Source organism: Ochotona curzoniae, unplaced genomic scaffold (genome assembly GCF_017591425.1).
Source record: "Ochotona curzoniae isolate NIBS_2020 unplaced genomic scaffold, NIBS_Ocur_1.0 contig_430, whole genome shotgun sequence".
Classification (NCBI taxonomy): Eukaryota; Metazoa; Chordata; class Mammalia; order Lagomorpha; family Ochotonidae; genus Ochotona; species Ochotona curzoniae.
In genome coordinates, this window is record NW_024466219.1 from 11742527 (window position 1) to 11864422 (window position 121896).

Sequence of the window (121896 nt, forward strand, 5' to 3'; positions counted from 1 at the left end):
CCTCTTCTGTGGTGCACAACTGTCCCCTGCATTGTTCGCCCCAGCCCTTTCTCCAGACCATGGAATGTCTGAGGTCACACAATGCAGTCCTTTGAATTATAACTGCTTTTTTTACAGCTGGAGTAACCACCAGTGGAAATCATTCTTCTAAACTCAGTGCCACTTTCAACTTTTGTGGCTGGCAAAATTTAAAATTAAGGCAGGATCTTTTAAAAGCTTTTTAAAATTAATATTTATTTTTATTAGAAGGGCAGATTAAAGGAGAGAAGGATCTTCCATCCGCTGGTTCATTCCCCAAGTGGACACAACAACTAGAGCTGAGCTAATCCAGGTTTCCCACACAGGTGCAGGGTCCCAAGGCTTTGGGCTGCTCTTCACTGCTTTCCCAGGTCACCAGCAGGGAGCTGGATGGGAAGTGGAGCCGATTAGGATACAAACCAGCACCCATATGGGATCCTGGCACGTGAAAGGTGAGGACTTTAGCCACTAGGCTACAACACAGGCCAAGCATCAGTTTTTCTTTTGTAATACTAGTATCCATCTGGGGGAGCAGTGGGAGCTGAGTATTCAATGTGTAGGCTAAGCATTAGTTCAAAGCTTTTCCATAATCAGCACATTTCAGAAGGATGGCTCTTTGTAGAGTCCTGCTATAATAAAGTCCACTATACACAATATTTGGAGGTTTTAATGCTTTCATCACCTGTCCTGACTCCACAAACTAACACTATCCACTTAAAAATTCAGTCAGAACTGTCTGATGAAAAACAGCTCACTGAGGACAAGAAATCACTTCAAGATAGAAAATGTATTACAGCTGATCCATGCCAGAGAGCCTGCTGAGACATCCACTGGGGGGGAGGGGCGCGGGAAATGTCAAAGACAAATGTTTTATTGATGTGAGCAATAGGAGTAAAGCAGCAAATGGAAAACCGAACCATTACACGAACTACAAATACAGACTCAGTGTTTTATAAATATTACTTGAGTTCTAAGTGGAATGGACAATTCTGGAAGCAATCTTGCCACGCCAATGCAAACTTTCTGAAAAGCAGTGCAAATGGGCCTTGACTTTTGTATTTTCAGCTGTTGGTCACATCTGTGTCAGCAAGACACTTAGGGTTTGTGGACACATTCTTTTACATTTTCTTCATTAATTAAAAAAAATCAAATCTCTAACTTGACTATTCAAAAAATCACTGATTTCACAATGTAGTCGATTTTAAAGTCTAACTCCAAAATTGCTAATTCCTACACAGTTCATTTGAAATCCTGGAGGTGCCACCCACTATGAGTACAAAATGAGTGAACTGGCAGCTGAGGGACTGGCGGGGTGGGGTGGCCATTGATGGGGTAGGAGCTATATATAATCAGTGCAGTTTCCTTTTCACCAAAAACACAGAATGGTTTTTACCTCACCTGCCATTGTTAACTGAATGGAAAGACAAGGAGAAAGAGAACTGGGAGGGGAATAAGGGCAAGGACAGGAAGGTAGCTGGGGAGGCCGGAAGGAGAGGATGTGTGGAGGGTTGGGAGTCGCAGAGGGCTTCTGCTCTGCCATCCAGGATGGAGAACAAACCACTGCCCAGGGCTGCACCCGATTAGTCTCTCCTGACCCTCTCTCAGCTTGTGGTCCTGTCCTCTTTATCAGTCATCTATCATCACACAGCGCACTAACCCAAAACTAGCTCACATAGCATAGCGTCTGTGGTTCGAGAACCTGGGCCTGCTTCTGCTGAATCAGCGTGCTCCACGTCTCAGGGGAATGGGCTTGGGCGCTGGCTACTGATGAGAGTTGCTTCCCATATGTTCCTGTGTGCATGGCTTTCAACAGTCTCAGTTCGTGACCAAGGAGACCTCCTCACTCCTCACAGACTGGGTGCGTGTCCTGCAGCATATGAGCTGAGAGTGAAGCAGAGAGCTGCCATGCCCAGAGACTGGTTGACCGAAACTGTCACTTATGCTTTCTTCCTGTTCGTTGGAGCTGACTTCCTTAGTCCAACCCACACTCAAGGGATGAGGAATTAAGCTCCATTTATGAAGAGAATATCAAAGAAATTCTGGGTCTGGATCCCTGTTGTCAGGTGTCGGGTGGTAGCCCATGGCATCAACAGTTTTTTTCAGCCCCTCAATCTTTTTTTTTTTTTTTTTAAGATTTATAAATTTTTTTGGGAAGGCATATCAGATTTACAGAGGAGAGAGAGAAAGATCTTCCATCCACTGGCTAACTCTCCAAGAGGCTGCAATGGCCGGAGCTAAGCTGATCCAAAGCCAAGAGCCAGGAACGTCTTTCAGGTCTCCTATGCGGGTGCAGGATCCCAAAGCTTTAGGCCATCCTCTATTGCTTTCCCAGGCCACAAGCAGGGAGCTAGCTAGATGGAAAGTGGAGCAGTTGGGATACAAATCAGCACTCATATGGGATGCTGGTGCTTGCAGGGTGAGGATTTGGTCAACTGAGCCACAGCACTGCCCAGTCCCTCAGTCTTGTATCCAGTCTCTAGCCCATGCACAAGGTGGGCATTTGGTACAGCTGTTGTCCACGTCCCCTATCAGAACACCTGGGCTTGAGTCCCAGTTCTGGCTCCAGCTTCTGGCTTCCTGCTAATGTGTATCTGGGGAGGCAGTTGGTGGTGGCTACAGTGATTGGCGCCCCTGCTAGTCACCTGGGAGACCTGGAGTGAGTTCCTGCCTCCCAAATTCTTCCTGGTCCAGCTGCTGCACAGGTGGCATTTGGCATTTGGCATGGGAACTTTTTCCATCTATCTCTCAAATAAACAAATAAAAATGAATCTTACAAAAATTTTCAAAGATAATGAGCCTGGTAAAAAAAAGAAGTTCTGCCTGAAATGTCACATCTTTTAAACAAAATTATAACTGTTAAAAAGTGATTCAGGAAAATCAATTGTATTGAAAATAATAACCACAAATGAAGATGTGACAACAGCAGAAGTTCTTGCAGTTAGGATTTGAAGTGGACAGGGGCCAGCGGGCAGTACAGTGGGAAAAGCCGCTGCCTGTGATGCTGGTATGCTATGTGGGTACTGGTTTAAGTACCAGCTGCTTGGCTTCCATTTCAAATGCCTGCTCATTGGCCTGTGAAGAGCAGCAGAAGATGGCCCAACTGCTTGGGCCCATGCCGCCCAGATAGGAGGACCAAAAGAAGCTTTGGCTCCTGACTTCCACCTGGCTCAGCCCAGTGTGGCCATCTGGGGAGTGAACCAGCAAATACAAGATTTTTTTCTCTCTTTTCCTTGTACTGTCCACATTTTTCTCTTTCAGTAGTTCCTTTAAATAAATAAAGGAAATCGAAGTGGACAAAGATTGCATTAAATCAAATCTTTGTTGTGAATTTATACAGAAAAGAATTAACTTCAATAAAAATATTTTTAGGTTGCAAAAGAAACTGGACAAAAATGAAACTAGCCTAAATGCCAAAGGGAGAAAATATAATTAAAAAAATTAGCCTAAATGGCACTCATTCTGCCTTTTTAAAATCCTTCATCCACTAGTCTACTTCTTCCTTTTGTTAAAAAAGATTTATTTATTTTTATTGGAAAGTTAGATATACAGAGAGGAGGAAAGACAGATAGGAACATTTTCCATCTGCTGGTTCACTCCCCCAGTGGCTGGAATGGCCGGAGCCCAGCCAATCTGAAACCAGGAGCCAGAAGCTTCTTCCGGGGCTCCCACGCGGGTCTAGGGTCCCTAGGGTCCCAAAGTTTTGGGTTGTCCTTGATTGCTTTCTTAGGCTACAAGCAGGAAGGTGGCTGGGAAGTGGAGCCCATATGGGATCCTGAAACATGCAAGGCGAGGACTTTAGCCACTAGGTTACCGTGTTAGGCCCATGGCACTCATTCTGAAAAACACTAACCTGAGAAGTAAGATTGTGTGTATAATTCTGGTTAAAATGTTTCTGTGATCTGACAACACAAAGTAAAAATGCTAGTGAGATTAAAGCAGTAAAGTGAAGGAATCTCTGGAGGCCAAAGCTTTGTGACAAACATCCATTCACTCTGTCAGTGTGGTAACGTACTCACTTACAGAACCCTTCAGCTGCAGCAGCGGTTGGAGGAAGGGCTTTCCAAGGGCTGACATCTAAAGAAAGTAGAAAAGAAATGCTGATAGACTTGGCTACAGAAAAACTGACACAACCCCAGGCAAAGAGAAGCAATAAACTTGGAAAAACAATTGCATCTGCTCAACGAACAGTTGCTATTTTTCATATATATGTATAATTATATTTGTTTAACATAAAATAACATTTAATTCAAATATGAAAATTCTAATAGAAAAATAAAAACATGCTCCCATATAGAAAATAACAAATAAAACAAATGGATGTGGATTGCTTCTACCATTAAAACACATTTTTTTAAAATTTAAAATATAACACATGGAGTTCCTGCCTAGTGCGGGGCCATGCAGCTTGCAGCGCTGCGACATCTCAGAGCCATGTCCCCTCCTGCAGGCCCACTTCTGGTCACCTCCAGCTGCCCGGGGCTCACGGGCCAACGATGTCAGGGCCACGTTGGCTACAGAAACCTCAAGTTTCATGTGTGAAGTTGCCAGAGAAACAGAATCGTTCTGTTCCCATGTTCCTGTTTTTCAAGAATTCTCAGAATTTTAGATGCCGCACAGTTGACCAAAATATGAGGCTGCAGTGAAGTGGCCTCGCAGCTCCTTCCTGCCGAGGGCTGAGGAGAATCTGAGGGAAGATGGCAGTTTCCGGAGGGCATAGATCGTCCCCAGCTCAGCACCTTCTCAGGTGAAGATGTGCGTGGGGGCCTCCGCGCCCGCTCCACAAGGAGACCTGACAGTTCAGGAGCGGACCAGTCCCTAAGTCACCCACAGACTCCCCCACTTCAAGGACTGGCCCAAAGTGCTGACAGAGAAGGTGGCTGTGACGCTTTCGGTGGGAGCAAACAAACAGGAAGCAACATGTCGACTCAGCAAAGTGGTTCAGTCTCCAGGGCACTGGTGTGGACTGGGAGGCCTTCTGTGTCCTGCAGGGCCGAGGTGCTGGCCTGAGCCGGGAGCTTACTCCAGTGGGCAGGCCACCACAGCAGCCTGGGCACGGCCAGCTAGGGAGGCCTGGGTATTGTTAAGCAACTCAAGGAGCATGGTGAACTGCTGCCTATGCTGAGGAGAAAATTGATAAATGAACATGTAATTATAGTGGAGCAGTCCATGAGTTAATCCTCAGCAATGGGAACTCGGAATACGAAAATGCTTCTCCGGTTATGCTTTGTGTGTTTTTCGGGTGTGCTGAATAAATGTATGTTTTATTCCACCCCAAAATATAATATGAAATTTATATGAAAAAATTAATATAATACACTCAACAGTAATTAGAAGATTTTTTTTTTACACATTTTCCCTTTTCCTGATGGAGCAAAAAAAAAAAAAATTAAAAAAAGAAAAAAAGCTGGCTAAGATGTGGAAACAGGCTGTATCCACTACCACCTCCTGTCCAATACCCCACCCCCCCAGCTCTATCTCTCATTCCTATATTACCCAAGACAGTTAGCCAGACTAGCTGCATGACTTGGGGAAGGTAGTAACTGTAGAGTTGAAAGAAATCAAAATGGAGTAAACAAGGCTCATTGCTAACTGCAATTCTTTTCGCTTTTGTAACTTCTGCCTTGGCTTGCTTGACTAACAAACTGTGTGAGCTTGCAGGCCTAATGGTCAACGCGACCTTTAGTGCCAATGGCTCCGATTTCCATAAATTAAGGCCCCAGCCTTATTAATGCATTGGTAATTCAAGATCAGGGTCTGCTTGTCACAGGTGGTGCCAAGGTTGGAGTTCAGACCTGAGGAGAGCAGGTAGGGGCTGGCAAGCCGAGATCAGCTGTTGTAAATTGTGCCCCCCTTGAAGCTGTGTCAAACTGTCCCTATAAAAACTTTGTCATCGTACTGCTTGGGCGGCACTCCGGTAAGGGGTTTTGGTCCCGGCTGGCTGTTTGATCAGTCAGTCGGTTGCTTTGCCTCTCATTTATGATAAAACTTTGTTGTGACCGTCACTGGTGAATGTAACACTCTGTTTTAATGGTCAAGTGGATGCAACAATAACGTAAGGCAATAAGTGGCTTGAATCACTGTCTTTCGTTGTGAAAGACCATCTCAGGAGTTTCTGCCAAGGTATGTAATCTAAGCCTCCACCTGTGGTGCCAGCATCCCACATGGGTGTTGGTTTGACTCCAGCCGCTCCACTTCTGATCCAGCTCACTGCTAATGTGTCAGAGGAAGCGGGAAAAGATGACCCAAGTCCTTGGGTCCCTGCACCCAAGTGAGAGATCTCAAAGAGGCCCCAGGCCCAGGTGCAGCCATTGCAGACGCTGTGGCCATTTTGGAAAGTGAAGCTGTCAATCTGTCTTTCAAATAAAAAGAAATAAATCTTAAAAAAAAAAAAAAAGCCTGTCTCAGTACATTTTTAACCTACTAAGCTCTTCTGTTGCTTTTCTTTTTTGTACAATTCCAGCTTTCACTTTGAATAACCTAAAAGCAAATTATATTTCACATGGCAAAATAATAACATTCAGAGTTCTCTAAATTCCACAAAGAATATATCATTTTGGACACCACAAGCTTTTGCCTTTTCAAATTCTCAACATCAGGCTATAATTTTCCTTTTCCAGCTTTATCTAGAACCTTTAAATTAACAACAAAGGAACTAAACAGGAAGTTACATTTCTCTGATCTAGAAAATGAGGAGGGACATGGGGAAACAGATGAGAAAACTGAATCAGAAGGAGGAAGCCGGTGCCTGTTTGCATTAATCAGCCATTTATTTAAAATCTTCTGGCATCCTAAGGAAACCAAATACTCGAAAGAAGGACTGCATGTTTTCCCAGCTGTCCATCAGTCAAAATGAAAGGAATAAAATGACTATTACCTAGGACCCATTGAATTTTCAACAGCTGTTTCCAAAAAAAAAGTACACCGAAGTTTAAGTAACTCTCCTAACTAAAGCCTTAAAAGAAGATTCAACTTATATTTTCAGACACAAGGAAAGAAGGAAACGACAGTCTCAGTCATGACTTGGCCAAACATCAACAAATCGGAAGCTATGACAATAACTGTTTCCATGGCAAACAGGATAAACAAAAATAATAAAAATTTGCTTGGCTTTTCTGAATGCTGTTAGCAGTTACTTTTATTTCAGAAGCTAATCAGGGCTAAGCCACTATGTTCAGTTAGAGTAACGGGCTCTAGACTTTGGGATTTCATAAAGCAACCAAGTTTCCCCAAATGAATGAATTAAAGAAGTGAGAACAAGGTTATTAGCATTTTCATTTTACCAAGTAAGGATTTACAGAAGCTCAGCCATTGTATATATTCACTATAATTTCTTAAAAGATATCTTAATAGGAAAAAAAATCATAGGAAGCAAATAATCTCCAAATAATCTCATAATAAAAAACAGTCGCTTAGAGGAGAAAAACTAGTTTTATGGAAACAAATGAATACATTTCTTAAGATAAATTATAATAAAATCTAATAAACTGGTGTTTGGGAACCACTGCGGGTCACTCAGCATAGGATTAAGGAAATATATTTTCCAGTTTTAATTTGTATGTGAACTACTGAACTTAAATTTATCTCTTTCTGGTCTTAGAATATGTGTATATGCGTATTTCTTCTAACCTGCTTATTCACTAATTCTATGCATTCAACAAATACTTCATGTGGTTTATTATATACTAGACATAACTAGCGATTAGAAAGCAGAACAAAGGATGGTCTCTTTAGGGAACTGAGGAAGAATTAAAATTTAAAACATGCCATAAGGGCCAGTGCGGTAGCCTAGCAGCTCAAGTCCTTGCCTTGCACGTGCAGGGATACCACATGGGCATCATTTCGTGTCACAGCTGTTCCTCTTGGCTTCCAGCTCCCTGTTTGTGGCCTGGGAAAGCAGTTGAGGATGGCCCAAAGCCTTGGAACCCTGCAATTGTGTGGGAGACCCAGAAGAGGTTCCTGGCTTTGGATCAGCTTAGCTCTGGCTGTTGTGGCCACTTAGGGAGTGAACCAACAGATGGAAGATCTTCCTCTCCATCTCTCTGTAAATCTGACTTTCCAAGAAAAATAAATAAATCTTTAAAAGAAACCCAAAACTGAAACCACAAAAAAATTCCATAAAGGAGCCCAAGGGTAGGAGAGAGGAAGTGTTATGGATGACATGTCCCTGAAGGTGGATACTGAACGAGAAGAGTTTCATATTTCATGTTGGGCATTATAGAGAATATAAGGTTAGTCAAACTAATGAGTCTTGAAAAGTGTTAGACATCTTTATGAGTCTGAAGGTAGTTTAATATGATACGCTGGGTATAAGAAGGGTACTGGGGAAATACAAATATAAACACGGATTATTTCATAGAGGAGCTTCAAAGGCAGAGCAACTATTTAGATTCCAGTTGATGAGCAAACAGGTGGGTGAGCCTGGGCAGATTACTAAGCTGGAAATCGGGAGCTCTGAGTTGCAGAGTTAGTTCTGCTCTTTTTTCTCTAAACCTTAAAAAACTCCCCAATCTTTTCAAGCCTTCGGATTCCATGCATACAATGAGGTCAATATTTATGAGGCTACTTGCAAAAGTTCATGGAAAATGGAATTCAAAGGCAAGTTTATTTTGGTGCAGAAACATTTGAAAACCACAAGGATATTCTTTCATAGCAACATTTCCATGAACTCATTGTTGAAGACCCCGAGAATGTTACATGCTATTTCACGCTTGAATAAGAGGCAGTGGGCAGGTGTTTATCTAAGTGGAGTGTGGGAGCACAACAGCCAGCTGCAACTCTTCGCTGCAGCCTCCTGCTCATGCAGTCTTTGGGAGGTATCACTTGTCACTCCTGAGGGAGACATGGCTTGAGGAACCCAGACCCTGGCATTGGCCTTGGGCCAGACCCCAACCCCGCAGTCGCAGGCATCTGGTGACTGAACTGCAATGAGAACAAGCTCATGTACGTGCTTTCTCTGTGTCTGTCAATCTCTCTCAAATAAAGAAATGAAAATTTAAAAAAATAAGATGCAGTACATGAAAAATTCACTACAGCGTCAGGTGTGTAGTCTGAAGTCATTCAAATTTTAGGACTCTGCTTATTTGTTGAATTTTCAAAGTTCAGGTTTAGAAAGATGAAGGTGTCTACCTGTAAATTCAAAAGAAAAGAACTGAATGGAAGTAAATGCGAGAAAGATGAGAAATTCATGGGCCTGGCGCGGTGGCGCAAGTGGTTAAGGTCCTCGCCTTGCACGCCCGGGATCCCATATGGGCGCCTGTTCTATCCCAGCAGCCCCGCTTCCCTTCCAGCTCCCTGCCTGTGGCCTGGGAAAGCAGTCGAGGACAGCCCAAAGCTTTGGGACCCTGCACCCGCGTGGGAAACCCGGAAGAGGCTCCTGGCTTCGGATCGGCATAGTATCGGCCCGTTGCGCTCACTTGGGGAGTGAATCATCGGACGGAAGATCTTCCTCTCTGTCTCTCCTCTCTGTATATCCGCCTTTCCAATAAAAAAATAATAAAAAAATAAATCTTAAAAAAAAAAAAAGAAATTCATGGGAATGGGGGAAAAATCAGATTGGTTTGAAGGAGTATGATAGTAGGGGCTCAAAAATGATGTTTTTTTCCTCAAGATTTATTTATTTTTATTTGAAAGGTAGAATTACAGAGAAAAGATGAGACAGAGATCTTCCATCCACTGGCTCACTACCCAAATGGCCACAATGGCCAGAGCTGGGCTAGTTTGAAGTCAAGAGCCAAAAGTTTCTTCTGGGTCTCCCATGTGAGCGCAGGGACCTAAGGACTTGGTCATCCTCCATTGCTTTTCTTTTTTTTTTTTTTTTTTAATAGGCCAAAGGAAGCAATTTTTTTTTAAAGATTTATTTTTTATTATTTTTTTCATTGGAAAGGCGGATATACAGAGAGGAGAGATAGAGAGGAAGATCTTCCGTCCGATGATTCACTCCCCAAGTGAGCGCAACGGGCCGATACTACGCCGATCCGAAGCCAGGAGCCTCTTCCGGGTTTCCCACGCGGGTGCAGGTTCCCAAAGCTTTGGGCCGTCCTCTACTGCTTTCCCGGGCCACAGGCAGGGAGCTGGAAGGGAAGCGGGGCTGCCGGGATTAGAACCGGCGCCCATATGGGATCCTGGGCGTGCAAGGCGAGGACCTTTAACCACTTGCGCCACCGCGCCGGGCCCCCTCCATTGCTTTTCAAGGCCACTAGCAGCAAGTTGGATAGGAAGTGGGGTAGTTGGGAATTCTGGCACTGCAGGCAGAGGCTTAGGTTGATGCACCACAGCACTCGCCCCAAGAACGGCTCATTTTAAGCAGAGTAGACTAGAAGCCAAATGAGGGAAATCTGGTTATCTTTTGGATCACGTGGAATTTGTGATCCTAGAACTGTGAGTGAAGACAACCAGCAGGCATTAAGGAGATGAGAAACAGATTAGGAAATTGCCTGCCATCAGGAGGAGTGGGTGGGGAAGGAGGGGCACAAAGACTCCATCTCTAGCAGCTCCTCTACCTGGTAGGTGAGCAAATCAAAGATTTCAGAAGGGCACCAGAGGAGGGATTTGCCAATTGAGCGCCAAGTACCTGCCCGAGGCCACAGAGCCTGTGAAAGAAGATTGTTTTCAGAACAAAGGGGCAATCATGCCAAGTCACCTCATGCCAAGGAAGCCAAAGGGCTGACAGTACCAGGAGTGAAGCTGTGGGGAGGCGTGTCCTGTGGTGGCTTATGTGACACAGGCTACACTGAGAGGAAAATGAAAACAAACAAAATGCTATATTATATTTTGAATAAGTAAAGATGCACATAAATCAAAAGTTGCTAAATAGCTAAAGAAAAAAATGGGTCTCTTAATTACTCCTTAGGTTGTGTTTAAGATTTGTTTATTCAAAAGTTAAAGTTGGGGAAAGAGAGTGATCTTTCATCTACTGGTTCACTCCCCACACGGCTGGGCCAGCGAAAGCCAGGAGCCTGAACTCCATCTGTGCAGAGATCCAAACATTTGAGCCATCTTCCACTGCTTTCCCAGGCACATTAGCAGGGAGCTGGATTAGAAACAGAGCAGCCAGGACTCAATACCCATATGGGATGCCAGTGAAGCAGATGGTGGCTTAACCCACTACTACAGCACTGGTCCCATCCTCTGGTTTCTTATATGTCCTTCTGGGATTTTTCATGATACTCCATGAATCTATATGCTCCTGCTTTAGAGATGAAATCCTGAGTGATAGGTATCTGGCTGATGTGACCTTTAGTTGTTTTTCTGGCCAAGTCTATCGATGTCATCTTCTAGCCAAGACTTTTGGCACTTGAGGTAGCTTAGAAGTTGTCTGGCTTCCCACTTCCGCTCCATGCCCCGCCCTGCCCCCTGCCAGTTCTTCAGCAGTGGAAATCTAAGAGCAGAAAAAGCATATTTGTTCTCTACCATCACATGGCAGAAAAGAAGAATCTGGAACTCAGGGGCTTGTTTCCTGCCCCATGTTCTTTCTGGTACCTCCCAACCTTTACCTCCCTTCAGTGGTATTTAAAAATGGCAGACATTTTGCTCATTATAGGAGCCTAAGACAAGCTAGTTTAAACAGGGAATAAATAAAAGGAATTTGTCTTAGGGATATGGGAAAAATCTCAGTGCCATTCCTGGGAACCCAGGGGCTGGGTTTCTCTGTTGGGCAATGACACTGACGCAGTGTTTCAGTCATTCCAGCCACACACTTGGCATTGTACCACATAGGTCTCATCAGAAGTGCTGTGAGGCTTGATGAGGTAATCCTTATAAAAACCTCTGAGTTACTGGGATTAGAGTCACCACTGTGCCCGGAGATGACAGAGGGTCAGACACACAACAGACTTTTCTGCCACACACTGGCTAGTGAACTGCTGGGACACTTCAGCTAACTTGACCTCTTACTGTTCAGTCAGTCAGCTAAGGCACTTGCCCTCCTTACTCCCTCAGCCTGGTGGACTCAAAGTTTTCTTTCTCTAGTTCCTTGACATTCCAAGCAACATTAGTCCTTTGCCCTTGGGTGGCCCAATGTACCTAGTGAGAATATTAACAGGGCTGGGGTGATTTGGGCAGGTCATAGACACAGAACAGGGCCTGGCCCCTACAAGTCCTTCATATTTGCTGCTGTTGGGCAACCAATTGAAAGGCTATGCATACATACTTTGTATTTAAATAAGCAAGATGAGGTCTTAAGGTGGAGCTCATTGGTTTAGAATTTCTTTACATTTGAGGGGATACAGTGAAGAGGCCTACAGAGGAATTATCAGGGTTTCCACCTATCGAGATACAATGCAACAAGGAAGGGGAGCTGGGCTGTGCAGACCATAGGATCTCCAAGTTTTCTCCCTAACAATTTGCATCTTCAGTTGTCCTGTTCAAAATCACATTCTCAATAGTTGAGTTTTCAGTCCATATGGTTGATGAATGAATGAATAAATGAATGGGCTTCTGAGTCTACCCAAAGATGGAGAAATCAAGGATGGGCCTAAGGAAGGAAATCTGGCTTCATTTTGGATTTTTGAGGAGAAACAGGAAAGACATCTAAAAATGTATTTGGAATACTCTGGTTTCTCTTAAGATGGTGTAAATCTTTGCCTTTTACTACAATGTATTTGGAACTGTTGTCCAATGAACGGAGTTCCTGTGCCTGTGCATGAGAAGTGGCTGCCTGGTTGGGACCCCCAGGTGGACAGGGTTACAGGCCTTGTTTTTGTCTCCCACAAAGTTCGACGCCTTAAGGAGGTTGGGGAGAACATTCCTTCTTGGCAGTGATATCCCACAGAGGCCCCGGGTTGGAAAAGGATCATTCTGAAGCTGTCACCAAGAGCACTCCCATAGTGACCGTCTCCCTGAAAAGGATCCCCCCCCCTTTGTTCCCAGGTGTTTCCCGAGGACCCCGAGGCATTTCCCAGCCTCATCTAGACTAAAAGCTGCACATTGATGGTTGTGTTCCCCATCCCCCTTTCTTGAACCTGCTCCTTCCCAGTTAGAGGCACAGGAACACCATCCCCTCCAAGGCACCGCCACCCAACAGAAGACAAATTGGGCAACAGTCCTTGCCTCTGTCCCCTTCTCTTCCTCATCTTGTTTATTTAGGTTGAAATCTTTTTCACTGACAATCAACAAGCACTTAGCTAGCACACATCGTGCCAGGGCACAGGCATATAAAGGTGATTAGGCAAGGGAACCTGGACGGGGCTCACAGATTCTTAGTAGCTCTTCCACCTCTCTAGGTCACAGGTTTCTCTGAATCTGCTTTGTGTGCTCAACAATCCAGCTGAGGTTGTCCTCGACCACACCATGCGCAGCAGAGCTCTGCACACATGTTCTCTGTACTCTCTCTTACAGCACTTACCACATTGCTGGCATGTTAAGATGCAGACATGTCAGCCTCCACACTCCACTGAGGGAGCAGGCCCAGGGGAAGGTGCTGGAAGACAGGAGCCAAATTTGTGATCGAACCAGAAGCCAGACCTGGGTGAGTCAGTCATGAGACCTTGGTCTTGTCACTTAATCCCCAGAATCCTCGGCCCTGCAGCTAGAACCAGCAAATAAGAACGAATCCTACTTTGTAGAGTGTAAATGCAAATTATCATGTGAATATGCTTTGTGGACTCTTCCTTAAGCTAATTTTACTATTCCTGTGTGATCTAGCAAGTAGCACCGCCCAAGAGGAAAACACTATTAATTACAGAAAAATCACGCCAACCACATCGTAGCATGTTACTGTCACATACGTTCTTTCTCTATCCCACATGGTTAGCAAGGTGTTTATCTGCCCTACCAGGTTCAGACAGGGGTTAAACCGAATCGGAGGGGCCTGTCTGCTGGTGGAAATGCCCTCGGGATCAGAGAACAGAAGCAGACTAGCACTTGCCAGCCTAAGTGTGATAGTGCCACATTTCAAGCTTGGTTCTGCCTTTCCTGGCAGACAGGGGGCTTGGGGCCATTTAACTTTTCTCTGAGCTTCTGTTTTCCCATCTATGAATACAGAGCTTTCTGACTAAAATTAAAAAGATATAAAAATGTACTAAAACTTAGAAAATGTACTAAAACGAGCTGTTAGGAATTAGCGCATGAAATCAGCTCAGTGTTAAAATAACGGTCAGTTATCCTTGGACCCCCACAACACTGAGCAAACAGCGACCTGCCATTGACTGAGCAGTAGTGACTACCATTGGAAGGGGACGGGAGGGGAGAGTGCCCTGGGAGCATCAGCGACCCCACCAGTGTAATAGCCCTGACTGGGAAGTCTTCAGCACTGTCAGGGAGGGCTTCCTGGAAGAGGTGCCTTCCTGTGAGGCAGTTTACACCAGGTGGACAGCAGGGAACAAGCCACGCGAGTTCGAGTTCAGTGGGGATTATGAAGAGCCGACTGACAAAGCCACAAAACCTTGTGGACGCTGGGTGTGAGTTTACTTTGCAAAATATTTTTCCCCCTTGAGGCAATGGGTCCATCTTTCCAGGATTAAAGTTTAAGTGGAAGGCATGCAGTTTAAAAAGGATCTCGGGTGTCAAGAAACGAGCATCGTCTTGGAGCGCCACCGATCCCGTCCCAGATAAACCCGTGTGTGACTCAAATCACCTCACCTCTCCATAATCTCGTGGGTCGACCAGAGATGACCCCCACCACGCCTCAGGGTCACTGCGAGGACTCCACAGGACTGCGTGCAGGTCCAGGTCGCAGCGGAGTGTGAGCCACACCATAGGCACTGACAACAGCCACCGCGTCGTTACAACAGGAAACCCTCGGCCAGGGTTCCCCCTCGTCCCTCCCTCCCTTCCCTTTCCTCTTCCAACGCGAGGACGCGGGCGCTGTCCACCCGAGCGTCGCTCCCGCCGCTAGCTTGAAACGCAGCCACTCACAACCCCGGGCGCGAGCCAGAACGAGGCCGCGCATGCCCAGTGCGCCCCGGCGGGCTCGAGGCGGCGACGGCGGGCGGGGCCGGGACGCGCCAGGGCGCATGCGCAGTGGTCGCTTCTGCTCTTTCCATCCAATTCCGCAGCCGAAAACCGCAGCGCGGTGGCGGCGGCGGCGGCGGGCGGCTGAGGGGGAGCGGCTGGGCGGCCGACGCGGGGAGGGGAGAAATATTACAAGGACGTAACAGATAAGGCAGGAACTGAGGGCTGGGGATTTGCGGCGTCTCGCGGGCCTCCGCCTTGGCCGTCAGCAGGGAGGAAGAGCCGGGAGGCGGCGCAGCGGCGGCGACGGAGGGCAGCGCTGAGGAGGCGACGGGCCGCGGGCGGCCTGGGAGCCGCAGTGATTTTTTTTCTTTTTCCTTTTTTTCTGACGTTTTCCTCGGCCTCGTCTCCCGCGGGCCGCGGCCGGGTTGCGCCGGGAGGGCCTCCCTCGGTCCCCGCGCGGCCTGAGGGCTCGCTCCGTTCCGAGGACAGGGAAGAGGGAGGCCAGGGCTTGCGGGCACGGCCGATGGCGGGGACATTTCCCACAACATGATGGTTGAGGACCCCCGGCCCCCAGACACACACAGCTCCCCTCCCTGAAAATTCCGGGCCCTTCCAAGCCTGCACCCTCCCCCAAGCCCGTGTGACTCGACGGAGACAAAGGGGAGGCGGCTTCGCTCACACACGCGCGCTCGCGGGGCGTGGGGCTCGGGCGGACGGACGGACGGACGGCCGCGGCGCCGCCACATTCCTATGCCGGGGAGCGGCGGCGGCTCCCGCGAGCGGCGGCGGCGGCCGGGCGGCCTCGCCCCGGCCCCGATGGTCTGAGCACCCCGATCCCCGCCATGTGAAAGGTGGGAGCCGGGACAGCCCGAGGAGCCGCGGCCGGCAAAGATGGGGGATGCTGCAGACTCCCGGGAGCTGAGGAAGACGTTCATTGTTCCAGCCATCAAGCCCTTTGACCACTATGATTTCTCCAGGGCCAAAATCGCCTGCAATCTGGCCTGGCTGGTGGCCAAAGCCTATGGGACAGGTCAGTGTGGGCTTCCCTCTTCCTCCTCAGCATGTGCACAACCTGGTTTTCTTTTTTTTTTGTTCCCGATCCGCGGTGTTCCCCCCCCCCCCCCCCCGCCAGCCTGCCTCCCCCATGCATGTCTTCTCGAACAGGTTCAGGGAGATGCTGGGAAGCTGTGGAGAAAGGGAGGGCAGGTTGGGTCGACATTTGCTTGACTGATCAGGTGGGCTCTGGCCCGATTCCTTTTGTCGGGCAGTCCGAGGGTGTTTGGCGTTTCTTCAGTGAGAGCTGTCGTGCTTTTCCGTAGAGTGATTTTTCAGTAGTGGCATTTTTCTCGTGCTAGCCCCGTTTCCCCCTCGCTCCTAATTGTGACTATACCACGGGGAAATCTGAGTGGGCTCCTTCAGCGGGCATGGATTTTGACATTTGCAGCGATGGCCGCTGTTCCGGCTTGGCCGGCACTGGAAGCTGGCCTGTTGCTGAAATCCCTGGGCGTTCTGGAAGCCTGTGTCGGGCCGCCCTAGCAGAACAGGGGCTGACTAAGGCGGTGCTGGGCTTGGTGACCGCGGGCACTGTTTCCGTAGGATCACAAGCTTCTTGCCCCCCCCCCCCCCCCATGTATGTTATCATCAGAAAGGAAGAGAAACAACTCCCTACCTTGGGCATTTCTTTTTGGGAGAAGGGGGCTGTTGCCGCACACCTTGTATAGTGCAGTGGCGTGTCAACGCTCCGTGCGATGCCCAGGCCTACAGAAGAGCAGGACCGGGCCCCTGCACTGAGGAGCCCGTGTTCCGGAACGGGGAGAAAATGTAGAGCTGCTTCCCTGCGAGATGCCCCTGTAATTTAGCCTGGCAACTTCGGAGACTCATTTTGCAAGAGTTGTGCTCAGCACTGAATGGATATTGGATGCAGAAACTCTTTGTTGAGAAGCTTTAGCATTTGCAACTTTCCTTCACATGTTCCTTTAGATATTTATGGAAGACTGCTTACATCCAATTTGTGTGGCTAAATTATTTAGTTCAGTTTTGCTGCTTCATACACAGATGAATGTTTTCAGTGCTGGCCACAAGTGAAGTAGTAGGTGAATCTCAAATCTCAGTGCTTGGAAAATGATTTGAATTATTTTTTGGGGAAAATTTCACATAGATGTGATTTTTGTTTAATTTTGTTTGAATTCTCAGATTGAACTGACACCAGACAAAATACAGTAAGTCCTTTTGAAAAAACAAATTTTAAATGCTTCTTTGAAGCTAAGTGTCAAGGAAAACATGGGAGAAAGCACTTTGGTTTTTTTCCTTCTGATTTTCTGACACTAGTGATACAACCAGTGAGAACAATAGATGTATTTTGGTTTTAACTTGAGCCATATACTGAAACTAATCTCTATCTGGAAGGTAAATGAAGGCCATTTAAGTAATCTTAAAAAAATGGAGATGGAAATTTATATAGTAACCTATGTGAGAAGTAACATTACAAAATAGGAGGCAGAGAGAAATTATTTTCTTTCCATTAAAACTGAGAGGACACCTAGAGTACACATGTCAAAATTCTGCTGGCGTGCATGAAGACAGCCAGCCAGAAAATGGCCTACTTTCTGGATGTGTGTCAGGGAAGTTGCTAGCTTCAGGACCACTGGACAAGGCAGATTAAATGCGTTTGAAGAAGAAAGGAGGTGAAAGGGGCGTAGTGTTAGTGGAATCTGTCATTGGCCAGGCGCTCTGCTAGATGCTTTGTGTTGTTGTATGCTTGGGGTTCACAACAACTGGGATAGGTAGCGTGCTTCCCATTTTAAAAAACACACCAACCAGTGCCCAGAGGGGTTACAGCTTCCTGCTGTCAGATTGCTGGGAAGAGGCAGAGACGTGTCCATTAGAGAGCTGACCTAGGGAATAAGGTGTGAGTAGAGGGGCACATACTTGTTAGATATGTTACTTCATTCATTCCTCAGGAACTGTACAAATGAGGGGGTACACAGATTAGTTTTCACAAGAGTAAACCTCTGGCCTCTGGGTCTTCTGCCTGCCAGCTTGTTTTCAGACTCTTTTACTGTGTCTTTCTGTGGAGTACCGTCCATCTGCAAGTATGTAAAATGTGCCTGCAATGTGCATTAAAATCTTTTTGACACATAATACTTACTTAAGCCTTTTTTTTTAAAGAGAGATTTTAAAAAATTTATTTGGGGGGGGGTACAGTGTCATAGTATATAGTAGGCTCAACTTCCACCCCGGTGTTGTGTATGGGCACTGGTTCGTGTCCTGGCTGACTGCTTTCCTGTTCAGCTCCTTGCTTGTGGCCTGGGAAAGCAGTGAGGCTGGCTCAAGTTCTTAGGCCCCTTCACCCACATGGAAAACCAGAAGAGGCCCCAGGCTCCTGGCTTTGGCTCAGTTAGCTCATGCTATGGCAGCTTTTATGAGAGTGAACCAATGAATAGAAAAATTATCTCTTTTAAATAAAAATAAAATAAATCTTTTGAAAAAAATTTAAATTTAGGGCCCAGCATGGTGGCCTAGTGGCTAAAGTCCTCACCTTGCACACACTGGTATCCCATGTGGGCACTGGTTCTAATTCTAACAGGCCTGCTTCCCATCCAGCTCCTTGTTTGCGGCCTGGGAAAGCGATTGAGGATGGCCCAAAGCCTTGGGACCTGCACACATGTGGGAAACCCTGAAGGAGTTCCTGACTCCTGGCGTCGGATCAGCACAGCTCCGGTCGTTGCAGCTGCTTGGGGAGTGAATCATTGGACAGAAGATCTGTCTGTCTCCTCTCGGTATATCTGATTTTCCAATAAAAATAAATAAATGTTTATAAAAATTATTTGAAAGGTTGAGTTACACAGAGAGCGGGAGAGACAGAGCTATTTTTGTATGCTGGTTCGTTCTGCAGATGGCTGCAGTAGCTGGTTGGGCCCGGCCCAAGCCAGGAGCTTCTTCCTGGTCTCCTACATGGATGTCAGGGAGCCACTCACTCACACACTTGGGCCATCACCTGCCCTACCAGACCATTATCAGGGAGCTGGATTGGAAGTGGAGCAGCGGGGACTTGAACTGCTCATAGCATGGCTCTAAAGCCTTTTGTCCTTTTTTTTTCTTGCTTTCTCAATAGGCTGCTCTAAACTCTGTTGCAGGTGGTTTAGATGAATATTGTTGGTACTTAACTTTCGCCTTGGTATTAGTTGGAATGGATAAGGAGATCATTTCAAGGGGGGGTGAAAAGCAAGTTTATAAGACTCTAAAAGATTGACTTCATAAGAAATTAATACACTGAAGAATATTGTTTGTGTATTTTGTTTACTGCTTGTCAACAGTCTTTCAAAACAAATGTAAAAGTTAATAGCAAAAAGTAAGATTTTAATTTTTTTATGTGAATAGTCTCCAATAGCCACTAACACTGTTGTCTAAAAGCTTAGTAGAGCATATCAATTTTTAAAAAAGACCAATTTCAAGTTTGATTTACTAAAAATCTTCTTTCTTAACAATGATACAGAGTTTTCAGACACACTTTTCTGATAGGAACTTTCTAACTTTTGGCATTGAAATAGTTAGTAATAGGGCCATATGTTGGAAAAGTCTTAGCAAATCACATCTAGAAGTAAATTGTGGGCATATAATGAAGTAATTGAACCATTAAAAAGTAAAGTACTGGCATTATAAACGCTTGCAAAACAGTTATAGAGGATTTTTTTTAAAGATTTATTTTATTTTTATTGGAAAATCAGATTTACAGAGAGAAGCAGAGACAGAGAGGAAGATCTCTTATCCATTGGGTCACTCCCCAAGTGGTCATAATGGCCAGAGCTGAGCCGATCCAAAGCCAAGAGCCAGGAGCCTCTTCCGGTCTCTCACATGGGTGCAGGTCCCCAAGGTTTTAGGCCGTCCTCCACTGCATTCCCAGGCCATGAGCAGGGAGCTGGATGGGAAGTGGAGCAACTGGGACACAAAGCAGTGCTCACATGGGATCCTGGAGTGTATAAAGTGAGGACTTTGCCCACTAGGCTATAGCGCCCAGCTCAGTTACAGAGTATTAACGTGAAGTCTTGCTTGAGTAGCTCCTTTTAAGGCTTCTCTTTACGCTAAAAATATTAAAAATAGCTTAGATGTTAGCAAGTTACTTTGTGAAAGAATGCAGACAGTGTGTTTAAAAACAAAACATGTGTTTACTTGTTAGAGTGAGAGAGAATGCACACACAAACGTGTTCTTCCACTTCTGTAGTTTCCTCCCCAGATGTCCCTTATAGCCAGGACTGGGCCACACTGAACCTGAGTCAGGAACTGTGCTCCCCCTGAGTCAGGAACGTGGACGGTTGGGACCCAGGTACCTGGACCATGAAGTGTTGCGTCTCAGGTGCATTAGCCATAGCTGAGTTGGAAGTTGAGGAGTCAGGTCTCCTAACTTCACTCAGGAGAAATGGGTTCCAAGTAGTGGCTTAACCTGCTGTGTCACTGGGCTAGCCCCAGTAGATACAATTTTAATCAGATGAAGAATAAGCTTATGCAGATGAATTTGAAAAAAATAGAGATACTCTAATTAAGGGATTGTGAAAGAGGAGAAAGTTAAACCAAAGTAGCCTCTACTTCTGTGTTTAAAGAGCTTAGCTCAATTTAATCCGTGATATTACTGAATTTACTTCCCTTAAAGTCCTTCAGGGAAATGGTATGTGTGTACAGAACCTCTGTGAAACTCTACTAAATTCCTGAATTTGAAGTTCTTGATGTAGAATCGAGGCCTTTCAGTCTAATAACCATTCCTCCTTATATGCCATTTAGTTTAGTGATAAAATTATTTGCTACTAGAAACATATCTTGATCTACTTCTTGGCATATCCCAACAGATCTTGTCAAAAATCCTACGTGAGGTCTGACGAGACATGTATGAAAATGGAGAGAGCAATGGGTAGAGTTATGGTTAAGAGAGACTTGGCAGGGCCTGGCACGGTGGCGCAAGTGGTTAAGGTCCTCGCCTTGCACGCCCGGGATCTCATATGGGCACTGGTTCTAATCCCGGCAGCCCCGCTTCCCTTCCAGCTCCCTGCCTGTGGCCTGGGAGAGCAGTTGAGGATGGCCCAAAGCCTTGGGACCCTGCACCCATGTGGGATACCCGGAAGAAGTTCCTGGCTCCTGGCTTTGGACCGGCATAGCATCGGCCGTTGCGCTCACTTAGGGGATGAATCATCGGACGGAAGATCTTCCTCTCTGTCTCTCCTCTCTGTATATCCGCCTTTCCAATGAAAAAATAATAAAAAAATAAATCTTTAAAAAAAAGAAGAGAGAGACTTGGCAGAGATCCCAGTTTGGAACTCTGTGGCAGGAGTCTGGGCAAGAGATGAGGAGTGCCAGAACAAGGATGAAGTCGTGATAGAACTATTGCTCTTCACTGGGCATTCTGTGTTTAGGTGTTTCACACGTATTGTTTTGTTTTAGTCCTCATGAGGGTTGAGACAGTCCTAAAGGGGAAGAAGCCCATAGTCACTCCAGTTTTACTGATGAGGAAAGTGAGGCCTGGAGCCTCACTTAGAACCCCCGGCTAAAGGAGCTGGGATCTGAACCTGGCGAGTCTGACTTCAGCCTGTGCTCTCCCACTGTTCTGTAGGGTAGAAATTACAGAAGTTGCTAAGATTTCCAAATGGCTGAATTTGGGATGTTGTAAGGGAAAGAGTGTAACGGGATGCAGATCACGTGAGGTTCCCCAGAGGATGGTCTTGAGGCTAGTGACTAGGGGATTGGTTGATGCCTTGGTAGATGAGAGACCACAGTGAACTGGAGTGGGAAGGCAGCTTTGTTCTTGGAAATCCTGATCCACTTAGTTTAACATCTTGTCTGAGAAAACCAATGATATAGGTAGCTGTAAATCTAAGTCTGCAATATGATTAAGAAGTAGAGGCTAGAATAGATAATTTGATGATCTGTTTTAACAGCATAACTGAAACTGAAAGTAGATGAACTGTAGAGGAAGAGAAGAAATTCCAGAAGGGATCTAGAGCCATGGCTACTTGGCATGGGGGTTGGCCAGCAAAGGACATTGCGGTGAGCAGGAGCAGTCAGAGGAAGCTGGAGAATTGGGAGAGAGCAGTCCTGCTAACACCCAGGCCAGCCGTGTGATAAGCAGTCCATTGCTGTGGCCTAAACAATGCCTTCAGGAGTTACACTCTAGTAGGAGGCCTGACAAGTGTGAACTGTGGCAGAGTTCAGGAACCAAAAGCAGTGTTGCCGCAGCAGTGACATTCCGAGGGGGAGCTGGGAAGGTGGGCAGTGGTGCTTGAGGGCGGAGGGTCCTTTTCAGCTTAAAAAGTTTTGAGGGAGAGCTCAGCATTGGAGGTGGTATTTAAGGTGGACCCTAGACCCAGGTATCCCACTCCTGGGAATATAACTGAAGGAAATGAAAGCAGTATTTGAGAGAGGAACCTGTACTGCCGTGTTTATAGAAACTCAAGTCACACTAGATAAGATATAGAACCATGTGATTATCCATCAGCTGATGACTGAATAAACAAAATGTGCTATATATATGTGATGGGATATTAATTGGTATAAAAAATCCTAACATTTTCAATAAAATGGATGTAGTTGGAGAACATTATGCTGGCGAAATAAGTCAAACCTAAAAAGACAAATATTACATGTTTTCTCTTACTTGTGATAGCTAAAATAGAGTACAGAAATTATGTGACTATCATATCATTTAGCATAGTTATAAATAATTTTCACTGAATCATACCATATAAATGACAGCATACCCTTATTTCACATGCCAAGACAAAAAAATTGGAGGTGGCATACTGAGCTAATTCTCTGTCTGCAGTGCTGCAATCCCATGTGGTGCCTGTTCATGTCCTGCTTGCTTCACTTCTGATTCAGCTACTTGCTACTGGTCTGGGAAAGCAGTGAGGATGACCCAAGCTCTTAGGTCCCTGCACCCGCATGCAAACCCTGGATCCCAACTTCAGACCAGCCCAGCTCTGGCTATTGGTGCCATTTGGGAAGTGAACCCGCAGATGGAAAATCTCTTTTTCTGTAATTCTGACTTCCAAATAAAATAAATCTTTATTAAAACAACAACATTAACAAATAAATAAGGTAGACCCTAAAGAGAGTCAGGCATATGGGCAGCAGGCATTGCAGAGGAGGGACATGTTCCATGGACAGCCAGGGAGTTGGGAAACCCAGGTGGTGTTAATGAAACAACACAGGCTGGATTGACTGGAAGGGTTTATACAGTGAAGTAGTGGGAGATCAGCTTGAAAGACAAATTGGGACATAATTATGTGAAAGGTCGTGTTAAGGAATTTGGTGTTTATTTAGTTGATCAATCAATTAGGCACCCAATATTTAACACTATTGCTAATTTACTCGATGTGTACTTTGCTAATTACTATTTTGAGCATTTTATATTCATTGTTTCTTCAAGTTATGAGAACAACTGTATTAAGTAGTGTTCTCTTTTTTCTTCTTCTGAGAGTAAAGCACGGTTTCCCCGACCACAGAACTACTGGCCAGATAATTTGTTGCTGGAGGCTGCCCAGTGCATTTTATTAGGCTCCTTGTCACCGGGCGCTAGATGCCGGGGGTATCCTCTACCCTATTCCTACCGCAGCTGTGACAGCAACAGAAGATGTCGCTGGGGAGCTAAAAGGTCCCAGCTTGAGAATCAGCACAGTTGACATGCTAAAATATGCCCTGATTTAGAAGGTTTTGTATGTCAAAGTGTGTATTAATTATAAGACATCTTATTTCCTGGATATATAAATCAAAAATAAGAATTTAGGAAGTTTGACAGTCTATCTTTTTTGGTAAATGACAAAACAGGGTTAGCTTGTTAGTGATGGAACCAAAATTGAAATCTAATCCTTTGTGATACCAAAGTTTGTATTTTTGCATCTTGTATTATACTTTGTACAGTTTAAAAAGGCATAATAAACTTTCATATGTCAGCCTTAAAATTTTTTGGAAAAATTTAAACTGATTTTTTTTTTCAACAAGCTTATTCAGATTTGATTGGTTGATGCAGAAATAGGAAGTATATGCGACACTCGTGTGTCCTTCCAGGGCCTTTCTCTGCCTCAGTGGATCTAGCTTTCTGCATGTACTGGACCATGAACCTGTATTGGTAACTTAGAAATCATGGTATCTGAGGAGTGACAAGCCCTTTAGCTGAGGTGATAACTGTTTCATTTGTCATGTTGAGAAGTTTCCCTCCCTAAGTCTCACGATATTTTTTCCTTTTCTTTTTGAGCGTTGACTGTTGGCCATAAGGTTAAGCCTACGAAGCAATTCTGCTGCTGCTTATTCCCTCCCTTTTTGGAACATATTCATGAAGCATTCTTTTTTTCTTTTTTTAAGATATTTTTTTTAAAGATTTATTTTATTTTTATTGGAAAGGTGGATATACAGAGAGGAGGAGAGACAGAGAGGAAGATCTTCTGTCCGATGATTCACTCCCCAAGTAACCGCAACAGCCGATGCTGTGCCGATCTGGAGCCAGGAGCCAGGAACCTCCTCCAGGTCTCCCACACGGGTACAGGGTCCCAAAGCTTTGGGCTGTCCTCAACTGCTTTCCCATGCCACAGGCAGGAGCTGGATGTGATGTGGAGCTGCCGGGATTAGAACTGGCGCCCATATGGGATCCTGGCGTGTTTAAGGCGAGGATTTTAGCCGCTAGGCCACGCCGCTGGGCCCCCCGAAGCATTCTGTCTCAGTTTTTCTGTTTGCAGTATAGTCCTGGTAGCAAAGCATTGAAATCTGTCTTACACTTAGAACTTCTCTCGGGTAGTCTGTTTCCCCATTGTGGATTGCGATTTTATCTGTTATTATTTCAAATATTTCTTTTTATTAACCTATTTCTCACTACAAACTTAAAAACAAAGTCTGGCAGTGTCGCAGTAGAGGGACATGGGCTTCCTCTGGAGCAGTCTGAGTTGCACTCTGGAGTCTGAGGGCCAGGAATGTTTAGAAGAACTTGTTTTTATTCTCTTGTTATAAAGACATGACAACTAACTGAAATAAGTGTTCATCTCTCTGCTCCACTTCTCATGTACTTAAGGACCTTGAATGTATGTGTGTTTTTTTAAATTAAGATTTATTGACTTATTGGAAAAACAGATTTACAGAGAAGGAGAGACAGAAAGATCTTCAATCCTTTAGGTTACTCCTCAAGTGGTAGCAGTAGCCTAAATTGAGCTGATCCAAAGCCAGGAGCCAGGAGCCTCCTCTGAATCTCCTACACTGGTGCAGAATCCCAAAGGTTTGGGCCATCTTCTATTGCTTTCCCAGGCCACACGCAGGAAGCTTCGATGAGAAATGCAGCAACTGGGACACGAACCAGCACCTCTATTGGATACCTGAACTTGGAGGTGGAGGATTAGCTAGTTGAGTCAACATGCCAACCCCTGTGTGATTTTTTTTTTAAGATTTTTTTTAATTCATTTTTATTGCAAAGTCAAATACACATAGAGGAGGAGAGAGAGGAAGATCTTCCATCCGATGATTCACTCCCCAAGTGACCATAACGGCTAGTACTGCGCCAATCCAAAGCTGGGAGCCAGGCGTTCCTCTGGGTCTCCCACACATGGGTGCAGGGTCCCAAGGCATTGGGCTGTCTTTGACTGCTTTTCCAGAGCACAAGCAGGGAGCTGAATGGGAAGCAGGGCTGCTAGGATTAGAACCAGCACTCATATGGGATCCCGGTTCATTCAAGGCGAGCACTTTAGCTGTTAGACTACCCTGCCAGGTCCCCCGTGTGTAATCTTATAAAGTTACTGTCAAGCTCCCATGTCTACCCATTTCCAGACCTCCCCCACAAATCATTTTCTATCTCTGAAATTGAAATATTAGAGGTATTAAGTACTTTATACTCTTGGAGGAAAGAACATTTAAAATATTTAAGACATTTGTCTTCAGTGAAGACAGCTTTGGAGTAGATGGTTTGTTTCTGTTCTAGGCAGGGAAACCTCATCAGAATCTTACATAGTTGATTAGGGTACAAAGGGAACAGGAAAGTGGGTAAGAGCATTGTTTTCATACTAATATCATAGTTTTCCCCCCTGTATCTGGGGTCAGGGGAGAAATAGATTAGCCCTACCCAGCCTCCCACCATCCCAAGGCCCCATGTGGGGCATGCTCCAAGGATCCTGCTCAGGCAGTTTTGATAGTTCTACAGTTCTGAATTGCTGCCAGTCTCACCATTCCAAGCACAATGAAGTCTATTCAGAATCTACTGTTTGCCATAGTCTCTTCATGGTTGGGGTTCTGAGATCAGCAGTTCAGTTGGAGGGATCTCCAAAGAAACTTCATCTGAGGTGTTCCCAGACCTGATTCTTGTGTGTGCTTGCCAGTACAGGGTCCAGTACAGCTTTCGCACGTGCTGGTCGTTGCAGTTGCTGGATCTGTTCTGTTTCCAGCCCTGTCTTCCATGTGAACCGATGGGTGTTGCAGTCCAGCCAGATCCTGCCCACTTCATACTTGGCCCCCACGCAAACCAGTGGGAACTGCAGCCTAGTTTGGAGTGACTCCCCATAATTCCCACCAGACCTGCCCCCTACCCTGGTGTTCCCATGCTTGCCACTATGTACCGCAGACTTGTTAAGAGAATACATGTTAAAATGGTAAATTTTATGCTGTGTTTGTTTTACCACAATTTAAAGAAGGATCTAAAATAGGAAATGGGTTGGGTTGGACTAATTGTCATGAATTGGGAAATCAGTTGGGGAGTTACTATGGTCTAAGCAAGACGTGATGGCAGCTTTAGTTTCGATGATGGCAGTGCATATAGAGGAAAAGTTGAGACTGCTGGATCCTTTGAATATATGGAACAAAAGATGAGATCTTAGGAAATGTTCAGATTGTGAGTAAGTGTATGAGAGTATGGGAGAAAACAGCGTTGAAGTTGAGGACAGTCTAAAATGGTGTGTGCATTGGTCCTTGAAAATCCCTGTCTGAAGCTTTGATCTAAGAGGCACCAGATGTAGCTGGCAATAAGAATGTACCACCAGTCTTGAGGGAGAGTCAGTGTCAAGAGCCAGCCAGCAAAGGAGCCAGGCCTAGAATAACTGCAGAGGAGTAAAGAAAATCACAGTGTTGAGCCTCGTAAGCCTGGGGAAAAGAACATTGAGGATGGGAAGTAGAAAGCCAATGACGCCTTTCTTCACATGTCTTGGAAATCATTGCCACTCCCTCTATATTCTCTTCATTGGCAGCAAGGTACAATAGCCAGTGCAAACCCAAAGGGAGGAAAATTAAGCTTCGCTATTAAAGAGAAAGCATCAAATAATAATTGGTGGGCATATTTTATAGTTCATTTGTTCCAATCAGGATAGTGGTGATAGTTGGCAACCAATTAATATGTCTCTTTAAGGTTTTTTTTTTTTAATGTTAATGTAAATACGTTTTCCATCTTATTTCATCTTGCTTGTAATGTGATTATTTTGTTAAAGAAACCAGAGTATTTTTTTTAGAAAGATACGTTTATTTCCACTCAAAAGGTGGATTCAAAGAGAGAAGGAAAAATAGAGATCTTCCATCTGCTGGTTCACTATCCAAATGGTCTTTATAGCCAGAGCTGAGCTGATCAAAAGCCAGGAGCCAGGATCTTCTTCCGAGTCTCCCACGTGGGTAGAAGGGCTCAAGTACTTGAGCCATTCTCTGCTACGGTCCCAGGCTATAAACAGGAAGTTGGATTGCAAGTGGAGCACCCAGTACTAGAACTGGTTCCCATATGGGATACTAGGGCTGCAAGGTGAAGGATTAACGTGTTAAACCACTGTAATAGCCACCTCCTCCCCCCAGAATATTTGTTTTGTGACATTTTGCATAGGTTACTCTCCTTTTTAAAGACTTAGTTGTTTGCTGGCCCAGCATTGTGGATCAGTGACTAAATCCTAGCCTTGCACGTGCCTGGATCTGATGTGGGCAACAGTTTAGATCCCGGCTGCTCCACTTCCCATCCAACTCCCTGCTTGCAGCCTAGGAAAGCATCCCTTGGGATGCTACACCCATGTGGGAGACCTAGAAGAAGCTCCTGGCTCCTGACTTCGGATTGGCTCAGCTTTGACCATTGTGGCCACTTGGGGAGTGAACCAATAGATGTAAAATCTTCCTCTCTTTCTCTCCTTCTCTTTGTAAATCTGGATTTCTAATAAAAATAAATAAATCTTTTAAAAAGAATTGTTTGTTTGAAAGTCACTGTTAGAGAAAGAGACATAGCCTCCATTTGATGGTTTACTACCCAAATGACTGCAGCGACCAATAGCTGAGCCTGGCTGAATCCAGGATCCTGGAGCGTCTTCTGGATCTCCCATGTAGGTATTGGAGTCCAAGCACTTGGACATCTTCCACTGTTTTCCAAGGTGCAATTGCAGGAAGCTGGATAGGAAATAGAACAGCAGAGACTTGGACTGATATCCCCACATTGCTGGTGGAAGCTTAATCTGAACACCAGCTCCGATTAAATTGAGTGAGAAGTAGATAGGAAGAGATGGCATGGGGCTTGGGGCGGTGTCCTAGCAGCTAAAGTCCTCGCCTTAAACATGCCAGGATCCCATATGGGTGCCGGTTCTAATCCCGGTGGCTCCACATCCCATCCAGCTCCCTGCCTCTGACCTGGGAAAGCTGTTGAGGACGGCCCAAAGCCTTGGGACCCTGTACCTGCATGGGACACCTGGAGAAAATTCCTGGTTTCTGGCTTTGGATCAGCACAGCACCAGCCGTTGTGGTCACTTGGGGAGTGAATCATCAGACAGAAGATCTTCCTCTCTGTCTCTCCTCTGTATATCTGACTTCCCAATAAAAATCAATAAATTAAAAAATATCTCTAAAAAATTAAAAAGAGAGATGGCATGAGTTAGTGTGCTTAGAGTAGCAAACAGGCAGGGGGAGGAAGGGCTTCTCTGAAACTGGTGGTAAATGGTGTCCTTGTGGCTCTCTCTGATGGCCCTGTTGATGGTGCAGTCACCAGAGGTGAGGTTCCAGCGAGGAGGCCCACAGTGACACACAGATGACCTCTGTCAGAGACACACAGGCTGCAGCTTGGCAGGAAGCCTGAGGATTTGCCACGGCTTTCATATTCCTTGGGTAGAGGACATGTTGACAAAGAATGGACATCATCAATCAATGGCTGAATTAAGGGCTCATGATATTAGATGTGTATAAATGTTTAGTGTTCATTTACTCATGTAGATTTACTCTATTATAAAAAGTGTTGGGTGCCTTGTGAATATTAGATCCTTTTGTTCTATCTCATTTTATGCTGCTGTTTACCTTTGTTTGCCACATTCTATCTAGTCTGTGTCTAACAAGCTTATCTCTTTATCTGCTCAAGGTGTTTTAAGGGATTAGTGGTATAGCCCAGTAAATTATGAGGCATCCGTATTGGGGTGCTAGTTTGAGTTCAAGGCAGCAGAAGCTGGCCCAAATATCTGCCACCACGTCGTGAGAGACCTGGCTGGAGTTCCTGATTCCTACTTCAGGCTGCCAGATCTCATCTTTGAGGGCATTTGAGGAGTGAACCAGCAGGTAGAACAGCACTGTGTTCCTCCCTCTGTCACACTTTCTTTCACATAAATAAATGCATCCTTTAAAGGAGTCTTAAAACATTTCACCTGTAAAAAGATTTAAAAATCTTTTAAAAAAAGAGTAAAGAGAAAGAGCATTTTATTTTTAAAAAAGATTTATTTATTTTTATTGGAAAGTCAGATATACAGAGAGGAGGAGAGACAGAATCTTCCATCCATTGGTTCACTCCCCAAGTGATGGCAATGGCCAGTGCTATGCCGATGTGGAGCCAGGAGCTTCTTCCAAGTCTCCCACGCAGGTGCAGGGTTCCAAGGCTTTGGACCGTCCTTGACTGCTTTCCCAGGCCACAAGCAGGGAGCTGGATGGGAAGTGGAGCTGCCAGGATTAGAACCAACACCCATATGGGATCCCGATGTGTTCAAGGTGAGGACCTTAGCCACTAGGCCACCATGCTGGGTCCAAGAGAAAGAGCATTTTAAATCAGCTGACTACAATAGGCAAGGCCTTTGCAGTGGATGAGGACATGCTCTCCAGGAGCCACTCGTGGCTGATGGAGACAAGATCATGTCTTAGGTCAGAGGAGGGTTTAGTCCCTCAAGAAGCAAGATGTCTTTGAAGCACCCTCAGAGTGTTGGTGGTGTTTCGTGTGATGTGACAAATTTTCTTCTGAGAAATAAGCAAATCTGGCTACAGTGGAGAATCATTTGGAGTGGGAACAGAGTGAGTGTGGAGTTTTTTCGAGGTAAACATACTAGCAGAGATGAGAAGTTGCCTTGTTGCAGGACCCGGGAGATGGAAGTTGGAATTGGGAGGGGCCTGCTGTTGACTGGGCTCTCAGCTGATTTGTTTTCCAGAGGAGAAGGGAGGAGGCATCGTTCATGGTTTGTGGCTGTACAGCAGGACAGTGATGTAGTTTAGTCATGTAGGGAAACTGGGATCAAGTTGGGGGAAAGATTGGTTTTGGGCATTTTAAGGTTTTGCAACTTTTTGCAACACAACTTCAAACATGCAAGAATTGTACAAAAAATTCCCAAATACCCTTTACCCAGATTTAGCAACTGTTAACGATTTGTCCCATGTTTTTTTATTCTCAATCCTTCCCTTTCTTTCCAAACACTTGTATGTATGTGTCTCTATGAGCATGCATATAAATAATATTTCCTGAATATTCGGGGACGCTGTAGGGATATTGTGCTCCCTAACCCACGGATGCTTCAGTTTGTGTCTCCTGAGATGAAGGCTACTTCTGACATAATCTTACAAATCATCAATTTCACCTTGATATATGTCTAATTTGCAGCTCATAGCAGTTTTACCAGTTGTTTTAATGTCATTGTTATTTTCCTTCCCGTTCTGGGATGCCCGGACTGCATGGCATGTAGTTGTTAAGCCTCTGTAGTCTGCTTTAGCCTGCAGTCCATCTACAGTCGGTTCTTGTCTTGCCTGACATTCACACTTTGGGTGATTAATCACACTTTGGGCATCAAGCCCTTTTCTAGGCACAGTCTGAGCTCTTGGCAAACCTCCTCCACCCCCGTGTGCTTTGTCAAAGCAGCCAGTGCTCTGCAGGGGCCACCTGGGTCACCCTCTTCTGTGTTTCCCCCACAGTTCTCTGAATGGGTAGAACCCTCATTCAGCACTTGTCTCACTTCTGTGGTTTGAATGACTGAGCTGAGATTCTGGTGAGGGTGCTGGTAGTATCCCAGGAGAAATAGCTATGCAGTATGAAGAACTAGCCAACACGGTCATACATGTGGTTGGCATGTGGCTACAACACATTTGTAGATGCAGATGGCATGTGTCTATGTTTCTTTCTGTATGATTTGTACATGCCTTATATTCATACCAGCACATCCTAGATCATCCTTGTAGTCTGCATTTTCCATACTCATGTTTGTAACTCCTGGTCATTGAGAAACCTGGCTTCCATTTTGAGTTTGAGGTGGTAGCTTATGAGGATCTGGAGTTCCCAGTACTAGTTTAAGTCTCATAAAGTCATGGGAGGAGTAGAGGCTGTAATTCAAGTTCAGGAATACTGGAGAGCACTTGACAGCACTTGACACATTGTTGTTTAATGAAGAGAAAGGGAGGGGCAGGGAGAGCCACTTCTAATTGGTACCTGCCATGCACTTTGACACAGGACAGGAAAGAGTCCTGCTCCTCTTGATAATGGGAGGGGACAGAAATAAAGAAAATATTGTGAAATGATAATTGTTATCAAAAAAATTGAAGTAGGCTGATTGATTGGGTTGTTAGGAAAGGTGTGTCTGAGGAGATGAATTGAACTGATATCTGAAAGCTAAGAGCCAGTCTACTGTGTGGCAAGGGGAACAGCATTAGTAACAAAGACAACAACCGGTGCAGGGGCTATAGGGTATGAACTTGGCATGTTCTACCATCAGAAAGATTTGGGCATTTGGTGCCCATTGGAGGATGAAAAGTATGGAACGTTGAGGTCACACTAGTAAAAAGTGGAAAAGTTAGTTACTGTACTTAGGACCCTATCATATTAAGTGGTAGAATTGGGATGCTGCCAAATCTTTTTTTTTTTTTTAAGCTCAAAGCCCATACTTTCCCAACAGAATTTCCTCAAGTTTGAAATGAATGTAGGTTAACTGGGAAAGGGTTTGACTTTGACAATGTATTACAAACGTAAAATAGCCCAGGAGAAAACTGCTTTTTTTCAAAGCGGGTACAAGGAATAAGTTAGGATTACTAGTGTACAATCAGGAAGCTGTTTGAAAGGAATATTGAAATCTGGGAATTTCTTCAGGGAAAGGCTAATGACTAGAATTTTCCTTTTTTCTTTTATTTTTTAGAAAGATTTATTTATTTATTTTGACATGCAGAACAATAGAGAGAGCAGTCACTCCTTAAATGGCCACAATAGCTGGGGTTAGGCCAGGAGCCTGGCACTCCACCAAGAACTCCCATATGTTTGGGGGTCCCATGTAGTGGGTTGGCTTCCACTGTCTTCTTAAGTCCTTTAGCAGGGAGCTGGATTGGAAGCAGAGCAGCCAAGGCCAGAACTGGGACCCCAGCAGAGATGCTGGCATCATGAACCACCATGCCACAATACTGGAATACTGGTTCCATGGCTAGAATTTTTAGCAACAACAGTTTTGGGTTTTTGTTTTTGTTTTGAAATATTTATTGAGTGCTTGCATGTACCAGGCACCAGGTACCTGGGGGGATTTGTGGTGAGTAGCACAGATCAGGTTCTTGCCCTTTGATCATGTGTAAATATACTCATCTCAGTATATCCTTGCCATTTATTCATTTTGGTATTTCTTTTCTTTTTTTTTTTTTTTAAGATTTATCTATTTTTCTTGGAAAGACAAACATACAGAGACGTGCTGGTTCACTCCTCAAGTGGCCACAATGGCCAGAGCTGAGCTGATTCCAGTCAGGTCTCCAGGTCTCCCACATGGGTGCAGGGTCCCAAGGCATTGGGCTGTCGTCTACTATTTTCCCAGGCTACTATCAGGGAGCTACATGGGAAGTGAAGTTATTGGGACACAAACCAGTGCCCAAGTGGGATCCTGGCGCTTGAAAGGCAAGGATTTAGTCACTGAGCCATCATCGCATCAGGCCCTCATTTTGATAGATTTATCTACATGTCTCACAAATTAGGGTATTGACTAGAAGGAGTTTTTGTGTGTTTGTTTTAAATGTTGTTGATCATATTTGTCTTCTGGTTAATTTTGACTTCAGTCTGTGGTTTATTTTCTGTTGTAAGATTTTAAAATTTTCATGTTTTCTATTGGTAATGATTAGAAACTTTTTTAAATTTGGAAAATAAGACAACATATCCATGTTTTAGTGTGATAATATTTCTCAAATGCTTTTCCCTCTTACCCCTTTTTGTCACTTTGTGGAATATAGATGCAGCCAGTGGCTAGTCTGAAATTGTCTTGAGCAATATCATCTGTTTTCCCTCTGCCTGTACCTCAGTATTTCAGGTGAATGTTAATTTTAAAACTTAGACCTAGTCAGAATTTATGACATGGTTAATTGGTTTCTGCTTAAGTAGTGGTACACAAGAAAAACTTGTCTCATTCTTGTAGTTCTCACAGTAGTATTTTACTCAACAGTTCCACAAGCATTGATTTCTCTCTCTTACCTTTTTTGTTTAAGAGGTAAGGAGAGAATGAAGTTTCTTGCTTTTAATTTTGCCTGCTTATTTCTTAAAATACTGTTTCAATTCATTTTTTAAAAATTAAGATATAAAATGTGATTCAGTTGAATGCAAATTGAATAATAATGCTTTAATAAAATAATAATTGTCCATTAGTAAAATGTAAGATATTTTTAAGTGTTGCTTAAAAACAAAATATTTATTTATTTATTTGAAAGACAGTGGGATATTGCCATTGTAAACAGGAGCTTAACCCACTGTTCCCTAGCATTGGCCCCCTAAAAAGTTCCTCTCTCTTTTTTTTTTTAAAGAGTTTCTCTTAATAGGTATATGTTAAGGGTATACATATGGTGTGTGTGTGTTTGTGTGTTTACTTATTTAGAAGGCAGAGAGGGAGATCTTCCATTGTTGGTTTGCTCCTCAAATGGCCAGAAGGGCCAGACTAAAGCCAGAAACTAGGAATTCCATTCTGTCTCCCATGTTGGTGGCAGGGACCAAGCACTTGAACCATCTGCTGCTTCTCTAGGTGCATTGGCAATAGGCTGGATGGGAAGCAGAGCAACTGGGACTCCAACCTGTGCTGGTACTGTGGGACACTGGCATCTCAAGGAGAATTTAACTATCAGCTCCACATTACCGGCTTTCAGTTTTTGTTCTTGAAACCTGTTTCTAAAGGATGTGGGTTTATAATATTCAATATAAAGTCTTACATTACTGGTAGGGTTGATAAATCTGTTTTTGTCATATTCTTGAAATATGCTTTGGTTTGCTATGAATCTTTTCCATTGGAATCTTTTTAAAGCTCTGGCTTTTCAGTGCAGGCTTATGGTTAATGCCTTAATAAAACAGAAATAGCAGGCTCCGTCTCTGACCTTCCTTCTTTCCTTGGTATTGGCAACACCTTGTTAGTTTTGAGTCTGTATAACTATCTAGTTTGGAGCTAGATTCTATTATCTGTTATGTGTCTTTAGACAAGGTAGCCTTTCTTGAGTTCTTTGTTTTTCAAGTGGGGATAAGAGGTTGTTAAGATTAAACCACACAGTTGTATTTAGAACAGCATCTGACAGATAGATTCTTAGTAAGTATTAGTAAATAGTGTTATTGTTTATTTGTGTAGCATCTGATTTACCAGTGTCTCCGAGTGGTGTAGAGTGATAAGTAAATTCTAGGTGGGTATATATAGATAGGATAGATAGGTAAGATTTCTTTTCCCAAGTCTGATGTTGAGATACCACAACACATGGTTTAGTTATTTTCAAATTGGCATAAGAAGTCAAAATGCATTGTGTATACATTTTGTAATAGTTATCTTTTTTTAAAAGATTTATTTTATTTTTATTGGAAACTCAGATATACAGAAAGAAGGAAAGACTAGAGGAAGATCTTCTGTCTGTTGATTCCTCCGCAAGTAGTTACAACAGCTGGACCTGAGCCAGTCCGAAGCCAGGAACCAAGAGCCACCTCCTGGTCTCCATATGGGTGCGGGATCCCAAGGCTTTGGGCTGTCTTTGACTACTTTCCCATGCCATAAGTAGGAAGCTGGGTGGGAAGTGGGGTGGCCAGGATTAGAACCAACACCCATATGGGGTCCTGGCGCATTCAAGGTGAGGACTTTAGCAGCTAGGCCCTTATAATAGTTATCTTAAAATGGAATAATTTACTCTTTGCAGTTCTAAAAACTGAGTTTCTGTGATAATAAAAATTGAATGAATTCCAGCACTACATTGCAGTTCACAGTGCTGAGACAATTAAGTTGAAGATGGGCTCACTACTGGGTAATGCAATTGTGAAGGAAGGAAAATTCTTTCAGTCAGTAAACAAGAATGATATTTTTAGATGTTACCAAATTCCCTGCCAGACGCATCCCTTTTTGACCACTTTCCAGAGCACTGTATCTCTTGCTGCTTCGTGGGCCTTTTTGCTCTCGTCTCAACCTCAGCATGTTAGCTGGGTTAATGATCTTGCTGCCAGAATTGGTGCTGTGTCTGGTTTTCCTTTTTCTATGAATGAAAACGTCATTTCTCTGGTAACCCAGGTTTGGTGTCTTTAATTGGCCTCTTGGCTCTTCTCTTTGCTTTATTCCTGGGTATTTTTGTTTGTCTTGAACAGTATCTTCTGCCCATCACTTGTTTCCAACTACTGCCTTCCAACTTCATTTCCTTCTCCATAAAAGTCATCTATGTATGATTTTTACAGTCGTTCATACTTGATAACAGATTTTTAACTGTGGCTGTTTGCTAACCATGGCTGTCACTTGCCTCAGCAGGCAGAGGGGGACAGAGTAAGTTGGGCCATCTCTTTTCTGTAACTTATCCTCTGGAAACCTTCGGGCAGTAATTTCATCCTGTCAGGTGCCAAGGCCTGTAGTCTCTTGAGGCAGCTGTTGTGGTGCATTTCTTGGTTTGATGGCTGCTTGTGAGGGAATCCCTGAGATTAGTTTGTAGGAATCGTACAGCTTGTTCTGTAGATTTGACTGTGCGTGTGGGAATGCTCTGGCCAGAGCCTCTGGGTTCCATAGCTTTGCTCTTTGGGATATGCTCTTAACAGCATCTCCTGAAAAGGAAATGTGCACCTTGCTGTGATTGTACAGTATATGCCAAGGAACTAACTCACCTTCTCATTTCAAGATGATTGCAATTTTAAGAGAAAATCTTAAGTTATATGATGTAAATACTAATTATTAAATTATGTTTTTTTTAAATAAAAACCTTGTAAGAGATTTTTTTTCCCTTAATCTTTATAGAAAATGTCCCAGAGGAACTTCAAGAACCCTTTTACACAGATCAGTATGACCAGGAACACATCAAACCACCTGTTGTTAATTTGCTTCTATCGGCTGAACTTTACTGTCGTGCTGGGAGTCTCATTCTCAAGAGTGATGCTGCAAAGCCCCTGTTGGGCCATGATGCTGTCATGCAAGCTTTAGCACAGAAGGGCCTTTATGTCACTGACCAGGAAAAGTTGGTAACAGAACGAGATCTCCACAAGAAACCCATACAGATGGTGAGTCTATCTACCCAAGATTTCTTTAAGCTTGAAGTGTAAACTTGAGTGTGATTTGTGCCATAAAAGAGGGGAAATGTTTTAAAATTATTATTTCTGCTATAAGTTTAAAAATCACCTTTTAATAAATAAATTATCCTCGTTTCCAAATAGAAAAAGCTCTCAACAAACTATTTTAGAATGTTTGTGGCCATCTAGCAGTTACATAGCTTTTAGCTACTTTAGTGTAATGTTTATTTAAAAACTTATTTCTTCTTTGTAGAGACTAAACAGAACAGAAAGTACATTATTTGCAGTACTTATTTACACAATTCAATAACTTCTTGGTAAATTTCTGTGAATTATTTTTGTTTGCTTAATATTCATTAATTCACTCTTAGAACACGTGCAGAAGGACCCTCAGCTGGCTTGGCACACACACAGAATTCCCTCAGAGTCAGTGTCCAGAGACAGGAACCGAGTGTCTCAGTCACTGTTTGCTTTGTCAGTACATTTTACTGCTATGGTTAAGTTTCACACAGACATGCTTGATTAACTTATGGCTTGGACTAATTGTCTTGCTTTGGGGAAAGTGAAGATTTACATTCAAACAGTTTATTATGAAATTTAAGAAGTATAACAAATTAGCTTAAACTATCGAAGTCTCATGAGCAGGACCCTCAGAGCGTGCCCCATATCAGGGACCCTCGCATGGTGTCGGGGGGTGTCCTCCATCCCAGGGTGCAGAGGGATTTGGGAGGCTGGGTGTGGCCTCTCTGCTTGTCTCTTCCTCTCCCCCCAGAGACAGGGAAGAAAAAAGAGAATGTGGAAATGGGGATCTTGCCCACCTTCCTGTAACCCTTGACCCTTATCACCCTATTCAACTATCATAAAAAATAATTAATAATTCAAAAATTAGCTTAACAAATCTAGTCTTTTTTTTTTTAAGATTTATTTATTATTTTTTTTTTATTGGAAAGGCGGATATACAGAGAGGAGAGACAAAGACAAAGATTTCCGTCCCATGTTTCACTCCCCAAGTAGCCATAAGGGCTGGTGTTGCGCTGATCCAAAGCCAAGAACCAGGAACTTTTTCCCGGACTCCCATGCCAGTTTAGCGTCCCAAAGTCTTGGGCCGTCCTTGACTGCTTTCCCAGGCCACAGGCAGGGAGCTGATGGGATGGGGGGCTGATGGGATTAGAACCAGTGCCCATATGGGATCCCGGGCGTGTTCAAGGTAAGGACCTTAACCACTATGCTATTGTGCCGGGCCCAACAATAGATTTGAAAAGTAAGATTTACAGAGAGAAAGTTCTGTCTGCTGGTTCACTCCTCAAGTGACCACAATGGCCAGAGCTGAGCCAATACTAAGCCTTTGCTTTCTACATGTTTTTCTTCTTTTAAAATAAATCTATTTTGATAATTCTAAGAAATGGAGAATAAGATATCAAGAATAGTTCATGGAATTTAATTACAAATTTTTGGTGGAAACATTAATGATAACTAAGAATGACTGTTTTCCCATTTGAGGTTTTCCACTTTGCTGATGACTAAATTACCTCGTAAATGCCCTCTGAACTTGTATACCTGCTTTGTGCGCGTCTCCTGTGTGAGCAGCTTGTTAGCACTGGAGGGGAGCAGAATTCTGCTTAGTGTCCTGTCACTGTCACCTTCAGCTCCAGAAGCGCTCTGCTGCTTGGCTGCTCTGGCCGCTGACGTCCACCTCACTGCGACCAGCACTTGAATGGCTGTGTGAATCCCTGAGTGCTCAGTGGCTACTCTTTCAGCATACCTATGTAGGCAGTAGATAGCCTAATTGTGCTTAAGTAGGTTATCTATTTTAGATCCTCCTTAATAATATAGCAAATTGAACATACTTGCCACACTTTTTAGTGCAGTTTATATGTATGCAGATAGAGTAAAGATGTGGAATTAATTTTAAAATGAGGAATTTTGTAGATTGCTAATTGTGATTCAGATTTCTTTCACCATGCTGATCCTGATAGTTTTCAATGTATTCAAATACATTTAAGGAATGCATTTTTTAAAAGATACAATTATTTTTATTGGAAAGTCAGATTTATAGAGAGAAAGGAGACAGAAGTATTTTCCATCCACTGGTTCACTCCTCAAGTGGCCACAACAGCCAGAACTGAGCTGATCCATAGCCAGAGTTTCCTCCGGGTCTCCCACGTAGGTACAGAGTGCCAAGGCTTTGGGCCAGTTCTCTGCTGCTTTTGCAAGCTACGAGCAGGGAGCTGGAAGGGAAGTGGAGCAGCTGGGATATGACCCAGCACCTGTATGAGATCCTGACACATGTAAGGCAAGGACTGTAGCCACTAGGCTATCATGTGGGTCCCCTAAGGAATGTGATTTAAATGCAAACTGTTCCTGTACTCTTGTGGGGTGTTAGAGCTTGGGAACTTCTTAAAATTTTCATTTCATTTTAACTCTTTGCAGTGTCCCATTTATTAACTTATACTTTCATTGTATAGTTTATATTTTGATCACAACCTAAAGTTTTCCAATTGTTGTGACATTTTATTGATGAAATTAAAATATTACTGTTTTTCTAAAATCTATGTGAGAAAATTTCCCAAATTGCTTATAAAAATTTGTTCCATAAGAAATGACTCCTTTGGGCCCAGCGCCATGGCCTAGCGGCTGAAGTCCTCAGCTTGAATGCGCCAGGATCCCATATGGGCACCAGTTCTAATCCCAGCAGCTCCACTTCCCATCCAGCTCCCTGCTTTTGGCCTGGGAAAGCAGTCGAAGATGGCCCAAGGCCTTGGAACCCTGCACCCATGTGGGAGACCTGGAGGAAATTCCTGGCTCCTGGCTTCGAATCAGCATAGCACCGGCCTTTGCACTTACTTGGGGAGTGAATCATCAGATGGAAGATCTTCCTTTCTGTCTCTCCTCTCTGCATATCTGACTTTGTAGTAAAAATAAATAAAGCATTAGTTGTTTTGCTGTTTTTTAAAGTAATGTAACAGTTACATAAGTGTTGTCTTTGTTTGTTTTAACATTTTATTTATTTTTATTGGAAAGCCTGATTTACAGAGAAAAGGAAAGACAGAGAAATATCTTCTGTATGTTGGTTCATTCTCCAGATGGCTACAGCACCCGGAGCTGAGCTGAGTTGAAGCCTGGAGCTTTTTTCCAGCTCTCCCACATGGGAGCAGGGTTCCAAGGCTTTGAGCCATTCTCCTTTACTTTCTCAGATCATAAGTAGGGAGTTGGATGGAAAGTTGAGCAGCTGGGGCACTCTTATGGGATGCTCATGTGGGATGCCGGCGCTTGGCGGTAGAGGATCAGTCGGTTAAGCTATTGCATAGACCCCTATCTTTGCTTTTTGGAAGGATCACAAAAAAGTAATGTTTTTAATTGTTCTGAGTATGTTGACCGTTTTGTCCACCAATTTTCACCTCTCTCTTATTTTGGTGATATGGACAAGTTTTATTCCTGTGTGCTGCCTGACAGTTTTTGAGGAAAATGATGTGTAGTGGTGCCAAAAGTATTATCCTGATGTTTTAAGAAATAAGTTTTTTAAATATTTATTTATTTATTTATTACAGAGAGAGAGATTGATTGATTGATTAATTGATCATGCACTTGTTGGTTGTCTCCCCATACTGCAGCAATTACTAATGCTGGGATGAAGCCAGTAGCTTCTTCTGGGTCTCTCACGTGGGTTGCATTGCTTTCCCAGGGCACAAGCCGGGAGCTGAATCAGAAGTGGTGCAGCAGTGCTCAAACTGGCGCTTCAATAAGCAGCTTTATAAAGCACACCATTCACTGGCCCAGAGAAATCATGTTAATACCAATCAGTTATTTTTGATCAGTCTCAGAATGTAAAATTTCCTAAGGAATTCTGTTATCTGTGAGTGTATTGAATCAGAAGGGTTTTTTTTTTTTTTTTTAATCAGTAGTTTTAAGAATATTATACACCAAACTTAGTTAACTTTGGTTTCTTCTAAAGAATTAAGATTAAAATGGGATTGGAGAGATAAATGAAACTTTATTTTGATTGATTTAGTTCTGCATTTTAAACTTTTTAAGTAAAATTTCACTATTTTAAGACATTCTTTTTGGTTTTTTAAGGTTTATTTTATTTTTAATGGAAAGTCAGGTATACAGAGAGAAAGAGAGACAGAGAGGAAGATATTCCATCCGATGATTCACTCCCCAAGTGAGCACAACAGCTGGATCTGTGCTGATATGAAGCCAGGAGCTCTTCTGGGTCTCCCACATGGGTGCAGGGTCCCAAGGCCTTGGGCCATCCTCGACTGCTTTCCCGGGCCACAAGCAGGGAGATGGATGGGAAGTGGGGCTGCAGGGATTAGAACCAGCACTCATATGGGGTCCCAGCATGTGCAAGGCAAGGGCTTCAGCCTCTAGGCTATCACGCTGGACTCAAGGCTTTTATTCTTAATGGTTTATTTCTTGATTTAAATGCAACAGTTACATATCAAAAGGGAGAGCTACAGAGATCCTTCATCTGCTGGGTCACTCCAGCTCTGCCACAACAGCGATGGTTGGGCCAGGCCCAGACAGAAACCAGGGGCCAGAGCCACAGCCAGGTCTGTCATTTGGGAGAGAAAGACCCAAACACTTGGACCACTTTCTGCTGCTTTTCCCAGGCCATGTAGCAGGGAGTTGAATCAGAACTGGAGCATCTGGGAAACCAGCTGTCAGTTATATATGATGCTGATGATACAGGCGGCAGCTTTACGTGCTGGGCCATAATGGCAGCCTCTATTAAAAACTTCTAAGTGGGTATTCTGCCTCTTGGGTTAGCCATTGATCAGAGCGCCTGTATGTAAGTCCCAGCTCTTTTCAGGGTTGCAGCTTCCTTCTGGGACGACCTTGGGAGGAAGCAGTCCAACTGATTGGGTCCCTGCAGCCCTGTGGGAGAGCAGTTTCTGGTTCCCAGGTTAGCCTTTGGGAAGTCGTGAGCAAGTAGATGGGAGTTTCTTTCTGCTTGCCTGTCAAATAAAATTTTAGTAACTTTAGTAATTCAAATGGAGGGCCCTGCACAGTAATTCAGTGACTAAATAATCACCTTGCTTTTCATGCGTTGGGGGATCCCATATGTTTGCTGGTTCATATCCCGGCTGCCTCATTTCCCTTCCAGCTCCCTGCTTGTGGCCTGGGAAAGCGGTCAAGGACAACTCAAAGCCTTGGGACCCTGTTTCGGTGTGGAAGACCCAGAGGAAGCGCTCAACTTCAGATTGGCTCAGCTCCAGCCATTGCAGCTAATTGGAGAGTAAATTAGCAGATGGAAGATCTTTTTTCTCTTTCTCTCCTTCTCTCTGTAAATATGAATAAATAAAAATAATGTAAATAATTATGTAAAATATGTAAATAAATCTTTGAAAAATAAATTTTGATGGAAATGATCATTTTCTGAATGATCATTTCTGGCATAGTCGACCTTAGAGTCTCCATTCGCCCAGATATTTGCTGTCATGGTTTGGCAGGAGCCGTTGTCCAATCTATTCCGTTCTCCTTCCTCTGCTATGGTACCAGGTGCCTCTGCAGGCTCCAGTGTGCAAGCATATCCTTTTTGTGCACCATGGCCTGCCATCCATTGCTTCGTCTTTTCCAGTGGGGAGAACCAGTCCTCACAGCTGTACCTAAGGACTTGGGCTATCCCTGGGACTCACATACCCAGCACCCACCGCCCCCCCCTTTTTAAAATTTATTTATTAGAAAAGCAGATTTATAGAGAGAAGGAGAAAAAGATCTGTCAGAAACCAGGAGCTTCTTGCAGGTCTCCCACGTGAGTACAGAGTCCCAGTACTTTGGGCCGTCCTTGACTGCTTTCGCAGGCCACGGGCAAGGAGCTGGAAGGGAAGTGGAGCAGCTGGGACAAGAACTGGTACCTATATGAGTTCACGTGCCTCAAGGTGAGAATTTAGCCACTAGGCTCTTATGCCAGGCCCAGTATATGCTTCTTTTTATATTGCTTTTTTTTCTTTTAAGATTTATTTGTTTTTGTTGGAAAGTCAGATTTATAGAGAGAGAAGAGACAGAAAGATCATTAATCATTTATCGTTTAGCTGGTTCACTTCCCACATGGCCAGCATGGCCAGAGCTGAGCTGGTCAGGAGCCATGAGCTTCTTTCGGGTTTCCCACATGGGTACAAGGTCCCCAGGCTTTGAGCCGTCCTCTTCTGCTTTCCCAGGCCACAAGCAGGGAGCTGGATGGGAAGCAGGGACACAAACTGGAACCCATATGGGATCCTGGGCACATGCAAGGCGAGGACTTCAGCCACTAGGCTATCATGCCGGGCCCTTACATTGCTTTAAAAGGAACTTTCTGAGGGAGTGGTATGGGGATTTTGCAGGTTAATTCTTTACCTGTTAGTGACGGTGTCCCATATGGTCGCCTGTTCATGTCCTGAGTCCAGATGGGAGACCCAGAAGAAGCTCCTAGCCTTGGATTGGCTTAGCTTGTAGCCGTTGCGACCATTTGGGGAGTGAATCAGCAGATGAAGAATTCTCTCTTTTTTTTTCTCTGTAAATCTGCTTTTCAAATAAAAATAAATACTTTTGAGACTCAGATGGTTTAATTTATGTTAAAATGGCTTTACAGACAGGTTTTGAGAAACAGAGCTATAGCTTTTTAAGTATACAAATGTTAAAATGCCCACTTCCTGTGTCTACATGCCCGAGTTCAAGTCCGAGCTCCTTGCCCAGTACCAGCTTACTGCTGTGTACAACCAGTGCTCCCTGCCACCCACTTGGGAGCCCTGGACCGAGTTCTCTGCTGCTGACTTCAGCCTTCGCAGCCCTGGCTAGCAGACGTAAAGCACGAATGTCGGCAGGATCCATTTGCCCTCCATCTCTGTGGGTATGCTTCTACATAGTCAGCCCTGCAATGTGTATTGAGTGCAGATAGCCTAGAGGTGATGTGAAGTATATGGAAGGATGTGCGCAGGTGATACACGGACACGATGCCATTGATGGAGGACACATAGTCACAGACTTGGGTGTCCATGGACTTGATCCTCCCTTTATTCCAAGAGACAGTTCCGCAGTTCTGGGTCCCTGAAACGTCTGTTGTACTAATACTGTCAATTCATGGAAATGTTGGATGCCTTATTCCAGTGTTCCTAACACTCAGGTATGCTTTTCCCATCTTTACCTAGGACTTGGCAGTAGGTGGGTGATGGCGAGGTGGAAGGAAGTAGGAATAGTGTGCTCTCTGGAAATATGGGTCATTTGTTTGTGGTTTTGATTATTTTACCCAGGATTTTTTCAGGTATTTAGTTCCTTCTGATCCTATCTCAAAGGCTATGTTTATTTCACATACTATGAAAATAGCTGTAACAGGTAAATAGGATGATTGTTGGCGTAGGATAAGGCCTGGTTCTGACAAAGTCTGGGGCTTGGGAATTTCTTAATAGTAGTCATTTTCAGTCGTCATTTTGCTGGGTACACAAAAGGTGCTGAGAACTGAGAAGCTGATATGAGGAACATTGTGTTGTCGCTTCTAACATCCTGGTTCTTTTTGGCAGCTATTCTTGGGGATTCTCATGGTGCCACCATCTGTTGGAACTCAATATAATTTACACATGTAGAGGTGTTTTTTTTTTTAAGCTTCCCCTTGTTTTAAGAAGATCCAACGTCAGAGGAAAGGGATTATATAAATATAGTGCTAAATAGTAAGAGATGAGATGTTAAATTCTGGTTTTATGAGTAGAACTTGGCTTGGAAGAATTATTTTAAATTCTCATAGCTAATGGTGAATAGGGCTTTCTTCAAGTACAAAGTCAAAGCTCAACCTTTGGTTTCTTATTCCCTTATCTAATTAGAATCTCATGTTTCTAGAACATATTATATATATTTCGGTTACAAACTCATAGTATCTTCTAATGTCTTACACCCATATTTGTCATGTTAGAGATTATTTGCAATCACTTATTTATCATCCTAACTTTACTTTTTCATGGAAATGACTTGGTGAGTGGTACTTATTTTACTAGATGATCTCAGAAGAACCTTTTATATTTATAATAAAACTGAATTCAGTATTCGGTCCCTAATTCAGTTTATATAAGGAGCTTCTGCATTATATTTTATATTACTATAATTGAGAAGGGTTTCTGTCTGTGTCTCTAATGTGATTATAGAAATCTAGCCAAATTGTAATGCATATATTTTAGGATTATAGAGACACAAATGTGGATCCTATTTTGAGTTTTGAAGAATATGAAGAAATTTATCACATAGGAAAGTATGGGCTAGATTGTAATGCGTTATCTATGTTTTCAAGAAGTTAATGGAAAATGTGGTTTTGGGAAGAACTGTACCAGTCCCTATTTTAAATTTTTTTTCTTTTCTTTTTTTTTTTTTAAGATTTATTTTTTATTTTTTTTGGAAAGGCAGATATACAGAGAGGAGAGACAGAGAGGAAGATCTTCCGAGCGCAACGGCCGATGCTATGCCGATCCAAAGCCAGGAGCCTCTTGCGGGGCCGCCGGGATTAGAACCGGCACCCATATGGGATCCCGGGCATGCAAGGCGAGGACCTTAACCACTGCGCCACTGCGCCGGGCTCTTAATTTATTTTTATTACAAAGTCAGATATACAGAGAGGAGGAGAGATAGGGAGGAAGATCTTCCATCCAATAAATCACTCCCCAAGTGAGTGCAATAGCTGGTGCTGCGCCGTTCCGGACCCAGGAGCCAGGAACTTCCTCCAGGTCTCCCACGCGGGTGCAGGGTCCCAAGGCTTTAGGCTGTCCTCGACTGTTTTCCCAGGCCACAGCAGGGAGCTAGATAAGAAGTGGAGCTGCTGGGATTAGAACTGGCGTTCAAGGTGAAGATTTTAGCCGCTAGGCCATGCTTCTGGGCCCTATTTTTAATTTTTTTAAGAAGTATTTTTGTTGGAAAGACAAATTTATAGAGAGGCAAAAGATCTTCCATCCACTAATTCATCTCCAATGGCAGCAATAGCCAAAACTGAGCTGATCTGAAGCCAGGAACCAGGAGCTTTTTCTGGATCTCCCGCATGTGCAGAGTCTCAACCAGTGCCCAGAATGGTGGGATACTGGCACTTGATGGGGAGGATTATCCAATGGAACCACAGTGCTGGGACCCGTGACTGACTACTAAAAGCTAGGGAGAAACAGTTCCTTGGGTTTACTTAAGAGTTAAGGGATCAGGTCTGGGATCACCTCAGATGAAGTTTCTTTGGAGATCCCTCCAACTGAACTGCTGATCTCAGAACCCCAACCATGAAGAGACTATGTCAGCCAGTGGATTCAGAATAGATTTCCTTGCAAGTGGAACACCGAGACTGGCAGCAATTCAGAACTGTTAAACTATCAAAACTACTTGACCAGGATCCTTGGAGTGCGCCTCACATGGGGCCTTGGAATGGGAGGGAAACTGGGTGGGGTTTTTCCCTTTATTTCGCCCCTGATCCCAGATACGGGGGGGCGGGGGGGGGGGGGAGTGATGATACTGGTGTGAAAACAATGCTCTTACCCACTTTCCTGTAGCCCTTGACCTTTTGTGCCCTAAGTAACTAAGTAAGATTATTAAGAAAAAATAAATAAAGTAAAATTTAAAAAAAATTCCATTCTGGGCTCAGTGCAGTAACCTACTGGTTAAAGTCCTCACCTTGCATATTCTAGGATCCCATATGGGCACTGGTTCTGATCCCTCCTGCTCCACTTCCTTCCCATCCAGCTCCCTGCTTGTGGCCTGAGGAAGCAGTCGAGGACAGCCCAAAGCTTTGGGACCCTGCACCCATGTGGGAGATGTAGAAGAAGCTCCTGGCTCCTGGCTTTGAATTGGCTCAGCTCTGGCCATTGTGGCCACTTGGGGAGTGAACCAGTGGACATAAGATCTTTGTCTCCTTCTACACAAATCTGACTTTCCAATTAAAAAATTAAATAAATCTTTTAAGAATTCCCTTCCTACCCTGTATTCTTCCCGATGCATTTGAAGCATGTTCAAAAATAATCTTGGTTCAAAAAAAGGAAAAACCTTTTCAGTTTAACCTTAAGCTGACATTTCTAAGGTTTTTACTTTTGATGAGAGATATAAGCAATATTTATTCCAAGTTCTTTTTTTCCTTTTATTACCTGTTGAAAAAGATAATTATATCAAAGTGAAAGTGGGTCTCTGTGTGCAGAGAACTGAAGTAAGATTGGTATACGTTTTGTGGAATATTCAGTGCTTTAGTTAGTGTTGTATACTTACCATGAGGAGTGATGAATATGCACCTATTTAGTAGACTCTTAATCAGTGTCTGCTATGCACTCTGTGCTATACATTGGTGGTCAGGTATATCACCTCTGCTCTAAAGATGCTTTTGGAAGATGTAAGGTGAGAGGCCAGGTAAGATTAAAAGAGATGCAACGTGGACATGTGATGGGCCTGAAGGTGCACATCTGTGGATGCTTCATAAGGGAGGAGCAAAATCAGGTGTTCTTCATAAATGCCAATTGTGTGATCTAGGTGATAGTATTCCTATTTTACAGACAAGGAAACTGATCTACAGCTCAATCCAAAGGGTGAGCTAATTGGCCAAAGACAAACAAGCAATAAATGATGATGCTAGGATTTAAGTTATTGCCTTCTGACTCCAAAGCCCATGTTTATTTCATTCATTCATATATATATATATATAAATACACACACACACACACACACACATACCTCTCCTGCTCTTAGTAACACAAATTAATACTTTTCTATTTATAAACTGATTAGCAGAATGTAAAGTATGGATACATTATTATTGTTATTTTTGTTTCATTTTGTTTTTAAAGATTTGTTTATTTTTATTGGAAAGGCAGATATACAGAGGGGAGAAGAGACAGAGAGGAAGATCTTCTGTCCACTGGTTTACTCCCCAAGCGGCCACAACGGCCGGAGCTGAGCTGTTATGAAGCCAGGAGCCTCTTCTGGGTCTCCCACGTGGGTGCAGGGTCCCAAAGCCTTGGGCCGTCCTCGACCACCTCCCCAGGCCACAAGCAGGAAGTGGGGTTGCTGGGACATGAACTGGCACCCATATGGGATTCTGGCTCCTTCAAGGTGAAGACGTTAACCTTTACTCTAGAAGAGGCTCTCGGCCCTGTTATTTTTTTTAACGAAGGAAGCAAATAGGGCAGTTGTTTTTTGTTTGTTTTGTTTTATATATTTTGTTTTTTTTTATTTCTTATTTTCTTGTGTTTTTGGTTTTTTAAAGAATTATTTTAAAAATTTGTTTTTTTTTTTAATTGGAAATTCAGATTGACAGAGGAGAAGAGACAGAGAAGATGGTCTTCTACTCGTTGATTCACTCCCCAACTACTACAATGGAAGGAACTGAGCCGGTCCAAAGCCAGGAGCCTGGAACGTCTTCCAGGTCTCCCACAAAGGTGCAGGCTCCGAAGGCTTTGGGCCATCCTCGACTGCTTTCCCAGTCCACAAGCAGGGAGCTGGATGGGAAGTGGGTCCACCAGTACATGAACCAGTGCCCATATGGGATCCTGGTGCTTACAAGGAGCAAGAACTTTTAGCCACTAGACTACTGCTCTGGGCTCTCTTATCTTGTTTTGATGAGTTAAGGAAACTTTGTGGATAGATAAATTTAATGTATACTTACCCAGTTCCTATGAAAGAGGTGAAGAAAGAAGACATAGTAGATCATGAGCCTAGGCTAGACCAATTAATGACAGAGCAGAGATAAATCTCAGAGCCTTTTTTTGTCCTGTCGGCGAGTCGCCAACCTTGGTTCTGAAAGACTAGCATAGAGTATCAGCGTAAACCGTCAAAACAGGAAGAGGGTGTGCAGCACTGAAGGAGAGTGTGTCAGAGGAAAGCAGGGTAGGGATCTCAGAAATAGGGGTAGAGGGAGAAGAGGGAACTGCTTGGGTCGCCGGAGTAAGGCAGTCTTCTCACACAGGAGATACATCATTTGGTGATGGTTGACAGAAGATCGAGCTTTACAAAATAGATTTGCTTTGCAAATTTAGTGAAAAAAATGTACTTGGGGATTCATTTTCACAATATTTAGTTTAGACAAATAGGACATAATAACTAAGAATATATTATATGAAATAAATGTGATCATTATTATGTTCAGTCTATTAAAAACTTATTCTTAAGCAGAATTCATGTTATCATTGATCTGGTTTTAAAGATTATTTATTTGAAAGGCAGAGTTACAAAGTCAGAGATGGATTTTCTCCCCACAGGCTGTGAAGGCTACAGCAGCTGGTGTCTTAGCCAGGAGCTAGGACTTCCTGCAGGCAGGTTCCCAAACACTTGGGCCCTCCTCAGCTGCTTTCCCATGTGCGTTAGAGAGAGCTGGGGCAGAAATGGAGCAGACAAGATGCAAACTGGTGCCCATTTGGGACACCAGAGACCCGGGCAGAAGCTTTACTTACTACGCCATGGCACTGGCCCCATGTTCTTTATTGATAACACTTTACTGCTTTTTATATTGAACTAAGTATTATGACTAATACATAGGGGTCAATAAATAGAATGTTAGTTTCTAATCATAAGAGCTGTTTTATGCAAATTGGAATGGTGAACAGTTACTTCCTCAGAGCTGCCACCTACAATTCCAGATCTGCTCTTGGTCATTTGTGAATTGGTTTGAGGGCCGAGCTGTGACATACCAGGTGGGCTGTCTAGATTGTTTGCCTAGAATCCGAAAATCTGAGTGGAGGGAGAACCCTTTCTTAGGGAGCCAGTGCCCTGAGAAGCCCGTGACCTCCCGATGCTGAGGTCTAGACCTGCTCCGTCCAGTGCTTCCTTAGCTTGGTCCTTCAATTACTTGTTACACGCTATGACTGCTGCAGAGTCCCACAGGAAGTTCCAGTTAGTGCTTGAAATAACAAAATTAATCCAACTGAGTAGAAATTTGCTTATTATTAAGAGAACTATATCTAAATGTTAAAGACAAAGCCGCTCACTGACATTTTTCCCCCCTCCAAGATGAAGACAGAGTTAGCTAAAGATAAATAATTCTTTTAACTTAAAAATTGTTTGTAAGATTAAAAAAAAAATTTGTTTGAAAGGGAGGGCAGGAAAGAAGAAGAAGAAAGAGAAGGAGAGAGCAGTGTCTCTCTGCTGGTTCACTTCCTAGATAGCCACAAGAGCCAGAAATGAGCTGATCTGAAGCCAAAAGCTTCCTCCTGGGTCTCTCATGGGAGAGCAGGATCCCAAGGACTTGAGACATTCTCCACTGCTTTCCCAGAATGCTCTCCCAAGCCAGAAGCAGGATGGTTGAGAAGTGGAGCAACCAGAACATGAGTGGCATCCATAGGGGATGCTAGTGCCTCAGGCAGAAGCTTAGCCTTCTGTGCCCTGGAGCTGGCCTCCTTTAAAACTATTTCAGGACTGATTTATCTTTATTTGAAAGGCAGACTTTCAGAGAAGCAGAGAACTTCCATCCACTCGTTTATTGTCCAAATGGCCAGAACAACCAGACTGAGCCAGGAGCCTGCAGCTTATTCTAGGTCTCCCACATAGATGCAGGTACCCAAAGACTTGGGCCATCTTCCACTTCTTTCCCAGGCTTTTAGCAAGGAACTGGATTGGGAGTGGAGTGACCAGACTAGTGCCTGTATGGGATACCAGCATCATAGACAAAAACTTTTTTTTTCCTTTTTTTTTTTTTAATTGTATTTTTGACAGTCTTTATATAGTTACCTAGGGTAAAAAGGTTCAAGGCTACAGGAAAGTGGGTAATATTATTTCCATATTGTTTCCTTCATGTATCTGAAGTAAAGGGGGATATTGAGGAAGAAGCCCTATCCAATTTCCCACCCACCCCAGGTCCTGGATGTGGGCCATGCTCCGAGATTCCTGCTCAAGTGGTCCCGATAGTTCACCAGTTAAGAATCGCTACCAGTCTTGCCAATCCAAGCACGATGAGGTCATTGAAGAATCCACTGATTGACATAGTCCATCATAGAGTCTCCATTTGCCCCGTACTTCACTGCCAGCATAGAGCTGAGGTGGTTGATTGACTTGTTCTGTCTTCCATCTTTTCTTGATTAGGGCTCTGAGTCCGGCATTTTGATTGGGGAGATCCCCAAAGAAACTTTGTGAGATGTTCCCAGACCAGATTCTTGTATGTACTAGCAAGTACAGGGCCCAGTACAGTCCATCGCCCCAGTCAGCTGGTGGTTGCAATTGCTGGGTTGGTTCTGTTTTCATCCCTGTCTTCCACTGGAACCAGTGGATGTTGCAGTCCAGCCTGGCTCTGCCCAGCACATACTCAGCCCTCACGTAAACCAGTGGGAGCTGCAACCCAGTCAGAGCAACCCACAATAATCCCCACCAGGCCTGCCCCCTACTCTGGTTTGCCAGTATGTGTAGCAGACCAATCCAGTCTGTCCCACATCCCATTTGGTTCTCACACATGTCGATGGGTATTGAAGCTTAGTTCCATCTAACCAGCTCAACTATCCAGCACTCACGGATGTTGTTGAATGCCTCTCTGTCTAGCCACCCCAACCCCTGTCCTAGTTTTTGTGCCCTCCCGTGGGAGTGGTAACCCAAGAGGGAGGAGCCCACTATTTCCCTCCCAGGTCTCTCTCACTCCCATATTCACTCTCCAGGTGGTTCTGTGGTTTGACTTGACAGAATTAGCCCCCAGTGCCAACTTCTGCCAGCTGATGCTGCAGCTAAGCCCCAAGAACCCTCACCCACTCCAATTCTGTTTGCACTAGTAGGCATAATCAGCCCAGCCTGACCCCTCCCTGATCTAGTCCACATGAGGCGCACAGGTGTTGTATCCCTGCTTAGTCTGATCTGCCCCCATTCCAGCTCATGCTCCCCAGTGGGAGTAGCTGTCCAGCAAGGGAACCACTCCTATTTTTCCCCTGCCTGCTCTGCCCCCTCCTTTCCTGGTTCTCATGCGTGCTGGATGAGCGCTGCAGTCATATCTGGTACAGACAACCTCACCTTGGCATTCGTATTGTGCCCTGGTTTTTGTCGTGACCGAACCTGGCCTGACCCACACTCCGTTCTGGTACTTGGATTTGCCGGTGGATGACGTGAACTGATTCAGCATGGTCTGCCCCTGACCCATGCCAAATGTATGTCAGTGGGTAACTTTCCATAGCCTATTCTGGGCTGTTTCCTATCATGATTTTTTTAAGATTTTTTTTTTTTTTTTTAATGAGAAAGGCATATACAGAGAAAAGGAGAGACAGAAAGATCTTCCCTCTGCTGGTTCATCCCCCAAGTGGCCACAATGGCTGTAGTGCATCCGAAGCCAGGAGCCCAGATCTTCCTCCGGGTCTCCAGTGTGGGTTCAGGGTCCTAATGCTTTGGTGCATCCTCAACTGCTTTCCCAGGGCAAAAGCAGGGAGCTGGATGGAAAGTGGAGCTGCCGGGATTAGAACCGGCACCCATATGGGATCCCAGCATTTTCAAGGCGAGAACTTTAGCTGGTAGGCCACGCCGCTGGGCCCATGATTTTTGTTTTTGCAAAAATTTGTTAAGCTATGTTTTATGGTTTGTCTTAATGATGTATCCTGTGAGTTTGAGGAACATTCTGCTTTTGGATGAAGTAGCAAATATATGTCCATTTTATTCTAATGTTCAATGGTGTTAAATTCAGCCCCCATACGTGTTTCTGTTGCTGTGTTTCCTCTGGGTCTCCTGCATGGGTGCAGGATCCCAAGGCCTTGGACCATCCCCCACTGCCTTCTCAGGCCACCAAGGAGCTAAATAGGGAGTAGAGCAATGGGGACACAAACCAGCTCGTGCTTGCAAGGTGAAGATACAGACACTGAGCCATCGTGCTGGGCCCTGAACTATTAAATCTAAATGGTTACTTGAGCAAATACTTCTGAGACTGTTCTACTACTGGTAAAGACTAATGTGCCAGGTCTTAGGGATACTATTCATGTAGCCTTCTGAGCTTTCTGGGTAGACTTGGTGTCCTTGTTAGTTCCAGCAGCCTTTTTCTGCATTGCTGTCAACCATGGAGCATCACCAGATTTCAGGAACACATAGCCATCTTCCAGCTTCTTCCCAGAACATTGATCATTCTTTTCCTCAGCCCTGCAAACTTGTGAGCACCATGTGTAGCCAGCACTGATTCGGTCTGCATGGTTCTGGATGACCACCTGAGCAGTACAATTAACTACTTCCATTAATTGATCATTTTTGCTCATTGTCATGAGGAACATATCTGACAGATGCATTCTTGACATTGAAACCCACACTATTACCAGGGAGAGCTCCACTGCAAGCTTCATGGTGCATTCTAGCAAACTTTACTTCAGTTATGTTGATGGTTAGGGCAAAGATCCCCACCATACCACATCGGAGAACACCTGTTCTGCTTGGGCCCACAGCGACAGTTAGCACCACAAACTGGCAGGCATCCTGTAGGGCCAGACTCAAGGGCTTGTCAGTTGGTCTAGCGGTGCGGTGATGCAGTTGGCGCCTTCGGGCAGTGTAGATGGTTTCCCATCCCTTGAACCATGCTTGTGTATTAGCACTTGGATCCCTCACGTTGTCACTTTTCCATCCAGAATTTGGCATAAATGCTGCTGTCAGGATTGTAGCCAATTTTCCTAGTGGGAAATCTTCAGGATTTCCTCATATCTCTTCAGGCTATAAGTGACTCAGCGGGATCCATTTTGTTAACACCAGGTTTGTCATTTCCTATTCAATGTGGAAGCCAGAAGGATGTGATCACGGATCTGCTTGTCCTTGGGAATCTCAGCTTCCCACTCCCCGCCAGCGGCAACCAGGGCAGCAGTCGGCCTGAGCTGTGCCTCTAAGCATGTTTTTGAGAAAACTCTTTGTGTCCTGGGGCATCGATTTCCACAGGCATGTGTTGATGTGATATCATGCTTGTCTGTCAGTTTGCCCACGACCCCGGGCATACTTGGAAGAGCCCTTTCTCATGTCAGCAGCCCGCCTTTGTTCATGCCACCACATTCGTAGGTCTGATGGCCAGTGGCGTGCACATGCCCAGATCTGTGTCCAGTGATGATGATTTTTATATGAGGCTTTTCATTGCTCATCGTGGCTTTGATTTGCTATGATTTCTAGGGGCATGCCTCTTAGAAAAAACGGTCATAAGCCTCAAGTGATTATTTTTATGTTTCCATTTCTTCTTCTTTTTTTTTTTAAGGATTTATTTATTTTTATTGGAAAGTCAGATATACAGAGAGGAACATCTTCTGTCCACTGATTCACTCCCCAAGTGGCCGCAACTGCAGAAGCTGAGTTCATCCAAAGGCAGGAGCCAGGAGTTTCTTCCAGGTCTCTTATGCAGGTGCAGGGTCCCAAGGCTTTGGGCCATCCTCGACTGCTTTTGCAGGCCAGAAGCAGGGAGATGAATGGGAAATAGAGCTGCCGGGATTAGAACCGGCACCCATATGGGATCCTGGTACATTCAAGGCAAGGACTTTAGCTGCTAGGCCACCGCTCCAGGCCCCAATTATGTTTTTAATGATTGCCAAGGAATTTGTATATGTTTGTAGCTGCCCGTATCTGCTTTTAGATAATGCTATTTTTCTTCATGAATAATATACATGATAATAATTTCAGGGCTAGCACCTGAAGCACTGGCTTCCTATATGAATACTGCTTCAAGTCGCAGGTGCCCGCTTCCAATCTGCCTGATGGCCATGAAAACAGCAGAAAATGGTCCAAGGTCTTGGGCTGCTACACCCACATGGGAGACCCAGAAAAACCTTCTGGCTTCTGGCTTTGAGCCAGTTGTGACCATTTGATGAATGAACAAGCAGATGAAAAATCTTTCTCTCTAGCTACCCTCTCTATAAGTCAATAAAGTTTTATTTTTTTAGCTGCTAGGCTATTGTGCCAGGCCCTTCTCTGAAGTTTTTTAACATGGCAGTTTTCCTTGTCAGATCTTAGGATTACAAAATTGCTCTAGTTTTTCATTGAGAATCTTTAGTTCTTTGCTTTTTAAGGGATAATTTGTATGGCTTGAAATTCATGGTGATTCTTTTCTTCTAACACTTCAAATTATTCATTCTACTCTTGCTTTTATGGCTTCTGAAGAGAGGTCAGAGGTAACTCCTTTCTGCATAGGTAAAGTACTTCTCCTTTCTGAACAGCTTTCAGGATTAATTTCTTCTTATCTATGATTTCCTATAATTTGAAACTGGCATGTCTCGGGGGTAATCTTTCAACATTTTCCCCATATAATCATCTTTCTGTTTCTGTGGTTTGGCATCTGGCATTAATTTGGAAAAAATTATCAGTCATTATTGTGACAAATATTTTCTTCTATTGCTTCTGAGATTCTTGTTTTTTTGTGGCTCTCTTTGATAGTCTGGTTTCTTTTTCTTAGTTGTTATTCTAGCTTGCAGTTTGCAAGGCTTCTGTTCTCAAGGTAAGATACATCTCTGCGTACTCACGTTCAGGCTTGATAAACCTTGACAAAGAGGCTCTTCATTTCTGCAGTGTTTTTTATCTCTAGCTTTTCTTTAGATTCTTTCTGGGGATTCCATCTCTCTGATATATTGCTCATCTGTTCTTACCACACTGTGTTTTTTTGTTTTGTTTTGTTTGTGTGTTTGTTTTAACAGCAGTAGCTTTAGCATTTTGGTCTTAGTTTTTTTTTGTTTGTTTTTTATTTTTATTATTATTTTTTTTTTATTGGAAAGGCGGATATACAGAGAGGAGAGACAGAAAGGAAGATCTTCCATCCGATGATTCACTCCCCAAGTGAGCCGCAACGGCCGATGCTATGCTAATCCAAAGCCAGGAGCCTCTTCCGGGTCTCCCACGCGGGTGCAGGGTCCCAAAGCTTTGGGCCGTCCTCGACTGCTTTCCCAGGCCACAGGCAGGGAGCTGGAAGGGAAGCGGGGCTGCCGGGATAGAACCAGCGCCCATATGGGATCCCGGGCGTGCAAGGCGAGGACCTTAACTACTGCGCCACCGCGCCGGGCCCTGGTCTTAGTTTTAATACATTGTGGCACAGCAACTTAAGGTGTCACTTGTGGTTTGGGGACTCTTCTGCATGCTGTAGAATTTAGAGATCTCATTCTGTGTTTTAATCTCTTCAGAGTAAAAAAAAAAATTCTTCCCTGTTGCATGGAAATTTTCTTAAGTTGGCAGATGCTCTAGTGATATTCTTGCTTGTCTGTGGCTGGCTCAGATTTTCTCAGGCAAAGTTTGTTTATGTCCAGGGATTGGGGTCCCTCAGAGGCTGATGATGGATCTATTAGTTTTCAGCCATCCTGTGCCCACCATTTAGAATGTTTGTTTTTGTGCTTGAGAAAAATTTAAGAATAAATATGAGGGAGGGGAGGGTGGGAGACTGGGAGTAGGATATAAGCCAATTAAAAATTTATGACTAAAGCAAAATAAAGCTAACTTGCAAAATTTTAAAGTTATATTTACATATCAAACACAATGCTAGGATTGGTGCAGATTTAGAAGAAAATTAACCAGAAAATAAACCCGTCAAAGGCCTTATACACAAGTGGTAAATTCTGTAGAAATCAGACTACCAAAAACAGAATACTTGCTCTTAAGCCAAAAAGGATTTTCCGGAACTCTTTTTTTTTTTTAAGATTTATTAATTTTAATTGGAAAGGCAGATTTACAGAGAGGAGAGATAAAGATCTTCCATCCACCGTTCACTGCCCAGATGGCAGCAACAGCTGGAGCTGAGCTGATCTGAAGCCAGGATCCAGAAGCTTCTTCCAGGTCCCCCACATGGGTGCAAGGTCCCAAGGATTTGACCCATCCTGCTCTGTTCTCCCAGACATAAGCAGGGAGCTGGATGGAAAGTGGAGCAGCCGATACTGGGTTTAACACCTCTGTGGGATGAGGCACCGTCCTCAATGGCCGGAGCTGAGCCAATCCAAAGCCAGAAGCCAGAAGCCAGAAGCCAGGAACTTCTTCCAGGTCTCCCACACAGGTGTAGGATCTCAAAGCCTTGGGCCATCCTCGACTGCTTTCCCAGGCCACAAGCAGGGAACTGGATGGGAAGTGGAGCAGCCATGGTACCAACTGGTGCCCATGTGGGATCCCAGTGCGTGCAAGGCAAGGACTCCAGCCACTAGGCTATCGTGCCCGGCCCAGCAATCTTTATTCTTAACCTGTGCTGTTAGATTGTCGGATTTTTCATAGAGAAGAACTGGAAGATGAGACATAAAAAGAGTGATGATTTTAAGATGTTGAATAAGAATATTATTCAAAGAACTTGGTACTTATTTTGTTGGCCCTGAAATGTCATAAAACCTTTTGATTATAGAGTGATACATATTGGGAATTGCTGTAGAAAGGTTAGTGTCTTGTTACTATGATGGACTGTAAAAAGCAAAATCCCTGTTAGTGTACTATTCCTGGGTCTCTTTCTAGGGAGTTAATGAATCATTTGAGGCTAGGAAGTTTGTGGTTTACTTTTTCATTAGTCGGCCGTATTTGGAACTCTGTCCTGAGCTATTTCTTTTTTACTGTATTTATTTGACTACTAGAATGCAATTGCTAAATAGGTTGGATACACCAGTTTATCTGAACAACAATGCCTGTTTCTCCTGTAGGTTACTATATAGATAACATGCTAAGGTTTCCTTATATAAGAAGATTATGATTGAAAACGATTTTTGGCAGGAAGGTTCTGTTTTCATAACAACTTTGAGAATTTCTTTAAGATTCTAGCTACTGAAATAAATAAAGGGATGTTTGACTAAGAAATATCATACTTAGTGAATGGTCTGAAAACGAGGAATGGACATTTAGCGTAGAGGCCCACAACCCGCGTCTGCAGTGCCTGAGGTCCGGACTCCTGCCGCTGCTGACCCCGGGAGGCAGCAGTGACTGACGCTCACAGGCCTGTGTTTATGCTCCTTCCCAGCTCTTGCCTAACCATTGTGGGGAAGGAGATGGGTATATGGAAGCTCTGTATTTATCTGTCTCTACCGCCCAAATAACTAAAATGTTTAAATACTGAAAGTAAGCTTTCTGCCGTTTACCCCGACTATTTGGAGTCTAGGAAAGTGAAGATAAAATGTGTGAAATACAGAGTTAACTTATCATATTTATTTATTCCCCTTTCATTACAATCCATAGGTAGATATTTTCTACTTAAAGATATGTAGAAATTAAAAATTTAGTACACAAGATGATAATTTGTTTTTAAATAATATCTGAAATGCCCCACTGTCCAGAAATAATTGCCCTCTGACCTTGAATTGCTTATCCAGATATACAGGCGCTTTGATAGTGGCTAGTGGCTTACTTTGACCTATAAACGGTGTTTTACTGTTATTACATTGGGAAAGTGGGAGGAGAACATCGTGAATTAATCTGATTGTTTTGCTAAAAACTTCAAGTATAAATGACTTGCCATACAGTTCAGTCATTTAAAATATATATCTGTACAACGATTTAGTTTTTATTATATTTACAGTTTTACAACTACCATCGTAGTCAATTCTTTTTTTTTTTTAAAGATTTATTTTTATTTATTTATTTTTATTGGAAAGGCAGATATACAGAGAGGAGAGACAGAGAGGAAGATCTTCCGTCCGATGATTCACTCCCCAAGTGAGCGCAACGGCCAATGCTATGCCAATCCGAAGCCAGGAGCCTCTTCCGGGTCTCCCACGCGGGTACAGGGTCCCAAAGCTTTGGGCCGTCCTCGACTGCTTTCCCGGGCCACAGGCAGGGAGCTGGAAGGGAAGCGGGGCTGCTGGGATAGAACCGGCGCCCATATGGGATCCTGAGCGTGCAAGGCGAGGACCTTAACCACTGCGCCATCATGCCAGGCCCATCATAGTCAATTTTTAATTTTCTTGTCACCTCAGAAAGACACCTGCACTCTGTCCCACATACACTAATACACATTCGAATTCTGAGAAATTGCTGCTCTACCTTCTGTATCAAAATATTTGCCCACTCTGTAGTTTGGGTGTAAGTACAGTCATATGTTTAAGTTTCTATTTGTGACTGACATCTTATCCTACTTTTCAAAGTTTGTCCAATTTATAATATGTATAAATGCTTTTTTCTGGTTTTGGCAAGCATCCTCTGTGTATATATTTTTACATAGCCTTTCCTGATTGGATGGGCATTTGAGTTATTTCTGTCTTTTTGGCTGTTATGAATACTGTGGTTATATTTGTATGCATCTTTTTGTTGATATGCTTTTATTTCTCTTGGATGTGATCCTTAAGAGTACAATTCCTGGGTCAAATGATAATTATTTCCTGAGGTGCCAGGCTGTTTATCACAGTAGATGTACCACTTTACACTCCTACCAGCCAGCAACACAGGGGGATTCTGATTTCTGCGTGACATCACTGGCATTTGTCTTTGTATAGTTTTTTAATATAGCGTTCCCATTGGCCTGTTCAAGTGCATTTCAGTGTGGTTTTATTTGCAGTTCCCTGATCATCAACATTGAGCATCTTCCTGTGCTTTTTTGCATGGTGGTCTTTGGAGAAATGCCTATTCAGATATTACATCTGTTTTTAAATTGGATTGTCTTTTACTTATTGTGTTATAAGAGTTCTTTATATACTCAGTTTTAGGAAAAGCAGATGTTTTTTCACATCTGCATTTGTGTGGGTATGTTTCCATCATATAGATCTTTAATTAGCTCCTACCATGTTTTCTGATTCTCAGTTTTATGTTTCTGTTAAATTTATTCTGAAGTATTTTATTTCTGATGTGACTGTATATTGGATTATTATTTAATTTTTGGATTATTTGTTACAAATGTGTGTGTATAAAAGTGCAGCTCCTGTTATCTGTTGATCTTATATCCTGCAATGTTACTGAACCCTGAGTCTAATTGTCTCTAATAGAGTCTTTGGGTTTTCTCTAAATAAGGACATATCATCTGCAAGTAGACGGATTTTAACTTCTTTCTTTCCAGTCTGGTTGCCATAGCACATTTTTCATTACTTCAATTTCAGCAGTATTATTTTATCTGAAAAATAATTCCACTCAATATGTGATTTTATGAAGGATTCTAGATTCCTTGGGTTATTTTTTGGTATAAAACAGTAACATGAAATCCCAGACCCTATGGAATTATAATAAAATTCAAAATAAATTTTTTAGAAAGTTCACGGACAGGGCCTGGCATGATATTCTAGTGGCTGAAGTGTCCTCGCCTGGCATGTGCTGGCATTTCATATAGGCACCAATTTGTATCCCAGCTGCTCCACTTCCCATCCAGCTCCCTGCCTGTGGCCTGGGAAAGCACTTGAGGACAGCCCAAAGCTTTGGGACCCTGCACCCACATGGGAGACCTGGAAGAAACTCTTGGCGCCTGGCTTCGGATCAGCTCCACTTTGGCTGTTGTAGCCATTTAGGGAATGAACCAGAAGATGGAAAATCTTTATGTCTCTCCCTCTCTCTATATATATATCTGCCTTCCCAATAAAAATAAATAAATCTTTTTTTAAAAAGTTCATGGAGAGTGGGATTAAGATACATTTTTGGTGCAAAAAAAATTGAGATATGTGCATTCAAAGTGCTTTCGAAATTTTATGAAAGATGCAGGTTGCTGGAAAGTTATGTGTGGACTCCTTAAGTCCTAGTGTAACTCCTAGTGACTGTGACCAAATGCACATCGCTCTACCCACATCTTAGTTTCCTTACAGATAAATGACCTGTATCATCAGTAACACCGTGATATATTATTTTTATTTTCACATAAATTGGAAAGTAAATGAAACTTAGGGTAAACCTGAATATGTAAAATATCTTCTTTAAACTTATAACATTTAAAAGCTCTCTTTTCTGTAATAGTTTTAACTTTTATCTCTTAATACAAAAAAGAAACATTTTTGCTTAGACTCATTGGTTGTATAAAGCAAAAATAGAACCCTCGTAACACAAGTCAAGAACCTGATGTTAGCTTTGTTGCCTCCTCAGTTATCACCTAGAAAGCCCCTGCGACTACACATTCTCAATCCTTTTCCTTTATTGAAATGCTGAGGAGCACTCCTGATTTTTCCACTTTTATACCACTGCTCTTTGGAGTCATGATCTACTTTGCCACCTGGTGGCTGCAGTGTGTACTGCCTCTCTCGTGCTGCTGGTGCCTCCTGCTGCAGTGCAAGGTTAGGATTACATGGGCAGGTCTGGGCTGTGGAACCAGTCTGCTGGAATTGAATCCCTGCCTCACTACCTTATTTGCACATTAACTTACCTCCCAGGGTTGTCATATAAAATGAGTTTGAGTTATTGATGTTCTGATCTTATTTAGCAGTAATAATCAAAATTGCAAAGTCAAGTGAGAGTGGAATCTTCTATATTTTAAAAAATATGTATTAGTTACATTAGTTTAATTTTTATTATTTTGGTTTTATGACACAATTTAATAAGAACTGGGGTCTCTCTCCCTTCCCCCTCCTCAAATTTCCCCACTGATCTCCCCTCGACTTTTACAATGGGTGTTTTTCATGAACTTTCACAAATCCATCATGCTGCCACTGAAGTGTTTCTCAGAAACGTAGGCTCGTACAGTGTTGGAAAGTCCAACATCCAACTGTCAGGACATTATCAGCCAAGAGTGGAATCTTTTAACCCTTCATATTAATGCAAGTGAAGTGGTGAATAATGTCTAATGTTGGCAAAAGATGTAGAGAAACAGGAATGCTAATAATGTGCTTAATGGGAGAGAAAGTTGACATAGTCTTTCTGGAGAGCAGATTAACAGTTGCCTAACACCTTAAGATGTGGTTGCCATAGGGCCAGGTAGACCCACAGCAAGAATACTCCTTGGGGAGGCACAGTGTTATAGAATTGTTTACAAAGTGTGTAAATATGGGCCTGGCGCGATGGCGCAGTGGTTAAGGTCCTCGCCTTGCACGCTCAGGATCCCATATGGGCGCCGGTTCTATCCCAGCAGCCCCGCTTCCCTTCCAGCTCCCTGCCTGTGGCCCGGGAAAGCAGTCGAGGACGGCCCAAAGCTTTGGGACCCTGCACCCGCGTGGGAGACCCGGAAGAGGCTCCTGGCTTCGGATCGGCATAGCATTGGCTGTTGCGCTCACTTGGGGAGTGAATCATTGGACAGAAGATCTTCCTCTCTGTCTCTCCTCTCTGTATATCTGCCTTCCCAATAAAAAAATAATAAAATAAATCTTTAAAAAAAAAAAAACAAAGTGTGTAAATATGGACTTGTTTGTTAAGAATACATACCTCTAGGGGCGGAGGACTGGGAAAGGGAAACTGTCCTGCAGCAGTCGTCTGCATAACTGTGTGTGTGCACATATGCACACGTACTGTTACATTGTTTATGATTTCGATGCCATGGAGCATTTTTGTTTTTTAACTTTTAAATTGTTATGAAGATAACAAATTTCATGTATTTCGTGGATATAATTCTGGTTTATTTCACTAAACATAGTGGCCTCCAATTACATCCATTTCATTCTACAAGAATTTCATTATTTATTTACAGCAGAGTAGTATTCTATCATGTATGTACCACAGCTGCTTTAACCAGTCAGTTGATGGACATCTGGATGGACTCCATTTCTCAGCTATTGTGAGTTGAGCTACTATAAACATAGTGTACAGATAACTCTTTCATGTGCTGATTTCACTTCCTTTGGTAGATTTCCAGGAGTGGAATCGCTGGGACATGTGGCAGATCTATTTTCAGAGTTCTGAGGAATCCCCGCCATCTTCCGTACCATTTGTACTGTTTACATTCTTACCAGCAATGTATCAGAGCACTCACTTTCCTGCATCCTCACCAGCATCTTCTACTCTTTTCCTGTTTAACGGTCATCCTCACTGGTCTGTAGTGAAATCTCATTGTGATTTTTATTTGCATTTCTCTCATGTCTCGTGGTCCTGAGCATCCTTTCATGTATCTGTTGGCCATTTGTATTCCATCCTTGAAAAATGCCTGTTCATATAACATTATACATTTAAAAAAAAAAAAAGCCAAAGGTATGTCTTGTGATGGATAAATCAGATGAGAAAGAAATTAGAAAAACCAGTTAAAGAATTTTTTCCCTCATTCTGGGGTGAGAAGTATTTAAGTCTGAAACAGCAAAAGCATGAAGAAAAGGCTGATTTAAGTGACACTTTTGAAGTAGAATCTAATTTTACTGTATAGATATAAAGAATGAGGGAAGATGATTCTGAAGGCTTATAAAGTATGAATGATCATGACATCAAAAATCAGTCTACATCCTGAAGACAGATCTTCAATAAATATTTGATTAATTGTTTGAATTAGTTAGCTGATCTTAAGCAAGTATGATTTATGTTTTTTTACAACAAAGAATGATATTGTTGCTTATTGCGAGGTTAGTAGTGTTTCATAATACATAAACAGAAGTTTCTCAGTGTAAGTTCTAAACTGTTGTTGCTTTCTGTTTTCAGGGTGCACATCTGGCCATGATAGACACTCTCATGATGGCTTACACTGTAGAAATGGTCAGCGTGGAAAAGGTGATCACATGTGCTCAGCAGTATTCAGCCTTTTTCCAAGCCACAGATCTGCCCTACGACATCGAGGATGCTGTCATGTACTGGATAAACAAGGTAGGATTGTAATCATGAGTCAGATCGAAACCACTTGAACAGAACCCTTAGAACATGCTATGTATTGGGGACCCTGGGGTGACATGGGGTGGTTGTTCCCCATCCCTGGGTACTGGGGCGATCGGAAGACTGGGTGCGGCTTCTTCTCTTGCTCTCCTCCTCCCTCCAGATACAGGAAGAAGATAAAGAAGGTATGGAAATAGAGGTCTCACCCACTTTCCCCTAGTCCTCGACACTTCCCACCCTAATCAACGGTATAAGCATCATCAAAAATAAAATTAAAAATAATACTAATAATGAGTAGTACTAATAAGAATAAGAAGTAATTCTTACAACCAAAAAAAGTAAAACCCTGGGCTTGACATGGCAGCTCTGTTGCTTTTTTGTTTTGAATCATAATGAAACACAAGTGTGGAATTCACTTAAATATTTTTATTTTAAAAAATCCTGTCAGAATAATGGAAATAGATTTTTGCATATTCAGCAGTGTCTAACAATAAAGATAAATCTAGTTCACATCAGGTTATTACAAAATTCAGAGTACTCAGCCTAGGAAGCTATGCCCAGTTAGTGCCGAGTGTTAATAAATAGTCTCTGAATTCAAAAATAAAATAATTTTCTCACATTTTCAGCTAGAGGTGTACAGGATCATACTGGTTATAGATTTCTCTCTTTGGAGATTTTTGTGAAACTGATTTGGGATCAGCTTATCGATTTTTCACCCCCATTGCCAGCTTGAGTGATTAATTCCTGTTGATCCACTTTGATCACACCTACCACCCTAGAGAAAGGGAAACCTAGCCTACAAACATGTCCTGAACACATTCAAAAGATGACTTCAGGCACCTTTTCTAAGTGCTAACATGAAAATTGTCACAGGAAGCTAAGTGTAAAATCCACTGGTGTCTATTAACATTTTTCAAAGCATCAGTATCAGTGTAGGAGACTCGTGGCATTACTCTGTGTTCACCTTCGGTGATTTTTCCTCCTCAGCCACAGAGAATCCTTGTTGCATACTGGCCCTATTATTGACAGGCAATTGCCCATTTCCCATTCTTGAACAGTTCTTTCTGTTCTTCCAAGTCAGTTGCTTTAAGTCCCCTTTAATTAAAAATATTCAGATTTAAAACTTTGAAGCCTGTTAACTCCTCACACTCTCCCTTGACTTCACAGTCTTCTCCCTGATGTTAGATTCTTGCAAGCAGCACCAGTTCTTTCTCGTCTTCCCTCTCTGTTATTCATCTGGTAATAGCTATTACTTGTCTCTACTTGCACCTATAGCAGTGAATGTGGCTAGAGACATTTATACAAGGAGACAACTTTCACTTCAAATTCCTTTTTTTTTTTTTTCTAATGATAAAGAGCACGCTTTATTTGTAGTGAGCAGTGACAAAGGACACCTCACACTCAATAAGATACCCAGGATGTCTGCTAGTGAAATTGTCTGGAACATGGGTTCCTCTGGTCAGCTTCTCTACAGGATAGGGAAAACTCCAGCCATTGTCCTTAAAGGTAGTTGTGGTCTACTAGAGAAGACCCCTCAAGGGTGTCTTCTTGTTGCTTATAAAGAGCATCTCTCTAGAATTTTTTGAAGTCTCCATTAGTACTTGCATTCTGCGTTCTCTCAGGGCCACACAGACCAGCTTCTGTACAGACTGCTTTGATGCCGGCACCAGAGAAGTCACCTTTGACCGTGATCCGGTGGTTCAGGATTATATCACTGTCAGCATCACCCTGCTTTTCATCAGATGGGGGGGTTCAGTCCTTCTATTGGTGCATCTCCAATGGCAGTTTACTAGCAGCATCTGGTCCCTTTGCCTTCTTAGTTTTCTCTACTTTGATTGGTACAGGAGATTCATATTTATTTTTCTTATCCTTGTTGTTCTTGCCACCTCCAGCACCATGAACACCACTCTGAATTGGACGCAACTTGAACTGGCCACTCAGGCTGCTGATACCAGAGCTTGCTTCCAATTCTTAAGCATGAATTTCAGGTGAACACCCAGTCACTGCCAGTCCAGCAAATGGGCCTTACTTTAATTTACTATTGAATTGTTTTTCCATGAATGCTCAGACTTCATGGAGCACTTCCTCCAGTGTGATGTTTGTACCTACCACTGTCCTTTTGAGAGCAGAGGTAGAAGGTCTTTGGGTGAGAATCTATCTCTTACCTCCCAAATCTGAAGTCTTCCCGCATCAGCTCTCACTGTCACCTTTGCTTACACCATTAGCATGGAGAGTTCCCCACTGCTTGCTGTTTTAGCTCTTCTTGGTTTCATTTTCCGTAGTCATGGATCCTTTGCTTCAGTTTCCTGTTTAATGTGCACGAGAATTCCCTGGGAATTTGTTCAAATATAGAATCTGCCTCTGTAGGTCTAGATGGGAGCTGGAGAGGTTGCACGTCTAACAAATACCAAATGATGCTAATGTTGCTGGTCCGTGAATAGCCCGATAACTCTTGCATCATTGGATCCCTGGACCCTACAGAGTTGCTCTAGTGTTTCTCGCATCCTAATAATCAAAACTTTTTTGTTTAGTTATGCTCTTTCTCCAAATAATAGGATCATTTGGAAGAGTTTTCTTATTCATACCTAGAATTATCTAGAATTATTCCTGGATAATTGGTTAGTAAAGGCTTTTTTTTTTTTTTTAAATTGGAACGTCACATATAGAAAAGAGGACAGAGAGGAAGATCTTCCATCTATTGATTCACTCCCCAAACACCGCAACGGCTGGAGCTGAGCCAATCCAAATCCAGGAGCCAGGAACTTCTTTCTGGGTCTCCCACGTGGGTACAGGGTCCAAGGCTTTGGGCCATCCTCAACTGCTTTCCCAGGCCACAGGCAGGGAACTGGATGGGAAGTGGGGCTGCCGGGATTAGAACCGGTGCCCATATGGGTTCTTGGCACATTCAAGGTGAGGACTATAGTTGCTATGCTGTTGCGCCGGGCCCTAGTAAAGGCTTTTAAGTTGACAGATCTGATGGGTATTTTTCGATTCCTAGATTAAATCTAAAACACAGACTGTGCTCCTGAAGTTTTGGTGGAAAACGCAATGTGTTTGCTAAGGGCTCCACTACTTTGGTGGGATTTGAATGCAAATGTACTCCCCTGCATGGCAGCTGCTTCACCTACGCATGCAAAGTGATCTTCCCTACACATGCAGAGTCCAGGGCTCAGCCAAGAATTTAAGGGTGATTTATACAGATTTCAAATCTACCTCATTAATGACTCCTTCTTCCCAAGATGGTCCTCTACTTAGAGAGTGCCAGATTCCTTATTCGATTCCTCATACCAGCACTACTATGGTTTAAGAGCTAGCCACTGTACCGTATGTGAATCGTAAACAAGGCTTTCTTTTCTTTTCAAGGCTGAATGCTTGCTGGTGTTCATCAGCTTTTGGTTACTTGCCAGTTTCTCCAACAGTTGCCACTTAATTGTCCAAAATTTATAGTTGCTCTCCTTGGGAGGCATTGGGTGACTAGAACTGGAACTCTCAAAGTGACTTTCAGCAGCACAGCTTGGATCATATTGCTTTGCTTAAAACTTTTCAGTCATTTTGCTCAACATTTAAAATGTAAAATTGATGCAAAATATCATTGAATCTGAACTGACCCTCTTCCTTTATTCCAGGCTCCTGATCAGTATTCTTTCTGAAGTATGTCACTAAATTTCAACTGTGTAGCCTTTGTTTCCTATGGACCAGTGAACGTGATGTCTCCTGTTTCTGAACTACTTACGTTCTTCCTTTCTGTACAGACTGGTGCTCTGTCTCATACTTACAGCTTTGCTGGCATGTTTTCCTAGCAGCCCTACTTAGTGCAGGCCCACAGGGGTCAGCATTGTGACTTTGCAGGTCAAGCTATCACCTACAACATAGCCCTGTCTGCTCTGCTTTTCATTTGGGTGTCTGCTATTAATGTACCTAGAAAAGCAGTGGAAGATGACCTAAGTACTTGAACCCCTGTAGAAGACTCTTTTGGAATTCTATCCAGTTTTAGGCCTGGACTAGCCCTGACCATTGCTACCATTTGAGTAGTGAGGCATCAGATGGAAACTCTTTTTCTGTCTTTCCCCTCTTTGACACTGTGCCTTTGAAGTAAATAAATCTTTAAAAAAAAAAAAAAAAGCCCTGGCACAATAGCCTAGTGACTAAATCCTTACCCCTTGCATCCACTCAGATCCCAGATGGGCTCCAGTTCTAATCCTGCTGTTCCATTTCCCATTCAGCTCCCTGCTTGTGGCCTGGGAAAGCAGTAGAGAATGGCCTAAAACCTTGAGACCCTGCACCCACATGGGAACCCAGAAGAAGCTTCTGGCTCTTAGCTTCAGATTAGCTCAACTCTGGCCTTTGCAGTCACTTAGGGAGCGAACCAGTAGATACAAGATCTTTGTCTCTGTATCTCCTTCTGTCCATATATGTCTTTCCAATTAAAAAATAGGCTAAACCCTAGTGTCTAAACCCTCACCTTGCATATACCAGGATCCCATATGGACGCCAATTTCTATCCCAGCTACTCCACTTCCCATCCAGTTCCCTGCTTGTGGCCTGGGAAAGCAGTCGAGGACAGCCCAAAGCCTTAGGACCCTGCACCCACATGGGAGACCTGGAAGAAGCTCCTGGCTTCGGATCAGCTCAGCCCTTTGCTGTTGTGGCCACTTTGGAGTGAACCAGTGGACAGAATATGTTTGTCTCTGTCTATGCTTCTCTCTGTAAATCTGCCTTTTCAATAAAAAAAGAAAGAAGTATTACTTTGCCTCCTAAACATATTAAAGATAGTATTATCAAGTACCTTTGCTTCCTCCTAGCACTCCACTCACTTCCTGATATAGTAGATGCTCAAGAGGTGTAAAATACTTGGTATTTTTAGTGTTAAATTTCAGTTTAATATCAAATTAATGTTTCATGCTTTAAGGTCAATGAACATTTGAAAGACATAATGGAACAAGAACAGAAATTGAAGGAACATCACACGGTTGAGGCTTCTGGAGGTCAAAAGGTATGTATTTCACAGGAAAAGTTATATGTTTTTGAGATCATGTGTATTCACACATATATATTACTTTGGAAAACATCAACAGATGTACTTATTAAAAAGCACATCTTTTTGGTTAGCTTATACCCCGAAAAGCCATGCTATAAACACTAAGTAAGTGGCAGTACAGAATGCAAATTAATTGGATAATAGTGTTTGTGAAAAAATGACTAAGATTGGAAACCTTCGTGGAGGGTCACTTAGATATAGTATACATTTGATGTTTGGGATCACAGTGCTTGAATTTACTGATATCTCCTGAAAATATGATCCATACTTAATACTTAACCTTTATTTAGATGTTTTCTCCTATATGAGAATGGAATTCTCTTTTACTGTCATTCTGGATGATGCTTCCTTTTTTGTCTTCAACCAGTCTTTGTCTCTCTTACTCCTTATGTTTCCTGGCCTTTCAAGTTGGGTTCCTTCTCTTTCTCCCTGCCCTACCATCAGAGCTGAAACTTTTTATCTTGGCGATAAATCCAGTTATGCCCTTCCATGTTGCTTGTTGCTCTGATTAGAATCAGAAGGTGACATTATTCTAATTCTAATTCTAATGAATTTTCTATGGAAATCTCAGTTTTATATGAGAATGTATAAAAAGTTTATGAAAAATGTGTGTTACAAAACTTATACATAGATATCAGAGTTTTTTTCTCCAAAACTTTTAATTCAGTTTTTTCTTGGTCTTCTTGAAGACCCTGATACAATGGTTAAATTCTGTAGTATTGTATATACATTATAAGCTAATGAATATTTTAAATGCTGACATATGACCCAAAAACATTATTTCTATGGGGAAAAATGCTGTTTATATTTTAGACAACCAGATTAAATGATCTTTAAAAAAAAATGGGCTGGCATGGTGATGTAACAGATAAAGCCGTCACTTGGAATACCTGTATCCCATATGGATGTCGGTTTATATACCAGCTGCTGCACTTATAATCCAATCCAGCTCCTTCCTAAGCTGGGAAAGCAACAGAAGTTGGCCCAAGTGCTTGGGCCCATGCCACCCACATAGGAGACCCAGATGATGCTTCTGGCTTCAACCTGGTCCAGTGCTGGCCATTGCATACATTTGGAGAGTGAACCAGAGGAAGGAAGATTCTTGTTTGTTCTCTCTCTCTCACTCACTTATTCTGTAACTCTGACTTTAAAAATCAATTAAAAAAAAAAGTGGGGAAAAAGTATGGAAATCCAGGCCTTCAGTATAATACACATCTTTTGACTTTTCTATAGCACTTAGCCCATGCAATTGTACTTGTTAACATTCAAGCCATATTTGTTGAGTGAATGAGTGAGTACATTTAAAAAAAGATTATGCGATTGATTCAATTTTAGACATCTGGCCTAGCACACTTTTATTTTAGTACATACATAGCATTTACATCCTTGTTCTCAATAAACTTTATCATTTTTCATTATTAGATTCTTTGTGAAAATAAGTAGTAATTTGACATAATCTTACTACCTGTATAGGTGTGATCATTATGAGAAAAGACTATTACACAATAGATTTAAGGAAAATACTGTCACACAAAAATAACAGTGTTATTTTGGGTACTTAAATTGCTTGCTTTGGCTGGAAATGCCATTCTATTCTTGATTTTTAATTATAGTAAAGCAAAATTTGTGATTGCTTTTTTCCTTTGAGAAATACGGTATGAAAGAACTGCTGTTTCTTGTAAGTCTATAGTTGTGAGAAGTCTCACTGGTTCCATGTACTTCAGCCAGCCTGCCTCAGGAGCATACACTAATACCGAGCCCTGTTGTAGACAGCCCTTGGTGCTGGATGATGTGTCTTACCCTTTATTCTTGCCCAATTCCTGTTAACTCAGAAGCTCTAAAGAATTTGTTCTGTGAAACATAGCCATATTCTTGGTAAAAATATAAGCATGCTTATATTTCCATGGAAATGGAATTGAGAGATATTTATTTTGGTACAAAAAATTTGAAATGCATTAATAAATTTTTCATGACTATTTTGAAGGTTCCCATATATGTAGGCTTCAGAAACTTTTGTACCAAGATAAACTTACCTTTTAATTTTCCACAAACTGTTTGAAGTTCCCTCATTTGTTCATATGTCGAGGGACACTTGTATTGTGATAATTAGTGTCAGACCAAAATAAAAGATTCCAAAGGTATTTCATTTGAATATCAGATCCGCTGACGATGTACTTCTGATCAATGTGTGTGTGTGTGTTTATGTTTATTTTAAGAGGAAGGCATTTCAAATAGCGCTGTCATGGGAAAATATTTCGTCAAGACAGTTTACTAACGTTGCTGTCTCAAGTCCCTCTTTCTGCACTCTCCTCCTGCGCTGAGAGTAGTTCTGCCACTACCAGGGCCCTGGACGTCTCTGGGCCTTCTCTCGTTTGTCCTTGAAGGTTATGTGGTTCCTGAGTTCTGGAACTGGATTTTCAGTAAACATAAGGGACTCAACACCAAATTAGTAGAGGTTGTAAGTAGCTGGTTATTATAGACCTTTCTATATGTATGTTGCCAATAGATTTATTGTAATTCTTTGAGTGAAAAATGTAGGAAGCCTTCTAGAGGATGTGGGACTCTAATAGGTTTGATGCCATTTGGACAGAAAAGTCACAGGGAATAGCGTGAGCAGAGACACTGAGTTGCAAAGAAAAGCACTTAAGTCTTTGGTATGAGGCTGGGATAGTGGCTCAACAGACTAATTCACCTTGCAGCACCAGCATCTCATAGCCCTGGGTTCTAGTCCCAACTGCTCCAGTTCCCATACAGCTCCCTGCTTATGTCCTGAGAAAGCAGTAGAGAATGGTTCAAGTGCTTGGGATCCTGCACCAACGTGGGAGAACCAAAAGAATCACTGGTTCCTGGCTTCAGATCAGCTGAGCTCTAGCCATTGTGGCCATTTCAATAGTGAACCAATAAATGGAAGAAAAGATAAATAAAATAGGAAAACAATTAAGTCACTAGTAGATCCATTTCACAGGCATTTAAAAATTTTTAATTATTTTTAAATGTGTATTACATGGGTGAGGGTATTGCAGATTCATGCAGGTCTCTGGATGGTAGGGGAATGAAAAGACCCCGACCTCTCTCCTGGCGGTGTGGTGGGGGGTAGGAGGTGAAGGGAGATGTGCCAGATCACATCAGCACCAGGGGACAGAGATGGTCCCCTGATTCTTACTTGGGACCCGAAAGAGGGAGAATGTCCAGAGGGTTTTACTTAAGTAGTCTTAATTTTTCTGAGCTGGTGTTGGCTTTGTTGCATCAAGTTTAAGATACTGCTTCCCATACTTACTGGCTGTCTTTGTCTGCTTCGGTCTGTCTGGAGAATTTGGCCTTTAGTATTCTTTGTGACCAAAGCATACAGCATATCTTAGGTATTCTGAAATGAATTTTTATGTAGGGAGAGGCAAGAGAGGAGGGCAGGATGATGGTCTTTATTAGTAGTAACCTGTCCCTGTATTTGACTGAATTTTTGATTACCATAGGAGAACTATTACTAGAGGTATACTCCGGGCTCCACTGTCAGAAGCTTTATTATAACTTATTAATTAAAAATAAAAATAATTCTGATGAATGTTCCCTTTACCTTTCTTCCTGATGCTTCCTCTGAAGTCTCCTTCCAAATGGTTTTGGAAACTGGTTCCAGTAAGTTTGCCCAGTTACTTCCATTTCCTCTCTATAATTGTCATTGTGGAATGATATTGTTTATGTTGTGGTGATACAGTCATTTCATATACTTCTTTTAGTAACTGGCTGTAGGTTTGAGTTTTATAATGTAACCTAAATGATAAAAGTATCAGGCAAAAATTTGGATCAGAAGTTTCAAAAAGTAAGCATCTTTTTGCTAATCTTGTCATCAATAGGTTAAAAACTTTATGTGTGTATACTCATTAATTTTAGTAAAATGGACTAATTGCATGTATATTTCCATATTTTAAAATAACTTTTTGGATAGAATAATTTTCTGTTTATAGGGATGATATCCCAAAGAAATCAACAATTGGCAAATAATTAACTTGTTTTTAAAAAGGAATAAAGTCTGAGTAGGAAGTCCCGGTGTTGACTATGGTAGTTAAAGCACTGCAACTCATTCCAAAGTACTTGGTTTGAGACCTGGTTCCACTTAACATTTCAAGCCTCTTGTGTCCTTAGCACCCAAGTAGGAGACCAAGGTTGAGTTCCTGGTTCCTAGCCCCGACCTGACCCTGTCTCAAATGTTGTGGGCATTTAAAGAGCGAACCAGCAGATAGAAGACCTCTCTCTCCACCTCTATTTCTTCCTCCCTTCCCTCTGTCTCTCCTTTTTTCCCTCCCCTCCCTATATCCCCCACACAAAGATCTTGCAAATTTTGCAAATAAATAAAAAGAAAAAATAAAATTTAAAAGGACATGAAGCTCACAGTGGCAGATCATTGACATCAATTTGTAAGGAAAAGCAAAATCTCAACGTCTTAAGTGAAGAGGACCAGCAATTAACAGCAGAAACAGTAGCCAATGCTATATGCATCTCAGTTCGTTTTACACAATTCTAACTGAAAAGTTGTACAAGTTTTTTGCTCAGTGGAAACCAAAACACTTCTTCCTAGATCACCTGCAGATAAGCAAACCTTTTGGTGGAAATTTTAAACAGATAGAGTCAAGATCTTGAAGTTTTTCTTCAAAGAATTGTAGAGGGTGAATAAAGCACAATCAGCAATGGCTACCAAGGATATGACAGAAGTTTTGGGGGGTACTCAAGGACTTTCACCTGTTGGCTTCCTGGAAGGCCAGGAACAAGAACATTGTCACGCTTATTAGGAGATTGTTCTGGAATCCCTTTCCACTGCAACAGTACATCTGTTCATTCCTCTCATCAAACAGAGGCAATTTTGCTTCCTACAAATTCTTTAAAGGCATTCATTTTTCTTAAGTTAATAACATAAACATAATAGTATTGGTATAAATCCCAGGACCCTCTCAGTTCCTTAGAGATGAATGGATGAAAAGACTAGAATAATTTCCTGGAAAAGTTTCTTGAAGTTGATGAAGCTTATTTTGAAAATAAAGTTTATAGTTTTTATTCTTTAAATAAATAAATATATATATATGTATATATATGTATATGTATGTATTTTGAGGGAGAGTAAGCAGAGACAGGCAGTTCCCCTCTGCTGTTTACTCTCCTGGTTGTCCGTGACAGTCCTAAGCAGGAGGCCAAGGCCAGAAGGTGGCACCTCAGTGCAAGTTTCCCACGTGGTTGGCAGGGACCCATAACCTGCCCACTCCTAGGATGAGCATTAGCTGGAACCTGGAAGTGGCTGCTGGCATCCCAGCTGACCTCAGCCACTAGGTCCAACAGCAACTTTTGGAGTCCCCTTGTTACATCTTATAGGATATAATCTGAGGAAAATGACTCTGTGTACCATTAATAATTCTGATTGTCTAGTCCAAAACACTAGATGCATTGAGTAAGATATGATGTGTGTGTGCGCACACTTTGTCCAGAAGTGCTACTTAGCAGAAAGGAATAGAAAAAGCACACAATTCAGTTCCTTTTTCCATGACCCTGTGTTCTTTGCTCAGTCTAGTTTGAATACTAAGCTGAGAACTAGGCCTAGAGAGTATCTGAAGCTCGGGATGGAATCAAAACCCATCTAGAGCGTATGTAAGGGGCAGACTATTTTGATTCTAGATGATCAAAGAAAAACACATGAGGATCTGAGAAGTACTTAATCAAATGTGAGAAAGGATCGTTTACGGCTAGATGATGCTACAGGTTCATTCCTTTTTTTGTTTCCCTCCTTTCCAGATTTGATTTTTTTTTAAGTGTCTCCTAGCAGCAAATTGAGAAAAATTTCTAAGGCTTATGTAAAAATTAACATTCAACTAAAGAATCTTTATAGTACATGTACTTTTCCTTCTGAAGACTGGTGCTATTTGGATTAGGATCGTGCAGTGAAGTACAAAGACCAAGCCTGCACTGATTTTTAATAACAATAAGCTCCTCAAGTTTTCCAAAGGGAAATGTGTTCCATTGTTCCATGGATCTTGTCCTTGAGTAGCCGTAAAAGAGAAGCAGGAATGAATGCCATTCTTTGTTAATATGTGTGCTTTTCCAAGGGATATCTTTTTAAAGAAATGTAATTTTTCACCAAATATTCTTTCATTAAATTCTGATATTTCTGTTTTCTCAGAAAAGTATCATATTTCAGAACCATAGTTTAATTTTAATATGATTGATTTAGGTAGAATTAGGAGAAAATTAACTTTCCATTGTGAAAAAAATCATCTAGATATCAGAAATCTGTGTAATAATACATTTTGCTAATAAAATATTATAGTAAGCACTTCACTGAATCTTCACTGCTTTTCTTGAATAGAGCATGCTAGCTAATAACATCTAACATTTATTGCTAATGACAGCTAGTTTTTATTGCTTACTTGCTGTGTGTTCAGCAGTGTACATAGCACTCTGCACCATCATCTTTTTAAACCTCCTGTGTTTCTATAAACTAATATTATTCCCATTTTACATGCGGGGAAAATGAGAAATGAGAGTTTAAGACACTTTTCCAAATCACACATGTGGTGTCAGGAACAGGGTTCAAGCTCAGGCAACCTGACAAAAGAGGTTTTCTCTTAATCGCTGTTACAGCATATTTTCTTTTGAAAATTATCTTAAAATATTATGTTTAGCAACACTAAGCCACCTTAAGAAAACAAAGTTCTACTATTTAACTGATGGAGAGCAGAAATCCACTGTTATTTGTTAATGACACTTGATTTTTGGGGGAGGGGTATTCTAGCTGCCCCTTGGTTTTGGTAACTTTTGTCTTTCTAATTAGATACTTTTATTCTTTCAATGCGGGTAGTAGTTTAAGTCTAATATAAAGGGAATGTGTTTTATTATCACAAATGAACAGAACTGCCAATTTAGATAACAAGTGTTCAAAATGTTTAATAATGCATTTTTATATATATGCTTAAATGTCATTTGAATTAACAATATTATAGCACCATAATTCTGTGTTGTTTAGCTTTGAAATTATAATGATGTTGCTGTTTATATATCTTTGGTAGTATCATTGTTTAGAAAAGAAATATTGGTAAAAGATTCTGTTTTCTCAATTTATATAGTATTGCTGATGCCATAAGATCTACTACAACACTGGTTTTTTTTTTCCTGTTTGATTCTTAGTACTTTTTTTTTTTTAATTGTAGGCTCGTTATAGAAAAGAGCAAACGTTGCTTAAACAACTGCCTTGCATTCCATTGGTAGAAAACTTGCTGAAGGATGGCACGGATGGCTGTGCACTGGCCGCCCTGATTCATTTTTACTGCCCTGGTGTTGTGAGGTTAGAGGGTAAGTGTTAGAGAGAAATCCTTCTGAACTATAGATGGATGTTAACAAATATTTGAGACAATAGTATTTAGTAAGTCCTAATGGATATTTCAAGAGGAACATTTGTGTATAATTCTGAGGAAAATAATTGAGAAAAGGAAATCTTTGTCTAGAATGATCACTGCAGATCATTGTTTATTAAATAGATTCTATATAATTGTGTATTCATACTGTGTAACTAGCTATGAAATGTTTTCTGACCAATTAAAGTCATCACCTTGTTCTTTTTATTTTTGAAGATATTTGTTTGAAAGAAACTATGTCTTTGGCTGATAGCCTGTATAACCTACAGCTGATTCAGGAATTTTGTCAGGAATACTTGAACCAGTGTTGCCACTTCACCCTGGAAGATATGCTCTACGCTGCTTCATCCATAAAGGTAAAGTGAATTACTGTGCTTTCCCTTGGCTTTGTACAAAATTGCTTTTAAGAAAGCATAAAGTAGGAATCATAAATGGTCCAGCTACGTTAAGCTTTTTGTGTGGGGGTTTTTTGTTTTTGTTTTTGTTTTTGTTTTTTGGCTTCTTCTGTCTTTAATTACATCGTTGGCCCTCTTGTAAGGTCCTTTTACAGTGTAGAACCACACAGCATCATGTGCAAAAATGATCATGTTGCGGAATAGAGGATAAGACACTTATGCCTCTTGGTCATAGGCAAGGCTAACAAATAGGTTCGTTCTTTATAAATAATCCCTCTTTTTCTTGAGGAGTTTATTTTATCTTTAGCTATCATTACTTTAGTATAGAGAGTACACATTTTCATGTGTATACTGAATCAGCATATTATTTTTAAAAAAGATTTATTCATTTTTATTTGAAAGATAGCCTTACAGATAGAGAAAAAGATCTTCCATCCACTGGTTCACTCTCCAAGTGGCCGTAACACCCAGAGCTGAGCTGATCTAAACCAGGAAACTGGAGCTTCTTCCAGCTCTCCCTTGCAGGGTGCAAGGTCCCAAAGCTTTGGATTGTCCTCTACTCCTTTCCCAGGCCACAGACAAGGAGCTGGATGGGAAGTGGAGCAGCCAGAACAGGAACCTTTGCCCATATGAGATCCCAGTGCTTACAGGAGGAAGATTAGAAATTGAGCCATTTCCCCAGAACCAAAATTCTTTAGTTATCAGTTTATTTGGAATTTATCATCTTCATTGTTGGTTAGTGTTTAGCTGTTGGTCAGTGTTTGCTTTCAGATTGTGAAAAAGAATGAAAATTTCACATAGTATCATTTTGTTACAAATAAGTGGAATGCATTTTATTTATATTGATGTTAAATGTTAAAAGTAATAACCATGAATAAATTTTTGAAAATTGCATTCCATTTTTGAAAGTTAAGGTGTATAATTTTTAATTTTTTAAATTATATTTTTCATATTCTTTACATAATTGAGAGAGATGCCTGTCAAAGTGGGTCTCTGATTAGGGTAGGGTGGTGTGCAGGAAGGTGAGTTGGATAAATGTTTCAGTTGTGTTTTCTTTTTCTTCTGTATCTGCCAGGTTGGGGAGGCGGGGTTTAGTGAAGGAGAAAAGGTCATCTTTTCACCAAGCTACATCAGCACCTGGAGATGGGGGACAGTCATTTGATGACATGTTAGAAACCCAATGTGGGGATGAGTGCTCTGAGGGTGTTACTTCAGTGGTTTTGATAGTTCTGAGAAATTGTTGGTTTCCTTGCTCCAGGATTGAGAAAAATCTTTTCAAGATCTATTGGTTGACAAAGTCCACGTTAGTGCACCCACAGACCACAGACCCAGGAACATGCTGCAAAGCTTGGTTAGGAGAATTGTTCAACCTGTTCCACTTTCCATTCTCTGATGTGGCACTTGACATCCTCTACTGTTCTACATGAGCTGGCTACCATGTCTTCTGTGTACATTTGCATATTTGTACATATTTTGTACATTTGTACATATGCTCTCTACTGCAACGGCAACTGATTAGGCCAAGTCCAAACATGTGAACTCCAAAGTCAGACCACATATCTTGTGATACTTTTCCCCTATATCCATGATTTGAGTCTAGCAGACTAGTTGAAGATTCCCCCAAGAAACCTCATCTGGGATGACCTCAGACCTGACTCTTGTGTTGCTGACCAGTGCAGAGTCTGGTTCCATCCATCACCTGTACCCGCAAATGCACTTAGCAGTGGATACAGCTGCCTAGTCATTTCCATCCCTACCCTTGCCTCTTTTTTTTTTTTTTAAGATTTATTTTATTTTTATTGGAAAGTCAGATATACAGAGAGGAAGAGAGATAGAGAGAAAGATCTTATTTCAATCCCTACTCCTATCTCTTACACAGACCAATGGGCACTATGGCATAACCCAAGCCAGCCCACCACAGACCCAGCCTTTATCACCTAGCAGGTACTACAGCCTAGTTAGGGTGTCCCTTAAGAATTACCACCAGTCCCACCCCCAGCTGCAGTTGCATGTGTCAGCATATGCTGCAGTGTAACCCAGCCTAGCTGGCATCCCATTTGGCTCTCAAATACATGCATGGATACAATGGCTGAACTAAGCCCCTCCTACCCCCAAACTCAATGTGCATGTATGCCAGTGGATGCTGCCACTTTGTCTATCCTGGTCTGCCCCTAGCCCTGGCTCTCATGCTCACCAGCAGGAACTGCAGCCTGCCAAGAGAGTGCCCACTATTCCCCTACTGGACCCACCCCCAGCCCCAGATCTTGCACTTGTCAGGGTACTATAGTGCAGCCTAACATGATTTGTGCCCAGTCCTGGCACTTTCCAGCAGCTACATCAGCCTAGCCTGGCCCAGTTCTGCCCTAGATTCAGTGCAAATGCAGGCTGACAGGTTTTGCAGTCTTACCAGGCCTAGCCTGCCCTCAGTCCCAGCTCTAATGCTTACCAATGGAAGCAGCAGCCCAGCAGGGGAGTCCCCAAGCTTTCCTACTAGGCCTCTTCCTTAAGAATATCACACACAGGCAGAAAGAGCAATCTAAGCGGTGCTCGGGCTGCTTGCATTTCCTGAATGCAGAGTGTTCTAAGGAGATAGCCTTAAGGTAAATGTCATGGTAAACACCCGTAACCTTTAGGAAGCTACCAATAATAAATCATCTGGTCAGAAATCTAAAAAAAAAAAAGAATATCACACACAGTAAAGAAAAATTAAAAGAATATGCCTCTTCCAAACTGTGTAATGGAGACTGTCATATCCAGATGTGAGGATACAATGCTGTATGCATCTCTGCTTCCAGACAAAGATGGACTCCCAATGAAACTGTTTATTATATCTTGACAATAGGAAGCTGGACTCTCTGCCATTGTCCATGCCGCAATGATGGACATAGGACTGTTTATGAAGGACTATAGTATAGTAATAATATAGGGAAACTCAGTGAAGGGAGAGGAAATTGGGGAGGGGGTGTGGGAAATCCCAGGGCCTATGGAACTGTATCATAAAGTGATAATAATAATAATGGCTATGAAATCAAAATAAAATCAATCTAAGCAAAAAAAAAAAAAAAGACAATCACACACTGGTGTTAGCGTTAGGACACTGCTGGCTTTGAAGAATTTTGACGAAATATTTGAATACCTACTGGTGTTCTAAATGGTTGGGGTAAACCAGTGAACAAAACTCACTGTCTCGTGGCAAAGACAGATACATTTCAGGCATCTGTACTTCAGAACTGCAAGTTAAAAAGCAGCTTCTTGGGTCCGGCCTGGTGGCACAGTGGTTAAGGTCCTCGCCTTGCACACCCGGGATCCCATATGGAAGCCGGTTCTATCCCGGCAGCCCCGCTTCCCTTCCAGCTCCCTGCCTGTGGCCCGGGAAAGCAGTTGAGGACGGCCCAAAGCTTTGGGACCCTGCACCCGTGTGGCAGACCCGGAAGAGGCTCCTGGCTTTGGATCGGCATAGTTTTGGCTGTTGCGCTCACTTGGGGAGTGAATCATTGGACGGAAGATCTTCCTCTTTGTCTCTCCTCTCTGTGTATCCGCCTTTCCAATAAAAAAATAATAATAAAAATAAATCAAAAAAAAAAAAAGCAGCTTCTTGGGCCTGGTGCAATAGTGTAGCAGCTAAAGTCCTCACCTTGAATGTGCTGGGATTCCATATGGTGCCGATCAGCCCCGCTTCCCATCCAGCTCCTTGCCTGTGACCTAGGAAAGCAGTTGAGGACAGCCCAAAGCCTTGGGATCCTGCACCCATGTGGGAGACCTGGAAGAGCTCCTGGCTTCTGGCTTCAGACTGGCTCAGGTCCGGCCATTGTGGCCACTTGGGGAGTGAGCCATTGCTTGGAAGATCTTCCTCTCTTGTCTTTCCTCTCTGTATATCTGCTTTTTCCAATAAAAATAAAATACTTAAATTTTTTTTTTTAATAAAAGCTCAGCAAAAAGGAAGAAAGAAAGAAAAGAAAGAAAGAAAGAAAGAAAGCAGCTTTTTAAAACAATATTATTTTTTATTGATTACATTGCATTATGTGACACTGTGACACTGTCTCATAGGCTCTGGGATTCCCCCAACCCCTCCTCATACCCTCCCCCCATGGTGGATTCCTCCACCTTATTGCAGTATTACAGTTCAAGTTCAGTTAACATTCTTTCATTGCAAACATAGAGTCCAGCATCTTATTGTCCAGGTAAATTCAATGGTTTCTTGGGAGACCATCTCTGGTCTGAAGATAGAGCTGGCAGAATATCATTCCGATCAATTAAAAGCCCCAACACAAAATCAACAGCACTTTACAGCATTATGGAATTAATCGACATGGTATTGAGTGACCAATATGTTAAAAAAATGGAAGTTCTTAACCACATCCTGTGACTACTTCACTGACATTTCAATTTTAGTTTATACACAGAACCAGCTGTTATACACCTTAAAATGGCTATAGGGTACTATTCAGCTGTCTCGTGTCTATTTTCATTTCAGAATTTCGCAGTTTATAGTGTTGAAGCATAATTTTGCTGAACTTGGCAGATTTTGGAATAATCTAAACTGGCTTATAACTTAACAAGGCATATGTCAACAGTTGTAGTGCAGAACAGTTTTAGGAGGGGTGTGCAGTGATATCTTCAATACCTTAGTGAGGACCTTTGTGTCCTACCTAGTAAGGCATGTGTGAGTCCATGCTGACCGTTTTCTGTCTGGTTCCAAGCTTGTTGTTCTCTATCTATTCCAGTTTGTGTGTGTGCGTGCGTGCGTGGGTGTGTGTGTTTTGGGGTGGGAGGCTCTGGAGCGACCCTGATGGTCATTGTAAGATAGGGTGGGGATCCAAAGTTGGAACTAAGTGAGGACCAGAGAAAGCTCTCTCCCTAGTCCTGAAGGAAGCTTACTGTTCCGATGACCTTGGATCCTGCAAGGAAGGGTTTGGGCTTCTTCCATCCCATGTGGTAGATCCAAACGGGGGTGGATGGCCTCAGAGTTCTTGGCCTCCAAAGGCATTCCAGTTCCCCATGGTCAAAAAGCAGCTTCTTGATTCAAATATCATGTTGTTAAGGGCCCTCAACTGTAAAGTTACTTGATGTCTCTTAACATACCTGCCAAGTTTGCCACTTCTGTTTCAAGGTCTTGGAAATGAATAGTCTTACAGCAGATTCTATTCAAAAGTTCAGCTGAGAGGAGTGACTCCATACCCTTCTTAAATCATACTTGCAAAGCCAACTTTGCTAGAAACTCTTGATGGATCCCTGGCAAAAAGGCGCCAGGGCCTTGTGCTTTAAGTTCATTCTTTTTCCTTTACCGGTTCTGGAACCTGGAGGGTAGATGATAGGGCCAGTGGTAAAGGAGTGTGTGCAACGTGAGCCATTGCTCCTTTGAGACAAACTGTGTCTGCAGTCTGCTATCTGACACATCTAATGAAACAGTTTGATTCATGTTGAAGATTCACATCTTGCCCTTTTTATCAAAATGGAAGTTAGGAAATCTTATTTGCATGTATTTCTTATTAGTACTTTTCTGGTACCTGCCTGTGAAATTTAAATACTACTTTTGTAATTTCAAAGGAAAAAAGATTGTCTCACTAATACACATACATTGAGACATAAGATTACATTCAAGTTCATATACCTTGAACTTTCAGTAAGTAATATACAGTCTGCTGATACAAAGATATTTTGTTTAAGATAGATCATTGCCTACAGAAAAGACCTTGGTCACATTCTGTGTTTGTGACCAAATTATTAGACCCAAAGTTGGACTTCAGGGAATAGTTTAAAGTCTTGGAAAATTTGCTAGGTCTGTGGTAACTGGCATCTTCACTTTAGCCATCACACTGGGCCCCAAATGCTTGTTATTAAATGGCTAATTCTTCACCTTGGATTTGCTGAGATCCCATGTGGGCGCCAGTTCATGTCCCGGCTGTTCCACTTCCCATCCAGCTGCCTGCTTGTGACCTGGGAAAGCAGGTGAGGACAGCCCACAGCCTTGGGACCCCAAACCCGCGTGAGAGACCTGGAAGAGGCTCCTTGCTCCTGACTTTGGATTGGTGCAGCTACAGCCATTGCAGCCAGTTGGGGAGTGAAGATCTATCTCCTTCTTTCTGTTAAATCTACCTTTCCAATCAAAAGAAATAAATCTTAATATATATGTATATATTATATAGAAGTTATTTAGAGGCAGTTTGAATTATCTAACCAAGTTTTAAATCCATAGAAGGCATGTATAACAATTATTCTTAGTGGTGAAAAGTTGGAAACAGTATATCTTAATAAGGACAGAATTTACATGTTTTGCAATATAGTTACTTAAAGGGAAAAAGGTAGAGGTTTTTTTAATTGACATGAAAAGCTGTCCAAGGCATTGTTAGATGAAGAAATGGCAAGTAAGAAATAAGTAGCATGATATGATTTATGTGTTTATTCCCTAAATAATATAATAGCTACTCACATAGCAATCACATTGTATTAGATATTACAAATGAATGAGGATGTGTGTGTGTGTGTGTGTTATATGCAAATCTCATACCAATTTGTATCAGGGACTTAAGCATTTACAGATTTTTGAACCCATAATTGTCCTGTATACAAAACTTACCCCAAGTTGATACCAAAAGATAAAGTAAGGAGCTAGAAACTCCATCCAGCTCTCTCACATGGATGGCAGGGGCCCTAGGCTGTGGCCATCATCTGCTGTCCTCCCAGATGCGTTAGCAGTGAGCTGGATAGAACGTGAAGTAGCTTGGACTTGAACCAGCATGCTCTTGACTAGGGGTACAGGTATCACAAGCAGCAGTTTAACCGCTGCACCGCAGTGCAGCCTGGCAGTGTTTCAAAGAAAAGAAGCCAGAAATATCAAATGCTGCTGACACTCAAGTAAAATGACTCGATTTCATGACATTAGTAAGTCATTGGTGACTTGAGTAAATGTTGTTTGAGAGCAATGATATGGCTCAGGACCAAGCTGGAATGAATTGGGAAATTAGAAGGAACGAAGTGGAGAATGTTAATGTGGGCCTGCTCTTAGAAAAGCTTGTAAAGGAGCAGTGTGTCATGCAGTTAAGATGTGTCTTAGACACCCACTGAACATTATCCCGTAGAACATTCCAGATTCTTACATTAAACCATCTGTATGACAAGACTACTTCAGTGTCTAATGAACACCTCAAAGAGAATCATCTCAGACTAGCAGTGTAGCATAGGTGATAAAGTTGCTGCCTGCCACGTCAGCTAGTCCAGCCCAGCTCTGCGGACGGCCTGGAGAAGCAGCAGAGGAGGGCCCCGCACCCACGTGGCAGACCCAGAACAAACTCCTGCCTCCCAGCTTCACACAGGCCCAACACTGGCTGTTGTCACTATTTGGGGAAGTGAACCAACGGCTGGGGTCTGTGTGTGTGTGTGTGTGTGTATCGTTTAAGTAAATAAATTCTAAATAAATTTTTAAATCACAAAATATTAATAAATTTAGCATTTTTGCATTAGATGCAGAATATTCAATTTAAAAGGTATATTTAAAATAATTGCGCAAACAAATTTTGGAGAATGTTTTTTGCCATTAATATGAAGTAATTATTTATAATAAGTAATTCTTCATATTTTAAAATATAAGCTCATTGTACAAAAGTGCTTTATAAATAATTAAAACTTGGTGGTTTACTCATATTAACAACTTTCAAAGTTAGGAATTAGCTGTTGCACTCCAGAGAGTGCAATTATTTATAGTGCTCTGATTATTGTTGAGTTTAGCATTATTAAGAATGTAGATAGATTATTTTTTTAAGATTTATTTTACTTTTATTTCAAAGGCAGAGTTACAGAGAGGAAGAGATAAAGAAATCTGCAGCCCACTGGTTCACATCCCAAATGGCCACAATGGCCTGAGCTGAGCTGCGCTGAAACCAGGAGCCAGAAGCCTCTTCAGTTCTCTCATGTGGGTGCAGAGTCCCAAGGACTTGAGCCATCCTTTACTGCTTCCCCAAGCATAAGCATGAAGCTGATGGGAAGTGAACAGCTGGGATACTAGCCAGCTCCTATATGAGATGTCAGCACCACAGGCAGAGGCTTAGCTGCCATAATACCAGCCCTGGACAGGGTATTTTAAACCATACATGTCATTATTTAAAAAAAAAAAATTCTAAGCATCTGAATAGAGTTTGATTTTCCTTTTAAAGATAATCAGACTTCAGGATATCCAGACATTGGAGAGTTGTTCAAGTCATATTTAATTTGAAAAAAAAAAAAGTCATATATTCTCTCAAAGTTCTATGCAACCAGAGGCATTAATACTTGTTTAACAAATTAGATCACTATTCTGGCACTAGAAAGCAGAGTAGCAAGCAAGATTTGAATCTTTGCTGTCATTTTTACACACAAGAGCCAGGATTGCTTTTTTCTTTTTATTTATTTATTTTTATTAGAAAGGCATTTTATGGAGGGAAGGAGAGACAGGATGATCTTCCATCCGCTGGTTCACTCCCCCAAAAGACCACAGTGGCCAGAACTGAGCCAGTCTGAAGCCTGGAGCCAGGAGCTTCTTCTGGATCTCCCATGTGGGTACAGGGTCCCAAGGCTTTGAGCCACCTCTACTATTTCCCAGACCATAGGCAGGGAGCTGGATGGGAAGTGGAGCAGAAAGGAAACAAACCAGTGCCCATATGGGATCCTGGCACTGCAGGTGAGGTTTTAGTCATTGAGCCAGTGCATCAGGCTCAAGATAGATCAAAGAATCGATCCCAAATTTAATAGCCTGTATAAATTTACTCCAATGATAAAGGAATAAGATTTAAATATGTATTTCAGTAACAAACAAAATTCTATATATGTTTATAGTCAATTTTTACCTGATCTCTCTTTCTCACCTAGAGTAATTATCTGGTGTTCATGGCAGAACTCTTTTGGTGGTTTGAAGTTGTGAAGCCATCGTTTGTACAGCCTCGTGTTATTCATTCACAAGGAGGTAATTAATCCTTTAATTTTACATGTGAAGAAGTGGAAGTTTATGTAACCCATCTGGTTACTGTTTTAAAAGAAGAATGCCTATTATTGTTTCTGATTTTGGTTGTTTTGCTTGACAGATTCTGAATATTTTGTATTTAAAACCACTAAATTCTTGATAAGGGGATAATTAGATGGTCAAGAAATAAGAAAAAGAAAATGATAACAATGAGTCTGAATTTGAAATCTTACAGAGAGGAAAATTCAGCTTTTAACTATCAGCCCATTTTATCTTTAAGGTTTATTCATTTTTATTGGAAAGGAATATTTACAGAGAAAAGGAGAGACAGAGAGATCTTTTATCCACTGGTTCACTCCCCAAGTGAGTACAACGGCCACAGCTGAGCCAGTCGGAAGCCAGGAGTCAGGAGCTTCTTTCTGGTCTCCCACGCAGGTGCAGGATCCCAAGGTTCTGGGCCGTCCTCAACTGCTTTCCCAGGCCACAAACAGGGAGCTGGATGGGAAGTGGAGCAGCCAGGAGATGAACCAGCACCCATATGGGATCCCGGCGCTTGCAAGGCAAGGACTTCAGCAACTAGGCTACAGTGCCGGGCCCAACCTGTTTTCATCTCTTTGTACCTTTTACCCTTCTCCCAGCTTGTTTCCCTACTAAATTCTTATGTTGTATTACAAATAATCCACTCAGATATTGGCTTGGCCACATTTGAATTTGGTATTAAGTCATAAAAAGGCTTGTTACATGTATTTTTAAACCTAGAGTGAACTATAGTTAAAACCAGAGTGAACTAGAATTATTTTTTAATCTTAGGGGGGAAAAAAAGCGAATTGAGCCTTCTCCCCAGGGTTACTTACAAAAATGTAAACTTGGGCACACAGCAGGCTCATCCTCTGCCCTATGGCACAGGCATCCCATACAGGCACCGGTTCGTGTCCTGGCTGCATCACTTCCAATCTAGCTCTCTGCCCATGGCCTAGGAGAGCAGAGGAAAGCTCATGACCTTGGGGCCCTGTGCCTACATGGAAGAACCAAGACTCTGCTAGCTTGCAACTTTTTTTCTTTTTTTTATTGAAAAGGCGGATATACAGAGAGGAGAGACAGAGAGGAAGTTCTTCCATCCGATGATTCACTCCCCAAGTGAGCGCAACAGCCGATGCTATGCCGATCCAAAGCCAGGAGCCTCTTCCGGGTCTCCCACGTGGGTGCAGGGTCCCAAAGCTTTGGGCCGTCCTCGACTGCTTTCCCGGGCCACAAGCAGGGAGCTGGAAGGGAAGTGGGGCCGCCGGGATTAGAACCGGCACCCATATGGGATCCCGGGCGTGCAAGGCGAGGACCTTAACCACTGTGCCACCGCGCCGGGCCCTAGCTTGCAACTTTTAATCAGCTCAGCTCTGATCCTGGCAGCCCTTTAGCGAGTGAACCAGCAGGTGGAAGACCTCTCTCTGGTTCTTTTTCTCTGTAAAATAAATAAACCTTTTTTAAAAAAATATAAACACCCATAGAGTTAAATTTTATCCCTTGAAAGTATGTTTTTAATTGATTATTAAGAGACCAACCATTTTATAAAAAAACAAAAATGACCAACTTCATGTATCTGAGGTTCTATGAAAGCTTCCAAAAAATTAAACATTCAAACTGATTTTTAATCTTAAACAATGCATTCATTTTATGTTATGCCTTTCCCATCATTGGACTTAATAAGTAAAGTTTAAATCAAGATACTTTAGGAAGAGTGTAAAGAAAATTTGATCCTTTAAAATTATTGAATCTTTTAGAATTTCTACGCAATAAGAATACTAGAAATTACATTTTAAGTATTTATAGTCCAAAGTTACTGAAATGCTGTTAGAAACCTGCTAAGCCTGTGGCTTTGAGGTCTGTCCTTTCTTCCAGCTGAATCTGTGAAAGATCCTGCTTCAGCCCCTGCCCTGATCGCTGCCAGGAGAAATGCTTCAGATGGTTCGTGGAGTTCTCGCTTCACCTCAAGGTAGACGAAGAGGGGTTCATGTTCACAATTTCCTTTCTTCGTGCTAATGAAATCAAGTAACATTTTCAGTTAGATTTTGAATTTATTATTAGCTTATCCTATTATACTCTGTTTTAAATATAATTGAAATGTACACATAGGCTTATTTATGAACCATACTGAAGTGTGAATTATGAGAATATATTGTAAGGTTCAAGTAGCCAATTTATTGCATAAATACAACCAGCAAGCCAAAAATGCTTGCTACATAAGTATTTATAATTGAGAATTGCCCAATTTTAGTATATGTGCTGCCGAAGCGAGCACAAGAATTGCCCAATACTATGATTATCTAGCAGATAACTCTTAGACATCGGGAAATTAAATAACTCTTAGGCATCAGGGGAAATTTATTAATTATATTTGGATTATAAAATGTTTTGTGATTTTTAAAAAAATATTTGAAGCAGTTTTTCCTACTTTTCAGGTTACTAGAGCTACTGAGAGATCACAATAAAGTATTTATTGTATAGTAGTATTGAATCTCTGTCTGGTGCTTTAGTTCTTAATATCAGGAATTAAACCAAGCAAGAATATCTTGCCATTTATTATCAGGATAATGCTGGCTTCTGCTTCAGGTTTATGATAGGGACATTAGTTTGTTTAGAATTGTTTTTACCAGATCCTATAATTAGCTATTTGTTTGAATTTATTAGAACCTGAAATTTATGTTGACTTTGGCTCCTTAACCGTTTTGATTTTTTAAGTTTAAAATGGATATATTTTGAGGATTTTAAGAGAAATACTCTTACTTCCTTTGTGAGGCTTCTTACTTGGGTGAGTTTTCTAAAGTCTGTAATGAATTTTGTACTATTAGAGAGCCTTAGCTTACCCTCTGATTTTCTGCTATAACTGTTCTTACCTTCTGTTCAGCTTTCTGTGGTCCACAACTACCTCTAAGATTTAATTTAGAGAAGTTAAATTAAAATATTTCTCTCATAAGATCTTCTATATATTTTTTCCCCATGGGAAACATATTTCAACATACCATTTCTTCAGTGCTTTCCTAGGTTGGTTTATAGTAACATTTACTCCCTTGGAAATATATATTTTAATCACTCAGTATCACTCTTACACTATCTTTAGATTCTGGAAAGCAGATAATTCCATAATTACTATTTCTAGGAAGCTAAATGGACAAATTCACACACTTCTAACACTGGCAAATGTTTTCATTTAGGTCCCCTGGGAAGACTCATCTCTTTTCTTTCCGATATCTGAGTGGCTACTTTTTCCTAGCAGATGGCTAACCCAGATAGATGTCTAAATTCTTTTCCCTGAAGAGTTATTGTGCAGCCGTCATTCTAGGCTCCTAGTCAACCTCTCATTTCTGTAAGTCTCTATATGGCCCATTGTAGTTTTCAGCACTGTAGGGCTTTTGAGGAAGGACTCAACAATTTCTGCTCTTCCTTGGGATGATGTAGTACATTATCAAAGGAGAAAGAACAGAATCAGAGCAAGAAGGCAGGCGAGCAAGAGGCATTCCATCAGCTGCTCTGCACACCAACCCTTACTAAAGAGTTAGACCTGATCAAGATTTCTCTGCACAAATGAAAACACAGTTGACCCTTGGCAACATTTTGGCCATTAGTTGGGGAAGAAAAAAACAATAAACACATTTTAATAACTAATCCATTTGTATTCAGGATACCCTGCCAACATACACATAGATCTGAAGGAGAGTAGAAATTGGAAGTGATTTTAAAGGGAGGGATCCTAGAAACAAACACGTCAGGGCAGAGTGTGAGAGAAATATCTGACAGGCCTATCAAGTGATCACAAGTGAAATAGAAGGAGGCGTGTGCAGTTAAGCTGAGGGGGAAAGGCCCCACATGAGCATTTGCTTTGGACACAGCAAGTTCTACTCATATTATTGATTTTGGGAAAAGTTACAATGTAAGCTTTCAGTAAGCGGTAAGAACATAACGCTTGAATTCTTTGGTTGACTTGACCATCGTCTCGCTATATACCAACCAAGAGAAAATGATTTGAGCATACTGTGGAAGTCATTGTGTCTGTTTCGCGGTCTGTTCTGGACTAATTGGGAATTGAAATGCTTAATCCAGTGCTAAGAGGGACCTGGCAGACTTTAAGAAAGAAAAGCAAAAACAGCTTGATTCTGGACAAATGTCATTACAGTTTGAGTAGACTGTCTAATCCTCTACATTAATTGGAATGAGTAGAATCAAATAAGAATAACAGGAAAGCTTTATGTCTTTTTAGGCATCGAGGTCTAAAGCGCCAGCTCATTATTAAATGTAACTGTCAGAGATCACAACATAGGTCGGTGAGCAGGGAGGCTGTCAGAATCCTTGGTTTGCTATACCTGTGGTTTTAGTTTAGATTTGACCAAAGTGTTTCAAAGTGGTGAGTTTCACTTAATGTATTTTTTCTCATTTTTTTCTATTTATAAAATAGAAATAATATGCCATATCTTAACCTCACAAGGATATTGAGGTATATAATGAAAAGTGCTTCGGGTTGTATGTGCATGTAGATACCATTGTAATTGCAGCCCTTCTTTGGATTAAACAGTGTGTTGCTTTATTTTTGTCAGTTTAGCACATAGAACAGAGATAATAGTATTGCTTCTGATTTTAGCCATTCTGTATAAAGCTTACATTAATGAGCTAAAATACAGCATTGTCCATTGCAGTGGGGAAGGAGCTGCATATTCAGAGGCTCGTCATTTGCCTTCTAGGTACTCACGTCCCCAGGCTCATTCTTCAGCTTCAGGTAATATACCTTTAAAAGCCTAGAAAATGTTATTTGAGATCAGTTTACTAAGAATGAATATAAAAAACAAATATCCATTCTTTTCTCTGAAAAGTAATTGTAATATATGCACTCAGAGTCTGATCTGTATCTCTATGCTTGGTTATCTTTATAAAATGATCTCTACTTCTATATACCTATTTCTTTGATGCTATTAAGAAATCTTCAAATATGCAGAGTCTGTTAAGTTTATACAATTTCAATCACTTTTTCTTTTTTTTGCAATTAAAGGAGGGATTAGAAGGTCTTCATCTATGTCTTATGTTGATGGCTTCATAGGGACATGGCCCAAAGAGAAAAGGTAAAAGAAGCATTATTAATTGTATATTCCCATTATCAAGAAATGCTAGTTTTATTTCTGTGTCTTTTATTGTTAATCACATTTCTAAATGTAGACTTCTACTCAGTACCAAAATGCAACAAGGACAGGACAGGCAGATGCTGGGGGCCCCACAAGCACTGGTTTAAAGAGAGCTAACTAGCTGTGGCCTTCCCTCGAGGCAGCATGCTCAGGAGAGATGGGAAAAGGAGGGAAACATGAGGAATATTCAAAGGAAATAACTGTTCAAGTGTATTTTAAAAGTTGTTTCTTTTTTGAGATCGTTTAAACATTTTTTTTTTTTTAGATCATCAGTACATGGTGTTTCATTTGATATTTCTTTTGATAAAGAAGATAGTGTACGGAAATCTACTCCAAACCGAGGAATCACTCGTTCTATTAGTAATGAAGGACTTACTCTGAATAACAATCGCATGTCTAGACACATTAGGAAAAATTTGTCCTTCAAGCCGGTAAACGGAGAAGAGGAAACAGAAAGCATTGAGGAAGAACTTAACATAGGATCTCATGGTGATCTCAGGTCTTACATGCCCTTTAATACAAATGAGCTAAATTCTAATGAGAACATTCATTACAAGCTTCCAAATGAAGCTTTGCAAAACAGAATCCTTCTAGATGAGTTTGGCAATCAGATTGAGACACCAAGCATTGAAGAAGCATTACAGATAATTCATGATACTGAAAAATCTCCCCATACTCCTCAGCCAGACCAAATTGCTAATGGCTTCTTCCTTCATAGCCAGGAAATGAGTATCCTAAATTCAAATATGAAGCTAAATCAATCTAGTCCTGATAATATAACTGATACAAAAGGTGCCTTGAGTCCCGTAACTGACAATACTGAAGTAGACACTGGTATTCATGTTCCTTCAGAAGATATTCCTGAAACTATGGATGAAGATTCTTCTTTGAGAGACTATACTGTGAGCTTAGACTCTGATATGGATGATGCATCTAAATTTCTTCAGGATTATGACCTGCGAACCAGCAACCCCAGAGAAGCTTTGAGCCCTTGCCCAAGTACTGTCAGTACTAAGTCTCAACCAGGCAGCAGTGCTTCTTCGAGTTCTGGAGTTAAAATGACCAGTTTTGCAGAACAGAAGTTCAAGAAGCTGAACCACACTGATGGGAAAAGTAGTGGGAGCAGTTCTCAGAAAACAACACCAGAAGGCTCTGAACTTAATATTCCTCATGTTGTTGCTTGGGCACAAATTCCAGAAGAAACAGGTCTTCCCCAGGGCCGAGACACTACCCAGCTGTTGGCTTCTGAAATGGTCCATCTTCGGATGAAGCTAGAAGAAAAGAGACGTGCTATAGAAGCCCAGAAAAAGAAAATGGAAGCTGCTTTTACTAAGCAGAGGCAGAAAATGGGAAGGACAGCATTCCTTACTGTGGTGAAGAAGAAAGGGGATGGGATCACCCCTCTTCGAGAGGAAGCAGCGGGGGCAGAAGATGAGAAGGTCTACACGGACCAAGCCAAAGACAAGGAGTCTCAGAAACCACACGGGCAAAGGAGCAAGTCTCTGGCGGATCTGAAAGAAAGCATGGAGACCCCTCCGGCCAAGTGGCTGAAGTCTCCAACCACGCCTGTAGACCCCGAGAAACAATGGAACCTGGCAAGCCCCTCAGAGGAAAACCTAAATGAAGGAGAAATTTTAGAATATACAAAATCCATTGAAAAGTTAAATTCATCCCTGCATTTTCTACAACAAGAAATGCAGCGTTTGTCACTTCAACAGGAAATGTTGATGCAGATGAGAGAGCAACAATCCTGGGTAATTTCACCACCTCAGCCCTCTCCACAGAAACAGATTCGAGATTTTAAATCCTCTCGGCAGGCAGGCCTGTCGTCAGCCACAGCGCCATTCTCAGACTCCACTCGGCCTACTCATCCTTCACCTCAGTCATCCAACAGGAAAAGTGCATCTTTTTCTGTTAAAAATCAAAGGACTCCTAGGCCAAATGAATTAAAAATAACACCACTGAATCGAACCCTGACACCCCCACGATCTGTGGATAGTCTACCTCGATTGAGGAGGTTTTCACCAAGTCAGGTTCCAATTCAGACTAGATCATTTGTTTGTTTTGGAGATGATGGAGATCCTCAGCTAAAGGAATCCAAACCCAAAGAGGAAGTTAAGAAGGAGGAATTGGAGCCTAAAGGGACATCTGATCATCATGGACATAATTCAGAAGAAAAGGAAATCAAACCTCTGGAGTCAACGGTGTCTGAAGTCCTGTCTCAGCCTGTCACAGAGACTGTATGTCTGACCCCAAATCAGGACCAACTGAGTCAGCCCGTAGAACCCCCTCCTAAACCCATTTTTCCACCTACTGCTCCAAAAAATGTTAATCTGATTGAAGTTTCCCTCTCAGATTTGAAACCCCCAGAAAAGACTGATGTATCTGTTGAAAAATATGATGGAGAAAGTGATAAAGAACAGTTTGATGATGACCAGAAAGTATGCTGTGGATTCTTCTTTAAGGTAATATTAATGGGCTTAGCTTGGGACACCTTCATCAGGTGTGTGTGTGTGTGTGTGTTGCTTGACTTGATACTCTTAGTAGTGTTCTTTTTGTTTGTTACAAGTCTGCCATTAATCCTGAACTATGTTTTAACATACTCCCTGGTGGAGTATAGTAATGTTCAAGTACACTGTGACTTGTGACTTTTAGAGCAGTCTTCCAGTGTGGACTCAAAGGTATAATGAATTTTTTACATCACAGTCATGGGACATTTTTGGGTATGTTCCCTGTTTATTCCTCTACCTCTCTTTCTCATTTTCAATAAAAGCCTTTTATTTGAAACTCACAAGGATAGTTGACAGGGGTCATTAAAACCATTGCTACTTTTCTAAAATCTGAAGCACCCAGATTGACCTACAGATCATGAACTAGCTCTCAGATTCAAAGAAATTTAGGAATATGATTATACCCAATCTTCTCTTTAAAGGAAGAATTATCATCATATTGTAGAACCTATCAAATGTTACTGTGATTATCCCAACTTAAAAACATAACATGCAGCAGTAATAGTACTTATCTGCTGTGATGTTTGGTGACTGATGTGGGTGCTCTTTATCTTTATTGAGAGTAAATTTTCAATATAACTTAAATACAATTTTTTTTTAAATAAAGGGAAGTTTCAGGCCCCATGCGGTGGCCTAGAAGTCCTTGCCTTGAACACACCAGGATCCCATATGGTCACTGGTTCTAATTCCAGCAGCCCCGCTTCCCATCCAGCTCCCTGCTTATGACTGGGAAAACAGTCAAGGATGGCCCTTGGGACCCTGCACCCGCATGGGACACCTGGAGAAAATTTCTGGCTCCTGGTTTCAGATTGGTGCAGCACTGGCTGTTGTGGTCACTTGGGGAGTGAATCATCGGATGGAAGATCTTCCTCTCTGTCTTTCCTCCTCCCTGCATATCTGACTTTGCAATAAAATTAAATAAATCTTTTTTTAAAAATAAATAAAAATAAAGGGAAGTTCCCTGCTGTAAGTTGTCAACTAGGGTAAAAGAAAAACTTTGGTGTTTTTTAAGATGTGTTTATATTAAATTAGAGTTAAAGAGAGAATGAGACAAAGAGATCTTCCATCCACTGGTTCACTCCCTAATGGCCACAACAGCCTGAGCTAGGCCAAGCTAAAGCCAGGAGCCAGGAGCTCCATCTGGGTCTCCCATGTGACTGGCGGGGCCAAGTGCTTGAACCATCTTCAACTGCTTCCCCGGCTGTTAGCAGGGACTGGATCAGAGGTGGCACAGCCAGGACTTGAACTGTCACCCATCTGTATGAGGTACTGGCATCGCAAGCAGGGACTTTACTTGTTAAGCCGTAACACTAGCCCCAGTTTTGTTTTGTTTTTTTGGTTTTTTTATGGTTGTTAACTGTTCTTTGTCACTTGATAGAATCATTACCACTTTAATTCTATTTTTTTATAATTTCTGTAACATGTCAACAATGGGTAGCATTGTAGTAATTAAGATTTAGAGTTCTAACAGTAACCATAAAATGTGATTGCAACAATTAAGAATATTGGTGCCTAAATTGTTTCATCTTTTAATAAAATTTATTTTTAGGATGATCAAAAAGCGGAAAATGATATGGCAATGAAACGAGCAGCTTTGTTGGAGAAACGATTAAGAAGAGAGAAAGAAACTCAGCTTCGGAAGCAGCAGCTGGAAGCAGAGATGGAGCATAAGAAAGAGGAAACGAGGTGATAGCACTTGCTGAGCCCCGCTCGGCCTGGGGAGACGATGTGCTCAAACGTGCTCAAGGATGCAATGTCTTCTTTTAATGCAGTGGCTTTTATTAACAGATTTTTTTTTTCTTAGAAATGTTTATAAATAATTGGATCAATTCTGCTTTTGGTGCTTTTTAAAAGTTAGTTCGTTTTCCAAACATATGACCTAATTTTATATTTTTACCCTAAATCAAGTTGTCCAGAATCCTTTTTTCCTTTTCTTTTTTTTTTTTTTTAAGATGTTTTTATTTTTGTCTGAGAGGCAGATTTGTAGGAGAGCAAGAGACAAAAAGAAAAACATCTTTTATTCCTGGCTCACTCCCTAAAGAGCCACAATAGCTGGAGTTCAACCATCTGAAGTCAGGAGTCAGGGATTTCCTCCAGGTCTCCCACATGGGTGCAGGAACCCAAAGGCTTTGGGTCATCCCCTACTGCTTTGCCAGGGAGCAGGATCAAAAGTGGACCACTCAGAATCAAAATTCAAGCAGGTGCCCGTATGGGATCCTGGTGCTGCAAACCCCATCCTACCCCAACCCAGAAACATTCTTTAAGATGATTTTGGGGCCCAGCATGGTGGTCTAGTGGCTAAGGTTCTCGCCTTGAACGCCCGGGATCCCATGTGGACGCCGGTTCTAATCCCAGCAGTTCCTCTTCCCATCCAGCTCCCTGCTAGAGGTCTGGGAAGGCAGTCAAGGATGGCCCAAAGTTTTGGGACCCTGCACCCGCATGGGAGACCTGGAGGAGGTTCCTGGCTCCTGGCTCCTGGCTCCTGGCTCCTGGCTCCTGGCTCCTGGCTCCTGGCTCCTGGCTCCGGGTCGGCACAGCACCGGCCATTGTGGTCACTTGGGGAGTGAATCATTAGATGGAGGATCTTCCTCTCTGTCTCTCCTCCTCTCTGTATATCTGACTTTGTAATAAAAATAAACTTTTTTTCAAAAGATGATTTTGGTAGAAGGTACATACATGTAGTATGGTATGTTTGTATGGGTGATGTTGGTTATATAAAGTGCATTTTAAATGAACCATTTCCCACTCCCCACCCACTACATATTTTCCTTCATATTCTCTCCTTTTTTTAAGGTTTTATTATTTTGTTTGAAAGGCAGAGTACTTAGGAAGATAGAGATTTTTCCATCCACTGGTTCACTCTCTAAATGGCTACAACAGCCACAGTTGGCTGACCCAAAGGCAGGAGCTTCTTTTGGGTCACCCATGTGAATGCCAGGGCCCAAACGTGGGCAATGTTCTGCTGCTTTCTTGGGCACATTAGCAGGGAGCTAGATCAGAAGTGGAACAGCCAGAACTAGAGCCAGTGTGCATATGGGATACCGACACCACAGGCGGTGGTGTTTACTTGCTATGCCAAAGCATAGGCCCCTGAAGTAGTTATTTCTTCCTCCTCACATCAAATATACATCCTACTCTAGAGTCAGTTGTCTTTGGTTTGCAAAATTTATTTTGCTTTAGCATCCAACCATTCACTCTTTCAGGCGTAAAACCGAGGAAGAACGTCAGAAGAAAGAAGATGAGAAAGCACGTAGAGAATTTATTAGGCAAGAATATATGAGGAGAAAACAACTGAAACTAATGGAAGATATGGACACAGTCATTAAATCTCGCCCTCAAGGAACAAAACAGAAAAAACAGCGGCCAAAATCTATTCACAGAGATCACATTGAATCACCCAAAACACCAGTAAAAGGTCCTCCAGGTAACACCGTTCGTGGTGAGGAGTCTATTCATAGAGAAACACTAGCTTGGTTTGTCTCGATAACTTGATTGTGCTTTGATACACTGAAACAGATACACCATTTGACATTATGCATGCTGTTCATTTGGAAAACCAAAATGAACCAGATAAACTTTGGATGAACTAGATTTATTACGTGTGCATGCATATATTGAGTAAACAAACATGAATGCTCCTTAACATACAGATGGGACAGATGGGGAGAGGTGTCGATTCAGAGCTTGAGACACTCTCTTGGATGCCTGCACTCCCTATCCATAGTGTCTGGGTTCAAGGCCAGCTCTGTTTCTGATTCCTGGCTTCCACCTGGTCCAACCCTGTTGGTGCATTTAGGGAATGAACCACCCAACAGAAAATCGGTCTTTCTGTCTCCACCTCTTTGTCACTTCACCTTTCAAAGATAGTCTACAATCCAAACATAATTTTTGAAATATGTCTATTTTTTTAAATTCAACATACATATTCTTTTTAAAAGTAAATACTACAGAAAATTTTAGAGAATCCCTGTAGGTTTTTTTAAGATTGATTTGTTTTTATTGGGAAGTCAGATTTACAGAGAAGAGGAGAGACAGTAAGATCTTCCATCTGCTGGTTTACTCCCTAAGTGGCCACAATGGCCACACCTGAGCCAGTCTGGAGCCAGGAGCCTCCTCTGGGTCCCCTACATGAGTGCAGGGTCCGAAGGCTTTCGGCTGTCCTCTACTGCTTTCCCAGGCCACAAGCAGGGAGCTGGATGGGAAGTGGGCCATGTGGAATCCTGGCATGTGCAAGGCAAGGACTTTATTCCCTAGGCTACTGCGCCAGGCCCCTGTAGTTATTCTAGACCTGAAGTAAAGTAGCATTGCCAGCATGAGAACTCTTGTCCTTCCAGTTTGTGAAATTTCTAGATGATAATGTAGGATGTGGTTAAAGTTCATAAATTAATTTTCTATCTAGAAAATAAACATCCATAGGTATATTTTATTTTTGTCACTTTTTCTTTCCTTCCTGTAATAGTTTTTTATACCAGTTCTTTGATTTTGTAACACCAAGTCCATTTTATCATTGTTTCCTAAAATGGGTCCCTCGAGGGGCCAGCATGATAGAGTAACAGGCTAATCTGCCACTTTGGAACCAGCATCCCACATGGATGCCTGTTCATGTCCTAGCTGCTCCACTCTGCTTTGGCCTGGGAAAGTGCTGGAGGATGGCCCAAACTGACTCGAGCTCTGGCCATTGCTAGCCGTGTGGGAGTGATCCAGTGGATGGAAGACCTCTCTGTTTCTGTAACTGACCTTCCAAATAAAATAAGTAAATCTTTAAAAAAAAATGCGTCCCCAGCTAGTTTAAAATAAATTTGTGTATATGCATGCAAGCATATTATATATTCAGATTAATAGTAAAGAAAAAAAAAGCTAAGGGAAAATCTATTGTCATATGCTAGTGTTGGCTAATGAACAGACTCTTTATTAGTTGCTCATTTTAAGTTTGTAATTTTGTTTTTGTTGAGGATCATGAATTGATCGTATTTTTTTCAGTCTCTAGCCTTTCATTGGCATCACTGACCACAGGCGATAACGAGAGCTTGCATTCAGGCAAGAGGACACCCAGGTAAATCCACAGTGTGAATATTTTTACTAAAAATATTGGTACCTGTAATTACTACAGAGTCCTCAGTATCAACCCTGTAGTGAATTGTAGTGTAGTGTATTTTATGATAACTGAATTTTAATCACAAATTTTTGTGGTTTGCTAACTTAACACTACATAGGTTTTCTGTTCGAAGAAATTATGTAAGCTGTTCTTTTCATTTAGTGTGTCTCTTAGAACTTGGAATTAATGGCATTGTCAGGATACTCTGTATACTATAAAACATTAACAATAATTACGCATCAGTAATTGCTAATATGATTGTGATGATCATGATTGTTAAAAAATGCATAACCTATATAATACCAGCATCTCTAGCTTACTTCCTATTGATTATAAAGAGTTTTTCCTCATTAGGATAATTCCAGAACAGACTACCTATGCCATAGTGAAGATCTCTTGCACTCTTTCCCTAGAATAGTTTAGAAGTTAAAATCAGGTCTACTGCCATCCGACCCTGAACGTGTCTGATCTTGAAAGCTAAGCAGGGTTGGGCCTGGTTAGTACTTGGATGGGAGAAGTGGAAAGTCAGTATTTTACTGTCTTGTCAAAGAATGTCCTAGAGCCAGTCAGCACTGTGAAGCTCCAGTCTGTGTTATCCTGTGGTAACATTTTCCTGTCTCAACTGGAAAACATGTAATCTTTCCCCACACATTGTCCGAGATCTGCCCATGCTGTGACTGAGATGGCGTTGGCACTAGCTTGTTCTGTAACTTCTAGGTTGGGGTGGGTTGGTACTCTCACACAGACCCTCTGGTGCAAGACATTAAAGCATATTTTACTTGCTATTTAGATCAGAGTCTGTAGAGGGCTTCTTATCTCCCAGTCGCTGTGGCAGTCGAAATGGAGAAAAAGACTGGGAAAATGCATCAACAACTTCTTCCGTGGCTTCTGGAACAGAATACACAGGTTAGTGTCCATACATTTTTAAATAAACATTCTAATACATTGATAAGACCAAAATTTTGTGACTATACGGAATAAAGTTTTATTGGCTCATCTTTGATTTAATTACAATAGATCAGCTAAAAATAGGGGTTAATTCAGTAACTCCACTTGAAGCACCAGCATCCCCCGTGGGCACCAGTTTGATTCCCTATTGCTCCAGCTTCCCTTCCAGCTCCCTGCCTGTGGCCTGGGAAAGCAGTCAAGGACAGCTGAAACCCTTAGGACCCTGTCCCTGTGTGGGAGACCCAGAAGAGGCTCCTGGCTCCTGGCTTTGGATTGGCTCAGTTCCAGCCAATGCGGCCAGTTGGGGAGAGAGGCAGCAGATGTAAGATCTTTTTCTCTGTAAATCTTACTTTAAAACAAACAAACAAACAAACAACAAAAAAAACAGGTCAGTGATAGAGCACCATTTAAGGAGGTATAGTGCCTTGTTCCAGATGTCTTAAGTGATGCCACTTACATCTCCTCTCTCTGCTTCTAACTTAAAATGGCAAGGCAATTCTATGGTGATTTACATTTGAAGCCATATTTTAAACATTTGATTTATTTTAAAGGCAAAGTTACAGAGGGAAGGAGAGTAGGAAATGCCTTTCTATGCGCTGGTTACCTCCCTAAAAAGCCTCAACACTACAGCTTGGCCAGGAGGAAACCAGAAGCTGCTTCTCGGTCTCCCATGTCAGTGCAGGGACCGAAGCATTGTGCCATCCTCCACTGCTTTCCAAGATACATTAACAGGGTGTTGGATAGGAAGTGGAGCAGCCAGGACTTGAACTAGCACCTTTATGGGATGTAGCATTGCAGGTGGCAGCCAAACCCACTGTGATATAGTGTTGGCTCCAGGTCTGAAAAATTAGTATAGAAATTTTGTCAGCAATACATGAAGACAGAGAGAGAGAGAACATGAGTGCTTCCATCTACTGGTTGACTGCCTGAATGGCTATAATGGGTGGGACTGGGCCAACCCAAAGCCAGGAGCCAAGTACTCCATTTGGGTCTCTCAGGTATACACAGGCACCCTAGGATTTGGGCCATCCTTTGCTGTGCCAGGCACATCAGCAGAGAACTAGGTGGAAAGTGGAGCTGTTGGGACTAAGCTGTCACTCTTATATGTTGCAGGTAACCACAGTGCTAGCCACATTGTTCTTTCAGAGCTTCTTAATAATTATTAAAGGTGTATAATTCGAGTTACCTGAAATCCCAATGTTAGAAGGATTCTGGATTCTAACCATTTTTAGAGATTTTATTGGCAGCGGGGAGGCGGGGGGTGGTGGGAGGAATGAGCAAGAGTGCATCTATGTGCTGATTCACTTCCCAAATGGTTGCAACAGAAGATTGAAGCCAGGAGCCAGGAACACTATCTAGGTCTCCCACATGGTGGCATGGACCCAGATGCAGCCTGTGTGTGCTCTGCGGCTTCAAAGGCACATTAGCACGAAGCAAGATTACAGGTGGAGCACCCAACATTGAAGCCAGCCTGTCCATGTAGGAGGCCAGTGTTGCAAGCCACAGTATCATCCCTGGGTTCTAGCTTGTACTCAGGACCTGTGTGCTGCTCAAAGAATTGACTGGTCCAGTGAAGGGAGAAGCACAGTGAAGGCCGGAGCAGGCTGGAGCTGAGAGCTACTCCAGGTGTACTTCCCCCGGCTCCTTTTTCCTTCCTACTCTGTGGCTTTTAGTGCAACCTCCTATAGCACATCTTGCAATCTTTAAGTCCTAGGGTTGGGCTATTTGCATATTACTCCCTCTGCCTTTCTATGTCAGTTCAGTTGAACAGTCTGAAAAAGATAAAGCTATTTTGGGTATTTTTTAAAAGCTTTAATTACTCATGGACCCATTCCACTTTAAGCTTACCAGTAACCTTACTAGACTTAACAGAGGCTAAACAGACAATGTGACAATTATAGAAATATCTTATTTTAGCACTGTTTTCATGGGCAATTTTCAGAAAGCCAGAGGAGGGGCCAGCATTGTGGTCTCACAAGTTGAGGCACCACCTGTAAGGCTGGAATCCCAAACAGGCGCTGATTCAAGTCCCAGTTATTCCACTCCAGCTCCCTGCTAACACTCCTGGGAAAGCAGCATGGGGTGGCCCAAGTGCTGCATCCTGCATCCACATAGGAGAACTGGCAGAAGCTCCCTGCTCCAGACCGTTTGGGGAGGGAGTGAACCAGCAGATTGCAAGATCTCGCACTCTCTCTCTCTCTCTCTCTCTCTTTTTCTCTCTCTCTAACTCTGCCTTTTAAACAAATAGATAAAATAAGCCTTTTATTTTTATTGGAAAGGCAGATATACAGAGAGGAGAGACAGAGAGGAAGATCTTCCATCCAATGACTCCAAGTGAGCGCAATGGTCGATGTTACGCCGATCCGAAGCCAGGAGCCTCTTCTGGGTCTCCCACGCGCGTGCAGGGTCCCAAAGCTTTGGGCTGTCCTCGACTGCCTTCCCAGGCCACAGGCAGGGAGCTGGAAGGGAAGCGGGGCTGCCAGGATTAGAACCAGCGCCCATATGGGATCCCGGGCGTGCAAGGCGAGGACCTTAACCACTGCGCCACCGCGCCATCGCTCCGGGCCCTATAAAATAAGCCTTAAGAAAAAAAAGACAAAAAGCCAGAGGAACCTCTTCCAGAGATTTTCCTGTGTAAACAAAACCAGGCTTTGATGAGACTGCAGCCCGTAGGAGGTCTTCAAGCACTGAATTCTGTTCTCTTACAGTGTTGCACCAGCATAGGAACAATTTCGTCACTTTAAAATAGCAGGGATTTTTTTGGTTTTTTTGTTTGTTTCTCTTAGGAAAGTTATTTTTGTTACTATTACTAAATCTTAGAAATGTTATTTTTGTTCTTGTTATTAAATCCTTACTGCAGGACCAAAGCTCTACAAAGAACCCAGTGCAAAATCCAATAAGCACATAATTCAAAATGCTTTAGCTCATTGCTGTTTGGCTGGAAAAGTAAATGAAGGTCAGAAGAAAAAGATACTAGAGGTAAGCATGTTTGCACAAAAATTATATTTGTCAACATCCTAAAATTGTGAAGTCCTGTCAGTTCAAGATAAAGTGCCCTTATAGTCATCCTAAACTTTGACCTGTAACCTGTTGTCTTAATTATTAACACTGAGCTGGTTCAGTCTCAGATTGGGTTCTAGAAGACTACAGATTTAAAGACCAGATATAATACCTTAAGATCTGTCTTTAACTTAATGTCATAAAATTTGGCCATATTCCAACTGCTCAAAGTTTCATATTTGTTTTGTTTTGTTTTTTATCCTAAAGGAAATGGAGAAGTCTGATGCAAACAACTTCTTAATCTTGTTCCGGGATTCAGGCTGCCAATTCAGATCTCTTTATACTTACTGCCCAGAAACTGAAGAAATCAATAAACTAACTGGGATAGGCCCTAAATCTATCACTAAAAAAATGATTGAGGGACTTTACAAATACAATTCTGACAGGAAACAGTTTAGTCACATACCTGCTAAAACATTGTCGGCCAGCGTTGATGCAATTACCATTCATAGCCATTTATGGCAGACCAAAAGACCAGTAACCCCAAAAAAACTCTTACCCACCAAGCCATAGGAGCTGGGAAGTATTTGCTTCAGATCATTCGTGGTACATTTGCACTTCATCTTTCCTGCCTACAGAAAATCTTTCTAATTGCCAACAAGACTTTTATTAATTTAAACTGGACACTAAGCTCTGTTGTCAAGAACAACTGGAATACAAACCACAGTATTTTGGAATCCAGAAGATTCTCGCTTAGGTGATAAGGTCAAGAGATGAAGGAAATGTTTTGATTCGCCATTGGAGATCTGTATGTTACAAGGTTTACCTGCTTAGTATTAGATCCATTGAAGCACTGAATTTTTATGGACACTAATTCCATTTATGGTTGACATGGCTAGGATTGCAAATTATGTGTTTTATTTGTTGCTTTTTTTTTTTTACCCTTCAATGTCCATGCCTGTCTTCAGGTGGTCTGTTTTGTCATTTCTTCTTCTGAGTTCCTTTGTATTTTGTTTCATATGGAGATCATGAAAGTAGGAAATAGCCTTCAGGGGTAACCTGCACCTTTCTTAATGACGTGAAGAGAAGCACTAGTGTTTAGCTTTACAGTGACCCTCATGTTTAAATGGTGTTAGAGCATTTGTAAAGATTATTCTGCTGAGTATTTACAATTCTGTATTTATTATCACTCAAGTATTAACATTTCTGTATTAAATTAAGAAAAGGTGTTATAAAGAGCTGCTAGTAGGTTTGCTTTAAACCACATGAGCTTATAACCAAGAAATGCTTTCACAGGCTGCTGATTAAATCAGTGATATTCTTGTGCCACTTCTGGCCAACTCAGAATAATTAAGATTTTTTTTTTTTCACAAAAATAAAAAAGCTTTCTACTCTTTTAAAGCAAGTCACTTTATAAGCTGGCAGAAGTGAATGACACTTAGTCTGAAGATACAAGACTTCCTGAATTAGGTTCTCAAGAGGTCTTTATATTGTATTTATAACTGATAGAAAAAGTGTATTTAGAATTTTTAAACCTGTCCAAAGGGCTACATTTTAATTTTAAGATAGTGTCACATTATTTTACTTACTCTGGGTTCTTTTTAATTCTCTTCAAGTGGAGCAGCTTAGGTTAAGTGCACACTTGAATTCTCTTCTATGTGATCCTTGTTGTGTAACTGTGTATACCAGAGGGTTAGTTGGGGAAAACTTCATTCTCAGGAAAAGGTTTGAATGACTCTGTGACCCTGTTCTGTTTCCGTGTTGTGACAGCTGTGTAAACTTGGGAGGGGGAGGCAGTATTGTATCATATGAGATGGGTAGTTTGTTTTCTTTCATGGGAAGTAGAGATGAAAGGGTGTACAGTTCTCTAATTGAGGTGTTTAGAGAGACAACTAACGTCTGATAGGATGTATTTACTTATTTAAGAAAAAGCATAGGAATGAGATGTCCCTGAGCTGTACTTTTCTATCATTATAAGGCCTGTAGGCATCATTGCATCTGGGTTACCAACATTTTCTCAAATGCTGTCAATATTTTACTGTAATTTATGTTCTTATATTTATGTATATTTGTTAAAACTGTAAAAAAAATTTCTCAGATTTTTTTCCAATACCTGTGCAAGATATATGTGTAACTCAAAATTATTTGTGATCTACTGTTTGCATGTAAGAGACCAGGATATATAACTCTTATATTTTAAGTGTATACATATTGTGTATATAATATATGACTATTAAAGTGGAAAATAGCACATTTTACCTTTCAGACACAATTTCTATCACAATTAGAAGGAAGCAGTTGTCAAATACATGTTTAGAGTAAGACTAGTGTAAAAGGCTAAGCAAATTAATCAAGATAATGGTAAATGATAGTTAAAACAAGAAGTTAATATGCATCCTGCATCACTTACTCAATTAGATGTCCCTTATCAAAGCAATCTTTTTCATGCTGATATTACTTGGCTGACAAAGACAAACAGGCGGTGAGACAGTGGAGGATCCACGGAAGCAGAAATAGGAGAGCCCTTTATTCTTACATTGGTCTGTGTCCAGCAACTCGGTGAATGGCCACGATGTGTAAAGGTAGAATGTGAATATTGCCACAAAGTTCATTGCTCTCAGTATAAGATTTTACTTTATTAATGCAAAAGGAATATGAATATATTTCTTTAACTCTGCAAATGTTTTATTACGGTGCATTTTTTTTTTTTGAATTATGTTTTTAAAATCATATAAATGAAAAAAGATGCCATTTGGTAAAGTCAGGATTTCCTTACACCTTCTGGAACCCACTGGTGCTTTCATTGATCAGAGGTCAAGTCGTTCTGATAACGACTCAGTTATGTTGCCAAATGTAGATTCTTCTGTTTGACACAGCTTTGGAAAGGTTTTCATTCCTCTCAGTTTTTCAGTTTTGTCTTAGGATGACTGTTACAGTTTTTATTTGGCTATTTTAGCCATGTTCAGCTGTTGAGTTCTGATGTCATGGTCACTGTTGGGTATTGCGCAGTGTATGATGTGCTGACCTGCCCACCCTAGAGCATTGCTTACAGAGCTGGTTTTTTTGTTTGTTTGGTTGGTTGGGTTTTTTTGTTTGTTTGTTTGTTTTGTTTTAAGATGCTGTGCTGTAAAATACTGTCAGATTTGCTATTTCCTGGTACAGTGTAGTTTTTCCCTTTTCATTTGAATAAAAGCATGGCACCAAATAACTGCTTTTCTGTTTCTTGCATAAAATATATTCTTTATTAACATTATTTGAATTTCAAAGAACTCACCATGTAGTTGTCCTACCTCTTAATCTATGTTTAATAATTTGAATATTCCTAAAAAGCAGTTTTTAATAATGCTAGTTACTTACTGACATAAGTCTATAACAGTCTATAACTGTTTCCCTTGTACAGTCTACATGATATGTAAATGTTTACACTCACCTTACTTAATTTTGTCCATTTTAATTTGGTATGTTTTTGGTTCATTAATAACAAAATTGTGCCAGAATTAATGTTCTTCGTTCACCTTTAAACTTGGACAGCTAATGAACTCACTAACCTATAGAGCAATGGGAAGCCAGTTCTTGCTCATTTTTATTTATGTATTTATTTGAAAGAGAGAAAAGAGAGCAAACTCCTATCTATTAGTTTGCTCTCAGAATATCTCTGCTGGTCAGCAATAAGCTGGACAAGAGGAGGAAACCTGGAACTTCATGTGGCTATCCTGCATGTGGGACTGGCACCCAGTGATGTGAGCCATCAGCACTGCTCCCAGAATGTACTGGCAGGTGCCTAGAGTCAAGAGGCAGAGGTAGGTACTCAGATCAGATCAGAAGCTCACCCCTGGAACTTTTGTTTTCAGAAGTGTCTTCATTGGGATGGATGTTTGATGTAGCAGGTCAGACACCTACTTGGGATACCTGTATCCCATTCCAGAGTAAATGGGTTTATGGTCTAATCTGGCTCAGGGCGTTTAATCCCTGCTGCCCACATGGAAAACATTGACTGAGTTGCTGGTTTCTGGTTTGGTCTGGCCCAGTCTTGGTTGTTAAAACATTTGGGGAGTGAACCAGTGTGTCTCTCTGCCTTTCAAAAAAAACTATCTTGATGCAGTAGACCGATGGTTCTTAATGAGGGTAAAGGGAACCAGCATCTTATTTTATGATGTATCTGAACAAAAAGTTAACAGGAAATAAAAACAGCAGAAGACCATAGGGGTAATGCCTTGGCCTGGGAATGAGAAATTGGAGAACACATGTGTAACACAGTTGGAGGTTCCATCAGCCCTCAGAAGCGTATAAATGTTCAAGAAGATAAAGCTATTGTCTACTTGAATGGAAGTTTTGCTCCACAAAGCAACATGAGCCATTAAGGTTGTTGTATAACTTGATGAGGTGTTGAAGGTACACAGGCTGGTGCATGTTACTCTTCCCTTACTGGCCTTCAGGCACCTCAGTATTCCAAGTCTGGAAACTGTAGCCACAAAAATGATTTTCCATATTGGCTTGTGTTTGTGTCAGAAAAAATGGGGAGGGATTTCTGTACTTTTCCATTGGATAGGACAAATGCAGTGAATTTACTTAAAAAGTTTTTAAGACCCAACAAGTTTTTTTTTAATATGTTAATCAAGCCTACTGTAATACTTGGACTACCAACGTATTCTGTTATTCTTCACTCCAGTCTGCTATTTCAAGTGACAAGACAGACCTTCCTTCGTTGGTGCTGGAGACATCCTGGGCGAGGCTGCAGGACACAACACAGGATGGTACGTGTGGTCTGCTGAGCCTCCAGTTTACACACGGCTCTCAACCCCAAAACAGAGTATCCATCTGAATCCTACTTTTTAATGTAAAAGTTTTCTTGATTTGCTTTCTGCTTTAGTCTGCACAGCCTGTGACATGCATTTACATCTCCCTTTTACAGTTGGGGATACAGTGGCTTTAAAAGGTTAGAAATTGGCTCAGGGCTAATAAATGGCAACATGCTAATTTCATGTCCCCTTCTCTAGAACTGGACATTATGGCATAGTCAGTTGAGCCTCCACCTGGGACACACCCTCCCATACTGGAGTTCTGGCTCCTCCACTCAGCTTCCTGCTATTGCACCTAGGGAGGCCGAGCATGATAATCCTCATGTTCCTAGAGACTGCTGCAAGAGAGGTACCTGTCCCCCAAAAGAAGAGTTTAGGCCAGTGGCAGTAAGCAAACTAATGACATTTAATGACCTGACAGGTGAGAATTGAGCCCAGTCTACAGGGACAGGATGACCTGGGTGTCAGATGCACCTTTTCTTGGTGTTTCTCCTACCCCGTGCTTCTGGGACACTGCTGGCCAGAGGATCTTTTAGGAATGAAATTCGTCTTGGGGCTTTGTTGCATGGTGTTATTGGACAAAACATCCCCATTGTCCTTGAGCCAGGAAGATTTCCCCCTGGCACTTGGAGTGGGAGGGACAGGAGCCTCTCCTACAAGATGATCAGACACAAGCAGAACTTTTTTTCCTTAAGTTTTTTGTTTTGTTTTTTTAAGATTTATTTTTATTGGAAAGGCGGATATACAGAGAGGAGGAGAGCCAGAGAGGAAGATCTTCATCTGTTGGTTCACTCCCCAAGCAGCCACAACGGTCCAAGCTGAGCTGATCTGAAGCCAGGAGTCTCTTCTAGATGGGAAGCAGGGCCGCTGGGATTAGAACTGGCGTCCATATCGGATCCTGGCATGTATAAGGCAAGGACTTTAGCTGCTAGGCTGACATGCCAGGCCCATGGGCAGGACTTTTGATGTGTGAATGCCAGGCTGTTTTCTGGAAGGCTTGTAAAGGTCCTACCCTGCCAACCCCAGTTTAACTGAATAAACCTCCCATTTTTGGCTCCTCCATCCCTCACACTCACATAGGCTAGTGTCTGCCTTCCTGCCTAACACAACCAATGGATCTCTGCCATCCACTTGGGAAACCTGCTCTAATGATGACTTTAAAAGGCCTAACAGCCCTGTTTTGGACAGCACTGTTTTAAGAACCGAGAATTGAGCCCTCTCTCCTGCTGCAGTCTCAGCTGGGGCTAAGTGTTGTGGCCTCCGTGAGCATCGCACTGGTTCTCTACTCTGGAGGCCCCTCCTACCAGACGCAGAACACGAAGGAGACATGCAGTACATCTACATACATAAAGAAGGTGACAGTGTCTGCACTCTTACTGTTAGCACCTCAACACAGTAGGTGTTGAGTAAACATTGTGCCATACATTAAAAGGAGGGTCACCCGGGACCAGTGTTGTGGTACAGTGGGTGAAGCCACTGCTTGAGACACCCATAGCCTATAGTTCAAGTCCTAGCTGCTCTGCTTTCAAAACAGCTCCCTGCTAATGTGCCCAAAAAGGCAATGGAACACAGCCCAAATACCTGGGCCACTGCCACACACATGGGAGACCTGGCCAGAGTTCTTGGCTCCTGGCTTTGGTCTGTCCTGCACCTGGTTCCCATGGTTATCTGGGAGAGTGAACTAGTGGATGAAGGATCCATTGTTCTCATTCTATCACTCTACCTTTTAAATACTAACTTTCAAAATAACAGTAGTAAATAAAGGCCACTCCTAATCAGAATTCACATTGTGACCCACAGCTTGGTCTGATCGCTACTGAACTGCCCTAATTGCAAATTTCCTGTCACCTCTCTGTGGCTCCTCCCCTAGCAGATGATGTGTCCACCTCTAAGTTTGGTCCTTCAAGCTCCTTTCTGTCTGCACTGTCTGAGAAGCACCCCAGGGTCAGCCCTGCTGACACCTCCAGCAGAACCTAGCTGCACCCTAAAAGCCACCCCTACCCCCACCCTGTCCCACCTAGGCGTCTCACTGCCATCGCTGCATCTGCACCTGGAAGTTCAACTGTTAAACACCAACTGTCGGCTTCCCAGTCCAGTGGGCTCCTGGCTGCAGTGTCCCGCACCAAGACTGAGAGTCGATGTCTTCCCTGGGCACCTGCACCCGTGTGGAAGGACCTGTAAGACGCTGTTGGCTCCTGGCCTTGGATTCAGCTCAGTTCTGGCAATTGTGGCCATCTGGGGAGTGAACCCGCAGATGGAAGATCTCTCCGTCTTCCCTGCTCTCTAACCTTGCCTTTCAAATAAAAATAGTCTTTAAAAACAAAGTCAAACCATGGGACTTTTTCTCACAATTCCTTAGTAGTGTGCAATTATATTTCATTTGATTGAAAGAAATCTCCCACCTGTTTTTTCACTTGCCTAGTGCCCACTACAGGTGGGCTTGGGCCGGCTAAAACAGGGGCCTGGAACTCGGTCCAGATCGCCAGTGTACAAGACAGGGACTCAAGAACTTGAGCTGACATCCGCTGCCTCCCAGGGGCCACACCAGCAAGAAGCTCCCAAAACAGAACTGGCACACAAGCCCAGGAACCCCAATATGGGACATGCCCGTCTTCATCGGCAGGGCAGACACTGCAGACGTCCCTCGTGACCCTTGAGAGTCGCTGAGAAGAGTAATCTCGTGGGCCCCGGCCCGTTGAAGGTCTCCATTCTGTTTTCCAGGCTGCTGCTTTCCACAGACCCTTCATGGGAAAGGCTGAGCTGCTTCAATCTCGACACAAGATAGGTGTCACCATCTGCCCTAAAGCAGCATTGTCCACACTGCGCAGCCTCTCCGATACTGCAGAAGCCCCCTGAGAGGGAGCCTGTGAGTGTCTGCCACGTGCTGCCACAGGCACCAAGGTGACCTAAGGAGTGACCAAGGTGACCAAGGTGCCTGACAGAGTGGCAGCAGCACCACCCTGGACAGGGAACTCTGCCAGCTTCCTGCTGCAGACAGCCAGCAGGTACACGCATGGCAACATGGAGCTGAAAAGCTAAGAGAGCAGGACGATCACTATGAAGGAAAAATGGCACTTGCTTTCCAAACAACTTCTTGGGGCCTTTGCACATCAAGGAACTTCATGCCTTATCTTTCAACCTTCTTATGGCTCTGCTTTTTGCCTGTAGAAGCACCTCTGAGCAACCTGCCTGGGAGAAAGACTAGCATCTTTCCTGGAAAGCCACACTCCTCGCCCCCCTCCTCCCCACTCCATCCCTGGCTTTCCCCCAGTGGAGGGGCCCTGGGGACAACGTCACAGCTGCAGGCCACAAGATTTTCGCACTGAGTCATGCCCTCAGCAGCAGGGGCTGCAAGCCAGGCTCAGGTCTAACAGGCTGCCTGATTTAGTACCTGAAAGTTGTTTAAATAAACGGACACCTGGAACGATTTGCAGGGCCTTGTCCCATGTGAGCCCCCATCCCTTGGTTGGGGGAGGAGACTGCAGGGACAGGCAAGGGTTGATGCTGCCTCCTCCTGTCCTCCAGCTGCACCCGCCTCACTCATACACACACACTTTGATCTTCAGGGGAAAACCTCAGCTTGGTAGTAATACTTGGGCACTTTAAAAATTTTGTGGCAATGGAATTAAACTAGCACAAAAAAATTTCCAATACATGCATATGCATTTTCCATGGACATTTTGAAAACTCTGCCATGCATGATTCCAAAACCCTATTGCAACCAAATAAATCTCTCAAATTCATTTTCCATAACTTTTTGAAGTGCCTCTGTGGTAAAGGAGTTCCCCACCTCAGTTAAACACTAACCAAGCAAAGGTGAGGGGACACGCGTAGCCACCCAGGAGATACCCAGGACACGCATGGCTACAACAGGATACATTCAGGGGACATATGTAGCCTCACAGGAAACTCTACATGACAGGCACAGTGTCCTGTGTCCCCACAGCAACTGGGGGACTCCAACCACCATTAACTACAGTGTCTAGCCTTAAAGAGCCCCAAGGGATGGGCCCAGTGCAGTAGCCTAGTGGCTAAATCCTCACCTTACATCCGCCAGGATCCCATATGGGTGCTCCATTTCCCCTCCAGCTCCCTGCTTGTGGCCTGGGAAGACCTAGAAAAAGTTCCTGGCTCCTGGCTTCAGATCAGCTCAGCCCCAGCTGTTCCAGCCACTTGAGGATTAACCAGCAGGTGGAAGATCTTTCTGTATATCTGCCTTTCCAATAAAAAATAAAGATTTTAAAAAAGAAAACAAACATTCATTTTAGATAAACAGAAAGAGCTCATGTTCACAGGTTCCCTCCCAAATGCCCACATGGCTGGTGCTAGGCCAGGGTCAGCAGCCAAGAATGCCAGGTCTCTGTCAGAGGGCAGGGACCTGTGTACTTGAACTTCTCCCAGTGTCCTCAGTGGTCTGCATTTAGCAGGAAGCAGTCAGGGGCCTGAGCTGTGTGACAAGGGTGTCTTAATGCCCAGGGTAAGTGCCCACCTCATCTCGTAAGCCCTCGCTTAAATGGAGATTCGCTGAGATAGAATATGAAGAAAACGCAGACTCCAAGGACTTTTTTTTTAAAGATTTATTTATTTTTATTGCAAAGTCAGATATACAGAGAGAGGAGGAAAGACAGGAAGGTCTTCCATCCGATGATTCACTCCCCAAGTGACCACAATGATTGGTGCTGAGCTGATCAGAAGCCAGGAGCTCTTCCAAGTCTCCCACATGGGTCCCAAGACTTTAGTCCGTGCTCGACTGCTTTTCCAGGCCACAAGCAGGGAGCTGGATGGGAAGCGGGGCTGCCGGGATTAGAACCGGCACCCTTATGGGTTCCTGGTGCGTTCAAGGCGAGGACTTTAGCCGCAGGGCCACCACGCTGGCCCCCCAATGACAGACTTACAAGTGAACTCTTTGAAAATCTTATTGCATTACAAATAAGTTTGCCAAAAGCTACACATGGCTTTGCTGAGGTACTGGGTCTGGGATGACTTTTCCACATTCCACCACAGTGTGAGTTTATGATGAACAAAGACAGATGCAATTTTTAAACTTTCCTTAGGGGCCAGCATCGTAGCATAACAAGTAAAGCCACTGCCTGAGCCATTTTTGTGTCTAGTTGTTCCATTTCCAATCCAACCTCTTGCTGATGGCCTGGACTGGACCAGTATCAGGGCCCCTGTAGCCCACATGGGAGACCAAGAATGAAGCTCCTGGCTCCCGCCTGGCCCCAGTGCTGCTGTCGAAGCCATCTGGAGAGTAAATTAGTCAATGGATAACCTCTCGCTCTCTCTCCCCTTGTAACTTTCAAAATGAATCTTTTATTTTTTAAGAAAACAATTTTTGCCCACAGTATCAGACTATTTAGAAAGAAAAAATTAAAACAGAAAAATACATCGCAACAGTTTAAATATAGCCCGAAAACAGTGTGACTCAAGGTGTTGGGGACTTACTCGTTGAAGTTTATCTCCTCTGTTCTCGGGTTTGTGCCCATTGCCATGATGAACAGAACTTCCACTGACGCCGAGGAAATTAAAGGTGCCCCCACAGTACAGACAGGAAGGCCTGTTGGGGGGAGTGTCGGAACGGCCCCCAAGGGTGCAGTGAAGGGAGAAGGAGAAAGTTTCTGTGCTGCTTGTTTACATCTGATGGACATGGGTGGCCTGACCACTGTGTCCACTGGTGACTTGTTTGTAATGTGGGGACTCCTCCTGAGGGGTAGAAGGGACAACAGTCTCCTGAGGTTGGCCTTGGTCACTGAAACCAGGCAGCTCGGGCCTTGTGGCTTCTCCCACACAAATGAGTTCAGGAAGGACCACAGATGGCACCCAGGCACGCATTCTCAGGGCCACGGACTTCCCACGGGCACATTAGCAAGGCTCCAGGAAGCCAGAATCTTCATGTTTTTCAAAACAAACAACCTGTTTCGACTTCCTCTTAGCCGCCTGCCTGCAGTTTGTTCGCTTTTCACCTCTGCTCTCAGGACCACTTAACGCTGTATGATGTCCCACTGCAGGTGGGCTCTGTACAAGCAGGCACTGGCCAACCAGGGGGATGATCTTCAGCAAAGACCCCCAGCCCAGAGGCTGACCTGCGTTCATGCATTAATTCATTTGATCCCTGACCTCTTTTCTTGCCTACATTTCCCCAGCCTACTGTTGGTCTGGGAGAAAAATCCTTAACAGGAATAGTCTGGACATGGCCCAGTTCCCCAGGAATCTCCCAAGCCTTCTCCAGCTCCCCACTGGGGATCTCCAAAGGCCAGAGACACCTCACGCCGTAGTGACCATAAGAGGCTATTGACCTAGCCTTGCCCTGGCTCGTGGCCTAGCTTGATGAAGAAAGTTGTAGTTTGGATCACAAGTTATTTCATCACCTACCCAATCAATCTCATGCTGAATACACACACACACAACACACAACACACACACACAACCACTCCAACACGAATGGAGGGGACAGACCCCAGGCCCACCTCTCACTACTTCCTGCTGACACCTGCAATGCCACAACGCATTCTCTCAGGTTGATCCTCTCCTTTCGGTCCTCACTGCCAGTAATCGGCTTCAGACACACAGAACCACGACAGCTTCCCATCTCCAAACTGCAGAGCTGATCTGCTCAAAAGTCATGTGTGTAGACTCCTGGCATGTTGACCAGTGCACTTACTACACACATCTCTGTCTGTCTCTCTCTCTCTCTCTCTCTCTCTCTCTCTCCCTCACCCCCTCCCTCCCTCTCCCAACCTCCACCATGCCCCATCCCTGCCTAAGCCATGAACTTCTGGCTCAGGGCTGGTATTATAGCCAAGCGAGTTAAGCCACTGCCCGTGTGCTTGCATCTCATACGAGCCGTGGTTCAAATCCCAGTTTCTCTGCTTCTGAGCTCTGCTTCCCATGCAGCTCCCTGCTAACTCATCTAGGAAAGCAGAGGACGGCATGGGCCCCTGCCACCCATGGGGAAAATGAATAGCGGATAACTGGACTCATGTTCAACAGTTGCCTGAGCGTGAGTTACTCTGTCCCAGGGAAACTCTGGGCACACTTCACTGGAGGGGCATCTGAAGTGCCTGGGAGAATTTCAGGAGGAAGGAGCCCCCACTCGCTCACCCCTGCTCTGCTCCTGAGGTCAGTCCCCTCGCCTCTCCCCATCTCCTCCAGTCCTTCCCCTACGCTGGGTCCCTGGGGGCATCTCGCGCCTGCCCGCTGAGCTCCTGACTCCAGTTTAGGACAGCCCATCCAGGTTTCCAGAAGTGCCATCTTCTATGTGAGCTCAGCCGTGGCCTCGGTCTAACTGGTGTTAAGGTTAACTGGTGTTAAGGGGGAAAGGGGTGCGAAGCAGTCAGATTTGGATGCCTGCAAGAGCTCCTTCCCAGCAGAATAACCGGAAGCTATTTCTCTTGCCGGGGCTTCAGGAGACCTAAGCTGGGCGGGACCATGACAGAGCCCAGCCAACACCTCAACGGACTGAATGAGAGGGGGTGAGACACCCTCTCCAGCTGTGATTCCTTACCTCTAAGCACGAGAGAGGCAAAAGGGGCTGAGGCGGAAGGCTCAGGGTGCCCGGCAACCTGACTTCTTAACAATGGGACTTCAGACCCCGATTCCACAAGCAGGGAGGGGAAGCGGCAGGCTGTACTCCGACTGGAGGCCCCACGGTGTCAGGGCAGCCCCCACACAGCAGTCGCTATCTCCCAGGATCCGGTCTGAAGCCCCCGTCCCCGGCCCCTCAAATCGGGGCCCCCATCTCTACCACAGGATCCCGCCCCTCCCGCCCCACACCCTGCCCCCTTCCTGCCCACCCTTTCGGCCGGGTCTGAGCAGGCAGGAAGGGAGGTGCTGGGCACCGGCCGTGGAAAGAGCGCCAAGCCCCGGCACTGCTCAGCCGTCTCCGCCGCCCCTGCAGCCTGAGCGCGTCCATCCCTCCGTCTGTCCCTCTGTCCCGCGGCCGGCCATGCGCCCCACCGAGCCTTGGAGCCCCGGGTGGGGGCTGCCGTCCTGGGACTACTCGGGCTCGGGCGCGCTGCTGGATCTGGAGCTGGAGCTGTGCCCGTCCCGGGACCTGCCCTACAGCTACGCCTACATCCCTGCACTCTACCTGGCGGCTTTCGCCTTGGGCCTGCTGGGCAACAGCTTTGTGGTGTGGCTGCTGCTGGCACGGCGGCGCGGGCCACGGAGGCTGGTGGACACCTTCGTGCTGCATCTGGCGGCGGCCGACCTGGGCCTGGTGCTCACGCTGCCGCTGTGGGCGGTGGCGGCAGCGCGCGAGGGCCGCTGGCCCTTCGGCGAAGGCCTCTGCAAGCTCAGCACCTTCGCGCTGGCCGCGTCGCGATGTGCGGGTGCGCTGCTGCTGGCAGGCCTGAGCTTCGACCGCTACCTGGCCGTGGTGTGGCTGCTGGACGCGCGGCCACGGCGCACGCCTCGCTGCGCCCTGGCCGCCTGCTGCGGCGTCTGGGCTGCTGCAGTCCTGGCTGGCCTGCCAGCGCTCATCTACCGCGGGCTGCAGCCGCTGCCTGCCGGCGCGGGCAGCCAGTGTGGGGAAGAGCCCTCCGACGCCTTCCAGGGCCTTGGCCTGCTGTTACTGCTGCTCACCTTCGTGCTGCCGCTGGCAGTCTCCGTCTTCTGCTACTGCCGCATTTCGTGCCGCCTGCGCCGGCCGCCACACGTGGGCCGCGCCCGCAGCAACTCGCTGCGCATCATCTTCGCCGTCGAGAGCACCTTCGTGGGCTCCTGGCTGCCTTTTGGCGCCCTGCGGGCCATCTTCCACCTGGCGCGCCTCGGAGCCCTGCCGCTGCCCTGCCCCCTGCTGCTGGCGCTGCGCTGGGGCCTGACCGTCGCCACCTGCCTGGCCTTCGTTCACAGCTGCGCCAACCCGATCATCTACCTCCTGCTGGACCGCTCCTTCCGCGCCCGGGCCCGACTCAGGTTCTGCGGGCGCGCACACCTTGGAGTGCGCCGGGTCGGCTCGGCTTCGTCGCTTTCGAGGGACGATAGTCCCGTGTTCTGGAGCCGCCCCCAGCGCGTCGGCACCGCCACCACCACCGCCTCGCTGGTCCTGTAGGCGCCCGCAGACTGGTGGAGGTGCGCCGGGGGTGCGTCGTGGATGGAGAGCGGGGAGCAAGAGGAGACGGGAGCCCCAGGTGGGTCCCCGGCACTGCAGTGGCAGCCGCTCCCGCCTGCCTGGCCTGCGCTTAGCACCGCCTGGGTGTCCTCTTTCTGCTTCCCCCTATCCCCAGGCCGCTGGGACCAGTTGCTCCGGCAGCCCAGGCTGTGACCTGGGACACACAACGATCTGGGTACCTATAGGGCCACCACTTACAGAAGGGAAGTGGTTTTCTCCTCTGCACCCATCTCAACACCCAACCCCCAGCCGCAGAGTCCCCTCTTGTGAAGGCTGGCTCTGGACCCGTCTGCCCCCCACCACCTCCGCCTCCAAAAATCACACAGAACACGGGACTTGAGCAATCGAGATGACTGTGCGCTCTGCTTCTTTGACTGTGCCATGAGTCACCGCCAAATTCTGATTTTCATTTTCAAAGCTCCCCAAGTTACAAGAGCCGGTCCCCAGGACAGTACCCCCCCACAGTGCCCCCTGGTTTTGTGTCTGATGTTCACCTTGTCTGGCAAAGCTGCAGGACTCAACGCAGATGCTGCCCCTGTTTTTTCCTCTGGACCGCAGGCTGGAAGACCCCCAGCCAGCCCTCTTCACCCTCCATCCCTGGCCCGGGCACCCCCTCCCCCCCAATAAACACCTCTGCTGGCCGCCGCAGTCTGGCAACATATCTTGGCTTGAGCAGTGGGTGGGAAATGAGGGTTGGGAGCCAGGGAGTGCGCCAGGGCAGCCCCCCGGGGCTGGGTCGGGTCCGAGACCTGGTTCTCAGGCTGTGGAGCCCACTCTGCTACACGACCTTCTCTTGCATATTCAGAGAGGCTAGATCAGAGCAGACTGAACATCACATCCACCTGGCCCTGCCTGCCAGCGGCTCCACCCCTGCACCTGCCTCTCACACACCCCTGCAGCCTGTGTACACCTGTGTATCTCAGCCCTTTGCATGTTTGAGGTCCTCTTTGTATCTTGGTCCTGCTGACCTTCACTTTGTACCTGAAGCAAGAAATTATTATTATTATTTTGAGACATATTTGAAAGGCAGAGCAAGAGAGAGAGAGACAGAGGGAGAGACAAAAGGAGAAGGCAATCTTCCACCTGCAGGTTCACTCTCCAAATGGCCCAACAGCCAGGGCTGGGCCCAGTACAGTCAGGAGACAGGAGCGTCATCTGGTCTCCCCAGGACTAGTAGGGGCCCAAATATTTGGCTCATCTTCTAGTGCCTTCCCAGCTCCATCAGTGGGAAGCTGGATCGGAAGTGAAGCCGCCCAGACTTGAACCAGTGCTCTGTGCCAGCAATGCAAGCAACTCAACCCACTCTACCACAATGCCTGGCACCAGGAAATTCTATTTCTTGAGGCTGAGGCCTCCTGGGAGAAGGAGGCCTGACCCCCATGGTGGTAGTGGGGAGGTGTGAGATGCCAGCTTTAAAGATACCGCTTCTCTATGCTCTTGAAACTGAGTCCCCAACCCTTCAGTAACTTGCTTCTTCCATGGGTTGCCTAATGGGGTCCATGAAGGCAGGTGGGGCTGGGGGAGGGGAGGCTAGGAGGCTCTCCAGGCCCTAAGGGTGTCTGTCTAATTCCCCTGTGGTACTGACAACCCCCCCCCCCAATACACACACACACAAAATTTTGTAGAAGCTGTTTTTATTGGCAGCCCATGAGCACAGAAACTAAACTTAAACCAGCTCCGGGCTTTGGCTGGGTCACAAGTTACCTGTCCTTGGCACCAGACCCCACCTCCTTACGCTGCACCATCTGCAGCTGAAGAAGTCATGGGGAGGCAGTGGGGGAGGGCAGTAACACCTGCTGTGGCCACCTACCCAAGCAGACTCATGTTCTCCAGGTCCTTCATCGGGGTTGCGGCTCTGGACACCACGGATCTGCCCTCAGGACCAGCGGGTCTTGGACTCAGCCCCCCACTCCTTTCCCCTCGCCCTCCCCCTTGGGGGGTGGGGGTACAGCCACTGTTGCAAGGCCTCCAAAGAGGAAAAGGCTGGGCATGCGCATGTGGTTCTGATTTGCTTGCTATGACTAATTGCAAACTTTCTCTTCACCTCCTTCAACCCCATGCCTCCTTTCTGGGGGCATGAGGTGGGAACATGGACTGCCTGGGATGCTGAGTGATTTGGAGAGTTCATAAGGATGGCAGGGCTGGAGGAGAGCCCTTGGTGTCATGGCACCGAGGCACTCTGGGTGCAGAGTGAGGACCCCCAACACTTGTGGGGATGTCTGAGTTTGTGGAAGGGCTGACCACCCAGCCCCTGCCTTAATCAGGTGAGGCAATGCAGAGCAGACCAGGAAGTGCGCGGTAAACAGGCACTCCTCCTTCTCTTCAGAATCAGTGTGATTGCATCTTGGCAGAAAGCAGATGCGACCTGACATTCATCCGTTCGCATGCTCCAGGAGCAAGTCACTGCGTCTGTTCTAAAAACAAGCACATGCTTTTTTTTTTTTCCAATGATTTTATTGCTTGAATACAGAGTCAAATTTATGCCACCAGGGCAGAGGCTGTGGATGACTCATATTTCCAATTGGGGGGAGGACCCACTCAGTCTTGTAGTATCGAGCCAATCAGTGAATGCGGCTCTCTATCAGAATCAGATGGATTTGGCATCCTTATCCTGTCTGTTCCGCTCGAGGTGCTTCCGCACAGCAACCGCTTTCTTAATTAAATGATACAGAGCCTCAGGGAGATCAGGAGCCAGGCTGTTGGACTTCACGATCCTCAAGATCTTATTACCTGTCACAAAACGCACCTGAGCCGTGGGAGTCCCTCAGGATCACACGGATCTGGGAGGGAGTCAGGCCCTTCTTGGCCAGTTTGTAAATCTGCTCCTTCAGCTAGGTGGGGACGCTGCAGCAAAAGGGTAGAGCCGACTGGGATAGGCCGTTCCCCGGAGCGTGCATGCGACCCGTGATGGTGGCGGACAGGCAGCTGAGATCGAACAAGCACATTCTAAGAATGCTGGGCAGTCCCTTACACCTGTATAGGACAGCCCAGACTTTTAAAATCCACAAATCCCCGGAGCCTACTGGTTAACATATGCCCAAATCCCACATCAGTGCAATGGGGGGTTCATTTTGCAGCCCCAACACCTGCCCTTGGCTTCCTGCCAGTATAGACCCTGGGAGGCAGCAGTGACATCGGTCCACGTGGGAGACAGGATGGTGCTCCCAGCTCCCAGCTTTGGCCTGGGTGTTCAGGGAGTGACCAGAACACAGTCTGTGTCTCCACTTAAACCTCAAGGAAATAGACAAAAACAAAATCTCTCAGGGAGCACAGGCCCATGAACTCACACATTCCTGGGGCCTTCAAGACTCCTCTCTTCCTGATGAGGCTGAGGCTCTAGAGAACAGTCATTTGGGTCGCCAGCCAGCAAGCTACACCACTCAGGCCCAGTACCGCCTGGCTGCCTACTGCACCTGCCATGGCTCCTGGGGGTCACATTGTTGCAGGAATTTTGACTCCGAGTATGGCAGCAACCTCAAATTCTTGTCTCGCAGGAAAGAAGAATTTTCATGCGGACACAGTTTAGTTTTAACGCAAGATTTATTAGAAAGGCTGAGAAAAGAAGACTCCCGTCCTAGCGACGGGAGGGGGTTTTGAGATAGAAAAGACCCTTACCTCCTGCCATAGTGGCAGGAGGAAAAGTAAAAAGAACCCTAGTGCTCTGCCATAGTGGCAGGAGGCAAAGAAGTAAAAACCCGTATTAATGGTGGGGAATGCACCTTTTAAAGGTTTCCCTCAAAGATGTTTCTCCATAAACAAAGAAAGTTCCTGATTTCCAAGGTACCTGGCCTTGGGACAAAAGGTCACAGAGATACCAGACATAGGACATTCCAGGCCTTAGGCGATGTGTATTACTTCTTCCTGCTGTCCTTTCAATGATAAAGAGATCAGCCTGAGCCCCTCCCACAATGGCCAGAGGGGATGGCCGATACTTCAGGTGGGGAATTGATATGCTAATAGCATCCTTGTCCCTTGGAAGAGACGTGACCTGGTGAGTTCAAGACATGGTGGGGAAATTCTCTTTTACTGGGGGACCCAGAATACCCTAACTGCCTACTACCCACTAACTCCTCTCTCAACATGGAGGCACCCTCCACTCACTGAGTCCAATTCACACCTGAAGGCTCCTGGAGAGTCAAAAGGATAGCCTTTCCCTTTGGTTATTAGAGTCACACGGGGTATTTAAAAGCAGATACACCACTGCTACACCAGGAAGACCTTACTTCTAGACACATTAAAAATACATGGGTGGGACCCCTAGTGGCTAAAGTTCTGCTTGGAAGATCCAGGATCCCATATGTGCGCCGCTTCATGCCCCAGCTGCTCCACTTCCCATCCAGCTCCCTGCATGTGGCCTGGGAAAGCAGTCGAGGATGGCCCAAAGCCTTGGGACACTGCATCCACCTGGGAGATCCAGAAGAAGTTTCTGGCTCCTGGCTTTGGATCGGCTCAGTTCCAACTGTTGTGGCCACTTAGGGAGTGAACCAGCAGATGGATAATCTTTCTCTCTGTATATCTGCCTTTCCAATAAAAATAAATAAATCTTTAAAAAACACAAAAATGAATTAATTGTTCTGTTTTAAAGGAGGGGTGGCATTGTGGCATATCAAGTTGAACTGCTGCCTGCGGTGCTAGCATCCCATATAAGTGCTGGCTATTCTGTTTTCCATCCATCTCACTGCTAATGTGCCTGAGGAAATAGCAGAAGATGGTCCAAGGACTTGGAAGATCTAGAAAAAGCTCTTGGCTTCTGGCTTGTCCGCCCACAGCCCTGATTCTAATAGCTATTTGGGGAAATGAACCAACAGATAGAAGATCTCTCTCTCTCTCTCTCTGCTTGCCCCACAACTGTGCATTTCAAGTGAATAAATATTTTTATAAAATATGCAAGTGCACATTTTATTGCAACTATTGTTTGGGTGTGAGCCCCAGGCAGGCTCTGTTTTACAATTGCCCACCCAGAGCCTGGCACTAGGCTGGAACTTGGAGCTGTGGCTGAGTACACCTGGCCCTGCAGCTTGCCCTCCCACTGGACAATAGTCCATGCTTACCGTGTCATCAAATATTGTAAGAGGACATTGTGACCCTAAAAGGTCAGCGAGCACAGGATTACAGTTGATTGGATAACATTTGTATGAAAACAACCGAATGGCTACCTTTTGTTTACCTGATTGGATATCATTTGTATGAGAACAGTTGAGTGGACCTCATGTGCATGAGAACCCTTGGTGGAATATACCAGACAAAAGGAGTTCCAAACAAAAGCATAGAAACAGTTAATGGGTTTGGTTGATAAGCTCAATACCTCCTCCTTATCCCATATGACCCTCAATGTATAAAAGTCTGATGCCACAAATAAGCTTTGGCTTTTGACCATCAGTCAGAGTCCACGTGTTATTATTGGCTCTGTGCACCAAGTCCATTGCAGTGGGACAGCGATAAAATATTACTCCAGAACATATGTGAAAGCTTGCACAACTTCCTGAGGTGGCAGACACTTGTTCAATTGATCAAGATCTGTAACTTTTTCTTCCAGCCTTTTTGTGACTCTCGAAAGCAACCCAGTGACAAACATCCTTGTGTATGACTTTTTTTAAAAAAAGATTTATTTATTTTTATTGCAAAGTCAGATACACAGAGAGAAGGAGAGACAGAGAGGAAGATCCTCCCAAAGCCTTGGCCGTCCTCAACTGCTTTCCCAGGCCACAAGCAGGGAATTGGATGGGAAGTAGAGCAGCTGGGATTAGAACCAGGGCCCATATGGGATCCCTGAGCGTTCAAGACGAGGACTTCAGCCGTTAGGCCACCACGCCGGGTCCCTTGTACAAGATCTTTACCTTCACTCTGGATTCTCTCCTCAGAACAGATGCGTAGAAATGCATTTATTCATCAAAGGCCACGAGCCTTTACAGCTTCTGGTGGCAGCATTAAAGAGCTGGGCAACGGAAACCCTTGTAGACAGATGCCCTGGCAGCCCCCCACTCCTTGCCCGGGGTTTTTGTTTCAAAACATAGTTCTCAATTTGGTATCTGACCAGTTGGTAAGAAAAATATTCTAGTATACTTTTATATTACTTCCAAGAGAGATTATATATCATATCCCATTATAATGCGCCCTGAAGTCAGAGCTGAAATAACAGCTCCTACCCGCTAAGTACACCTTATGTAAGAGGAACAAAGCTTTCCTATACACACAGGGAATGTGTGAATGGATTTCAAATTGCTTTTGCACCAAAACAAATTCACCCTTTAATGTCATTTGGCGGGGGTGTGTGGGGGGGAAACTTGTGTTGAATCTTTTTCTTTTAAGATTTATTTTATTAAAAGGCGGATATACAGAGAGAAGGAGAGACAGAGAGGAAGATCTTCCGTCCGATGATTCACTCCCCAAGTGAGCACAACGGCCGATGCTATGCCGATCCGAAGCCAGGAGCCTCTTCCGGGTCTCCCACGCAGGTGCAGGGTCCCGGGGCTTTGGGCCGTCCTC

At 43.5% G+C, this 121896-nt stretch overlaps 2 protein-coding genes and 1 pseudogene across 7 annotated transcripts; 2 read left to right on the forward strand and 1 right to left on the reverse strand.

The window, feature by feature from the left end:
* Positions 1 to 15139: 15139 nt before the first annotated feature.
* Positions 15140 to 104699, forward strand: CAMSAP2 (calmodulin regulated spectrin associated protein family member 2). 6 transcript variants are annotated; one of them, XM_040985419.1, is made up of 18 exons: positions 15140 to 15940; positions 36303 to 36562; positions 62864 to 63025; positions 67941 to 68024; positions 71667 to 71699; positions 75254 to 75395; positions 75674 to 75813; positions 84694 to 84787; positions 86678 to 86771; positions 89467 to 89546; positions 89817 to 89886; positions 90212 to 92411; positions 94006 to 94142; positions 95660 to 95880; positions 97437 to 97509; positions 98342 to 98457; positions 101360 to 101478; positions 101767 to 104699. In XM_040985419.1, the coding sequence occupies exons 1-18, from the start codon at positions 15802 to 15804 to the stop codon at positions 102070 to 102072; spliced, it is 4470 nt and encodes a 1489-aa protein (XP_040841353.1). In that variant the 5' UTR covers positions 15140 to 15801; the 3' UTR covers positions 102073 to 104699. The 6 variants fall into 6 exon arrangements, with proteins under 6 accessions (XP_040841353.1, XP_040841355.1, XP_040841356.1 ...); XM_040985421.1 differs by having other exon boundaries at positions 89512 to 89546; XM_040985422.1 differs by having other exon boundaries at positions 86678 to 86743; positions 89490 to 89546.
* A 9544-nt stretch (positions 104700 to 114243) lies between these two features.
* GPR25 (G protein-coupled receptor 25) lies at positions 114244 to 116045 on the forward strand. Its single transcript, XM_040985207.1, has one exon. It carries the CDS (start codon positions 114244 to 114246, stop codon positions 115348 to 115350), a length of 1107 nt encoding a protein of 368 aa, XP_040841141.1. The 3' UTR covers positions 115351 to 116045.
* A 1829-nt stretch (positions 116046 to 117874) lies between these two features.
* Positions 117875 to 118506, reverse strand: LOC121159816 (annotated as a pseudogene).
* Positions 118507 to 121896: the final 3390 nt, after the last annotated feature.

Coding starts and splice junctions, on each gene's coding strand:
- CAMSAP2 (XM_040985419.1), top strand. CDS start 15,802: ATGGGGGATGCTGCAGACTCCCGGGAGCTGAGGAAGACGTTCATTGTT. Junction 68,025..71,666: donor AGGCTTCTGGAGGTCAAAAG/GTATGTATTTCA, acceptor CTTCCTCTGAAG/TCTCCTTCCAAATGGTTTTG. Junction 101,479..101,766: donor AGAAGAAAAAGATACTAGAG/GTAAGCATGTTT, acceptor TTTATCCTAAAG/GAAATGGAGAAGTCTGATGC.
- GPR25 (XM_040985207.1), top strand. CDS start 114,244: ATGCGCCCCACCGAGCCTTGGAGCCCCGGGTGGGGGCTGCCGTCCTGG.